Below are 121,896 nucleotides of genomic sequence, written 5' to 3'. Positions count from 1 at the left end.
GGATTCCAGGTATGTCCCACATCTGTTTCATACTGTAGTGGGGCTCAAACTTAGGGATTCATGCCTGCTACGGTAGCACCCTACCAGTTGAGCTGCGTATCCAGCTCCTCTTAGAGACATGTAGCCCAGGCTGGGTCTTGAATTCCACCCGTACTTGAGGTTGACCTCAGGATTCTACGGCTTCCGCCTACCAAGGGTTGGGATTACAGGTTAGCCACCAGGACAGGCTGTGACATGCTAGGGATGGAACCCCAGGTTGTACATGGCGGCAAGCATTATAACTTGGACACATCCCCAGCAGTTTCTTTTTGAGACAGGATCTCACTGTAGCAAAAGCTGTGTACAATTTTCTGGCAGGACCTTATGCTATAGCATAGTGTAGTTATCACATAACAAGGGGGCTCAGGAATCTCCCCACGGAGTTAGCAGAAGTGGGTGCAAAAGAATGGGACCCTACCAGAGACCCGAACCGGTAACCCAAGGAGCCAGCGCTCTTCCTAAACTTGTTCACACCCAGGACGCCTTAGCGTGCCAAAATGGCGGACGCCCCGCCCCGCGGCCCTTCGAGGCCGGTTCGCCGGCTGGAGCCGATTGTTTCCGAGCTTTCCCGAAAGCCCGTGGAACCCAGGAACGGCGCGGGCGGGAGCGGCCCCGCCCGGAGCCTGGAAGCTGCGTCGACGGCACCGAGGGGGAGGGGAGGCCGGATGTGAGTGGAGCGGCCATTTCCTGTTTCTCTGCAGTTTTCCTCAGCTTTGGGTGGTGGCTGCTGCTGTGCTTCGCCTTCCAGTCCTCCGAGGGCCAGGCGGCGTGGACAGCGGTCCCGGCACTCGGCGCTCCGCCGCCCGCAGCCTCGCACCCGCCCGCCCCGCGCTGCCCGAGCCCGCCGCTTCCCGCCTCGGTGACCGGCCGCCGCCGCCGCGGCCCACAGAGCGGCCCAAATGCAGGCCATCAAGTGTGTGGTGGTGGGAGACGGGTGAGTGCACGACCGTGCTGGGCGCTACGGAGCGGGAGTCTCGCGCGGCGCCATCCCGGGCGGGCGGCACTCGGGTCCCCGCAGGCCCGAAAAGCCTCGAGCTGTCGTAGAGCGCACGCCCGTCCTTCTGGGGGGCGCGGGCCTCCCACCCTCCCAGGCCTGGTTCCGGCTTCTGGTTGGTGGAGGGCCTGGGCGAGCGGGCCGGAGGGAAAAGTGAACTCCACCCTCCTGCCTTCTTCCCGGGCCGGACACCGCCCGTCGCCCTGCTCTGGTTGGCACGTAGACGAGGCTGGTTTGAAGAATTTTTCTTAAAACATTTTTTTTTTTCTTTTGAGGAAGGGAAGTCTAGTTTCTTCATTAACTCAGGGTATCATTATCCAGGTCGGTCCTGTTCGATGCATGTTTGCACCAGTCACTTGGGTGACCTGGAACTTGGGAAAGGGCTCGTTTGTTTCAACTTTGCAGGGTGTTTATAAAAATACTCACTTTCACACTTTATGCCGAGAAAGTTACTGGGATGCTAGCTGAAGGAGTGTGATAAAGACTGTCCGTTGAACGTAGTGTGGTTATTTAAGAAAAAAAAAAAAACAAAAAACAACCAACCTTCTCTGAAGGCATTAGATATGGATGTCGCAGATCCAGCTCCCTGTGACTCGAGGCAATTCTTTTCATGATTGACCGTGATGGTTTCAGGCCCTTGAGGGAGACAAGACTGGTCTTATGCAGTTTCCTCCCCCTTCGGTAGAAACAAGAATCTCAGTGTAATCGGAGCAAAATCGCGCGTCTCAGCGTTGCTTATGTAGGTTCGGGTTAACGAGGAAGCTTGGAGATTTACTGCTACTGGTTTCCTCAAACGCAGAATGCAACTGGTCCATTTTCACGCTGAGTAGAAAACGTTGCAAAGTTGGTTAATGTCTTCCACACTCGCAGACCATGGATTTATGATCGATTGTTCCGCGTATTTACATAACTCTACCTTAGACGTTTGGGATCGTCCCTGTAACTAATTCAGCCAAAGGATCAGAGAACTTTATTTTTCTGCTAACATGTCAGTCTTGGGGATTTGCCTCGGAAACAGGAAGTCTCATGGACACGGTTCAGTGTCTATAACTACACACTGGAATTTCATTGAGTAGGAATGTCTATGGTGCTTTGTCACTTGGGGCAGATAGTTTGATAATGAAAGCAGTTTAACTGAAGGTGTATTGTGGAGCAGGGGTCTTTTTGTGTAAATCCCGGCTTCTGACTGTCTTGGTCCCAACTGCATCATGAGTTCATGAGTCTCCTGTCAGCCTTAGAAAGTGCGCGTTGGGCTTACAGGTGTGAGTGATTTTAAGTGAAGGCAGGCTGGCTGGGCTGTCTCTGTCTTCCCCCGCCCCTCCCCCCTTTCTCTCTTGTGAATGATGCTAAAACAGCGTCTTGCTGGGGAATGTTTGAAAGTTATCTGAACTTCCTTTCAAAGTTAAAAATGTTGCGCCGGCAGTTTGTGGGCTGGGGAATACTACCACATTTCCATTTTTTTTTAAATAAGTTAAATTGCTCTGTCACCATCTTCTACCTCCCAGAGCTTAGGGACCATGGGGAGGAAGAGCGATTGTAAGATCCAGAGATAGGGACACTAGGCGGAAACAACTCAACAGCAGCTGTACAAGATCCTAGCCCAGAGCAGAGAGGGCTAGCTAGGCTAAGTAGAGATGGGCCCTTGCTGGCTTCTAGGGGTGGTCCTTGAGGGAAACTAGCCCCAGTGGATGGCTGCACAGATTGGACTAGGTGAGTTTTTAGGGGTGGGGTGGAGTCGGGAGGAAGTAGGGATGAGCATGGACAAAACACATCGAAAAAGAGAGATAAGGTGCTGCTGATCCAGAACCAAACCATAGTGTGTGAGAGTTTCTAAGACTGAAATACACATGCAACAGGTATGCCAAGTTTGATACTAACATTGTCTTGTGGCTCTGTAGCCCCCCAACCCCCAACTGGGACTTATGTTTCCTGACAAGTGCTGAACAGCTGAGATACATGTTAGCCTGTTGCTGGCTTAAAAAAATCTAGTAAAAACTTGTAGAATGCCTATTGTAGCGTTCCTCTAGATTGCCACTACTTTCTTTTTCTTCCTACATTTTTTAATGTGTATGGATGTTTTTTCATGTATGTCCGTGCCATATGTTGGTGCCGGAAGAGGATCCCCTGGAACTGGAGTTACTGATAGTGGTGAGCCATTAGGTTGGTGCAAGGAATGGGATCCAGGTCCTCTGAAGAACAGCTAGTGCTCTTAACTGCTGCCATCTCTCCAGCTCTCACTACTTTTTTAACTTGCGGAGTAATCCTCAGCATACCATTCTTTCCTCAAGAGAGATGCCTCAAGGGAAAGTTAAACAAGACTAAACAAGACGCTGAATATTAAGAGGCTCTTAAGTGCCTGGTCCGTGTGGAGTGCTAAGTAAGTGCTGGTTACCAGTGTTGCTGTGGTTTTCTCTTCTTTTCTTTTCTCTTCTTCTTTTTTCTTTTTGTAGTCCAGTGCCTATTCTTCTGAGCTGTTTCCACTAGCTTCTAATCTTATTGTCGTTGGGTTTTTTTGTTTGTTTTTGTTTGTTTTTCCTATGAGGGTCTGTGAAGAATGGTAGACATCGAAATGCAGTTTCTGGCCTTGAGTTTTTCTTGTTTAAAAAGTGTGTGTGTGTGTAAGGTACACAGCACCATGGCAAGCTTGTGAAGGTCAAGACATCCTCCTGCAGGAGTAGGCTCTCTTCCTTCTGATAGGTCTCAGAGATTGAACTTAGGTAGACATGCTTGCCTTCACCTGTGGAGCCATCTTTCTACCCTAGTGTACTTTTGTTTTTTAATGGAGTCTTACCTGTGTATTTCTAGCTGGCTTGTCTCTGCCTCCTGAATGCTGGGATCAGAGGTATGCGTCACCATCTAACTGTACTTAAGAAAAAAAATTCTGATTATTTTGCCTGTGTAATATCTGCACCACATTTGTGTCTAGTGTCCAAAGAGACCAGAAGGGAGGGCATTGGATCCCATGGAACTGGAGTTTAGATGTGGTTACGAGCCACCATGTGGTGCTGGGAATTGAACCTGGGTCCTCCGCTCTTAACCATTGTCTCTGCAGACTCTACTCTTTCCTTCTGTACTTGACGTTGATGGTGTTGGGCTACGTGCCAAGAGAAGTGTGTACACACCGAAAGGCGTGCACTCTGAAGGGTCGTGTCTAGCGAACAGTGGCTAAGAACCGTGGTTCCCAACCTGTGGGTCAGAACCCACTTGGGATCGAATATCAGATAGCTTGCATATTGATTCATAACAGTAGCAAAGTTACAGTTAGGAAGTAGCAATGGAAATAATTTTATGGTTGGGGGTCACTATAACATGAAAAGCTGGATTAAAGGGTCACAGCATTAGGAAGGTTGAGAACCACCAGTTTAGAAGTAGATACATAGCTTTTCATGCCAATAATACTTCTCTGCTTTTTGTCAAATAAACAATATGCCTGAGGTATATTTGGAATACCATTTATTCTGAAAAATTTAAAGCTGGTAAGCCTAATATATGTATAGTTATGAAATTTTACAGGGTTTAAAGCCGAGTGATGACAGACAGCTTGATTGAGGTCATGCAAATTGCAAACTTTACTATTTAAAGTTTTTCTGAGGAATTACAGTTAAAAATTCTGTTATGACCATGTTAGGTTAGTCGGCCTGTATTCTTCTGGTGGGTTAGTCCCTGTTCAGTAGTTAGTTGACAGTGCCTATAAAAAAACGAGATTTAAAATGTGCTTTCTGAAAACAGATTCTGTGTGTTTTTCTTGGTGATGGTATAGCATGTGCTAAGCCACACTGAGCTAGCGTTCTTTCTGTGTCTGTCTGTCTGTCTGTCTGTCTCTCTCTCTCTCACACACACACACAGACACACACACACACACCTTTTTTCTAGGGCCTCACATTTAGTGCTGGCATTGCAGAGATGTTCCATCGCAACTAACTCAGTGGTTTTAATAGTGTTGGTTTAGTTTTGATTGACCAGAAGGCTAACAAGTGAATGGCTTGAAGTTCTTGTCTGCATGTGGACTTGGGCTGGTAGTCTGTCCAGTACAGTGTCTAACTTAGAAGTTGTGTTAGGTCAGGCTCCTATGACGTCATCCTTACAGGAATAAGCACAGTTTACTCTGCTTCCATTGAACAGTGATGGGATGGCCCGTCATTTGCTCAAACTCTTCAGGAGTTTTGTTTTGACCTGTTATACAGGTACTTGAATTCTGCTCTGGCTTCCAAGTTTAGATTTAATTATTATTTTATATGCATGGGTGTTTTGCCTGCATGTATGTCTATGTACCAAGTTCTTGGTTCCCTTGGAAGCCAGGAGAGTGTTTTGGATCCCCTGGAATTGGAGTTACAGACTGTTGTGAGCTACCATGTGGATGTTGAGGATTGAACCTGAGTCCTCCAACAGTGGAGCACACAGGAGTGCTCCAGCCAGTGCTCTTCATCTCTGAAGCATCTCTCCGGCCCCTCTCTTACATATCTTACATCTTACTTCTCCCCTCCTCTATATATGTAAGTTCTGCATATAGAATCACTTATATATGAGATAAATGTGTATGTTCTCTCTCTCCACACATAACACACACAGAGCATCTTTCGAGCCCCTCTACGTGCGTGTGTGTGTGTGTGTGTGTGTGTGTGTGATCTTTATGTTTTTTGCTGGGTTGTCATTTGACAATCCGTAGTGATTTGAAGATTCTAGAAGCAAGAGGGGTGGCCCAGAATAAAGCTTCCTGTGAAGCTTGTTATGTGTAGTATCTTCAGCCTTCAGTGTCTGAGAAACTGTATACAGTCTTAACATTTTGAAGTCTTTAATGGTGGTAATGACTATCTTTATCACATTGGTTATGATGTACCTGGTTCATGACTTGTGAATTGGTTTGTCTTTTTCTGGTACTGAACTGCTCTTACTGATTCATCAAATTTTTTTTTGTACATACTTTTTCTTTATATACCTTCCACCTCAGAAATTGAGGACTTTAGTTCAAGGTATTTCAGTTACTCAAGAAACGTGAGAGGGGCCGGGCGGGCGGTGGTGGCGCACGCCTTTAATCCCAGCACTTGGGAGGCAGAGGCAGGCAGATTTCTGAGTTCGAGGCCAGCCTGGTCTACAGAGTGAGTTCTAGGACAGCCAAGGCTATACAGAGAAACCCTGTCTTGAAAAAACCAAAAAAAAAAAAAAAAAAAAAAAAGAAAAGAAAAAAAAAAAAGAAAAAAGAAAAAAAGAAACATGAGAGGGGCATGTGCGTGGTTTGGGGTGCACACACATGTCTACGTGGAGGGAGAGGTATCTTCAGTCATTCTCCGCTTCATTTTTTAATTATTTTGAAATTTTTGTGTGTATTTTTAATGAGTGGATGTCATGTGTATGATGCCCACAGAGGTCAGGAGAGGGCATTGAATATTCTCAAGCCAGAGTTGCAGGTGGTTGTGAGCAGTGTGATTTGGGAGCTGGGAACTAAACTTGAGTCTTCTGGAAGAGCAACAAGCTTTCTTAGCCTCTGAGCCATCTCTTCAGCCCCCACATTATGTTTTGAAACAAGGTCTCTTGTAGCTCAGGGTAGCTTTCACACTTCCTATGTACGTAAGGCTAGACTTGAACTCTAGAATGAATGTAAGAGCTAGACAGGCATGCATCACCATACCCTGCCCTGAAGATTGACTTACTGCTCAGATTACCTGATCTGCATTTGATCAGACTAATGGATGAGTCTGGTTTTTCTGTCTTGGGAACATTTTTTTCTTACAAGGCCATGTACAAAGGTTTGGTGGTTTTTGTTTTTTTGTTTTTTGTTTTTGTTTTTTGTAAATTCTTTTTTAGATATACACCCCATCTTTTGCTGGGGATGGAATTCAGGATTGTGTATGCTAGGCAAGCTCTCTCTACTGCTCTGCTTTAGCTGATGGAGATCTTTTCCCTTTTGGATAGGGTTTTGCTATGTAATTCATGCAGGACTGGAACTTGAAGAAACCCTTCTCTTCCCAAGACTTCCAAGCTGTGATTACACACCCAATTTCCTTACATACCTTTACATTTTTATGTGTATATAAAAGAGTGTATCCGTGTGCGTGCACACACACAGATGACTACAGAAGAGAATTGCAGGCATTTCGAGCCCTCTGATACGGATGCTGTGGGTCAAACTCTGCAAGAACAGCAAGTGCTCTTCAGCACAGAGCCAGCTCACCAACTTCCCTATGTATGGGAGTTTGTTTTGTTTGTGTTTCTGAGACGGGTTTCTCTGTGTAGTGTAGCCTTGGCTATCTTGGAAACTCACTCTGTAGACCAGGCTGGCCTCTAGAGATCCACCTGCCTCTGCCTCCTGAGTGCTGGGATTAAAGGCAAGTGCTATCACTGACCCTGCTCCATATGTTTTTTTAATGTGAGGAAACTGTCAGTGCTTTTAGGTTATTGATTTTCGTGTTTTAAGGTTTGGTTTGTAGGTTTCAGAAAGTCAGAATAAAGCTGGTCAAAGCAGAGGGCCATAAAGTACAAAGTTCTCTCAACAGGAAAGTGAAGACTTCTGAGGGACCGGAAATCACTAGCAGGTTTCTTTCTTGGTGCTTTCTGCAGGACAGGGCAGGAAGTCCAGATAGGTTAAAGAACAGTCATGTCCTGCGCTAGGGGAGAGCTAGTGGGCATGAGTGGACAGGACACTCTTCCAGGAGGCCCAGGCTCATTCCCTAGACTTTAAAGATTAAAAGGAGGTTAAACTGAACACTTAAAATACAAATTTAGAAAATTCCAAAGCAGATATTCTTCCAGAAATTCTGTAGTGCATCAGTCATGGCTGTGACTAAATATGTCTTCCATTCTCCATGTGAACATACTCTTGACGTTCCCTCACGTTCCCTCCTGTAGTTAGAAGTCGACTTTGGCCTTTAGAGTTGATCTATGCCGTGTGTTTACAAGGAATGAGTAAGTACACTAAACGAAGGGTAATAAATAACCTTTCTATTTATGCTGATACATTTTAAAGTTAAGAATTGAGTGAAAGTACATAGAGACAGGCTCTCATGCAGCTCATGCTGGGCTCACACTTGCTATGACCTTGAACTTCTGATCCTACCTTCCCACTCTGTGTAGCTTTATTTGCTGTTGGGGATCAAACCCAGGACTTGGTTCGTGCTAGGCCAACTGAGCTGTATCACCAACCCTATAGACATGTTTTTATAGAACATAAATTGTAGTCACTAATGGTTAGTAAGAAGTACACTTCCCAGCCATGTGTGGCGGCTCACAACTGTAACCCAGACTCAGGAGGCAAAAGTGAATGGGTCACAGGCTCCTGAGGACACAGATTCAGAATCAGCTCGTTGTACAGAGTAAGTTCAAGGCCACTGTGTGGTGACATCAGTTCCGTAGGTGAAAGTACTGCTGTCAAGCCTGATAACTTGAGGCACACATGGTGGGATCATCCTGACCTTGGCAGATCAGCAGAAGACAGCTGAAAGCTGGGCTCATACAGAGGACTGTTGGACCTGAGCCCTCAGCATGTCCCTCAAGTCAGTGAGGGTATGTGGTGAAATTAGAGTTTTATCTACTTCTGTGTTACCTGTTCCCTTAAAGCAGCGGTCTTTACCCTTCCTAATACTGTGGCCCTTCAGTACAGTCCCTTCCTCATGTTGCAGTGACCCCAGCCATAACATTCTTTTCATTGCTTCTTCATAACTGTCATCTTGCTCCTGTTAGGAACTGTAATGTTATATCTGTGTTTTCTGGTGGTCTTAGGTGACCTCTGTGAAAGGGTCATACAGTGTGCTCTTAAAAGGGGTCATGACCCACAGGCTGAGAATTGTACCTTTAGTTTTCCTTCATCTCATGCACACTATGACCTGTGTGGTATACACACGTGCATTCTTACAAATAACAGCAACAAAATTCTCAATACCAGATTTTGCCAGTGCCTTCCCAGTTGGGCCTTTCAGAGAGACCTGGAGCTGGGGTCCTGGCCTGGTAGAAGGCTTGCCTGGCATGCTGGGGAGATGGTGGTGATGTGAGGAAGAGGAGGTGTGGGGGGATTGAATACAGGCTTTGTGTGTACTGGGCAAACATTCTGACGCTGAGCTGCAGCCCCAGTGAGATTTACTCTTAATTACGACATATTTTAATTGTGCCAAGAGTTTCACTGACACATCCATGTACGTATGGGATGCACTTTGATATCTTCACCCTGTTATTTTTTTTTCTCTTATCTTCCACCGCCTTCTGCTACCCTATATTTTTGTTGGTTTGAAGTGATTTTCAGTAAGTAGCTCTAGCTAGAGTAGAACTCACTGTGTAGCCCAGACTGACCTGGGACTCCTGGAGATCATCTTGTCTTGTTCCAGAAGCTGAGATTACAGGCCTGAGCCAGCACTTGCTGCTAGGCTTTGAGTTTCCTGCAGAGTAAGTATCTCAAGCACCTAGTATGTATGTATGTATGTATGTATGTATGTATGTATGTATCTATCTATCTATCTATCTATCTATCTATCTATCTATCTCCTTCCTTCCTTCCTTCCTTCCTTCCTTCCTTCCTTCCTTCCTTCCTTCCTTCCTTCCTTCCTTCCTTCCTATGAATTCACTGTAGTTGAGAGCATCTGCTCACCAGCAAGAAAACAGGCAGAAAAGGAAGTTCAGATCTGCTACAAATAAATGAGCGGGTCTGAGTCTTAGATGTAGGCCTCTCCAGATCTTAGACTCTTGCTCATACAGGTTTGTTTTGACATTCTAAGCCTTTCTCACAAGATAAATGTCTAATGACTCATTTCTGTTTAGAAAGCTGTTAAGGGATTGGAAGTTACCTGACAGTGATGTAATGTTTGACACTGAATCTTTAGGGTGGGGAGTTCCAACTTCATTAAGCCCTTTATACTGTTACAAGTCAGACAAGTATTGGCAAGAATGAGTGGTTGAGCTCCTGCCCTTGTACCTCAGTCCCAAAGAGTAGAAGGAAAGTATAAAGTTTGCCTTTGGATAGTGAACCCCAGTCTACAATGCCCTGTGCTGAACAGTACAGTCTTACAAGTCAATACCGGTGTACCCTCCTGACCTTAGTAAATCGCAGAAGACAGCAGGAGGCTGAGGCTGGCCTCTACAGAGAACTGTTGGAACTGAGCTTCAGGATGTCCTCGAGTCAGTGAGGGTCTGTGGGGGGAAACTTAAGAGATTTTATATATGTATGTATTTGTGAATGGTACAGCAGTCTTTATTTTTAGTAATCTGAAAACTATTTCAAGTGGTTGGGAGCTTTTCAGACAGTACCCTAACTTCTGCCTTGGGGAACATTAGTAATAGTCTGTCCCCTTAATGTTGCACATTTCTGGTTTTCTGTCTGAATAGCTGTATAAGAAGTTTATTCCATCCCTGTGCCCTGTTAACATGTTTAGGAGCTATGCTGTTAGCTCTTTCACAGCTTGTGAGTGTGAGCACCCTGGCTGGCTAACTGGCTGTGCTCTGTTAGGGACAGGCTGGGGACAGGGCACTTGTGGGAGTTTCACGGGTCTGCCACTTAGAGGCAGTGCCATCAGTTAGTACTTGGGAGTAACAGTTCAAATGCACTTACTAGGAATCAGTTTAGAGTGGAAGATGCTGTAGAGGAAGCTCTGTTAACCATTTCTCTGAGTCCTGTACTCAGTGCATCCTTCTTGACCAGTGGTTCAGGTGCCACATACCTTAAACAGGGGGAGGCTGTTGAATCTGCCTTTCTGAGAGATACAAAGATTTGGTTTTGTTTTTAAGATGAAAATATGTGTAGTGTTAAGTGTCACAGGCACGTACTTGTTTGTGTTTATGGATGTGGTCTAGCTGTTTCCTGGTCTTTTCTAGAGTACTGTGGTGGGATAGTGGAAGCCAGGACTGTACTGTGTTGACTAAGCAGTGCTTTTTCTCTCCTTTCAGTGCTGTAGGTAAAACCTGCCTGCTCATCAGTTACACGACCAATGCATTTCCTGGAGAGTACATCCCCACTGTGTGAGTATCCTCCTCAGCCTGGGAACCAACCAGCCTGGGATGTGTTCTTCTGTTCTGTTGTAAAGCCCTTGTCAATCCATATATGAACTACTGGTGTTTATTTTCCCCTGAATCATCGACTGGAATAGAATTGTTAGGTGTTTAGAACTTTAAAAAAAAAAAAAGAGCCAATTTAATGTATAATTTCCTCATATGAGGGAATATACAGGTTCCTGATGGAGTCTCAGATATTTAGGAAACAAAAGAAAATGACACTATGAAGTGTATAGGCTGGGAAATGTAAAGCCCAGAGCCTGACCACAGCAGTCTGCATCTTGGCTCAGGGCACTGGCACACAGAATGTTGCATTACGGTTAATTGACCCTCTGGCAAGTCATCAGGTGGTTCCATGCCATGCTTACAGGGCTGTAGAGGTGAGCTAGGTGTGGGGTGGGGCAGAGGCGGATTCTGGGCTGCTGATTTTGTGTGGGTAGCCCAACTGAGTGGAAAGAAGTGCTTCTCTCACTGAGGGCACAGCTCTATCCTCAAGTCTGCAACCAGTGTACCTTTGAAGGCTCTCCCTTGGGGGAGACCACTAGGGCTTTACCATAAAGCCTAGGTTGACTTTGAACTTTTATCTTGCCTCCCAATATTCACCCCCACCATCTTTATAAAGGTTGCTTTGCTCAGTACAGTCTGTAAATTACACTATCTTAAACTTTGCTTTTATACTAAGAGCTACTGTTTAAAAAAAAAAAAAACTACAGATAATAATAATTAAAAACAAAAAACAAGCCCCTTTTGCCTTAAAATCCATGTATTAAGACTTGGGGCTGGAGAAAGGACTCAGTGGCTAAGAGCACTGGTTGTTCTTCCAGAGGACCTGGGTTTGGTTCCCAGCCCCCACATAGCAGCTCCAGTTTCAGGGGATACATTGCCTTCTGAATTCCATGTGCACCAGACATACATGTGCGGTGCATACATACATACCAACAAAACATGAAGATACTGCCTTGTTTTAAATTACAGTGGCTTTTTTTTTTCTTTTGGAGGTGGTTATTTGGGTAGCTCATGCAAGCTTTTAATTCCTGACCTGATCCTGCTCCATACTTTGGGTTTTGGTTTGTTTTTTTGAGTAGTCGGTAATATCAGTAGCATTTTTTTGTTGTTCTGAGGTCTGTTTGGTTGTCTGAGAGCAAAGCCTTGCTCTGTAACCTAAGCTGACCTTGAACTCATATAATTTTCCTGCCTCAGTGTCTTAATGCTGCAGTTACCTCTTACTAATAACTAATTTGTATGTGGCAATTTTGGGCTAATGCACACACTTATGTGGTCAGGTACACTCCCTCTGAAAACCCAGGTGGCTTCTAAAGTCCAAATGTGCTTGCTGTGCTGCTGTCCTTGGCCTCAGACCCAGGTGACTTTGCTGTGTGCTCTAACTGAGCACATAGCTGGAAGTGAGCAGAATGTGCACCTGAGACACTTGTCAGGTGGGATTGGGAAGAGGGACTTGGTTTTCTGTCTGTTTCCTGTACGGCAGTAGCCTGCCCTTTGTTTCTCCCTCTCTGGTGTGTGAGGTGATGCCCTGTGTCCTCTTCCTGCAGGCACTCCTCATACCTCAGGCTGTTTTCTGGACCAGCCTTAGTCCCTGTGTCTGTGACTAACATTTTCTTGTCCCTTCTACAGCTTTGACAACTATTCTGCCAATGTTATGGTAGATGGAAAACCAGTGAATCTGGGACTATGGGACACAGCTGGACAAGAAGATTATGACAGATTGCGTCCCCTCTCCTACCCGCAAACAGTAAGGCTCACACTTGATTTTTACCGTGTATAATTGTTTAGTGTCCAGGGCTCATAGATCTTCTTGTGCTGCTGGGACTGGGTCTGTGAGAACAGTTAGTAAAGGTGAATACCTGCTTTCATGCCAACCAGTGTTTGGAATCTTGACTATTACCACTTTTTTAGCCCTTTTTATTTTATGTTCTTTTATTTACTTTCAAGACAACCACACAGAACAGGTACTGTCTTATTTTTGGTTTTGTAAAACTGTTCTTAATAGCAGTTACTTTGAAAGGTGGCTTGTTCTGTGATGGCTTTGCACTGGAAAATCAAGTTAAGCAGTTAGGTTGGGCATGGTGGCTCATACCTGTCGTCCAACACATGGGAAGCTGAGGCTACAAGTTTGGGGCCAGCTTGGTTTATAGTTTTCTCAAACCTTGGCTCAAAAAAATCTAAATTCAGCAGTTAATATTAAGGTTTCTTGAGCTGGGGTGTTGCTTAGTTGTTAGAATGATTGCCTTGCATTCCCAGTCTTGAGTTACATCCCTGGCACAACATAAACTGGACATAGTGGCTTATGCCTTTAATCAGAAGTGAAGGCAAGATCGTCAAGGTCGTCCTTGGTTATATAGTAAGTTCCAGCCTGGACTACATGAGACCCTGTTTCCAAAAAAGAAAAAAAAAGTTATGGTTTCTTTAAACTGAATCAGTAACTTACCTTAGGGCTTGATACTTCTTTTTCCCCATAAAGCTCATAGTTCTTGGCGTCAGTATGAAGTCTTTAGTGTAGATTGAGGTTTCAGTTTTATAAAGTAGACCTTTGTGTCCAGCCAGGAAAAAACACTTTTTTAGATTACTTTGGCTTCTGTATGAGACAAGCAGTGATTGCTTATTTACCAAAGCTAATTAGAGCAGTGGTTGGCAGGCCGATTGAGTACTTGGTATCTGATGCAAAGTGTTGTCATGTTATGTCACTTGCTTATCTCAGTTCATGTTCTTCATTTTAGACTGCATGTTAGGGCAGAGCTTACGGCTCAGGGAAAAGCATTTGCCTTTCTATGTGGCTGCACAGGGACATAAGGAAGCAAGAGCGTCTCAGTACAGTTTTGGTGTCAAAGTGACAAACCTTAAATGTTCATGACAGCAGAGCAAATGCCATGGATTCAGGCCCTGCACTTGTACCTTGCTGTGCAGACCCAGGCGGTTTCTTCATGTCTGTCCTCTGCATGCCTGCCATTAGCATGAGATGACTTAACATCTCAGACCAGGTGTGTTGGTTCAAGTCTGTCGTCTCAGGACTCTGGAGAAAAAGGCAGGTGGATGTTTGTGAGCTCAAGACCAGCTATGTGTAGAGTGAGACCAGGTTTTAAAAACACACCAGCACAATCCCTGTTGTGCAGACAGCAGTTCTGGCCCAGCCCATGCCCCCTGGTGCCCAGTTGCTCCCCTTCACCTTACTGATGGATGGGCAGAGGCTCCTCTGTTCAAGTCTTGTTTGGATGAGCATCACTTGTGCTCTCTTGCTTGGAGATTGGAGCGTCTGGCTTGGGATGGAGGAGAAAGCTTAGAGGAAGGCAGGCTTTGAACCCTGGATGACTGGGGAGCTGTAACCTTACTTTGAAGGGTCAGGAATCAGTTCCAGTCTACAGAGTTTGTATTTTTAAATGAACTTCCTGTTTAGTTCATGATGGTTTTACGTGTTAGAAGATGCCTTTTCTCTGCAGTCAGAGAATACCTTTTGTTTCTCACTGGTTACTGTCTCTTTGTAGGTTTTTGTTAATTGAGTTATAGCCAAATTTCAAATTTTAGTTAACAATGCTAGATAAAGATGAAAAATGTAAGAGGAAAGGTTTGAATTGGGTGTTTCTTTTTTTCTAGCTAAAAACTAAGTATGTTAAGTATTTAAACTCAGCCCACAATCACAAGGTGATTGCAGTCTTCAGTGTCTTCAGAAACACTCCATCTAGTGAGTGTGAATAGTTCCAGATTCTAGGTGGATTTTAAAACATAGCAGTTGGTATCTGTCCAGCCCATTGGATGTGTCTGGAAGGGTGTGGCATCATTTCTGAGAAATGAGAGACACCCTATTGTGACACAGTGGGTACAGAGTAGGGTGCGGTATTCTAAGGGAGTTGTTCTTAGCAAGTCAAAGGTGACTTGAAGGAAATTGGACTCTGTATGAGGAGTATCAGTGAGTGGACTCTTCCCAGGGTGAGAAGCTGTAACTGAGTATGAGAGGCCAGGCTGCTGCGGAAAGCTGCAGTCATCTGTGTGTGGCAGCCAGGCAGGCAGTTTCCTTATATAAGGACTGAGTGAGAAAGGAGGAAGACAAGATTCTTGCTAATGTACCATGTTCCGGTGTGGACAGTGTTCCAGGTGGAGGTCAGAGGAACAGATGGGCGAGCACACAGCGAGTGGCTAAAGACTTGCCTGCTAAGACTGGCTGACTGACTTACTTTCTCTTTCTTTCTTAATAGAGTTTATTCAGGGCATGGGGAGGGGAGTTAAGAGGGTAGTAGAGGCAGAAAAAGGCAGAGAGAGAGGGAGAGAGAGGAGAAGTAAGGGCTGGCATGAGCATGTGGAGAGGGGGAAGGGGCCAGAAGACAGAGGACAGGACAGAGCAGGCGCAAAAAGGCAGAGCAAGACTTTGTTAGATGTGGAGGCCATGCTCAAATGCCTGTGCTCAGGAGTCTGCCTTGCTTGGGCTACCCTGTCACACTGTAGGCTGCCCATCGACTGTGTTCTGTTGTCTGTGCTAGCTGGCACATGGGCCTAACTTTGGCTCTTTAAGCTATAAGCCTGTTTGTGTGCCTTTAAAAACCTGTGGTCAGAGCTGAGCAGTGCTGGTGCAGGTGCACACCTTAGCCCTAGCACGTGGAGTTCAAGACTGGCCTGCATGTCAGCACTACACAGAAAACCCTGACTCACAAAAACAAAACAGGGTCTCCTCCTTCAGTCTACAGCCAAGGGTGGCCTGCAGCTTAGAGTGCTTTGTTTCTGTTGTCATCTTTGGGCCTCATCCTTCTGAATGCTGAGATGATGGCTTTTGTTTTAAATACTTGTATTGTGTATATGAATATTTGCCTACATGTATGTGTGTGTGTGTGTGTGTGTACTGTGTGCATGCCTGGAGCCAGATCAGGGCCCTAGAAACTTTGCGGATTGCCCCGTGGTGCTGGGCGACACCCCTGGTCCCATCTGTGGAAGAGCAGCCCTCATGGGTCTAGCTCCTGGTATTACAGTTGTGAGGACCCAGAGCTGCTGCATGTTTGATTTTCTTTGGTTGTTGTTGGTGGTGGTCTGGTTTGGGGTTTGAGTTATGCTTGGCATAGTCCTAGCTATCCTAAAACTTAACTCTATAGATCAGAGTGGCCTCGAACACAGAGATCCACCTCCCTCTACCTCCTAAGTGCTGGGGTTAAAGGCCTGAGTCACCACTGCCTGGTGCAGTTTTGATTTTCAGAGGGTTTCCTTTGTTCAGATGACTGTTAGATGTCTGGTCCTTCAGCCAGAGGTCACTAGAGAACCACTTACAGTTAGCCAGAATGGGGTGTGTTGCTTTTTGCCATGAGGGAAACCCACTGGGGTTTTATTATGCGAGGGGGTGTGCAGGACTCAGAAAAGGGCTTTGCTCTGGCTAAGAGCTGTCTTAGCCTTGCACGTTAGGAAGGCCTGCCTAGAAGGTTGTGGGGCACAGTGGGGGTGAAACTGCTACACATGAAAACCCACTTACTTGCACTCTGTGCCTCCTGGAGGGACCTGGGGTCTAGGGAATGATCTAGTCTTTATTTCCATGTGGTTGCTTTTCATCAGCATAGTCACACACAGTCTGGGAGCTTGTGAGAATTGACAGGAGCATCTCTCCTCCAGTGCAGCTGTCAGCATCAGGCCGGCTGCTGCCTTCCCAGGGTCGGTCTTTTCCTGGGAACACTTGTTCAACTTTTAAAAATTCCTCTCTCTCTCTCTCTCTCTCTCTCTCTCTCTCTCTCTCTCTCTCTCTCTCTCTCTCTCTCTGTCTGTCTGTCTGTCAGCAGCTCTGGTCATTTTCCCTGTTGTGTGGAATCCGCATATTAAAAAGAAAACGAAAAATCCAAATGTGAGCCTAAGTCCAGATACAAAGTGGGTGGATGTGAGCAGAACGAGAGGCTCTGTGTATCTGAGTGGTGAGCACTCCAGTGCCTCTGGTCCTGCCCATCTCATTCTAAAAGCTGCCTCCCATTGAGGACGGTGCCACTGAAGAGGTGTGCCAAGTTGGGAACACTCGAGTTGTAGTTGGTGTATGATTCTGTGTGTGTCTGTATCTGGGTGTGACAGGTCACCTTCAGGTGTTGTCCCTCAAAACCACCTTGTTTTTTAAGACTGGGTCTCTCACTAGGACTCGGGGTTTACCCCAGGGCTCCTCATGCCTGCCCAGCAAGCATGTCCCTATATGAATTCTCTTCAGCCCAGGCTGTACTTTTGACTGCTGAGGGAGAGGTAGCTGGTGACATGGGAGTGAGAAAGTTATTGGAGACTCACTCATTAAAGGCATCTGTGTATGTGGTGTCACAAGTGTCCTGGTGATCGAGGAAAGTGTCAAGTCCCCAGGAAAGATGGTCAGCTACCCATGAGAAGGTAGAGACGGGGACTGTCGTCAGGATAGGGAGGAGCAGAGGCACCAGCAGCACAACCCTTTTTGCCCTGTATCGGGAAAGAAGGAATTGATGGTAGGGAAAACACCAGCAGAAGCCCATTAATTTAATAAAGCTGTGTTTAGGGGACGGGGTAAAGCAGCAGAAGAAAGCAGGAGGCAATGGTGTAGTGCACACCTGAGTTAGGCGTGGAGCTGTGGTACAGCTGTGCACGCCTCTGCTCCATCGGCAGGTGCTGGAGGAAAGGTGTTGGAGGATTAGGGGGGTAGAGTGAGGGGCTAGAGGTGCTGCCCCCCCCCCCACCTGTCACAATATGAAACACTGGATTGTTTTGTTGGTCGGGTATATTGTGTCAGGTCCTTAGGACACCTTTAGAAATAGCCTACAAATGAAACCTGGAGTCTAGAAATTGTTGCTCTTGAATTGTAAATACAAGCTTGAGTGAGGTGAAATTAAAATAATTCCCGTCCTTGTATTTTGTTAGAATTTCTGGGCTTTCTTATTGCGATAGTAAGCCTGTCAATTTTTACTGAGCCTAGGAACAAATGGAAAGTATTATGATGAAAATGGAAAAGGTTGTCACTTACGGAGTTAGGACCAAGTGATGGGCTTTGCAACTCACCAAGGGACCTTAGTTCATTTCAGGAACTCGCTCTAGTCTGAATCCACTCCTCACTCCCAGAGCCGGGGCTAGGAGGCTGATGTGCCAGCCTGGATCCCTTTGGCTCTGTTCTGGAAAGCTTCACTGTGCCTACAGGCAGCTGCCTCACCTGCCTTTGAGGCTTCCTTGGCTTATCTCTGAGAACAGTGGAGTTCTTCGAAGATCTTGTCAGTAAGGGATGCCAGCAATAGGCCACTTTGTGAGCACTGAGCTCTGTCAGGTGTGTTCAATTCTGGCCAGTGCTGGAGTGCTGTGGTGGCAGGCCCAGCATTCCCTTGACTTCCTTATTGAACTGCCCCTCAGCTCCACCTTCATGGAGTAACGACTGTGTGCCTCTCAGTTCCTAAGACGAATCGTGATTGCACAGCTTCAAATTCCTCAGGGGCTGAGACAAACTTCTGATGAAACTAACAGGTTGTATTGATTTTGTATTTCTTAGTTTGTACTGAACTCAAGCAAAGTTCTCCTGCATTACTAGGTTGGAGACACATGTGGTAAAGATAGAACCTCCAGGGGCAAAGACAAGCCGATTGCCGTATGTAAGACTTTGAGTTGACCTCAGCCTCAAGCTTTGTCTCTTCTCTCATCTCACTGAGTCTCCAGGAACACCGTTGAGCCTCGGGTTCCCTGAGTGTTTCCTCTCTGATTCACTCAGGAGAGGCCGCTCTTGATGGAATGAGCTTTCACTGGGCTGTGACTGTTCACTCCCAGTGGGTTATATAGTCATGAACTGCTTGCTCTCTCCTATGTGAAAGGAGGGGCATCCAGAAGCCCCTCTCTGGGATGCTTGGAGGGCCACCTGGTGCTCATGTGGGTGCTTCCTCGCCGAGCCAGACTAACCACTCTGAGGGCCTCTTCTCTGACTCTGGTGTTCTGTGTGTGGGCTGTGGGGTGGCTGTGCAGTGCTGGTGAGCTAACCCAACTGTGCTTTGAGAGGGTTTGGAATCAACTTGGATGCTTGGGAAGCCCTGGTGATTCTGATGGGCTTGTGCATGCGCCAGCATTGAAGTAAACAATTGTTTATAAAAAGCTGTTGTGTGGGACGTCTCTTTCCCTTTCAGGTACGAGATCCCAGCTGGATGGTTTAAGGTGCTAGCTTGGGAACTGTATACATTGCAGAAAATAGCATAGTTGCCTTTTCTAGGGCTATGTCTTGATAAGCCTAACATTTTAGAAACTCTTGGGCATATAATTTTATACAAGTAAATACCTGAATTTACTTTATATGTGATAACACACAGGAAGAACCCTCAGATACTTTCTATTCAGCTGGCAGTTTCTCTTGATGTCAGCACTCTTGCACTGCTTGTCCTTGCGTTCTTTGGGGCCACAGGTACACTGGGGCAGCTTTCCCAGAGGCCCTCGGCTGTGCTTGGGAAGGTGGGACAGTGCTGTGCAGTGGTTGGTGCTTGTCTGTTGGGAGATGGCACACTGAGTTCCCTCCATGGCTGGAAGGCTGGGGAGCAAATTCTTGAACTCTATTTTGTGCCAGGAACAGTGACAAGCTGGCTGATTGACACTAGAGATGTAAGGAAGGCTTGCGCTTAATGTGCATGTGGGGGCTTAATGAAAAGCGTGACTTGTTAGACGATGTATGTAAATTGACTCTGCAGTCATGGGCCTTAGAGAGACCATGGTTTTCCTGTATAGAATTTGTGTTAACAGATAATTAGGTTTCCAGTTGGGCATGATTAGAGATCGGCCTCTTGGGAATGTGATTAGATACCGTCCTAGCATCAGATGGCTTCCAGCAGTTTCTTCTTTCATGTTCTCTTTCTCAAAAGGCAGATGTGGTAATGGTTTGTGAGTCTTCTTGCCAACGAGGGGTAAGTGGGGAGCCGTGAGGACCTAGGTGCAGGTAGCAGGAGGCACACGGGGCCTCCGACAGCTCATCGCTAGCAGCGTTAGGTAGGACACTCCGACAGTTTAAGATTGTCCTCCACATGTTGCCTGTGTTTCCTTTCTGTAGGACGTGTTCTTAATTTGCTTTTCCCTTGTGAGTCCTGCATCATTTGAAAATGTCCGCGCAAAGGTAAGTGGGACATATGGGGACTTATGGGAAGATGGCCGCATAATGTCAGTCCCCGAGAGAAATACTAAAGAGTAAAGTGAATGCTGTCCACCCTGGGAGCTTGGGGTTGTTTAGCTTGGCTTAATAACTGCACTGAGGAGTGGGCCATTTAAGTCTGTGACTTTAGAATACAGGTTTCTAGAGCATCCTTTCTGTAGGAAGCTCCTCCCTACAGTGAGAAGCACTTCAGAAGTGGTCTAGCATCTAGAACCAACCCAGTGAGACAGGGTGAGGGACCTGTTGGTGTAGAGTTGATCGTGAGTTTTCTAGGGTGATTCTATAAATTAGATTTATTTTCCTGAAAACAAAAGTGGCCTTCTCTTGTGTCTTCCTTTCTTGTCTCCTTTCCTTGGACCTTGACAGGAGGAGTCTGTTGTTTTGTCCTCTGTCTTGGGGGCCTGGCTAGCCAGGGTGCATAAGGCAGGGACGCTCTGTGGGGCCAGCTGTGGCTGGAGGTTGGCACTCACTGCATGTAAGCTTTGTGAAGGAAGGCAGAACAGAAGAGGGGCTTGACCTTGTTTTTTTCTCCACACATAGTGGTATCCTGAAGTTCGACACCACTGTCCCAATACTCCCATCATCCTAGTGGGGACGAAGCTTGATCTTAGGGATGATAAGGACACAATTGAGAAGCTGAAGGAGAAGAAGCTGACTCCCATCACCTACCCACAGGGGCTAGCCATGGCGAAAGAGATTGGTATGAAACCCTCATTTCTTGTGTCTGCCTTGCAGTCCTGATGACAGGCAGCTGCAGTCCGCTTGAGAGAGGGAACTTTCTCCTTGTGGGGTCTCTTTGCTTTGGGCAACCAGCCAAGCCCAGCCTTTTCTAGCCTTAGTGTTGATGTGGAAGTTGGCTGCTGGTTCAGTTGGGTGTCGGGTGGAGCCTCCCTTGCTCTGCAGAGTATCTGTCATCGCTTGTGGCTGTCTTTTCTAGGTGCTGTCAAATACCTTGAGTGCTCGGCACTTACACAGCGAGGACTCAAGACAGTGTTTGATGAAGCTATCCGGGCGGTGCTCTGTCCACCTCCTGTCAAGAAGAGGAAGAGAAAATGCCTGTTGTTGTAAATGTCTGAGCCCCTTGTTCTTGGTCCTGTCCCTGGAACCTTTGTACGCTTTGCTCAAAAAAAAACAAAAAACAAAACAAAACAAACAAACAAACAAAAAAAAAAAAAAGGCGGAGCCTTCGCATTTGATGCCAAGTTTTTGTTACAGATTAATTTTTCCATAAAACCAGTTTGAACCAATGAACCAGTCAATAATTTTAAGGTTCCTGTTTTAAATGTAAGAATTCCAACTTACAGTCTATTAAAATTCAGCCCTAAAATGACAAAGCCTTCTTAAAGCCTTATTTTTCAAGATCCCCTGTTCTTGCTCAGATTAAGAATTGCCAAAATACCTTCTGAACTAAGTTGCGTTGTGCTGAGAACACTTAAGCACTAAACTGTTGAGAGACTTGTGTGTCGTTAAGAAGACTGCAGCTTCTGGAGCCAGGAGTGCAGACCCTTCCGTAGTTCCCAGACCGTGTGACACAGCACAGCTTCCTTAATGACACGTTGCCATGTAACGCACCCGTAACTTATCAGCCCATGTTCATTACGTAACTTTGTACTGTACGTCACAGTGATGAGTGTAACAGCTCAGCTCTTTTGATTTCGTAGTGAGTTTTCTAAAATACCAGTTGACGAGCTTTTGCAGACTTTGAACAGAACTCTAGTTCCTGTGTTGCCTCTAATGAAGTATTCTGTTCCTAGTCGTGGGTGTGCTGGGTGGAGTGGGTGAAACACGACATGATCAAAGGAGACAGACAGTATTTTGACTAATATGAAGTAGAGATTACTTTACACTACATTGTATATGGAGTAATTCAACTGAATAAAAGTGTCACGGGTAAAGCTTTTTAACGGTTAATTTCTGTTAAATAGTAGGTGACAAATGGCCAATCTTATCAGTGTCTCTTGAGCTTTCCCTCCCCCCACACACTGCCGTCTACGGCAGATGGGCGTAGTCCATATTTAAACTGGCCAGCCTCACAGTTGCTAACTTAGCAAGTGCTTTTCTTTAGGAACCCCTTCTTAACGAGCAATATGTCTGACCTGTACTATAAGATCTTTCTGATAATGCATTCGGAGATTTTTTTTTTGGTAGATTAGTAGAAGTGCGTTCCTGTTTTCACCTTACTTTACTCAAAGCTAATTAGTGCTTTCCTTAGTTTTCTAGTAACTAGGTGTAAAAATCATGTGTTGCAGCTTTACAGTTTTTAAACTATTTTAGATATTCTTAAACTATGAACCTTCTAAACATCACTGTCTTGCCAGAGTACCAACACTGTCACGTGACTAATGCTGCCCCTCTAGACCTCACCCACATGGACATACGCTTCCTGTCGTGGCTCTGCCTAGAGATGTTCCTTCAGGTCTGTGAGGTTCTGTCAACTGCTAGTGCTAACGCTGTTCTGTACGACCTAACTCACTGGCAAGAATACAGTGTTGGGCCTTTCAACCACTAGAACAAACTTTTTTCAATTGACAGTTGCAGAATTGTGGAGTGTTTTTACATTGATCTTTTGCTAATGCAGTTAGCAGTATGTTTTGCATGTATGACTTAATAAATCCTTGAATCATACAAATGGTCATGCTTGTGTTTTGGGTGTTTGTCTCGCTTTAAAACCCTGGACTGCTAAGGGTGTGCTTTTCACACTGGAGGGATGTAGGGAGTGCTACCTTCAGGGAATAGGGTAGGTGAGCCCACGGCCACACTTGAGCGGGCTTGATGTTTGATCACTCTTGTTGAGCTGTTGTGAGGTGCTTGTATGGGGATACCCACAGTGGGGTGTGTTTGCCCGAGCATGTGCCTGGGAGGTGTGCCGGGGTCGAGTGCTAATGATGGGGAAGCTGCTGCAGGGTTTAGCAGGACCTCAGTCCATTGTTAGGCGGCCAGTTAGGATTAGCTTTCATGGGTGATTCTTGTACTTTCAATCTTTAAAGATTATGTTCGCGTGCGTGCATGCACATTTCTCTGTGGGATGGAGACCAGGTTGGTCTCAAGCTCCCAAGTGATGTGACTAAGATTTGCACTATTTCCCAGTCTAAATTCTGACACGCACCTTCACTGTATTGTTCAGGCACAGCTCTTGATCCACTGAGGGAGCCTCTTATCAACGTCTCTCCAGCAGTTTGATCCCAGGTCCTCACACTTGTTATGGCACTTACTAGCCAAGCCATCTCTAGCCGCCTTGTTAAAACATAGCATACTTTAAGATTTCATCAGTCTGCATTTTGCTGTCACCATCATGTCTTTCTACCCTACATAACTCCATGGCATACATAACGTGACAAATTGTGTCTCTGAGGGCTTTCACTTTAAATCCAGGTTCCTGGGATTTCCCTTAAGATTTCTGACCACAGTTATTTTTGTGGTTATTCTGGCTGGCCTAGAACTCACTGAGTGTGGAACAGGCTGGGCATGAGCTCACAGAGAACGGCCTGCCTCTGCTCTGATGCTGGGATTAAAGTGGATCACCATACCTGGCAGGTGCACTTAACTAATGTACCCTGTAAGGTTTCCCTTCCGTCTTGCCCCTTTTTTTTTGGAGTTTTTGCTTGGAGACAACATCTTGAGTAGCAAAAGATGGCTTGGATCCTTTAAAGTAGTTGAGTGTGACCTCCAGTGTCTGGTCCTCCTGCCCCCATCTGAGTGGTGGGGATAACAGTCCCAAGTCACCACACTTGGCTTTTTTTCTTGTTTAAATTGTGTTATATGCAATCCATAGTAGCCAGAGTGACAACTTGGTTTAGAGTCAAGGCAGGAACTCATTACCCCTGGGTACAGTAGTACATGCTCGTAACCCCAGAATCCTGGCTGATGCAAGGGAATGGCACAGTGAAACTCAGCATGTTTCTGGCTCCCAGGAATACAGACCTTCCCGAGGCACTTGATGATATACCGACTACTTTATTTTTTTTTAAATTCCCCTGAGCCGCCCACCTGGCTCAGATGTAGACTAACGTGAGAATTAAGCACACAAAGAGTTAGTGATCAGCTCGTGTACGTGAGGAGCTGCAGTGCCGGGCTCAGGAAGCTCGGGCTGTCCTAGTGCCCCCGGAAGAATGCAGGTAAATAGAAAGTGCACGTCTGTTGTCTTGAAGTTCAGACTCATGTAAACAGCAGGATGGGATCCTCGTATGAGTGGGGGCGCTGCAGACCCACGGAGTGTCCTCAGATGTAGGGTTCTTAGGTGGCTTGTGCCATGAGCTGGCCTAGAAGTCCCAACACCTATACATGTTCCCAACTCCAGATCCTGTTAATACTGTGGTTAAAAATGGTACCATAGGCCAGGCAGTGGTGGCACATGCCGTTAATCCTAACACTCAAATGCAGAGGCAGGCAGATCTGAGTTTCAGGCCAGCCTGGTCTACAGGGTGAGTTCCAGGACAGCCAGGGCTACACAAAGAAACTGTCTTGAAAAACCAAAACAATAATAAAAAAAAAAGGTTGTATAACTTGTATGGTCATATTAATGTCCATTTCTGCCAGGACCCCTCAGGTTACTGTTGATGGACAGATAACCACCATACCAGCCTCACAGAAGCCACTCACAGCCTATCAGTCTCAAGAAAAAAACAAAAGCAACAACAAAAGAACCTCCCCCAAAATGCAAGTCCATTGTGCTGGTCAGTGTCCAGGAGAGCCGACTAAGGTATGTTAGAGCCGCCTTGCCCTGGGCAGGAGACACAGGCTGTTCTGTCAGCAACCACTCTGTCCAGGGCCCGAATCACAATGTCAGGCATGTGGTCAGTCAGCATCTTTGGGCCTATAAGGATCTTACTGAATTCTGCTTCATGTGCCCACCTTGCTCTGTACTGGGCAGCAGAACAGCAGCCAACCCTTGAACAGAAGAGAATATCCGTTAGTCAGGCCCTTGGGTTGGACTTGAGTCACCCTCAGTGCATGGGTGTGGCAGACTCACATGTCCCCATACTCACCTCCCTGAGCCACCCTCCTCTTCCAGGTGGATGATCCTGCCAGGTGGGTACAGAGTGGGGTACTTGGTGGGAGAGTCCAGCAGGGAGTCACTGGAGCGGCAGCCTTGGGAGCATCGTGTTAGAAGAGTCTGTTCCCCAAGGAGAGGCTGTGTCAGGGCCCCCTGGTTGCCCTCTTCCAGTTCAGTTGGAAAGTTGCCAGGGCTTCCTCCAAACAGTCCATACCAACAGCCATGCAGCAGGATCTTGTACTGAAAGGTGAGAGCCGAGGACTAGGTTGGTCCTGTGCTGGGTGGTAGCCTGTGCTACCATAACCATAGAGCCATTGGACTTGCAAGAGCCAAAACCCAAGCCATATGTGTATTTTAAAATGTGCGTGCGTGTGTGTGTGTGTGTGTGTGTGTGTGCGTGCGTGCGTGCGTGCGCGCGCGCGTGTGTGTGTGTGTGTGTGTGTGTGTGTGTGTGTGTGTGTGTGCGCGTGTGTGTGTGCTAGAGACTGGTCCCAGAGCTAAGATGTACACTTACTAGGACTATACTGTTACCAATGAGCCAGCTGCACCCCAGGAGACAGGTGCTACTTTCTAAAAAAAAAGATGAACAAGAAAGCCTTATAAAACTAAGAGAGCATCATATAAAACCAGGCATGGCGGCACACGCCTGTAATTTAGCCCTTGGAAGGTAGAGACAGAAAGTTCATCAACAACAGCTGGCTACACAGTTCAAGGCCAGCCCAGAATACCTGAGACCATATCTTAAAAAAAAAAAAAAAAAAAAAAAAAGCGCCAGTGGTGGTCTGTAATCCCAGTACAAGCAGGCTGATCTCTGAGTTCCAGGCTATCCTCTACAGTGAGGTCCAGGACAGCCACAGAAAAACCCTGTCTCAAAAACAGAAAAGAAAAGAAAAAAAATAAATAAGTAAAACCAAACCCCACCCAAACCCCTCAGATGTCTGGTAAGGAGTATGGAATTTTCTCAGCAGCATTTTAAGAAGGGCAACAGAAGCACCTACAGCCTGTGATGCTGGTGATGCACTTTGGCAGTGTTTTGAATACTGTCAAAGCTCCCAATTGACACAGACCTAGTCTTTAAGAATACTGGTTTTAATCACATTTATATGTTTCTGTGGTTTGCATGGCACACATGTGTGATAGGGGGTGGAGGGTCGAGGACAAATTGTGGGACCTGGCTGTCTCCTCCACCCCGTGGGTTCCAAGGACTGTCCTCAGACTGGGTTTGATGCCACGTGGCTTACCCATTAGGCTGTCTCATGGGGCCTCCCTCTCTTTTTGAAATTACCCCAATGGCAACAAAACAGGACTCATGCATGCTAGGCAACTGATCTACCACTGAGCCCTGGCCCCGCCCCCTCCTTAGCTTCCGTTTCCTCCCCCTGACCTCACATTTTTGGCAGTTCTACCTCAGTCTCCCAGGTGCTGGGATTATAGGCCAACACTTAACTGTTGCCCCGCCTCATGGGTATCAGCCTCTATTGGTTAATGTACTTTCTCTCTTTTCCTGTGGGTGTGGGTTTGAACCTAGAACCTCCAATGCTAAAATGCTCTACCACTGAGTACACTCTCAAGCCTCTGCCATTAAAAGTTTTTAATTACCCTTTTCTAAAAAGTTAATTGTATGGGTGTGGAGATGAAGACTAGAGTGAGGTCCTCCCCCCCACCATGAGGACGGAATGCTGGTCAGACAGTTTGGCAAGCAAGCTGGCCCCCTAGAACCGCTTGTAGTCTGTGTCAGCCTTTGTCTAAGCCTGGGAGCACCGTCACTGAAAGCCCTGGGATGACGGTCGCGGCAGCTTGGGCAGCATCATTTCCCAACTGTGACTCTGCATCTCAGACAGAATCCCACACAAAGATCTGTTCACAGGCAGAAGGAAGAAGACACAGAGCAGGGAATGTGCTGGGCTGAGAGGCTGCCGCTGTGAGCCAGGCTGCCGCTGAGCCGCTCCGCCGGCCTCCGTGGGGCCCCTCCTGCATGTCTCATCTGGAATGAGCTGTTACCTTCGGCTTGTTGCAGTTAGCGATCACTCGCAGGATCCTCCTCTTGAGGTCCTCCATGTTGGTCACACTTAACCTGTTTGGTAGAGAGCACACCGAGCTCAGCACTCAGTGTTGACAAAGGGCCCCGACCCCATGGACCAATCCTGAAGCACACCGACCTGGGGATCACATCCATCCCTAGGATAAGCGACACAACAAAGTCCTTGGAGTACTCATAGAGGGATTTGCTGGAATTTAAACAAGAGAAACGTTAGTCTAGAGTCTGCTGCTTCAGGGGGACAATACAACAGCTGCCAGGGCAAAGTCGGAGCCACAAGGAGACATCCAAAACAGAGAACGTGCAACTAAACCCTCAGATGATCCTGTCACCCAGCAGGCCCAGATGGTACAGTCAACCAAGGTGCCCTGGCAACAGATGAGCAGGTGGAGACAAGAAGCTAGTGTGCACCTGCAAGGCCATGTTGGCCCAGGGTGGTGGCACAGGCTTGTAATTAATCCGAGCCACTCAGGAGCGTGAGGCACAATGACTGGCCTACTAGGGCTAGACTAAATTCAGGGCCAGCCTGTGCTCCCATCTAGCACTTAAGCAGTCAGGGGAGGATTGAGAATTAGGACCAGCCTGGGCTACATAGTTAAGAAACTAGAGACTATTAAAAAGTAAACATGTAAGTAAAATATAAAGGTGAATATCACCTAAGAAATGAATACTTCTGGTATAAAGGACTCTTTTGGAGAGAATAAAAACTTGGGAACTGTGTTGATGCTGAATTAGAAAACCAAGTTAAGTAACACCAAAAGCCAGCCCTCAAATCAAGCTTGTAATAATGCAGGTTCCAAACTGAACAAGCACACCTGAAGGACTAGCACCCACGAAGCTGAGGTGGGAAGGTTATCAAGAGTCTGAGCCTAGCCTGAGCTACATAATGAGATCAGGCCAGGTTGGGCCACACTGTGACCCTGTCTCAAACCAAAACCAAACAAACCCCACGTGATTCCTCTGTTTTTCTTGTGTGAATTATACCTCAACACAAGCAGACACTTGTGTCTCGGGGTTTCTGGCCTTGGCAGGTCACTCAGCTAAGCAGTGCAGAAGGAACAGAAGCCCACTTCCCACTTCTCAGCCTCTGATGCAGTCTACCCAGCACGTGACTCTTACCGCTAACACTAAAGTCTGGCTGAGTGTGCCGTGGGAGGCATACAGGGCTAAAACTATCCACCCTGAATCAGGCTGATCCCCAGTCATCACTACCATTTTCTCTCTTTTTGGATTTACATGTGTATGTATGTGTGAACATGAGTGGGTGTGAACATGCGTGTGGTTGGTCACCGAAGCCAGAAGAGAGCGTCAGACCCCCGAGAGCTGGAGTTTGGTAGTCGAGAGCATCTGAACTCTGGTCTTCACGGATCGGCAGGAGTTCTCAACCCTGAGCCATCTCTCCGCCCTCCTGCCATTTTCAGTGTAATACAAACCATGTAGGTGGGACATAGCGTGGGGTGAATGCGTATTGTGGACAGGAGCACAGCAACATTAAAGACCCAACTCTTAGACCCACAGGGATAGGAGTGTGACACTGTGCAGAAGTGTCTGCCACAGCTTCCTCTTCCTGGATGACTGCCCCCTGGATCCCAGAGAGACACGCTGCCCAACAGCTGCCCCACGCTCTGAGCCTTCTCCTTCAGCTTAGATGATAACTGTGCTGAGTTTCAGGGCTGCTTGTGCATCCCCAGGGTGCACAGCCACTCCATCCCAGCCTTGCTGGACATGCTTCTGTTGTTTCTTATTCCCCATTGGCCCTGTCAGGTGAAAGTTCTGCAGGTTATGGCAAAAAACATTCCCTGACACAAAGGAAAAATAGCCAAACCAGGATGTGACAAGCTCTTCTCAACAAAGTGCCTGGTTTCTTGTAGAGATAAGGGAAAACCTAGATGGAGTGGTATGCACCTGCAGTCCCAGTGCCCCTACTGTGAGATGGGAGGAAGAGACCTGACAATCGGGACAAACAGAAAACTTGTGGGCTGGCTAGCCTGGACTACTCAGTGCAGCAGAAACAGAAGACCTTGCCTCAAAATAAGCTAGAAGGAGAGAACTGATTCCCAAAGGTTATCTCCTGACTTCCAGACGCACACCACGATGTGCACACCTGCACCCTGACGTCCAGATGCACACCCCGATGTGCACACCTGCACCAACTTCCAGACAAGGACCATGATAAGCACACCTGCACTCACACAGCAGTAATACTTTGTTCTGGATGGAGTTATGAGGAAAAGAACCATGAAGACAGTTACAAGGCAAATCTGCTGTATCTGAGGTAAGAAATGGCACTTGGATCCTCATGCAGACAAAGTGGGAAATGTTAAGAACTGACCGGGAAAATGCGATCAGTTATTAGATATCCAGAAATTATTGAAGAATTTAAAATCTCTGTTTTGGAGCTGGGTATGGTGGCGCATGCCTTTAATTCCAGCACCAGGGAGGCAGAGGCAGGAGGATTTCTGAGCTTGAGACCAGCCTGGTCTACAGAGTGAGTTCTGGGCAGCCAGGGCTGTTACACAGAGAAATACTTGTTTTGAAACAAAACAAAACAACTACAAAATCTCTGTCTTGGGGCTGGAGAAGTGGCTCAGCAATTAAGAACACTGGCTGTTCTTCCACAGAACCTGGGTTCAGTTCCCAGCACCCACATGGCAGCTCATAACTATCTGTAACTCCAGTTCCAGGGGATCCAACGCCCTAACAGACATACAGGCAAAACACCAGTGATCATAAAAGAAAAATAGATTATATTTAAAAGCTCTCTATCGTTGGCTGTGTCATTTACAGGTGCGATGGTATGTCTTAGACTTGCTTCGACGCTAGCTCTTGGGCATGCACGCTTATGTGTGTACATCCACTGTGTCAGAGATAAGGAAGGCACAGAAGCAGCTATGTATCGATAGATGGTTGGAGCTGGCTAAACTGAAGTTTACAAACTATGCTATCCCTGTTCTTCTCCCTCTCAGGAGTGGTAATCCCTAGAATGCCCAGACTTGAACGAAAGGAAAGGTCTTTTGCCAGGAATGGTTGTGTACGTCTGTAATCCCAGCGCTCAGGAAGCAGAGGCAGGGTGACGGCTGTGAGCAAGGCCAGCAAGGGCTGTATACTGAGAGGAACAAAAAGCACACCAAAACAAGCGATCTTTGTTGCAGGATATTTGATCACACTGTAAACCCCGAGATAAATACTGTGCTATTTACTGAAAAAACCTATTTCTAGCTGTGGTGTCGTTCAGATCAGCACACACCTTTAATCCCTTTGGCTGGAATACAAACATGCCCTTGGTACGTATCTTTTTGTTGTTGTTGTTTGTTTTGTTTTTCAAGACAGGGTTTCTCTGTGCAGCCCTGGCTGTCCTGGAACTCACTCTGTGGACCAGGCTGGCCTCGAACTCAGAAATCTGCCTGCCTCTGCCTCCTAAGTGCTGGGACTAAAGGCGTGCGCCACCCCTGCCCAATGGTACACATCTTTAAATCCCAAACAATGGAGGTTACGCCAGTCTGTAGAAGGAAGCACTGTGTTTCAAAGTGATATCTAATTGAGTGGCAGAAAAAATGACGAATCAGAGACAGATCTGACAGGACAGGACATGTCCAACCCTCTCACAAGAAGGGAGAGGAAAGGGAAGCTACTTAAGAGAGCAATGCAGACAGAAAGAAGAGAAGGCAGTTTTACCTGGAGAGTTTTACAGAGACCGGCGGCAGAAAGAACAAGCTAGACACTGGTGAATGAGAAGGAGCCAGAAGATTAGAACAGATTGTCAGAGTTAGTCTGAGGCCAAGCAGAACAATTCAGTCACAGGCTGAGAGAGAAGCCAGACTGAATCAGTCAGCTTAGAGAGGAGTTTGTGCCAGAACAGCTGAGTTGACCAGCCAGCCAGAGCTCAGAAAGAACTAGAAATGGTGAGCTTATTCAGCAGCAAGTCTCAGAGGCTGGAAACCTTCTAGGCCTAGATAAGATTGTACAGAAGTGAGAGGCTCCCAGGACCAGGCCTCAGTGAGCAGACTGAGGCAGTATGCCTCCCAGACAACTAGTACTACAAGAGAAGAAAAGATACTTTTACAGATCTCTGATTTGTTTTCTGTTTTCAACCGTTCTTATGAATATATTATGTTTTGTTTGGATCTTTTATTTTTTAGTCCTTAATTTGTTTGAGTAATTTTTTTTGTTATTTTAGATTTATTTATTTTATGTATATGAGTGCTATATCTGCACATATATGTGTGTGTGTGTATATATATATATATATATATATATATATATATATATATATATATATATCTGCATGACAGAAGAAGGCATCAGATCCTATTATAGACGGTTGTGAGCCACCATGTGGTTGTTGGGAATTGAACTCTGGACCTCTAGAAGAGCAGTCAGTGCTCTTAACTGATGAGCCATCTCTCCAGGCCATTTCTCTACATTTTAATTATTTTTAGATTTATTTATTTTTAGTATTTAGTTTCTTCGTTGTTGTGGCACAAATTTCTTTTATAGTCAATGCAAAAGTTTACATAGCACAGTCGAGTCAACATGCCCAATCAGCTAGAAAAAAAAGTTTTTGAATTCATAAAAAATAAATGTCCTGTTTGTTCAAGCCCACAGAATGTGCACTGCCTCAGTGAAGGCTACAGACATGGTGTACTGGGTGACCATGGTGACCGTGATGTGTGGTTGGAGGTCCATCGAGGAAAACAAGTGCAAAGCCGACATTGGGGAGGTGGCAAGGAGTAGGAGAGGCAAGGGCCCAGCAGTGCGACAATGGCTGCTACACCTGACAAGCTGAGTTCAATCCCTAGGACCCAGAGACTGGAAGAGGAGAGCCGGCTCCTCCAAATCCTCCTCCATACCTGGCTCACCAGGGCACAAATACCACACACACACACACACACACACACACACACACACACACACACACACGTCTGTGCTCATACAAAGAAATGCCATTTAAACTAAAAGAAGAGAAAAGTTTGGGGCTAGAGAGACGCTCAGTGGCTCAGAGTGTTTACTGCTCTGCAGAGAACCAGCAATCACTTTGGGTGACTCATAACCACCTGGAGAGCTCCGGCTGCTGAGGGACATATGCCCTCCTCTGGTTTCCATGGACACCCGCACATACGTAGGAGAGACGCTTATATAGACATACATGTAACTTTTATTGAGAATTGAACCCAGGGCCTCACACATGGTAGACAAGTGCTTTAACCATTAAACTATATTCCCCAGTCCTAAAATAAATGTCTTAAGACGAAAACAAAAAACAACCTTAGGGGCTGAAGAGATGCCTTGACAGTTAAGAGCACTTGCTGTTCTCCCAGAGGACCTGAGCTTGGTTCCCAGCACCCAGGTTGGGAGGCTCACAACTGCCTGCAACTCAAGCTCCAGGGAGTCCCAGTGCCTCTGTCCTCTATAGGTATGTGCACACATGTGCACACACACATGTAATTACAAAACGATCCCTTAAAAAACCCCAAACTTACTATTCTATCATTTCGCCAGGATCACAATCCCAGCTACTACGGAAGCTGAGGCACAAGGACCAGTTCAATGTCTCCTTCAGCTCCTTATCAAGTTCCAGGCCAGCCTGGGTGTTTAGGAAATTAAATCTACTAGGCAGGCATCTCTGAGGACTATAATCCTCTGGCCTCGTGAGCACTTGCATCACAGGTATGCCCTACTGTATCCAATGTACTCTTTCTTCAGCTATGTAGTATTTCTTTTCCGTTCTGATGTCTACCCCACCTTATAATCCTCCTGCCTCAGCTTCTCTAGTGCTGGGATGACAGGCATGTGCTACCCAGGCTCCATGCATGCCAGGTGAGCACTCTACCAACTGGGCCAGAACTCAGCACTACACAGCGCTTTAAAACAAACGTCTGAGGAGGGGCTAGAATTACGTCATGTCAATGAAAGATGGGTAGCTGCTGGACTTGTCCTGCAGGAGATGGACACCTTACCTCAACAGCCCCCTGGGCGGGGAGAAGGCGTAAGCGCGGACTTGTGGGTAGGTCCCCCGGAGCATGATGGCTAAGAGGGCCGCAGCGCCGGCTCCCAGGCTGTGCCCCACCAGAACGAGCTGGTACTCCTAGGGAACAGAGGGCAGAGGGAGTTGAGGCCCGGGAGAAGGGAGCTGGAACGTGACAGGAACACAAAATAGAAAATGAACAATCCGGGCTGGAGAGATGGCTCAGCGGTTAAGAGCGCTGACTGCTCTTCCAGAGGTCCTGAGTTCAATTCCCAGCAACCACATGGTGGCTCACGACTATCTGTAATGGGATCTGATGCCCTCTTCTGGTGTGTCTGAAGAAAGCAATGGTGTATTCATATACATAAAATAAGTAAGTTTAAAAAGAAGATGACGATGACGAAAAGAAAACGAGCGATCTCACCGGAGCGACACTGAAGGCTTGGCCCAGAATCCCATCATTGACCAGTCTGCGGTAAATGTACCTGGCTGCTTCAGCAATTCCCTGGAGATACAGATAGGGTGGGGTGAGCATGGCTCAGAAGATGGGGGGTCTCTGGCCTTGCTGTTCACTGCTACGTCATGGCCTGTGGTCCAGAGGCTGGCTGCCATGAAGTGCGTGCTGTGATATATCTAAGTGAACAGTGATACCAGGAACACCATGTCCGCAGCAGGCGTTATCTGTGCGATTCTGTGTACCAGCCCATAGCACACCTGACTGAACTGTCTAAGGACTGAGGATTAGACATGGGGCCCTTGTGTATCTGGGCAAGCAACCTGGCAGACCCTTTAGAAATTATCTTTATGGGCTGGAGAATGGATCAATGGTTAAAAGGGCTTCTATCAGAGGACCAGGGTTCAATTCCTGGCACCTACATTAGGTAACCTACAGTCACCCTTAAGTCCAGCTTCGAGGGGTCTGTTACCCCACTTCTGGCTTTCAGGGGCATGTATACACATATACAAACACACACATAAATATGTAAAAAGTTATTTTTTTTTTTTGAGATGGTTTCTAAACTACCTAGTCTGGCTCTTAAATTTTGCCATGTAACCAGCCAGGCCTTGTACTTCCATGTATGTGTGCTGTGTGTAGCTGTGTGGGTTCGGTTGTCTGTGTGCATGTGAGACTAGGGATCAACTCTGGCTAGCTTCCTCTCTTGCACTCCACCTTATATTTTGAGACAGGGTTTTCCACTGAGCCTGGCACCTACACTGACTGGTCAGTGAGCCTCTGGGACCTGCCTGTCTCCACTCTCCACGCCCCTACCCCGACCTGGGTTACATGCCCAGCTTCTCACATAGGTGCTGGGAATCCAAACTCAGGTCCTTCTGCTTGTGTGGCAAGCTCTTCACACCGAGTACCCTCCCAGCCCCAAGCCTTTGCATCCTCCCTCCTGCCTCAGTCTCCCAAGCGCTGTACCGCCATGCCTAGATGATCTTTTTATAAAGATATTAGAGCACACTGTTTAGGGACAGCCACATCAGGACAGTGGATAAAGGTTCCTGCTGAGCCTGACAGCATGAATTCTATTCTTGGGACCCAAGTGATGGAAGAACCGACTCCTTGTTGTTCTGTGGCATTCATGTTGTGGCAAACACGCACCCTCAACACAACATGCACACGCTTAAAATACCCAGTTTAGAGGTAAGTTCACTCTTAAACTGGAGGGTCACAAGCCAGAGCGAGTGGCAGGAGTTGAGAAAGCTGTTTATTGGTATTGGTGTTTTGAACTTTCTTTCTTTCTTTCTTTCTTTGGTTTTTTTGAGACAGGGTTTCTCTGTGTAGCCCTGGCTGTCCTGGAACTCACTCTGTAGACTAGGCTGGCCTTGAACTCAGAAATCCGTCTGCCTCTGCCTCTCAAGCGCTGGGATTAAAAGAGTTCGCCACCATCGCCCAGCCTGTTTTGAACTTTCAAACAACAGCTGATAGATGAAGAGAATATTTTCAGAGTGGGGCACACTTACAGGTTATGTGATAACAGAAGATCCCCAAACAGTGGTCTGGGGGCGCCGGCTATGTGGCTCATTCTTGTGTTGGAAAGGTAGATGATGCCATGTATCCTTCACCAAATGAGGTTGGTGGGTATACAGTAGAATAAAAAGAATTGTTTCCAGAAGGTTCTGTTACAGTTTACAGCAGTTCTCCACCTGTGGGTGATGACCCCTTTGGAAGAACACATAGCAACCACCCTGCAATATCAGATATATAGATATATATTTTTTGAGGGGGATGTGTTTTGAGACAGGGTTTCTCTGTGCAGCCCTGGCTGTCCTGGAACTCAAGAGTCCTGCCTGCCTCTGCCTCCTGAAAGCTGAGACCAGAGGTGTGTGCCACCACCACTATTCACCTGAGACCAGAGGTGTCTGCCACCACTATTCACCTGAGACCAGAGGTGTGTGCCACCACCACTATTCACCTGAGATCAGAGGTGTGTGCCACCACTATTCACCTGAGACCAGAGGTGTCTGCCACCACTATTCACCTGAGACCAGAGGTGTGTGCCACCACTATTCACCTGAGATCAGAGGTGTGTGCCACCACCACTATTCACCTGAGATCAGAGGTGTGTGCCACCACTATTCACCTGAGACCAGAGGTGTGTGCCACCACTATTCACCTGAGACCAGAGGTGTGTGCCACCACTATTCACCTGAGATCAGAGGTATGTGCCACCACTATTCACCTGCTTATCAGAAATTTACATTTATGATTCACAATAGTAGCAAAATTAGTTATGTAAGAGCAACAAAATAATGTTAAGGTTGGGGTCACCACAGCCTGAGGAACCATATTATTAGCGGGTCACAGCATGAGGAAGGGTGAGAACCACTGTGTTACACCTGGTTGCCCATTCAGCAGCAAACCAAAGTTTCTTGGTAGTTTTAACAAAGATATATGAGAATGGGAGAAGAGGGGATGAAGAGGGGCCTCAGAGGTTAAGAGCATCTGCTGCTCTGTCAGAGAAACCAGGTTCATTCCCAACTCCTGCAATGTGGTCACAACTGCCTGTAACTCCAGCTCCAAGGGATATGACGCCCTCTCCTGGAGTCTATGGTCACTGCAAGCACATGGCACCTATACAGACAAGCAGACACCTGCGCACACACATAAGGAAAATGGTTTTAAAAAAGACACTATTTTGAGAACTACAGCAAGATCGAGTTACAAAAGATAAGCAGAGTGAAAAAAGAGGATTTATTTATTTATTTATTTATTTATTTATGGGAGACCAGCTTTTGTAGCCCAAGCTAGCCTCAAATTCACTGCCTGTAGCTGAGGGATGACCCTGAGCTTCTGAGTCTCCTGGCTTGGCCTCTTGAGTGGCGGGCTGACAAGTGTGCAGCCCCACTCCCAGTCTATGTGATGCCAGTCATTGAATCCAGGGCTTTATGCATGCTAATCGCTCTGCTGAGCCACGCCCCCAGCCCTGCTTCAGTAAGTTCTGGTGATCAGGAACAGTTGCTAACACAGTTGTTCAAAATAACATAGCACTAATGGGACAGCTCCAAAGGAAGGCCACTCCCCCCCCCCCCCTCTTTCTGTGTTCTCACACTTGCCTTAATATGCATGTGTAGGTCTGAGGACACCTAGAGCCTAGGGTGTTGTGGTCCTTGCCTCTTACTTCTCTGTTTGCCCCTCTCTGTGCTGGGCTAGCTGGCCCTAGAGCTCCTGGGGCTTCTCCTGCCTCCATCTTCCCAGAGCTGGGACTACGAGTACCCACTTGTTTAAGCTGGGCTGGCCAGTCAGCAGGCCCCCAGAGCCAGCCTGCCTCCGCCACCCAGTACTGACATGACAGACACACACTGCCATGCCCAGCTGTTCTCCCTGAGTGCTGGAGACCCAAAGTCAGGTCCTCATGCTTCCCTGGCATGAACTTCACCTGCTGAGAGCCATTGCTCTGGCCCCATTCCAATAAACTGATTTAAACACCCAATCTAGGTTTAGTGAGAGAGCCTCTCTCAAAAAAGGTCGAAAGTAATTGAAAAAGACGTCCAGAATCAACCTCTGACCTTCATATGTGAACCTGCACATACAAAGGAGTACACACACATACAAACACACACACACACACACACACACACACACACAGAGACAAATACTAGAAGAAGCAACCTCATAAGGAGAGAAAGTAGTAGAGAAGACCAGAGCTGGGGGTGGGGTCATTAGTGTTTAATAAGCCAACATCAGGGTTCATCTAAAATTAGGGTGCAGAGAGAAGAGATGGGCACACAACATTGTACAAACACACGATGGCGCTCAACTGAACCCTCAAATGGTTAAAATGATAACTGTCATCCATCCATCATCCATCTACCCATCCATTGGTCCAACCACGTATCCATCCATTTGTATCTATCATCCACGCAGACATCTTCCCATCCATCCTGTGATTTTTGGCTTGTAGAGAGAAAAGTCTTACTACATTAGCTCACAATGGCCTGGATCTTGTGTAAAAAAACCAGCTGGAAATTCATGATCTTCCTACCAAAGACTCTCCACTCCAGGTCTAGAGTAATTGTATTCATTTTACCAACATTTAAAACCATTTCTCTCTCTCTCTCTCTCTCTCTCTCTCTCTCTCTCTCTCTCTCTCTCTCTCTCTCACACACACACACACACACACACCCCACTACCCCACTTGAGGTGGGTTTTCTCTCCTCCCAGGAAGGACCCTACCCCAACCACCCCTACAGAACAGGAAGAGAGAAACAGAACTAGGTTCTGGCCACATGCACAGAGAACTTGTGGGAAGTGAGCTGTCCGGCCTGTGGCGCCCACGAGGCTGGAGCCCTCATTCTGCTGCTGCAGCCTGACTGAGTATGTCTGACTGACAGCCCATCCTCCCTGACCACATTACTCCACTCCTTTGAAATGGCCCCTCTCAAAACAAACATACCTTGTGGGCCACACAGTCCTGTAGCTCAATATCCAGCTCCAGGTTCTCACTCTCTGCAGACAGGTCGGTCAGGACGTCCTGTGAATGTGGAGACAGCAAGGTCAGCCCGTGGAGCAGGTGGGGAAGGCCACATGTGCTGGGGCTGACGGCCTGGCCTCTGGCTCCCAGGACACTCCAAAGAAGTTGTTCTTAACCTGTGGTTCAAGACCCCTTGGGGGAGGGGTCAAATGACCCTTCACAGGGGTCACCTAAGACCATCGGAAAACAGATATTTAAATTACCATTCATAACAGTAGCAAAATTGCGGTAGCAATAAAGTAGTTTTATGTTTGGGGTCACTACAACACGAGGAACTGTATTAAAGGGTCACAGCATTAGGAAGGCTGAGAACCACTGCTCTAAAGAATGGCAGTGTGGTCAGACTGCTGAGAGAACTGTCACCCAGTCTCCACAGAGAACACAGGGGAGGCAGGAATGGTGGTGGTGGTCATCCTGAAGCACTTTTGTCTTTCAGCACTGCCATCTAAGGACCTTCCCAGCCCAGAGCAAACCCGGCTCCCATCCTCAGAAGCCCGCACTCAACGCTCACTAAACAACAAAGGTGTGCACAGGAGAGATGGGATGAGAAGCGGCCAGACCTGAGGGAGCGCGGAGTAAGCGACTGGGGACAAGCACCTCCTGGAATCCATGCTACTTTATTTAGTTTTTGCTTGTGACAGGGTCTCACCACTTAGCTCAGGCTATCTTTGAATCTTTCTTGCTTCTGCCTCCCATCCTGGGATTACAGGCACATGTCACCATGTCGTGCTTACCCCTACGTGACAAAAAGCGCCTTTGACCATGCACTGAGGACACCGGGCACGCCACTTAGTGCTGTGTACAGAGTGGCACTAGGAAGAAGTGGCCGTCAGGTCACAGAGCATCGCCAGCTGATGGGGAACAAGTCCTCCCTCCCCCCGGAAAGCCGAGTGCACCGGGGATTTCCAGAGAAGGACAGGAAGAGCCAAGGCCTCTGCACAGCATAAGGGACGGACTGGAGCAGGTTGTGTTGGGAACCTGCTTGTAATTCCAGCACTTGGGGACACTTGGGAGCCACATAGGAAGGGCCTGTCTGACTAGGATGAGAGCAGAGCTGGGGACTGAGAGGCCAGGAAGCCTCTCTCTCACTGCAGGGAATCAACTGGTCAGAACAGGGGCTGGGAAAGAATTCCACAGCCATAGAGAGTCTGGGGTTGTGATATCTAAGATGGCGGACCAAGTGAGGAGGGGTGATAATACTGGGACTGAGTCAGGGCCTTCCACACGGGAGGGTCCCAGCCTCTGACAGGGAGATGCTAGGCAGGTGCCCCACTGCTGCACTGTATGCCCGGGCCTCTTTTCTTAGTCTCAGTATGTAGGTAGCCTTGGCTGGTCTGGAACTTCCTGTGTAGACCAGGCTGCCCTCTGTATATATCTGCCTGCCTCTGCCTCCCAAGGGCTGGAATTAAAGCTGTGGCACAGATGTCCACCCTCCCAGCCCACATGATGATGAAGAGGAGGAGGCAGAGGAGGAAGAAGAGGAAGAGGAGGAAGAGGTGTACAGGTGCTTTGTTTACATGCATGTCTGTGTAACACATGATACCCACAGAGGCTAGAAAGGGTTGATGGACCCCCTGGAAATGGAGTCACAGATGGTTATGAGCTGCTATTAGGTGCTGGGAATCCAACTCAGATCTAAAAGAACAGCCAGTGCTCACCTAGGGCTGAGCCATCTCTCCAGCCCTGTTTTATTTTGATGCAGGGTCTAAGTTGCTTAGGCTAGCCCTGAACTTAAAACTTTGTTTCAGCCTTCAAAGTATCAGTGATTACAGGCCCATCCTGCCTACTCAGCGGTAACACTGGTCCTTTCTGAGTAAGCACAGAACCAGGAAGTGAGAGGAAGGGGTGGCAGAGAAGCAACCAGGAAGCAGACCCTGAAAGACAGAAGAAGCTGAACAAAGAGGAGGCAGAGAGGACTGGGTAGACAAGGGGCTCAGTGCACCCTGAGAAGAGCCAGCATATGGGGACCGGAGGGAGAGGGGACCTACAGAGAATCCCCAAAACAAACTTGACAGTCTGTGACCTTTTAATCTGTGACATATTGTGCATGCGCGTATTCGTGTGTACAAAGCAGGTGTGCCATGAAACAGGTATGGTGGCTGGGTCAGAGAATCATGCAGATGTCAGCCTTCATCTCCCTGGGTCTCTTGCTGGCCGGTGTGCACACCAGGTGATCTGGCCCTGGGCATTCCAGACAGACTCCTGTTTCATCTCCCATTTTTCTGTAGACAGCTGAGATCACAGACACGGCACAGGCTCTGAATTGTATGTGGGTTCTGGGGACTGTATACAGGTCCTTGACCTTCCCTCAAAATGCTTTACCTCTGAGTCATCTCCCAGCTGGCCTTGCCTCCTTTTTAAAATTCAGTCTATGTACCCCAAGCAGGACTCAAACTTGCAATCCTCCTGCCTCAGCTTCCAGAACGGTGGGATTACAGGAGTGTACCACCATACATGGCTCTGTATCTTCTGATACAAGACTGGTCTTACTGTCCCACCTGGCTCTGGACACAGAAATTAGAGGGTGGGCTACCTAGGCTTGGGGCTCATCTAGGCATATCTAAGGGTCAGCACAAGGCAAACCAAGTATGTATCCCTTGAGCCTGTCTTGGAACATGCTGGCATCTCTGCTGCCAACAGCTGGGTTGAGTGGGAGCCATCTCCCCATGTTTCCAGTCAGTGTTTCACAACCCACGCTTCCAACTGCTTCCTGGTTTCATGCTTCCCTTGGTTACCTCGCGGGCAGTGGCTTTCTCTGTTCCTAATGGAAGCTTTCCTTAGCTCGGAGCACCATACTGTGCCTAACTCGCTGCTCCCACCCAGTGCAGATCTGAATCTGTCAAGCACACCTGCATTACCTGGAGAGACATAGTCCCTCTCACAGCGACCACAACAGACTCCTTCCTGTGATCCAGAACCACTATGAAGGGCAGCTCATACACCTGGAAGACAAGAAACCAGCACAAGGCTGGACTCATACGGATACAGAGCAACACCAACTACAGAGAAACCTGATTTTCTCTGATGCCAATGACCGGCTTCGGCATCCATGTGGTGGGAAAACTGAGGCACGCAGCCGTTGGGGGTCAGTGCTTAGAGCCGCTGATGGGGGTCGATCCAGACACCTACAGGGGCTGCTACCAAAGAGGCAGCCAACGATTAGAGAAGTTACTCAGCAGACTTTTTTCTGAGGGAACAAAGCTTAATTTACTGGGGCTGGCGGTCAGCAGGAAAACTATTAACTCTTTTAACTCTTCGGGGTCGGCGAGAAAGAGAAGGAATGAGAGAAAATCACACATACACATATAGATATAAACACATTCTCTCTCTCTCTCTCTCTCTCTCTCTCTCTGAGTGGACAAAACACAGAGTCCAATAACTTTATACATATAAATATACATGTATATGCATACATTTACACACACATATATGCATGCATACATGTGTATAGACCTCCAGCAGGCAGGCTCCAAGCATTTACACACACACACATACACACACACACACACACACACACACACACACACACATATACATACACACACATACACACAAATACATACACACATATAACACACACACACACACATACACATACATACACACACATACACACACATACACACAAATACATACACACATATAACACATACACACACATGTACACACATACATACACACATACACATACATACACACACATACACACAAATACATACACACATATAACACATACACACACATGTACACACATACATACACACATACACATACAAGTGGTGGATGGTGCAAGCTTCAACATACACCCAGACTAACTTTACATATATATATGCATACACATAGTTGATGGACGGAAGGCACGATGTTCCAACCCTCCACTCACAAGCTTTAAATTCTCAGAATGCACATGTACTCATCAGCAAATCTCAATAAACCCTATCGGGAAGCTGAGGGCAGAAATGGGCACAAGTAATTAATTATCGCCAGCCCAGCCTCAGTGAGAGCCACATCAGCCAGTGCTGCCATTGTTCTTGTTCCCTGACCACAAAGGTCCCTAGCTTAACGAACAAAAGTGTGCCTTTCTGAACTATAAATTGTTTCCTACGGTTTCCTACATCAGAACCAGTAGCAAAAGCATCTCGACTCAAGGGTGGCCGTCACTGCTGACAACCTAAGTCTCTAAGTTCTTCTCTAGGGTGGTGCTTGAATCATAATCTGCTCCAGCAGCAATGCCTGCAAGAGATCAAGCATCAGTACTGTGAGTGCCAGAGACACTGCCCAGTGAGGGACTGGAAGCCCCCTTAGAGTCTTCATAATTCTTAGATTAAGAGGGATATGAGAGCAGGAAGCAGAGCAGAACTCCATGACAGCATGAAGTCCTCAGCACACGTGGTCCTCGGGGCCGTGCCACACCGAGGCTCACCCATGTGGCTATGGTAACCCGTGGGCTGCGTTCCATGAGTTCTAAAGCCATCTGTCATTCTTCCTGCACAGCCTTCGGCACTCTGACCTGGTCTTTCTCATTCTCCTGCCTCAGCCTCTCAAGTGCTGGGATTATGGGCACACACCACTATACTTGGCAACTTCAGGAGCTATGTGTGGAGGCTGTGTGTGTGTGTGTGTGTGTGTACATGTGTGTCAAGGCATGTGTGAAAAACTTAGAAGACAACCCGAGGAAGGTCACTCTCCTTCTATTGTGTGGATCTCAGGAATTGAACATGGGTCCTCAGGCTTGGAGGCAGACACCTTTACCCACTGAGCCATCTCACCAGCCCAGCGACAGAAGTCTTTCTAAAAGTTCTGCCAAAAGATTCTGTGGACCACAGAGTCTGAAAACAGTTGCCACCACCAGCAGAGGTTACAATGGTTAACCACACAAAAGAGGTTAGAGAGCTACCAGGCAATGCTAACCACACACTTTGAAGCAGGCAGGTAAGAGAGTGTGTGTGTGAGTTCTATGAAAAACAATCCACTCTAGGCCTTGTGGTGTAATCCCAGTATTTAAGAAGCTGAGGCTGGCCGGGCAGTGGTGGCACACGCCTTTAATCCCAGCACTTGGGAGGCAGAGTTCGAGGCTAGCCTGGTCTACAGAGTGAGTTCCAAGACAGCCAGAGCTACACAGAGAAACCCTGTCTCGAAAACCGCCCCCCAAACAAACAAACAAACAAAAAAAAAAACAGAAAAAAAAAAGAAGCTGAGGCTGAGGTAGGACAACTTTAAGCTTACTTGGGTCACAGATTTAATTCCAGGTGGCACAGGCAACTTAATGAAATCATACTGACAGTAAAAAGAAAAAAGAAGGCTGGGAATTAGCAAGATGCTTCAGTAAGTTACAATATTCACTGCTAAGCCTGATAATCTCAGTTCAATCCGCAGGACCTGTGTATGCACACATGCATGAGTGCACGTGCATACACACACACACACACACACACACACACGCAAACACAGCAATAATAAAGATGGTTTTTAATAAGAGTTAGGAATGTAGCTCACTGGTAGAGTGTTTACCTGGCTTGTGTAAGGCCCCAGTTGAAGTCCCAGCAACAGACACATATGCACAGATACACACACACACACAGACACACACTCACCCCCCACACACATACACACACACACACTCACCCCCCCCACAGACACACACACACACTCATCCCCCACAGACACACACTCACATACAGACACACACTCACCCCTCACACACATACAGACACACACACACTCCCCCCCCCAGATACATACTTACATAGACACACACACACTCACCCCCACAGACACACACGCACATACAGACACACACTCCCACAGACACACACTCACCCCCCCCCACACACTCACATACAGAGACACACACACTCACCCCCACACACAGACACTCACACAGACACACACTCACCCCCCCACATACACACACACACACACACTCACCCCCCAAAGACACACACTCACATACAGATACACACTCACCCCTCACACACATACAGACACACACACACACACACACTCACCCCCCACACACACAGACACATACTCACATAGACACACACTCACATACACACACACACTCACCCCCCCACAGACATACACTCCCACAGACACACACTCACATACAGACACACACACTCACCCCCCACACACACTCACATACAGAGACACACACACTCACCCCCACACACACTCACACACCTCCACATACACACACAGACACACACTCACCCCACACACACATACACACACACACACACTCACCCCCCACATACATACAGACACTCACATACAGACACACACACACTTACCCCCCCACACACACACACACACTCTGACTCCCATCACTAGAGCCCACAGGACTCTAGGAGCCGCATCTAGAGCACCATGTTGGAGACAACACCTTGTCATGGAAGCTTATGTGGATGAAATCCCTGTACTGCAGGCCTGTCGTCTTCAGGATGGAGGCGAAGTGGCAGTTGTGCTGGTCACCTTCTACTGCATCATACTCTATGTCTCTGCTTCTGCAACTACAGGGAAGGAAAAGAGGTGACTGTGGGGCCCATGCCCTCCACCACAGTGACCCCACCATGCACAGTGACCCCTCTGTAGGGTTTATGTAGAAAACTCAGGAGGGGAGGGCTGCCCACTTCTAAGACATTCTAACAAAACCATTGTTCTTGAGTGACAAGGGATGAAATCCATGGGTCCTACACTGGGACAAATGCTTTTCACTGAGTTACTACATTCTAGATTCATTTCATTCATTCATTCATTCATTCATTCATTCATCATGTGTTTACATGTGTCTGCGCACATGTTTGCATGTGCACACACATGCATGGACATGGGATTTCCTACTCTGACATTCTTTCTGCATTAACTCCTTTGACACAGGGTCTTGCTGAACCTTCACACACGCTGTGCCATACACGCGCCCACACATGTCATATGCATACGTTAATAATAAATAAACAATTTTTAATTTCCATTAGAAATGCAAGAAGAGGCCTCATGTGGTGGCACATGCCTGTAACTCTAGCCCTTGGGAGGTGGAAGCAGGGAGATCAGGAGTCTGGGGTTATCCTTGGCTACATGAGGCACCATCTCAAAACTACCAAAAATCACGTAACCAGGGAAGTGCTGAGAAAGTGACAGGGACCACCCTGTACAGTCAGGTCAGGACATGTGAATACCAAACACTAATTACAGAAACAGCAGCAGCGAGCCGCAGCTGTAAACGCAGTCGAACGCACGTGTTGGAACTGATGCCAAGGAGCAGGCAATCATGAACTTCCTGTATAGCAGAGGAAATGAGGATTTGAGAAAACCAGCAAGCTTCCACCCACTCTAGTCTACTCATGACTGACTTATGCAAGAACAAAGGGATGCCAAACCTGGACTTGGTGGCTGAGGACTCAGCTTAACGCTAGGATACTCACCTACCATGTGTAAGGCCCTAGGTTCTATCAGAAAAAAAGGTGGTTTAGTGGATGAAGAACACTTTCTGTGTAAGCAGGAGGACCAGAGTTCAAATCTGCAGGAGCCATGAAGCCTGTCAGGTGTAGCCATGAGTGTACATGTAACCCAGCACAGTGAGGTGATGGGGTGGAGACTGGAGGAAGCTGGGGCTGCTGGCCAAAAGCTTAGCTCCAGGTAGAATGAGAAAGAGACCCTATCCCAAGAGAATAAAGTGGAAAGAACAGCAGGACAGCAACATTCTCCTCTGGACTCTGAGCACAAATATGTGCTTGCATGCACGCACGCACGCACACGCGCGTGCGCGCGCGCGCGCACACACACACACACACACACACACACACACACACTTGGATATACCCCAACGCACATGCATATTATTGGGACAACAGAAATAATCCAAATACAAGTTACCGATTAGCAATTAAAGCTAAAGTTCCTGATGTTTAGAATTTTACTGCAATGAATACTGTGAGGACATCCAGGCAAGCTGTTAACAGATAGAGAAGCAGGAGCTAGCAAGATGGCTCCGCAGGAAAGATACTTGCCACCAAGCCTGATGGTCTGAGCTTCATTCCCAGGACCCCCTACAGTGTGATAGTATAATCTCCTAAGAACCCCTTTTACCTTCAGAGATTGAACACTTTCCAGACATTGTAATCAAGTTAACAATATGTCCTGAGATCATTTAAAACCATGTCCTCAATCTGCTGTCCTACTGTGTATTCAGTCTGGTAAAGTTTAACCTGCCCTTAAGAGAACAATGTGACTGGCTTTAATATGCTGTGTGCTTCCCATGTAATCATGGTCTAACCTAAGTCGAATGCACAGTTCACTCTTTTCTTTGGTTTCTTGAGACAGGGTTAGAACTTGCTCTGTAGACCAGGCTGGCCTTGAACTCAGAGATCTGCCTGAACCATTACCGCCTGGCCTGCACAATTCCACTCTTGAACTATTTACTCATCCATGGCCCGACCCAGAATCATGTTGTGTGTGTGTGTATGCACGCTGTGGTAATCATTTGCTGAAGCAGCCATGACTATGATATGAATGTTAGAAGCAACATGGAGACACAGGTTGATACCATCTGTATGCAGTTTTGAATGCTGTTCTGGGTAACTCTTTCCCTTGCCAAACTCAGCTAAAGATTTCTATAGAATACCCCTCATTCCTTCCTCCTCCCATGTTTTCCGTGTTCATCAATAAAGGAAGCAAAGCTCTTTGTTAGGGACAGACAGACAACACAGACAGATAACAGACAAAGACCAGATGCACAACAGACAGGCCACAGACTGCAGACACACAGAAAACACCGGGAGGGAAATGGACAATCACCATTTGGGCTAGCTCTTGCTCACTATTCCAAAGGGAAGTCTTTTCTTTTCATTCTTTCTATGACATCGATGTAACAGAGTCAGGAGAGAAGGTGTCTTCTATCTTCCACATCTGCACCGCACATACACATCAAACAAACAAACAAACAAACAAACAAACATAACTAATTACAAGTAGCTGTTTTTTTAAGTTTCAAGTGCCAGGTGTAGCAGTGTCTGCTTATAATCCCAGCAATTGCAAGGCAGAGGAAGTCATTTTGGTGAATTCTGGGCCAGCCTGGTGTACATATCAAGTTTTTCTCAGGCCAGCCAGGGGCTATATAGTCTAGAGGACTCAGGGCACGGTGAGCCACAGGATTAGACAATTCTTGATAGAGAATTTAGGATTTTCTGTTCTATTCTTGTATGCTTTCAAAATAGCAGTACTATTTTTTTTTTTTTCTTTTAAAGAGGAAAACAATCTGATAAAAGGATCAGGCTATGCTGACCTACCAGTCCCCACCAATCCTGCACAGCCCCGTGAACGGGTTCCTATAGACGTAGAGGGGCCATCCATAGGCAGCTGCTGCAAACGGCATATAGTGATGGCAGTTTTCCACTTCGGCATCCAACTCAGTTTCCTGGAAGAGAGAAGGAAAGAAGCCTTTTGTGTGTGATGGCAACAGAAAAGACAAACACAAAGAGCTGTGTGTGCACTCCAGTGTGGGCAGTGTCCCAGAGTAGGAGCCTCAAGTGTCTGTCTTCTATAACCCAGCTAGCTGGTCCTCCAGCCTCCAGGGTCTTTCTCTCCAGCTCCTGTCTTGCTGTAGGAACCCTGAGATTACAGAAGCACTCAATACCACGCCCTGCTTTATGTGAATTCTGGGAATCTGAACTCAGGTCCCCACACTAACAGGTCAAGCATGTTAGCCACTGAGCCTTACCCACTAGCACGCTGAGATCTTAAACTGGGCCCCAGCATTCCACCTCCTCCTGCTCTTTCCTCGACTCTCAAAAGGCTCTGCAGATCTGTAACGTGAGGCCTTCATGTCTCACTCTGAGTGAAATGTTTCAGCAAATCCTTTGCAGTGTTTGGGTTAATCAGAAGAGGCTGAGAAATAGTTTTGAGGCTTTTGAACCTGGAAGAAATGTCTCCCTGGATAGTCTGCACTTGGTGCTACATGAGCGCTTGCAACTGTACAAACTTTGGTCCTCCAACACTCCTGGCACACCTGGAGTTCTTACTTTGGATTATGGCTCGCCATGGTCAAAAGGGACTGAGATTTCTATAGGTTATCTTCTCTCTGGGCAACAAGAGCAGAGCAAGATAACTTTGGTAGTTGGAGCCATTCCAGCCCCAATTAATTTTGTGTGATGGCAGAATAAAATAACTGGAGTGAGCCGAGCCGGCCAGGTTAGTCTTTTCCAAGAAGGCTGAATCCCTCTGCTCCTTCAGAAAATGAAGGCTTAACATCTTGGTGAGCTTCTGTCTCTACTGTGGCTTCTGTTAAGTCTCTTTTCTCCCCATGTGTACTTATGGTGCACCTGTGTGTATGTGTATTTGCAAGGGTGTGGGCATTGGTGTGTGCATCTGTGTGTGTGTGTGTGTGTAGGCCCAAGGCTCACAGCAAGAATAGTCTTCAATCACTCTTCCATCTAATGCACTGGGTAGGGTCTCTGACTCAAACCTAAGCTCACTGACTTGGGCAGTCTCCCTAGCCAGCCTTCTTCAAGGATACCCCACCCCATCTTCACCTTCCAATACTACAATTACAGACGGGCCAACACACCCACTCAGCTTTTACATGGATTCTGGGATCCAAACTCCAGCTCTCACACTTCTGTGGTAAGTGCTCAACAGCTGACCCATCTTTCCAGCCTCTGGTAGGGGAAAAACTGTTTTGTTTGTTTTGTTTTAAAGACAGGATTTCTGTGTGTAACCATGGCTATCCTGTCCTACAACTTGCTATGTAGATTAGGCTGGCCTCTTACTCTGAGAGATCTGCCCACCCCTACCTCCTGAGTGCCAGGACCAAAGGCATGTACCATTATACCTAGCACTTTTTCTTTGTTGAGATAAGGCCTCAGTAGGTATCTTTGGCTGGCCTTGAACTCTCAGATGCACCAGCTTCTAAAAAGCTGTTTTTTTAAACAGCCAACAATGGATTCCACCAGAGATGGGAGGGAGGGACGCAGGGATCCCTGGGAGCTTTTTGACTCTTGCAGGAGCTTCCTGCCTGAAGGCCATCATGGCTTTGCACCCAGCAACACCTGGAGGAGGTCTGTCATTGGGGGAGAGCTTTGAGGGTTCAAAAGACTCACACTGTTCCCGGTAGTTCTCTCTTTGTTTCATGGCTATGTCTTAAAAGATGTCTTAGTTTTGTCCCTTCTACTGTGTAGCTTGGGGTGCCCTAGACCTCACAATCCTCCTGCCTCTGCCCTGATTGCTGGAACAGCAAGTGTGCACTGCCAAGCCTGGCACGAGCTTCTCTTTGGAAAGCACAGTGACCTATGGCAGGAACTTGCTTATCAGACAAAGCTTGAACTGTCTCTGCTTCCTAGACTCAGACTGATGGGATAACTCAGGCCCATATGAGAAGGAATTCTTCTGGAACACAGAACCTTGTGGGGAGCCGACAGAAGGCGGCTATCATCCTTGCAGCCATCTTGAGCCCTATACCCTGACAAGAGACTTGTTTACAATAGCCTACAACAGCTGAGCACACTCTGATAACATCTTGTTTTAGATACCCAGGATCTTCCCTTGGGTGTGTGAGACTTAAAGGTGCGATTAGAGACTTAAAGGTGTGACTTAAAGGTGTGATTCAGAGATAAGACTTAAAGGCATGACTTAGAAGTGAGACATATAAAAGGCGAGAAGCAGACAGAAGAAATTAGTAGGCACTTGAGACTCGAGACTTGAGACCTGGAAGAGAAACTAGTTAGACACTTGTACTTGGAAGAGTACTTGAGACTCAAGACAGGCACTTGGAAAGAGACTAGCAACTTGGAACAGAGATTAGGACTTGAGATTTATTACAGAGGAACTAGGAATTAGGACCTGAGACTTGGTACTAGGAACTAGGGACTTGGAAAGAGAGAAGAAGAGAGACTGAAGAATAAACAGGATTGAATCACACTCTGTCTGGTCTCCATTCTTCGCGTCTGTCCTCACTCTCTCTCTTGCTGAACCCTGACCCAGGAATGGAGCAGCTTGGGGCAGTGCAGGCTCTAACAATTTAGCCCCCAAGGCTTTTGGCAGTGTGGGTTCCAACACTGATAGAGCGGTCTCGACATTTTGGCCCCCAAGCGTGGGGCAGAGCGGTCCTCGACAGAACCTAACATAGAATTTCCTACAATGCAACCTAGACAATAAGACATAGTGGGGCTTCCTGAGCCTGGAGTCTAAGCTAGAAGACTGGGTCTCAGTCCAAGGCTATTGAAATTGTTCTTGTCTACTTCTCTTCTCTTTCCCTGTCTGTCTCTGTCTCCCTCTTGTTTCCCCACTTTTCCTCTCCTTCTCTTTTCTTACACAGGGTCTATTTCAAGCCTGGGACTCACTAGATAGCCCAGGCTAGTTTCCTACTCAGAATTCTCCTGCTTCCTCCTCCTGGCCCCTGCCCAGCTTTGGCTATAAGCCTCTGAAGATCCACATGGAAGCATGGAATCAGCGGTGGGTTTTGTCATTACCTGAGACTGCCCTGGTGTGTGGGTCACAACCTCCTGAGGCTCCCTGCTGTGGCTGATATTGTCCTGTTGCTGGTGGAGAAGGGTGAAGCCTGCTGCAATATCACTGGGCACCAGGTCTGTGTCCTAGGTGGGAAAGTACAACAGTCTGCTTAGCATCCAGCTGAATATAGTTCGTAGGCAGATGTGCAAATACCCAGGTACATTACACAGAAAGAAGAATTTATTACTTTTTGTTTGAGACAGTCTTGTGCAGGTTAGGTTGGCCTTTGACTTGGTACATAGTCAAACATGACCTGAAATTCAGATCTTCCTGTCTCCATCTCTCAAGTACAAATGTATACTATGTGTGTGCACATTCACACATGTGAGCGAGTTCATGTAACATGACACGAGTGTGGGAGCCCTTAGAGGCTAGAAGGTGTTAGATCCCCTGAAGCTGGAGTCTACATGTTGATAAGCTAACCAATGTGGGTCCTGAAAACAGAATGCAGGTCCTCTGCAAGAGCAAGAGGTGATTTTAACCCCTGGGCCATCTCTCCTGTATTTTTAAAGAACATTTTCCTTTGCAGGATTCCTTATGGATGGATATTAGCGTAGTATTTTCTTTTTCATATCTTGTCCTCAGACAAATCTACTAGATTTATCATTTTATCAAAATTTCATTTTAAGTGACTTAACTATTTCGGTTTAAAGAAACTGTATCTGTGTGCAAGTGCACACGTGCTGGAGTACACGTGTGCTGTGTACACACACTGAAGCACACATGTGAAAGTCACAGGACAACTTCCGTGGATAGGTTCTCTCCTCCCAGCTTGCTTTGAGGCAGGATCTCTCTTTATACCTGCTCAACTGTGTTCTCCAGGCTGGCTAGCCTGTGAGCTATGTAACCATAGGAGGGCTTGGATTAAAGGCGCACACCATCACCCCGGCATTCTCATTTCTTAAGCTGGGGTGAAGTCTGTGTTATACGTACTCTGTGGAAGGTTCATGAGGTTGAATACATAATTATTGGGTACACCGTGTCATGGAAGAAATTAGAAATCAGTAAACACTAGTGAGAATTCTCATGTGGACAAACACAAAAGTCAGAAGTCTTCTAACAGCTGGGCCTGGTGGCACAGAATTATAAGAATACCCAGAATTATAAGACCCAGAGGCATGTGGATGACAAGTTCAGGTCCAGCCTGAGCTATACAATAAGTCCTTGTGCCAAAAACAAAAGGAAGGAAGGAAAGAAAGAAGGAAGGTCGAGTCACCAGGCCACAGGATGAGTTTGATCCCTGGAACACACGTGGTAGAAGGAGAGAACCAAGTCTTGCAAGTTGTCCTTTGACTCCACATGTGCCATGCATGCACCCACATACACAAAATAAATATAATTAAAAACAAAAGAAACTACACAAAATTCCACAGCAGAAGCACAGGAGGACCCACAGAGGGTCCACTGATGGGCAGAGAGAGTCTAGGATGCATGAAGCCTTGGGTTCCATCTCTAGCACTGCATAAACCTGTCTTGGTGGAGCACACCTGTAATCTCTACAGTCAGGAGACAGAGGCTGGAAGACCAGAGGTTTAATGTCATCTTGAGACCCTGACCCCCAAAAGTAAAAATGGTAGTTACTAGGTACCGCCTCTTCTTTTAGCTATCTTGAGATAGGGTTGAAGCACTCCCATAAGATGTGAGCGTGGCTGGAAAGATGGCTCAGTAGTTATGAATGCTTGTTGCCTTTGCAAAAACTGGAGTTCAGTTCCCAGCACCACTATCAGGCAGTCTCACAACTCCCTGTAACTCCAGCTCCTGAGGAGCAGGTACTTTCTTCCAGCACACATGAAGCACACACTCACACAGATGCAAGTGATAAAAATAAAACCAGTTTAAGGCTGGTGGTAGTGGTCCACACCTTTATCCCCGCACTCGGGGGTCAGAGGCAAGCAGATCTCTGTGAGTTCCAAGGCCATCCTGGTCTACAAAGTGAGTGAGTTCCAGGACAGCCAGGGCTACACAGAGAGGTCCTGTCTTGAAAACCCATAAATAGATAGACAATAAAAATAAAAACAAGTAAAAAGAACAACAACAACAAAAAGATTTGTGGGCACACTTCTTGGGTTCTCACAGAAAGGACCTGCTGTGCAGCCTGCTGTCACATCACAACTAGCTAGCTTTCCACAGGCCAAAGTCAGACACTATGGGAGAGGGGGAGGAGGGGGAAGGGGAAGAAGGAGGGAGAGAAAGGAAAGAGAGAGGGAGAGGGAGAAGAGGGAGAGAGGGGAAGAGGGAGAGAGAGGGAAGAGAAAGGGGAAAGAGAGAAAAGAGAGAAAGGAGAGAGAGAGTGCAGAGGGAGAGAGAGAGGGAGGGAGGAGAGGGAGAGAAGGAGGAGAGGGAGAAAGGGGGGAAGGAGAAAGGGAGAAGGAGGAGAGGGAGAGAGGGGGAAGGAGAGAGAGGGAGGGGGAAGAGAGAGAGAGAGAGAGAGAGAGAGAGAGAGAGGTACAGAGTGTCGAAAGGAATCTTCTTTTACTTGGTTTCAGAACCAAAACTAACAGTCGTTACCACACATCATTACAAAGACACACGGTGGGGAAGAGGAGCTCACCCACGTCCTAGAACAGCTCGTCCCAGAGCAAGCACTTCACTAGTGAGTCATGGTAAGTAGTGAGAAATATTTCTTTAAATTATATTTCACATTGTGGTGTGTGTGTGTAGAGGTCAGAGACAACTTGTAGGAGTCAGGTCTCTCCTCTCACTTATGTGGGTCCTGGGGATTGAACTCAGGCAGTCTATCTTGGCAGCAAGCACCTTTACCTGCTGAGCCATCTTGCTTGCCTGAGAAATTCTTTTCTGATACTCCTCTGGCAGGGCATTGTTTATATTCATGTCTATCTGCTGACTGAGCTAGACAGAGGAGATACAGAAAGGGAACTGGCAGATTCTTTTGTAATGTTATTTAGTTCCTTAAAAACACAGTGCACAGGCTGGGCTGTTAACAGACCAGTGTCGATGAAGACACACCTAGCCATTGAGAAGGGGGCTGAGGGCCGGGCTGGGGCTCAGCCAGCACAGACAGTGCATGCCTAGATGCATGAAGCCTTGGGTTCCACCCTTAGCAACAAATAAACCTGACATGGTGGTGCACGCCTGCAAACCCAGCACTGAGCAGGTAGATGAAGGAGAGTCAGAAGTTCCTGGAGAGCCTTGGCTACAGTCAGTTTCAGGAGACAGTCTCAAAGCAAAGCAAACAAGGAGCACGAAAGGCTTGGCCATCCTTGCAGTTAACTGCTGCCTGCCAAGCCCACCCAAGGCAGTGTGCTTCCAACCCCACACCCAAGGGGTACAAGTCCTCAACGCCACTTGACAGTGGCTCACATGGCTTTGTGTAGACACCCATCGTCCCACAGAACCATTTACAGAAACAGGAGAAAGAGACCACAGCAGACCCCTTCCGCTTACAGAGAAGTAGGTGGAGAACAGGTCGGCCGTGCTGGAAAAAGCGACCCTGGTGTTGTCGTCCTGGCCAACACAGCAGCAGCAGCACTGCACCCGGGTCTCCCACACGCTCTTTGCAGCTGTCTTCAGGCCAGTCAATAACTGGTTCGTGTTGTTACTGTCCAGGTGCTCGGGGATGCATGGGGGATACGGAGCCGTTTTCCCGCCCAGTGGGTCAAAGACAAAGATGATGGTGAGCATGGTGGCAGCAATGACAATCCAGCTGTGAGGAGGAAAGCATGGGACAGGCTGGGTAACCGTGAAGGGCGGTGGCCTGAGCCCACTCCACACGCACCAAGCAAGCCCTGTTTCTGTACTGCTCAAGGCAGAGCTCTGAAAACCCAACCGAGGCAAGTGATTTTCTTCTGGAGCGTTCCCTAGGAGGGTCAGTGAAATGGCTCAGGAGGAAAGGGCGCTTTCAGCCAAGTCTGAGGACCTGAGTTCGATCTCCAGGGCCTTCATGATGGAAGGAGAAAATCATCTTCCAACATGGGCCACATCATGCACATGCACACACATATGATTGACTACATAAATGAGTATAAAAAAAGAAAAAAAGAAAATAAAAAGGTTCCTTGTGAACCCACAGCTAACCCAAGTCCCAGGAAGACCAGAGTTCTGAGAGTGAGGACCTCAAAGGAGAAAAGGAGTCACGTGGTGAGCAGTGTTGTAGCCTGGACACAGACGTCACTGGAATGAGTTCTCCAGGACCCCCTGACTCTGACCCAGCTACTACTCAGCACTCTGGGGTTCGTCATAGTAAAACACAAAGAATCTCCGCACTGTGCAATACTCTGACGGGCGCCCCCTCCACGCTGGCCCACGTTTAATTACTTCTCTTTGTGTGTGGTGTATATATGTGTTCATGTGAGTACATGCATGTGTATAGAGACCAGAATTCAACATCGGGGGTATTCCTTGATCTCTCTCTGCTTTGCTAAGACTCTTATTGTGTAGAACCCAACGACTTGGCTGGCAGTCTATGTCCCGCACCCAGAAGTGTGGGGATCTGAACTCAGGTCCTAAGCTCTGGTGGCAGGCTTTAACAACTGCACACATCCTCAGCCCTGACCGTTTCCATACCGCCCACAGCATGCAAGGGCCTGCATGTTCTCCACTACAGTCTCGCTGGTAAGATGCTGACTCTGCTGCCTCTGCCCGGTGCCTCAGGGATGGCAGCTTCCGTTTCCTCACTTGTAACACAAAGGGACAAAACTAGACTCAGCTCTTTAGCTTGGTGGTGAGAGGGTGTAAAAGGCATCTGGTGCTGAAGCCTGGGACCCACATGGTTGAAGGAGAGCACTGACTCCCACAACGTGCCCTCTGACCTCCACATGGGCCATAGCAAAGAAGCACATCTCCCCACACAAGATTAAAACTGTTAGTACGGAAAATGTAAAAACTGCATTATAAACCTTATTTAGACTACTATACACTGTCTCAATTCCAGTACCATTTCTCATCTCACCTTTAACCTCCACCCATCCTTTGGCTATTGGGTCTCTCTCTCACTCTCTCTGTTAGTTTCTCTCTCTCTTTTCTTGCAAGATTTATTTTTATATTTTGTGTATGTCTGTGTCTGTGTGTGGGTATGTGTACATGAGTGCAGGTGTCCTTGCAAGCCAGAGGAGGACATCAGATGCCCTGGAGCTGGAGTTAATATCTATCTATCTATCTATCTATCTATCTATCTATCTATCTATCTATCATCTATCTATCTAGTGTGTACTTGAGTTACTGTTGGGTATATGAGTATATGACAGAAGGTTTTCTCTTTGATCAACTTTCACTTTTTCCTCTAAGGAGGTTCTCCTTTCTCTCTCTCTCTCTCTCTCTCTCTCTCTCTCTCTCTCTCTCTCTCTGAATCTGGGGCTCATGTTTTCTGGGATAGGTTGGGAGGCAGGAAGTCCCAGAGACCCTCCTGTCTCCACTATTCTTGGAGCTGGAGTTAAAGGCTGGAGGCCCAGTTTCTTTACATGGGTGCTAGGAACTGAACCCCAGTCCTCAGTTTGACAGAGGCACTTGACTGCTGAGCCGTCTCTCCTGCCCCTCCTGCTTATGAGAGAGGTAACTTGCAGAAAAGTAGGGCCTCGGAAGAAAGTGAACACTTAGAGATGTAAGCTGGAAGATGAGCTGTTTCTCACGGGCCAAAAGCCATCCGCTCAGTCTTTGTGAATTACTCAGAGAGGTCCCGCTCTATGTCACAAAGTTCACAGGACATCAGGGTGCTGTACCGCCCAGAAACACACCTAAGGAGAAGCTGGGAGGAGGAGGAGGACCTCACCTGACAATGACGGTGGCGATGATGCCAAGCACAACTGTCCTGTCACATTGGATACCTTTTGCCACCCAGGCGGCCCCCAGAGAAGCCCAGACCATCTCTGGCAGGAAGAGCGCCAGGCGGATATAGAGCAGCTTAGACATAGACTTCCGAGGTCCAGGGTTACAAATGGTTCCTGAAACACAGAAAAAACCAGCTGCTCACAAGCGTCCTAAGACGCAAAGCTGCCTGTCCAGCTACCGGGAGGGATGAGGGGCTGCAGGGATGGTCAGCTGAGAAAGAGCCTGTCGTACAAGTATGAGGACTGAGTTCATATTCCCTAGCATCCACATGAGAGCTGACAGAAAGGCGGTGTGTGTCTAACCAGAGGGCTGCTGGGATTGGAGACAGGCGGACTGGAGCCGACTGGCCATCCAGCCTGGCTGAACTAATGAGCTGTGGGTCCACTGAGCCCCACTGTCAAAAAGTAAGGTGGAGCGTGATTGAAGAAGGCACTTGACATGGACCTCTGACTGCTGCACACCACTTATACACACACACACACACACACACACACACACACACACACAGCCCAGACGCAGGGGCTGGGAACATTGCTCGGCAGTTAAGAGCGTGTACTGCTCTTGCAAAGGACCTGAAATTGGCTCTCAGGCTCTACACCAGGCAGCTCACAGCCCCATACAAATCACCCCAGCTTCAGGGGAGCTGCCCTCTGGCCTCCATGGGCACCCGCAGTCACGCACACATACCACAGTGAGCCACATAAACGCGTTCACAGAATTTTAAAATAAATCGTAAAAACCACAGCTACTGAACATCTCCGTTTTGCTGCACACCCACCCACCACTGAACTCCTAATTATACTTCATGCCCAAAATAGGAAGCAAGTGACAAAGCCGGGTGGTGCTGTGGGATGCAGAGGCAGGCGGAACTCTTGAGTGTGAGGCCAGCCTGGTCTAGAGAGAGAGTTCCAGGACAGCCAGGGCTACACAGAGGAAACTCTGCCTTGGAAAAACCAGAGGCAGGTGGAGGGGGAGAGTAAGAGGGGAGGGGAGTGTGTGTATGTGTGTGTGTGTGTGTGTGTGAGACACAGACAGACAGACAGACAGACAGACAGAGTGAAGGGTGAGGAGCAGGGCAGAAGCTTCACATTCACTGCTTAGACTCACGCTGGCTCTAACGAGGGAGGATGACATAATCACCACCCAGACTGGAATACTTCTAAGAAGCGAGAGTGCAGCTCTGGGTATAATTATCCTGGAGCAGCAGTATAGCGCAAGACGACTGTCCCAGGCAGAAAGGGAAGTAGTTACCCAGGTTCTCTCAGCCAGGAAGATAAGCACCCCATAAACCGGGCGCCTTACTAAACACTCAGTACTACTAGGTACTTTAATACCCACTATTCCTTCATCCTCGCAAACTGTGGGCAAGAGATTACATTTTACAAACAGAGGGTCAGAGGGCTTGATACGTGTGTGTGTGTGTGTGTGTGTGTGTGTGTGTGTGTGTGTGTGTGTGGTATTTATGTAGTATGTGGGATGTGTATGTGTGGTGTGTATGTACTGTGTGTGTGTAGCGTGGTATATATGGTGTGTGGTGAGTCTATATATGAGGTGTGTGGTTTGTGTGTGGTGAGTCTATGTATGTGGTGGTGGTGCATATGTGGTGAGTCTGTGTGTGTGTGTGGTGACTGTGTGTGTGGTGAGTCTGTGTGTATGTGGTATGTGGTATGAGTGTGGTGAGTCTGTATGTGTAAATGTCAAGCCTCCTGCTTGGCATTTATATGGTAATCGAATTTTACGTTTTCATTTACACTTCTTTATTGTGTGTGAGCACATGTGTGCCATGACATAAAAGAAGAGGTCAGGAGACACCCTCAGGAGTCAGTTTGTCCTTCCATTGTGTGGGATCAAACTCAGGTCACACAGCAAGCAGAACCTCCGCCTGCTGAGCTATCTGGCTGGCCGGAACAGCACTCTCACCATCTCTGAGGAATGAAGGAAGCCTGCTACTAGGTGACAGTGGAGAGACCCTAGAAAACAGGAACCAGACCTCCGCTGCGCTGGAAAGATGCCTAATATGGACACAGTCTAACAGGGTCAGAAGCATCTGTGACTGGGGCTTTCCCCACAGAAGTTCTGACACAACATTTTCTAAATACAGACAGAGAAACAGAGAGACGGAGTGTGTCTAATTAAGTTCCCAGAAATTAAATGAGGTATTGAAAGAAGCTGCATTTACCTAGAAAAACAGTTTTAAATTCCTTGATAATTTCATCTACATACATGGTACATTTTGGTCATCACCCCTCCCTGCCCCTCCCACTCCCTCTGGGGCCCCTTCTTCCTGAGAAGTCCACTCTTACTCTCATCTTTGGCTTTGTTTTGCTTTTTCTGTTTTTGATGAGTTTGATGAGGGTGACTGCCTGAGCACAGGCGGGAGTTCTTCCCTGGAACACGGGCAACTTACCAGTGGCTACATCACGGAAGAAAAATGGCTTCCCCTCCCTCAGCAACCATGACCTGCCAGTAGCCCCTGAGCTACAGCTGGGGTCTTGTGAGTCCCTCCCCAACCCACAGAGACTACTGATGGCCTCATCAGATTCAGGTCTTAGAAATACACATTTTTTTTTTAAAGACAAGGTTTCACTCTGTAGACCAGGCTGGCCTTGAACTCAGAGATCTGCCTGCCTCTGCCTCCAGAGTGCTGGGACTAAAGGTGTGTACTACCACCAGGCCTGGCTAGAAAAACACTTTTATTTCCATATTTGTTTTTTCTTCTCCATCCTAATTTGATGGCCCCAACCCTCAGAGGCACTGCTGCACTGGGCTATCCTCAAGAAAGACTTCCTAAAAGTGACCTTCTCAGGTCCCTCAGCAGCAAGTGGGACATGCAGAAAAGCAACAAAGGGAAGGTCTGTGACACAGATTTATGAATGACAGACATCTTAGCCACTTCTCTGATATAAAAGTTTAGCTATAGCCGGGCGGTGGTGGCGCACGCCTTTAATCCCAGCACTTGGGAGGCAGAGGCAGGCGGATTTCTGAGTTCGAGGCCAGCCTGGTCTACCAAGTGAGTTTCAGTACAGCCAGGGCTACACAGAGAAACCCTGCCTCCAAAAGCCAAAATAAATAAATAAATAAATAAAAATAAAAGTTGAGCTATGAGCTCTTAAGACACATACAGAGTGATAAAGGACCCTCTCCAGACACGGCAGAAGACAGGCCTCACGGAAAGGGCTCTGTTGACAGGCCCTTGAACTGCCTGCAAAGCAGACCATCCCCAATTACCCCCATGCTGTAACAGCTCAGGAAACTGAAACAGGAAAATCAAGTCTGGGCCAGCCTGGAATACACAGTAATACCCTGAAAAGGCAAAGAAAAGACCACAACAAAAGCAACATTGTTCTTAACTACGCCACATAAAGCTAGGACTGTGAAAAAGAATCACTCTGCTCCTTTCCACAAGCACTTGAGTGCACATGCAGATTATAGGCAAAACCTGATTACTACGTGCGCGTTATCACACTGGCCTCCCCAAAGGTTTGGCTAATTACATGCCCACAACAAGACGGAGCTGCTCGGTCATTTCTACTTCATAATGCAATGAAAGGTTTATGTTCATATCTTTGTGTATGGTTGGGGCTGAAAATTCTACAAATAAAAAATTATCCCATTACAGCTCAGGCTTTCGGCCTGTTTCTCCTACTGCTCTGGGTGGTTCCCTCATCTCTCACTGGAGCCCGAGATCTGTCTGGATGCCCGAACCCCTGCGCTTGGGAGGCAAAGACAACTAATTGCCCATAGTAGTTCCAAGTCAGTCAGGGCTAGGATGCAGACTTCACCTCAGAAAGAAGAGGCGTGGGGCTCTGGCCCTGTTGGAAGGTGTTCAACCATGAGGCCCTGGGTTCAATCCCTATTGATGCCAAAACAAATAAAAAAAAAATTTTAAAGGGCTATGCATATAGAAAATTGCCTCTTTTTTCCTGTCCTACAACCCCAACCCATACACTTGTCTTTTAAATTTTAAATTTTCTTCATTAAAATTTATGTGTGTATATATATGTGTATATATATATATATATATATATATATATATATATTTATATTGAGATAGGGTCTTAGTGTGTCGCCCTAGATGGTCTGGAATTTGCTATTTAGACCGGGGTGGCCGCAAACTCAAGAGATTCAACTGCTTCTCCCTCCCTGGACACTAGGTTTAAAGTTGTGAGTCAGCATCCCCAACACATAATTCCCCTTTAAGAAGTTTTTTCTTTAAATATTTATTTGTGTGTGGTGGGCATATCTGTGGAGGTCAAAGGACAACTTTGGGGAATACATTTTCTCCTACCATGTGGATGTCAGGGCCTCCCAAGTGCTGAGATTAAATGTGTGTGCCACTACCACCCAGCTAAACAGGTTTCTCTGTGTGGTTCTGGAACTTGCTCTGTAGACCAAACTGGCCTTGAACTCAAGAGATCCGCCTGCCTTTTCCTCTCTAATGCTGGAATCAAAGGCATGGTCGCCATGCCTGGCTAACGTTTTTTAAATTTCATTTTTATTTTTGTGTTTGTGCCTCTTCTCTGGGTGCACTGAGGGCCAGTAGAGGGCATTAGAGGTGGTTATGAGCCTGTATGGGGGTGCTAGAAACTCTTTTGTAAGAGCAGTAAGCACTGAGCCAGCCCCCCCCCCTCAAAAATACAGACAGACAGACAGATACAGGTAGGCAGACAAACACACATGTACACACACACAGAAAGAAAGACAGACACACACACAGGGACAGACACAGACAGACAGACAGACAGACAGACAGACAGAGGCGGGCAGACACACACGCATGTACATACACAGAGAAAGAGAGAAAGAAAGAGACAGAGAGAGACAGACAGACAGACAGACAGATGCATACAGGTTGGGGAGTCAGTCTATGTGCACGTGTCATAGCACATACATGAAGGTCAGAAGACAGGCTTTGGGAGTCAGCTCTTTTCTCCTGTGATGTGGAACCCAGAGATGGCACTCAGGTCCTCGGGCTTGGTAGCAAGTGCCTTCACCTGGGGAGCCATCTGACCACCCACAATGCTGGTTTTTTTTTTTTCCAGACAGGATTTGTGGTTTAAAGACTCAGGTAAGTTTTGAACTTGTCCTTCTGTCTCAGTCCCCTGAGAAGCTGAGATTACAGGCCTGCACTGTCATGTTCAATTTAATACGGTTTCATAAAATACTGTGTTGGGTTCCAATGAAAACAGCTCAAGTCATAAGTAACAGAAAACCCAATTCAAGCTGGATGAACTGGAAGGACCTGTATACCGGCTAACAATGGATGAGCAGGGGTAAGACAGACATCAGAGTTTCTCCAGGAGTACTTGTGTGTCTGTTCATCCTGGCCACGAGTGGAGACAGTCCCATTTGGAAGAAAACACAAAATCATGCCTTGGTTTGTTGTTGGGACCTTAGGAGGAGAGATAACCATCGTCCTAGGAAAGGAATTTGGACAACTCCCTACCTCAAAAATAAGGATCCAGGAAGGCAGCCAACACTCTGATGTAGACACCCACACGAAGGTGTACAGCATACATCACAAGCACACAGATAAGAGAATGTTCCCAAGTCAACTGTAGTGATAGGTTTTCAGCCATGGAAACAGTAAGAAGTTGTGTGGGACTTGGGAGGCGGCTCAGTGGTAAGAGCACCTGCTGCTTTTGTGGAGGACTCAAGTTTGGTTCCCAGCACCTGTGTGGTGGGGTTCGATACCACCTGTAACTGAGGTCCAGGCAAGCCCAATCCAGTACTCTCTTCTGATCACAGTAGGCACTTAGGTGCATGTGTTCATGTGCGCACACACGTTTTAGAAGAAAAAAAAAAAACAAGAACACCAGATACACTCTAAATGGGTGAACTATACCGTATGCAAATGGTACCGCAGTATGGCTGTTAAGATACAAAGCAGGTTTCACACAGAAAGTGTGGCTCTTTACCTCTCATGCTGACACACACGATGGCCAACACGGTGCATATAACAACTGCCAGGAGAACAAGGAGGACTATCAGGTACGTGCTGAGCAGGACTCCACCGGGGCAGTCCAGCTTCCTTCTGTGCGTGAGATATAACGTGAGACTGGCAATCCACCTGTGCACAGAGAAGAAACTGGCTTCATAAAACACGATATGAAGAAATAAAGGGAGTTAATATTCTCCAAAACAAGGCTAAGGTTCAACGTGGGATGTAATTTGCATAAATAAAAAGTCTATCCTGAGGCACACTGTTGACACACGTGTGGCTTTCTGTTCTTAATCCGTGTCCGTTGTGAGTCATGCACTGAGCATGGCAGTGCTTGCCCATAATCCTGGCACCAGAAAGGCAGAGGCAGGAGGATCATAAATTAGAGGCCAGCCTGAACCTGGGCTATATATGAGTTCCAGGCTACCCTAAGCTGCACCCTAAGGAGCCCCCACTTCAAAAACAAACAGGCTGGAGACAGTGCTCAGTGAGTAGTGTTTATGTGGTATGCAGGAACCCTTCGGTTGGAGTCCCAGTGCTACATAAACTAAGTATGCACACCTGTAATCCCAGTACTGGGGAAGTGGAGGCAGGAGGATGCAAACTTCAAGATCATCCCACACCTCATAGTGGGCTTTGAGGCAAGCGAGGGATGCAGGAGACCCTGTCAAGACTCAAAACGTAGGCAAGCTAGGGTTCTCCAGGAAAACTGCCACCATGCCACCAAGACTTAGAATCATGTGATTGGTAAACAAACTACCGTTTGCTGAATTAGTAACAGGATTTGTGTGTGTGTGTAGTTTAACATTCAATAAACACACATTGTAGCCAATTGTAATTCAAAACCAAGCAGGAAGCAAATTAGGAAAATAAGATACCAGGGTAGATACAGATAAATGAAAGGAGTCCTATGGACTGTTGACTGTAATTTGTAATTTGGCATCGAACAATGAGAGATAGCATGGGTTTCCAGAAGGTGAAGAGGCCTGCTTCACCCTAGAGGTACTTCAGCAGCAAACAGCAACCCCGCCCCTCCAAGCAATAATGTCCACCTTTTAAAAAAACTACATATTTTTATTTATTACTTATTTGGGGAAGAGTGTGCCATACCATGCCTGTGGAGAGAGGTCAGAGAGCAACTTAGAGGAGCCAGTTCTCTTTCTACCATGTGGGTCCTGGAGATAACAATTTAGGTCATCGGGCTTGGAGGCAAGCACCTTTACCCAACTGAGCTACCTTGCTGCCCAAGATTGTCCTATTAAAGATTAAAATTCCAAAGCCCTAAGAGGTGTCATCTGAGGTGATGGAGGGTTTAACTCGGTTGTAAAGCCCGGCATGCATGAAGCCCTGGGCTCAAGCACTAGAGGGAAAAAACAGAGGTAAGATTGGGCTAGGTAACTTTTCTATCCCCTGCCGCCACCCCCCCCCCCCCACCGCGCCTTTTTTTTTTTTTTTTTTTTTTTTGAGGGAGGGTCTTGTGCAGCTCAGCTGCCCTACAACTCACTATGTATCCAAGGATTAATGTGAACCGCGGATCCTCTTGTGCCACCCGCTAGCCATGGGTTTACAGGTGATCACCGCCACTACCAGTTCTGTGTGGAGCTGGGGATTTCAGACACACAAGATCTCCGGCATGCTAGGTGAGCACTCTACCAAAAGGAACTGTTACACCCTCAGCCACCAAATAACTTTTTCTGTCAGCCTTCCAAACACCAGGGCTCCGTGTCAGGAGTTAAAGAAAAAAAAAAAAAAAACTATCTGAGAAAACCCCGGCCTGACTAGAAAGGGCTTTGCTGCTCCCATTCCTTTGCCTCTTGAGAATGCTTTTTCCCAAGAATGTTATTCCTCGTGGCCAGGCATGCCAGGAGCTGACTTCACCCACCAGTGCCGTTTCCCACTGAGCGTAGCTGCATTTTGCAAAACCGGCCTATTATACTGGTTGCGGTGAATTGCTCCGAAATTGCTATTTCCCAGATTTTTGTTTTGCAGAGACATTTTTGTTTTGCTACCCTCCCAGCAAGGAAAAAAAAAAAAAAAAAAAAAAAAAAAAAAAAAAAAAAAAAAAAAAAAAAAAAAAAAAAAAAAAAAGAGGAGCGATCCAAAGTTCCGGTGCTGGGCTCCAGGAAAGAGAGACCTGGGACCTGGGGGCTATGGCTTTTGGATGCTCACATTTCCTTCACGCTCCCGGAGCTAGGGCTCGGCGCGCCGCACCCTAGGGCTCGGCTTGTACCCTGCAGCGCTGAAGGTCCGGGACCCCTGTCAAATGCACAGAGCGATTGCGTCTATACCTAGGTGTAGACAGATAGTGCTCGGGGGGCGCGGCTGCCCGTTAAGCACCAAGGAGGCACGACTTTTGTTGCCCTAACCAGCGCGCCCACCGCCCTCACGGCGGACCCACTTACCATAGCACACGTAGGAGCAGCTCAAAAGATCCGGGGAACACCAGGTCGTCGCTGGCTAGGGACCAGCGCCGGCCGAACAGCACCATCCCCGGCATGGCGCACCTCCCACCGCGCAGCCTAAGCCGCGCGCGCGCCCTTCTGACTCCGCGCGTGTCCGCAGCGGGGTCCCCAGCGCCGCTTGGGCGCACGCCTACGTAAAAGACCCGCGCATGCGCCCTCCGGCCCGAGTCCCTAGCGCACCCACTACAGACTCAGACTCTGCCTTTTTTGTCTCCTTCTCAGATTCCCCTGACCCGGAAGTCAGCTGCTGGCTGTTGAGTGCGGGTCAGGGTGTGTGAAGTCCATTCCGGTGTGGTCATTTCTGTTTAATAGGCTGAGGATTTAAAAGACCTGAAGGGAATGCTCTCCCTAGAGAGCCGCGCCTACGAATGGTGAAGCTAGGACGCAGGCCTGGGTCTGTGAATCTTCCTAGCTTGCGATGGCTTTGCTGTCTTTTGTGGTCCCTTTGGACTTACTGTGTTCAAGTCTACGCCACCCAACGGTTGGTGAGATCTGATCTTTTAGGACCTCCTTTCCTCTTCTCTCTCTCTCTCTCTCTCTCTCTCTCTCTCTCTCTCTCCCTCACACCGTGTTTTAGCCATCTTCATCCCTTCCTCTGGCTAGTCTCACTACTGCTAGTTTCCATTCTTACCCACAGGTCCCCGGGTGACCAAGGGGAACCTTCAGACCTGGTTCCAAATTATGTTTAAGACTTGCAAGTCTGTGCTTGGGCATAAAGTGTATTTTAATCCTTTCCAAAGACATTGCTAGCAGAGTCTTACGTCAAAAGCCTCTAATTCGTGTCTGTGTTGCCACATCTACCTGCTGTCCTCCACCCCCACATTTTAGCTCCCCAGTTTTTTGTGTCAGGGGTGTGCATGTGTGTGCATGTGTGTGTGTGTGTGTGTGCATGTCTGCATGTGTGGTGGGATGCACGTATGTATGTGAGCGTGTATGTGTGTGCTCTTCATGCCTGTGGAGGTCTGAGGTCGGTATCAAGAATGGTACCCAGTTGCTCTTCCACCTTACTGAGGCAAGTTCTCTCAGTCAAACACATGGCTCGGTGAGGCGACAGGTCTTGCGAGCCTGCTTGCTGCAGGGATCTTCTGATTTCCCCCTTCCCAGGCTGTAATAACAGGTGTGCTGCCACACCTATCCTGCACTTTCCTGAGTTTCTGGGGATCTGAACTTTAGTCCTCACACTAGTACAGCAAGTGCTTTGACTCCTGAGCTGGCTCCTTAGCCCTTTTCCTAACTCTAGTTCCTAGATTGTGCTTAATCACTCCCTGGCCCAAATCTGACTACGGTCAGACTGGCTGGTAAACAGAGAAATGGTTCAGGCAAGGGGGGGTTAGTTTTAAGATCTGGACTTCTAATTATTTGAGAAGATAGAGGATTTGTGAAAATGTCCACCCCGAGGCCAGGGATGTACTCAGTTGGCAGAGTACTTTGCCTGGGTTGTTGAGGTTTGTTATTGTAATGCTAAATTCTACACCCAAAGGTCTGGGCCTTCAAGTGACTTCTCTTGTTTACAAGGTTTTGCTGTGCAAGCCTTGTTCCTTGATTTAAAACCGATTAAATAAAATTGGCTATAGCCAATTGCTGGAGGGGTTAGAGGTAACTTGGGTTTGTAGTGACCTGGTTGGGAGAGAGAGAGGAGAAGAAGAAGAACAGGAAAGGGAGGAGGAAGCTGCCATGGGGACTGGGGGTGCAGGAACCATGAGCACATAGCCAGGAGAAACAGCAAGTATCTGGGGTACACTGCTGGGAAGGTAGCCAGGCCAGCAGTTAGAAGAGTAGATTAGGGGTTACCTCCCAGTAATTATCAAAGCCAAATAAAATAACCATAGTCTGAGTCTCATTTATTTGTAAGCTTAAATTGCTTGTGCTACATTTTGGTGAACCTGGTGTTGGGCATAGAACTAAACTATCCGAGACTCTCTCTCAGCACAAGGCCCAAGTGCATGCTGGGACACCGCCCTAAACGCAGCAGCTGAATTTCCAATGAGCAAATGAGCATTTCTGATTGGCACAGTGATACAATCTGGGTATCTCAAGGCTTGGGAAACCAGGCAGCCAAGCCCTACTCTCCCAGCCGCCCACACCTCAGTGGCTGAAGCCTGCAATTGGTACAAACAATGCCTTGCTGGTTGCAGCTAGGGCCCAAGCCCTGAGCTAGCCACACCAGGGCCTCAATGCTGAACGCACACCATTTTTTTTTTTTTTTCAATAGAAAAAGGGCCCTAACAGAGAACAACACCAACTTGAGAGCACAAAAGCCTCGTTTTTTTTTTTGTTTTTTTTTTGTTTTTTTTTTTTTGTTTTTTCCTACAATAAGCCCCCTCCCTACAAATAAAAACTCAGAAACCACTGCAGAGTCTTGAATCAAACACCAAAGGGACACAAAGGCACAGAAAACTTCAGGTCAGGTGATAGGGCTGGAAGTTGGCATTTGAGAAAAAACCAGACAGATAAAGATGATAAACACAATAAAGACCTTCTGGGCTTTAAGTTAGACTGCTGTGAACAGCTCAAAAGGGATGGACCCAGAAGAAATTGACACCTTGCCAAGTATAATTATTGCACTGTCAAGCGTCACTCTTCTCCTAATAAGCACTTTGGTTTGCTGTGTCTCTTCAATAAACAGGGGCTCAGAAAAAAATTTACAAGCCTTAAAAGATTTAAAATTTTTTATAAAACAATGAAAACTCAAGGCATTAAAGGGGAGAACACTGAAAATTATGAATCGGAATATGGAGACTGTGGTGTGAGAAACAGAAAAAGGAAAAGAATAAAATATGGAAGCAGGTATTAGAAAACAATTTAGAGACATTTATGAACAAAATTGAGGAGGGTACTAATAACGATAGGAAAAGCAAAAAGGGAAATTTAGAGAAATTTATAAGATCTTTATTATTGAGATAATAAAGATACAAGAAAAGGAAAATAATAAAAATTAGAAGTCTTAGAAGAAAATTTACAAAAGATTGTAACTAAAATTGAAGTAGTTACTAAGATAGGGACAGAGGAGTGGAGGCCTCGTGAAACGGCAGTCTAGTTCTGTTTAAAAAATTATATATATATATATATATATATATATATACATATATATATTTTCTAGCCTTGATAAGGGCATTGAAAATGAAGAAAATCCACAGGGTTATCAAGAATTTGAATGACAACCTATAGAGGCACAGGATGTGAAAAGATTTAGGGACGCAATAATGAGTTACATTCACCATAATAATGGCTTACATTCACCATATGTCAAACAGATACTCAATAACTGGCCACATGGAGTCCCATAGTTCTCAATGATTTGACAACAGCCATCCTAGACCTGGCTCTCAGTTACAACGGCTGACATGGTGGAGAGATAAGATTATGATTATGAAACACTGAAATAGGACTGGAGGCATTGTTATCACCAAGGACCAGTTACTAGGCAAAGGCCCATATCCTTAATTAGGAGTACACATTGCTCTTGAGGATGCTGTCCTAGAACCATGTCTCACAACAGCCATAAATGCTTGGAATGATGTTGACAACGGGCTATCTGAATCGTTTACAAAGGGGTTCAAATGAACCTTCACAGACTGCTTACAAAGACTAGCCACGGCTCTGACTAGAGCAATATCAGATCCAAATGCTAGAGAAATCTTAGTTGAATCTTTAGCATTTGAAAATACTAATGAGGAATACAAAAAGCAAGGTCTGCACCTCTTTATGAATGGGTTAAAACTACTATAGACACAGAAGCAAATGCTCACAATCCATTTGTGGTTGGCAGACAATTACAGGAGATGAAGAAAAACAAGATACCCATTGCTGTGGCCTTCAAAGATCCAGTCATTCCCTAAGTAACAGTAACCAAACAGTTCCTAGGGATAAATCCTTCTACAGAAGTAATAACTCTGGGAGACATTTCCTGTGAAAGGTAGACGTGGAAGACACGAGCATATGGCTCACGAATGTGTGCCATCCAAGGTTATATGAGGCAATTTTTCAATTTCAGAAAACTAAGGGACTTTGCTCAAGGCTTGACCAAAACCAACATGAGTCATTAATTTCTTGTTCTCTAAGGAGAGATATTTCTGAAAAACAAAAGATTCAAGGTCTGATGGGACAAACAGAGCTGCTCAAAGCTCAATTAAACCACTTAACAAACATTGAGCAGTCCCTAAGGATAAAAGAGTCTAAGGATACTGAAAAGCAGAGACTTTGGCAGGCTACTGTAAATGATAAAAGACCAAAGTTAAAGTTGCATGGGACTGAGATTGAAGGATTAGTGGATACTGGGGTAGATATAACTTTAATATCACAAGATTCCTGGAACCCAGTTTGGCTGCTTCAAAGGGTAGCTACCCCGTTCCTAGGGACTGGGACATTTTCTCAGGTATAACAAAGTCTTAATGGATTAACTATGTAGGTCAGGTTAAGGCCACATGTAGGGTTCTGCACTATAACCATCTGGCCCTGGGCTTTTTTTTGGTTGGGAGGTCTTTAATGATTGCTTCTATTTCCTTAGGGGTTACGGGATTGTTTAGATAGTTTTTACCTGGTCTTGACTTAACTTTCGTAAGTGGAATCTGTCTTTAAAAAAAAAATCATCCATTTCATCTAGATTTTCCAATTTTGTATAGGCTTTTGTATTAAGATCTGATGACTTTTTAAAAATTTCCTCAGTTTCTGTTATGTCTCCCTTTTCATTTCTGAATTTGTTAATTTGGGTACTGTTTCTGTGCCTTTTAGTTAGCTTGGGTAAGGGTTTATCTAACTTCTTGATTTTCTCAAAGAACCAGCTCTTGGTTTTGTTGATTATTTGTTTCTAATTGGTTGATTTCAGCCCTGAGTTTGACTGTTTCCTGTGTCTACTCCTCTTTGGCGTGTTTGCTTCTTTTTGCTCTAGAGCTTTCAGGTGTACTGTTAAGTTGTTAGTATAGAATCTCTCCAATTTCTATATGAAGGCACGTTGTCATATGAATTTTCCTCTTAACACTGCTTTCATTGTGTCCCATAAATTTCAATATGTGATGCCTTCATTTTATTGAATTCTAGAAAGTCTTTAATTTCTTTCTTTCTTTCTTCCCTGACCAAGTTATCATTGAGCAGAGAGTTGTTCAGTTTCCATGAGTATGTGGGCTTTCTGTTGTTTTTGTTGTTATTGAAGTTTAGCCTTCGTCTATGGTGATCTGATAGGATGTGTGGAATTATTTCAATCTTCTTGTATCTGTTGAGGCTTGTTTTGTGTCCGATTATATAGTCAATTTTAGAGACGATTCCATGAGGTGCTGAGAAAGTATACTCTTTTATTTTGGCGTGAAATGTCCTGCAGATATGTTAAATCCATTTGGTTCATAACTTCTTTTAGTTTTAATGTATCTGTTTAGTTTCTGTTCTAATGACGTGTCCATAGGTGTGAGTTGGGTGTTGAAGTCTCCTCCCCAACCCCCGCATTATTGTGTGAGGTTCAATGTGTGCTTTGGGCTTTAGTGCAGTTTCTTTTACAAATGTCCTTACATTTGGAGCATAGATGTTCAGAATTGAGACTTCATCTTGGTGGGTTTTCCCTTGGATGAGTATGAAGTATCCTTCCCCATCTCTTTTGATTACTTTTGGTTGAAACTCTATTTTACTGAATATTAGAATGACTACTCCAGCTTGTTTCTTGGGACCATTTGCTTGGAAAACTTTTTTCCTTCCCTTTACTTGAAGTAGTGTCTGTCTTTTTTTTTTTTTTTTTTCTCCTGAGGTGTGTTTCTTGTATGCAGCAGAAGGAGGGAGCCTGTTTATGCATCCAGTCTGTTAGCCTGTGTCTTTTTATTGAGTCCATTGATGTTGAGAGATATTAATGGCCAATGATTTTGAGTTCCTGTTATTTTGTTATTGGAGATGGTATTATGTGTATATGTGATTCTCTTCTTTTGGGTTTGTTGTGAAATGGTTAATATCTTGTGCTTTCTTGGGTGTAGTTAACCTCCTTGTGTTGGAGTTTCCTTCTTGTATTCTCCATAGGGCTGGATTAGTAGAAAGATACTATTCAAAATTTTGTCATGAAATAACTTGGTTCCTTCATCTATGGTGATTTAGAGTTTTACTGGGTATAGTAGTCTGAGATGGAATCTGTGGTCTCTTAGGGTCTGCATGGCATCTGCCTAGGATCTTCTGGCTTTTGGAGTCTCTGTTGAGAAGTCAGGCATATTTCTGATAGGTCTGCTTTTATATGTTACTTGACCTTTTTTCCCTTGCAGCTTTTAACATTCTTTCTTTGTTCTGTACATTTAGTGTTTTAATTATTATGTGGTGGAAGGATTTTCTTTTCTGATCAAATCTACTTGGTGTTCTGTAGGGTTCTTGTACATTTATGGCTATGTCTTCCTTTAGGTTAGGGAAGTTTTCTTTTATGATTTTGTTGAAGATGTTTTCTGGCCCTTTTAATTGTGTCTTAGGGTTTTACTGCTGTGAACACACACCATGACCAAGGCCTCTCTTATAAGAACAACATTTAATTGGGACTGGCTTACAGGTTTAGAGTTTCAATCTGTTATCATCAGGTCGGGAGCACCCAGGCAGACATGGTACAGGAGGAGCAGAGAGTTCAACATTTTGTTTCAAAGGCAAACAGGAGAAGACTGGCTCCCAGAAAGCTAGGTTGAGGATCTTAAAGCCTACACCCATAGTATAACAAGTGGTCCAACAAGACCACACCTACTCTGACAAGGCCACACCTACTCCAACACAACCAAACCTGGAAATAGTGCCTCTCCCTGGGCCAAGCATATTCAAACCACCACAAATTGGGAATCTTCACCCACTTTTATTCCTATTATTCTTAGGTATGGTCTTTTCATTGTGTCCCAAATTTCCTGAATGTTTTGGGTTAGGAATTCTTTTACACTTTGCATTTTCTTTGACTGATGTATCAATATCTTCTATGATATTTTCTATGCCTGAGATTCTCTCTTCCATTTCTTGTATTGTGTTTGTGATGCTTGCATCTGTAGCTCCTAATCTCTTTCCTAAGTTGTCCATCTCCAGGGTTGCCTCCATTTGTGATTTCTTTATTGTTTCTATTTCCATTTTTAGGTCTTGGACAATTTTATTCAATTCTTTCACCTCTTTGATTGTATTTTCCTGTTTCTTTAAGGATTTGTTTCCTCTTTAAGGGCTTCTACCTGTTTACTGGTGTTCTCCTGTATTTCTTTAAGGGAGTTGTTTATATCCTCCTTAAAAGCCTCTATCATCTTCATGAGATGGGATTTTAAGTCAGAATCTTGCTTTTCAGGTGTTAGGGTATCCAGGGCTTGCTGTGGTAGGAAAACTGGGTTCTGATGGTGCCAAATTATATTGGCTTCTGTTACTTCTGTTCTTGCGCTTGCCTTTTTCCATCTGGTTTTCTCTGGTGTTAACTGGCCTGGGTGTCTGAGATTGGAACAGGCTTCCTCAGAGCCAGGTAGAGCTGTGTGACTTGGGTTAGACCAGGCCTCCTAGGAGATAGGCAATGTTATCTCTGGTTAGAGCAAACCCTCTGTGTCCCTGGTTATAGCAGACTTCCTGGGGATCAGGCAGGCTATGTATCTGGGGCAGGTACACAAGTCTGCCATGGCACAGATACAGCTGCAGAGCAGAAGAGCAATGGGGCTCCGGCAGAGCAGGATATATCCCACCTCTGCTGGGCTCTGTGGAGGTCCTAGCTGTGGGTATTGGGGCTGAGCCTCCAGTAGGGAAGACCTCCTGGGAGACAGGCAGGCTGTGAGGTCTAGGGGCAGGTACACCAGTCTTTAGAATGAATATTTTTGAGCACACAGAGTAAAAAATTAAAAGCCTGTACAGAATATGTCTTTAAACTGATTCTAAAAGGACTTCAACAATTAGCTGGACTACATCCTTCTGAGATTGTGGTATCTTTTACTAATCCTGAGATTGCCTCATTATGGGTGGAATATGCATATTGGCAAAGAGCTTGCAGTAATTTTTTGGGGGGGAGAAATTAACAATAAATACCCAGAAAGCAAGCTACTTCAGTTTATAAAAAGAACAAATTGGATTCTCTCTTGTATAATAAAAGGGATACCAATTTCTAGAGTCTCGACATTCTATACTGATGCAAATAAATCAGGAAAGGCAGGAAAAAAGTCAGAAAATGTAAGTAAGGTGGTTGAGAGTTCTTATAATCCAGTTTAAAAATCAGAGTTATATGTAATTCTTCCAGTGTTATTAAATTTTCCAGAATCTGTTAATCTAGTAACTGACTCTCAGCATGCAAGAAAGAGTTGTTTTGCATACAGATACTGCTGAACTTATTCAGGATGATTCCGAATTGACTTCGTTATTCATTCAACTGCAACGAGTGATCAGAAATAGAAATCATCCATTATATATAACACATATCCAATTTCAACGGTCTGTAGGCACTCTAGCACAAGGTAATGATGAAATTGTTCAGCTATTGATAGGAAGTGTGCTAGAGGCTTCAGATTTTCATTTAAAACACCACATTAATAGCAAAGGTTTTAAAAAGAAAATTTCTATTACTTGGCAACAAGCCAAGGAGATTGTAAAGGCATGACCTACTCCTTTTATACATAACCAAACTCCATTATCTACACAGAATAACCCTAAAGACACCAAAGAAATAAAATTTGGCAACTGTATGTTTCATCTTACAGAGTTTGGTAAACTGAAATGCATGTACCGTACTATAGATACATATTCAGAATTTCAATGGTCAACTTGTTTAACTTCTGAAAAGGCTGATTCTGTAATCACACACTTATTAGAAGTTATAGCCATTATGTGAATACCTAGACAAAGTAAGACTGACCATGCTCCAGCATGTGTCTCTAATAAAATGAAACTATTTTTTTACATGTTATGGTATAAAACATATTACAGGTAAAACACACAATCCTACAGAACAAGCAATCAGAGAGCGATCCAAACATACTTTAAACAAGATACTTAACAAGCAAGTAACAAGACATACTGACTTAGGACTCCAGCTGAAGTTCTGGCTGGAGACTTTATATGTATCATTCAGTTTCAGAGTTTTTTTTTTTTTTTAAAGTCATAACAGTAAGACTTGTTGGCTACAGATTTTTCATACTTATTATTGCATACCTTCCTTTCCAATGGCGTGAATGGAGATTTATATTGCAGTTTGATTATACGATCAAACTTCTGAAGAAAGACAGTTGTCTTTCACATGCCCAAACAAAGAGAAGAAAACCATTCTTAATTAATCTGTGTATTCCACATATTTTTATACAGATGTCATTATAGAGCTATGTGTTGCTTATAGAGTTTGAATGGATGACCAGGAGGGTAGCCCTGACAAGCTTCACACCCTGAGATGCTGAGATGCCAAGATCTGCTGTTCCAGCTCCCAGCTTGGTGTTACCTCAACTGCTTCAAAGCTGTTTCCTCTAAAGACTTGCTTCTGGGATGTTTTCAGAACAGCTAGCTCACTTGGTCCAGCCTTTCAGACTGCTACAATGTGCACTTCATGTACACCTGCACTTTCTCAGCATACGGAACTGCACAACAGATGCTGCAGCTAGCTAGCTTTCTTTTTTTCTTTTTTCTTTTTTTTTTTTTTTCTTTTTTCTGGTTTTTCGAGACAGGGTTTCTCTGTGTAGTCCTGGCTGTCCTGGAACTCACTCTGTAGACCAGGCTAGCCTCGAACTCAGAAATCTGCCTGCCTCTGCCTCCTGAGTGCTGGGATTAAAGGTGTGCGCCACCACCGCTCTGCACACTAGCTAGCTTTCTTTTTTTTTCTTTTTTTTTTTTTTCAGATTTGGACACAGTATTTATTCAATGATGTTCTGTATTTAATCACCACATGGCTCTCTACCTGCATTGCAGCTCCCCACCTTGGATTGTGAGGGCCACAGGGCTGGCCCCTTAGCTGTGATTTACAACAACAAACACAGGGTCACAATGAAAGAGCTCTAAGATGTTTGTGAACAGAAAGAATGAAGATAAAATTGTGGGTCCTGAGTAAGGGCCCAGACAGGCTGCCCACTCCACAGAACCCAAGGCCTGAGCAAGGCCTCAGAGGGTCCGTCTAAGGAAGAATCGAAGGCACTGTAGTGAAGGACATGATTGGCCCACCGAGTGTGGTCTCCTGGTCTCATGGCAAGCCCCTTGCCTGAACCAGTAAACAAACATTCTATCTAGAAGGTCTTACTGTACATCTGCAAGCAGCATTTGCTAATGAAAAATGAAGACAAGGCCATTCTTGGCCATTCTTCCTCCTCCCCCAGCACCCCGGTAACACACACACCCGCACATACATGATCAACAGACAGATTGGCAATCAAGGCCTGACATCAGGAGAGAACTCTTGGCACTCTGCACTACATTACAACAAGTCCCGACTAGACAGTAAAAGAACACAGGCCAAAGCTTGACTGAAGAGTCTTGGTTGAGAAGTCAGGCAGTGCTCAAGACGGCCAGGTCTGGAAAGTCTTTCACCTCTCCTACTTCACTGAACGGCTGCCCACCCAGCTTATATCGAAACCGGATAGGTTCTTTGTGTGGGTTGTCAAGCAACAGCATCTGAGATATCACAGCTGGAGGCATCAAAGGACTGAATGCAGGGAGCTTGGAACTGGATGCTGGCTGCAGCTTCACCCGCATTGACTTTGGGACGGCCACCTGAAACATGACATCCCAGACGGGCTGGGTGGCCGTGCTCATCATGGTCAACAGCAGCACCTGGACATCCGGGTGGCCAGGGGCCCCAGTCTGGGAGAAGTGCAGCAGAATTCGGAAGCCGCTCGGGTCATACATGATGATGGGCGGCAGGCTGCTGGGTTTCACAGACTCCAAAGGGACAAACAAGTGAGCCAGAGGTGTATTCTGTGAGGCTGTTGAAGAAGCCAATGGCCCAGCCTCCCAGGACCAACCTGGAGAAGCCTTGGTACCTGGTGGCACCTCCTTGGGGATGGTTTTTTGTGGAACATAATTCAGTGGTCCTGGAGATGGCTGTGGTGAGAAGAGATCCAGCAAGTTCCGGTCTGCAGAAAGACTCTGGATTCCACCCCCCAGGAGTGTGATGGCACCTGGTTGCTTCTTGTCCTGACAGCAACTTGGAATAACAACCTGGTTCCTAGTGGGAACATCGTTGATCCCTAAGGCTGCCAGGTCCTGATGAAGCAAAGATTGCGTCTCCAGGTCAATGAGGGGGCAGTTCTTCCCACAGGGTTCTGGATTCGGGAATACTCTGGGGGCAGGAATGGCTCCCACTGGGGCAGGTACTGCATTCCCAGCATTGACTCGGCCCTCCACCACCTGTTTGTATAGCAGAACCCCCTGCGTGAGAAGGTCATTTGCTTGAAGAATCTCCGCCAGTGCGTCGTCATCATCAGTAGTGTCACTTGCAAGCCGGAACAGGGTGGGCCGCAGCTTCTCACATCTTTCATACACAACCTGCAGGGCCTGCTGGTCAGGCAGGGCATGGCCTGGCCTTCAGTACATGGTCAGCATCTCACGAAGCACCCTCACATGGCTCCGGACTTCCTCTACTGCACTGACTCGCCTGGACACCTTTTCTGACTTTTCTTGTTCTTCCTTGACCAAATTCTTGATCAGCCGGTTTGCAGCCTAAAGGTCCTCAAGGTGGTTGCTCTTAAGAAGTCTTGTCAGAAGCTTAGATTTTTCCTCATCAGCATCAAAGATACTCTTTGGCCAGGGAGATGGTGGGGGCAAGATTTTATCCATTGGTAGTTTTGGATCTTGCTTTATGATTCCTTGCTTCTTCAGCATCTGATAAGCATCTCGGATCTTGATGTCTTCCGGAAACCAGACTGTCCAGCTAAAGAGGACTTCAATAACTCTTCCCTTAACCCTCTCTGTAGCCCAGGCCCCTAGGTACTTTGTGGACAATACTTTGATCAGCTCGTTCAGGAAGCGGAACTTGGCCACTTCGTTGTGGAATTTCTCTCCGCAGTGGTTCATGCATATCTCCAGCACCGTCAGGGCATAAAGGGCTTCCTTCTCCTGTGGAGACTGGATCTTGTAGGCCAGTAGCCAGGGCGTGTTGGGCCACTGGGGTCGGTGTTCACCTTCTCACAGAACTTCTGGATGTCTGACCAATCCTGCTCCACCATGCTTGGGTCTGTGGCTTTGTTGAGCCACAGCTCCAACGCTGCCGCCGGCCCGGGGCGCCCTCCGCCAACTCGGTCCCTGCCGGGGATCCGGTCCCTGCTGCCACTGCCGTCGCTGCTATCTGCCTAGCCCAGTGCTACGGCCGGAGTCACTCCTGCTCAAAAGCTGCAGCCACCGCCTAGCCACCGCTAGCTAGCTTTCTTAAGACTTACTGCCGGGCGGTGGTGGCGCACGCCTTTAATCCCAGCACTTGGGAGGCAGAGACAGGTGGATTTCTGAGTTCGAGGCCAGCCTGGTCTACAGAGTGAGTTCCAGGATAGCCAGGACTACACAGAGAAACCCTGTCTCGAAAAACCAAAAAAAAAAAAAAAAAAAAGACTTACCATTCTTGGCCGGGCGGTGGTGGCACACGCCTTTAATCCCAGCACTTGGGAGGCAGAGGCAGGCGGATTTCTGAGTTTGAGGCCAGTCTGGTCTACAGAGTGAGTTCCAGGACAGCCAGGGCTACACAGAGAAACCCTGTCTCAAAAAAAAAAAAAAAAAAAAAAAAAAAAAAAAAAAAAAAAAAAAAAAAAAAACCCTTGAAAGAAATTCTTCACCCCCAAATCAAAAGGAAGCAGTTATAAGAAGACTGTCATCCTAGTCACATTAGTTGGTGTGGATGGTTTTGATAATTTTATAAGTTATAGATAGGTTGTCATTTTAAGGGATGATTACAAATAATTATGGTTTTGTGTTGAGGCCCACACTGCCCCACGTTAGGCGCCAAAATGTCCTGGCCTGAGCTGCTGCTCCGGTCCTTGGGTGAGGGTCTAGTAAGAGAGAGAGTGGGGATGAAGGGGAAGAGACATGAAGAATGGAGACAAGATAGAGGTTCTGATCAAGTCTCAAGTCTCCTTTATTGAAGAGAAGGCAGGGTATTTATACAATTTGCCATGTGCCTTGTAGGCATGGATACCACGTGCGCCTTGCAGGTGTGGATATCATGTGCCTTGCAGGCATGGATAGCATGGATAGCATGTGCACCATATGCCTTGCAGGCATGGATACCATGTGCACCTTGCAGCTGGGGGCACTAAACAGCAAATAAGATATGTGGGATAAACAAGATGTTTATCAGAGTGTGCTCAGCTGTTGTAGGCTGTTGAAAACAAGTCTCTTGTCAGGGTATATGGCCTTGAGATGGCTGCAAAGATGGTAGCCGCTTTCTTCTACGAGTTGGCTCCCAACAGTTTTGGATAGACAGGAAGCTTAGACTCAGGGATTTTCTATCCTTCTTTCTTTCCTAGGTCTAAGGGAAAAGGGGTAGAAAAGAAAATGGGAGGATAGAGAAATACTATTAGAAATTAGACAAATAGAGGTAGATTATGAAATTCACTATTAAAAAGCATTTTATAGCCATATAGTGGTACAGAATTTTATATATTGATAGAAAAATAAGGTTATATTTTGTTACATTGGTATAGAACTTTGTATATTGATACAGATTAAGGCTTCCATTGGTATAAATCTTTGTATATTGAGACAAAATTTAAGATTAATTTTGTTACAACATAATATATGTATGTTTCAACTCTTGGGCATTGTGCCTATGCAACTCATTTAAAAGTACAAGGTTTAATTTCAGTCCTGATAATAGCTGCTATTACAAACTGTTAAGGATAATTAGTAATGCAGGAAACATTCAGTCAATCAAACTCATGGTCTGGTTAGATACTAGTCTATATTATCACAGAGATTTCCATGCTGGGCTGTACAGATCATAGCTAGCTGGAGACAGGCAACATTTGCTTGCTCAGATAGTCTATGAGTAGATAGATGGTCTTCAAGAACCTCAGAAGCCCACAGAATACAGCATTTAAAGATGTTTTCTATTAATTTAAGGCCTTTTTGACATTGAGACATGTCAGCTCCTGGCAGCACCCCATTCGACTTGGAAGAAGATGATGAGCATTGAAAAGCCTCCGCATGGAGTCACCTCAATTGTGGCAGCTAGTGATTGGGCAAACAAATGTTCTAACTTTATCTGTAGATAGAATGGCATCCAGAAAGAACAAATGAATGCAGGGAAATCAACTGCCAAGGTCTGCCAACACGAGGTAAGCAAGTCCTTCCTAATTCCTGCCCCACAAAGGGTCTGCCAGATGTTCTGGGCCAGAAGGCTGAGGATCATCTATGCTCCAATGTTATAGAGAATATAGGGAACTGTCCTGGTGGTCAGCTATCTCTGTTATTTTATATTTTTGGAAGCTGTGTCCTTGTGTTTTCTACGTACTCAGGTAACATTTCCTTCTGAGGTTTCTGATGGGGTTGAAGACTAAACAGTCATAGTCTTACTATAAGTTTAAGTTTTATAGGATTTAAAAGGATGTTCTAGGTCTAAGAAGGTAATTTTAGGAGCATAATACAAATTAGGATAGAGCCGGGAAGTGGTGGCGCACGCCTTTAATCCCAGCACTTGGGAGGCAAAGGCAGGTGGATTTCTGAGTTCGAGGCCAGCCTGGTCTACAGAGTGAGTTCCAGGACAGCCAGGGCTACACAGAGAAACTCTGTCTCGAAAAACCTAAAAAAAAAAAAAAAAAAATTAGGATAGAAATTGATCTAGAAACAGAATTCTCAACTCACCAGGATAGGATTGATAATAGAATACTTTCTCCTGAGTTGCCAAATGGGAACAGACTGGATTTTTTTAATGTAACTTTTACTTAATAATTTTCATAATAATTTCATAATTGTCCTGAGGGCACATTGTTTATTATTGTAAGAGAAAGAGCCCTTTTATTTAGCCAAAAATGGGAATTATTGAGGTTCAGTCTGTGGCTATGTATTGTAAGGCTAAATTCTATAAGCTGGGGAGAGACTCCTAAAGTTTGCAAGCTTTTGTGGTGCAAACCTTGTTCCTTGATTTAAAACTACTGCTTAAATAAAATTGGCTACAGCCAATTACTGGAGGGATTAGAGGTAGGTGGGTTTGTAGTGACCTGGTTGGGGGAGAGAGAGGAGAAGAGGAAGAACCGGAGAGTGAGGAGGAAGCCTCCATGAGAGGAGATGGACCCTGAGCACATGGCCAAGAGAAACAACAAGTGTCTGTGGTACACTGCTGGGGAGGTAGCCAGGCCAGCAGTTAGAAGCATAGATTAGGGGTTACCTAGTAATTGTCAAAGCCAAATAAAATAACCACAGTCTGAGTCTCATTTATTTGTTAGCTAGTTGGGGATAAGCTTCAATTGGTTGTACTGCACAGAGTCATTCTCCAGGTACATAGCCTGGGCTGCTTAGGAGTACATATGTAGGCAGTGATGGGTGTCCCCAGGGTATGGAGAGTATAATAGCATCTCAGAAAGCCTGGCCTTGACCAGTGGCACATTCCTAGGCAGCATCCGATACCAATTGTGTTCCCCATTCCTTGGCTCCCTTGAGAAGACTTTTCCTGAGAATAATATTCCTCACTGCGAGGCCATGCCAGGAACTGACCTCACACACTGGTGCCACTCCCCCCACTCCCTTACATCTTGCAACACAGGCCTAGCTCATCGGCTTCTCTGGAGATTCAGTTTCAAGATGTTTTTCAGTTCAGCAGATCTCAAGGACATTATTCCCTCATAGCCAGTTCCTGACATGCTATACAACAGAGAAGCCAGAGAGGGTAGCTGCCCCTGAGCCCTCTGACTGACAGAGAAAGAAAAGGACATATACTTTACCTTCCTTCTTCATTTACGTGGAGTACTTCCAACAGAAGGGCTTTGGTGTGGAGCCACCGAGCCCTAATATGTTGAGTGGCTTGAGTTATGAAAAACACAATTCTGCCTTCAAAAGAATAATAGCACACAAGAAAAGGTTTGCAGGGGAAGCAAATGGAGCAGCTTTGACCCCACATCCTTAAAGAATCCAGCCATTTTGCCCAAGGTAACAGCATCCACACAAGCAGCATTGATGCAGCCAATGTAAGAAAGGGATGAGGAATTCCATGTGCTGTTTTATAGTTACGCTGTAAATTTATTGCTGCTGTACTATTGAGGTGTGTCTGAAGCTGCTACCAGGATAGCATGGATCACTATTAACTTGAGCAAGATTCCACAGATGGTTAACAGCATCCTGTAACGGTCCCTCTTGATGGTGTAAGTTTAACACACTAATTGTAAGAGCCAGTTTATCTGCAATTGCTTAACTAAAGTGGAGGCCACCACAGTTGACATATTATTGAGTGCAGCACAGAGTTTTGCAAGGCTACAACTGAAGTGGCTGGAGCTGCTGGAGCTGAGAGCCCTCCCTTCCATGATGGCAACAGAGATGGCAGATCTGCCAAAATCTCTTGTGTGGCAGCAAAGATGCAGGGATGGGGCATGATCAGAGATGACAAGTTCCTAGTCTAGCCATCAGTGTCACTTACCGGAATCCAGACTGGTGATGATTCTCGGAGAAGTGTGGTGGTTTCCCTGTTCACTCCACCCTTTCGGGGGCAGAGGATACAGTTCATCTCTCAATAGTTTAACTTGGCACTGAGCGTGTCACTTTAGAACCAGGCCAGAGAGAAAAAAGGAGGTCATACACAGGATATCCAATAAAAGTCAAATTGGAAGCTGCTTCCCCCCACCACCCCCCCACCACCCCATGAGAGATGCGGTTGGTAGTCCAATGAGCCTCTGAGAAAGGGCTGGTTCAATTTCCTTCAAAGAAGGAGCCATAAAAGGAGCCACTCAGAATAGGGACAGATGCCCTATACATGACAAGAGGCTGCAGAGGTATGGCCTGCTCCAGACTACCAGAGAGGTCAGCAATTATCTGGTTGTAAGTCTTCCTGGAAAAAGTAAGGCAGAGATTGGTCAGACACATTACAAAATTCTTGGCCCTGAATGCCACTCAGGAGGTCACTGGTACTGGCAAGTCAGTTGATAGGCACCCCATGTAAGAGGTTTTCATTCTGCAAAAGGTATCATCCCACACACAAACTCTATGAGTTACATTGAGCAGACCTCCAGGTGAGCAAAAGGTAGACTCAGTGGTTTGAATATGCTTGGCGCAGGGAAATGGCACTATTAGGAGGTGTGGCCTTATGAGAGTGGGTGTGGCCTTGGAGGAAGTGTGCCACCGTGGGGGTGGGCTTTGAGATCCTCCTCCTAGCTTCCTAGAAGAGCCAGTCTTCTAGCAGCCTTCAGATCAAGATGTGTAACTCTCAGCTGCTCTTGCCTTGATGTTAATGGACTGATCTCTGAACCTGTAAACCAGCCCCAATTATATGTTGCCCTTATAAGAGTTGCCTTGGTCATGGTGTCTGTTCACAGCAGTGAAACCCTAACTAAGACAGTCATTTAAAGGAGAGGAATTCTTTGTGGTTATTAGAAAAGTTCCGTTAATACCTGCCATGGAACCATTTATAAAACTGTATCAGAAATGAGTCATGGGTCATAACCTATAGAGAGGAATTATTGGGAATGGCCCAACATCTCTGGAGTCCACACTGCCAATTAATCCAATTATAAAAACCACCCATTACTACTTTGGCTAGAGTAATGAAGTCCAGCAGACAGTTTCATTCAGGCAGAATCCCACTAGGATCTCCCTGAGAGAGTATGAGCCATTAAAGGATAACTTTAGGGTGGAATTAACAGGAGGAGTTCTCTTCCATCGACAGGGTATTGTCCATTACAGGGAGTCTGGAATCCCAACTCACCGTTGCCCACAAAAGGGGAGCAGCGTGTGTCTGTGAGTTGGCTGCTATAATGGCGCACATGAATAGGGTATAGGGTCCTGTCTTCATCCCTTCAGGGGACATTCTCTGGGCTTGATTTATGAGGGCTATGAGGCTCCCCCCCAGGTTACCGAGGGTGGGGCTGATTGAGGCTGTCAGTCTCCACAGGCATCACTTTGGGCCTCCCCTGTTGGTCAGTGGCTGGGAGAGTGCTGCCCCTTAGCTGCTGGTAGTCTCTCTTCCCCATCAGACTCACTCAGTGAGAGTTTCTGTCCTCAGTTGCTCCATCAGCTCCTTCTGGGAAAATACAAACAACCCTTCATCCCATAGTTAGCAGTGGAGCCGATCTCTCCCAGGTGTTGTTTAGGGGATCCTTCCAGTAGACCAAAGGGTAGAGGGGTGATGCAGGGCAGCATGGCACCCCAATAGTTATAGGAGGGGATAAGCCTTGCTTGTCAAAGTTTTAAAAATTAAGTGTAGGGCTGGAGAGATGGCTCAGCAGTTAAGAGCACTGACTGTTCTTCCAAAGGTCCTGAGTTCAATTCCCAGCAACCACATGGTGGCTCACAACCATCTGTAATGGGATCTGATATCCTCTTCTGATGTGTCTGAAGACAACAACAATGTATTCATAAATAAAATAAATAATTTTTAAAAATTAAGTGTAAGTAAGGCTTCTGTTAATTTGTCCTGAGGCCTTAGCCCTTGGATGTCTCTCTCTTTAATTGTTTTTGAGGATTGGCCTCATTCAATGACGCCTTGTCCTTGGGGGTTATGAGGTATTCCAGTGGAGTGGCTTATTCCACATTCTTGGCTAATTTGCCACTGGCCTATGCAGGCACATTGTCTGTTTTTATAGCAAAGGGGATGCCCATCACAACGTTGCCTTTTTCATGCAGACGATGACCATTCTTGTATTTTCTTTGGGTTGTGCCATGGCAAAGGTATAAGAGGAGAGGGTATCATTCCATGTATGTACGTATTTGAGGCAGCCAAATTCTGGCAGGGTCTGTCACATCCATTTGCCATAGGTCATTTGGCCTCAGGCCACAGGGGTTCACTCCATTTGTCTGGAGGGGTCCCAAGGGCAGTAATTGTCCACAAGCAGTGCAAGTCCATACCAGAGGCTTACGTCTATTGGAGAAACAGCATGTGTGGGGAAATGGCAGAATTATGGGATGGCCAGTGTAGGGCTGGAGCCTGATCTAGTGGCAAGGCAAGGAAGGATGCAACCAGGCTGGCTATTTCCTCATTGCCATGTGTGAGCCATCCAGGGAGGTTAGGATGGGACTCAACAGGTTGCATACAAACAGTTGAGAGTGAATCTCAATCAGGGCCTGTAGTTGAGTCATGACTAGATATCAAGGCCCTTCAATGGGTTTGAGGGAAGCTAAAGGTAAGGGTTTAGTCATGGTAGTTGCATACTGACTATCACTAAATATATTAATAGGATTTGGCCACTGAACAATGAGAGGATGGCTAACAATCCTAATTGTGCAGACCCCGTGAAAGTTTTTTTTAAATATTATTGGCGTTTTGTTTCCTGGGGGAAGTGTGAATAATATACGCAAATGCAGACTTAGAGGCATCTGTAAAGCCAGCCGCCTTAGGGATAGGCTGTTCTGACAATTGCTAGTGTACAGACAGGTCCATCATGGGCAAAATGGAGAAGAGTTTATGTCCTGGAAAATGATTGTCTAATCTTCCCTGGTAATTTATCAAAACCACCTGGGCCAGTGGGTGGGCACTTAGGCACCAGGTCCAAAGGTTCTGGGAAAGCCGCAATATCATTTGGGGAGATTTGTTAAGGACTGTAAGGGCCATTTTTAGCATCTTAAGAAAAATGCCATCTATATATGTCGTTGATGTGGTTGCAGAGGAGTAAGCAAGATGACGCCAATAGAGGATCCTGTCAGGAGGTTGAAAGAGAGCTCCAGTAGGGAGACCTTTGCTGGGGAAACCGCCCCCCCAGAGCTCTAGAGTAGGGTCAAATTGGCAAAGGCAGGCCTGTTGAAGACCATTGTTGACTATTTTGAGGGCTTCTCTAGCCTCTGCGATGACCGTGATGACATCTTTTGCCTTGTTAGGCCCCATTAGGAGCTGGAAAGGGGCTAAGTGAAGTGGAAACTTAAGGGGTCTTTGGAAAGTCAGCTGGGGCTTTGCTGGGGCAAACAAGTGAAGGAAGGTTTCGTTGAAGCAGACACAGGTGAAAGGCGGTTCTGCTAAAGCAAGCTTGTGAAAGACACGTGATACACGCTAACAACACGCATGTATTGGCCCACTGCATTTCATAGTTGAGCTCCTTTTGTTGGAACTCCATAGAGGAAAAATGCACCGACAACTTGTGGTGGTGTGCCGCAGCTTCTGGCCGCTTCTGTGGACTCGGGCTGATTGGCAGAGTGATGTCAGCTGAGACAGATTCACATGCTGAGACAAGACAGATGGTGAGGCAAGACCCGTGGAGGACACGCGATGTTCGGAGGGACTATGTTTAAATAGGACTCAATGAGCTGTGAGAGGGGCTTGCCTATAGAGCTAGCTCTTCTCTCTCTCTCTCTCTCTCTCTCTCTCTCTCTCTCTCTCTCTCTCTCTCTCTCTCTCTCTCTCTCTTTTGGTTTTTCGAGACAGGGTTTCTCTGTGTAGCCCTGGCTGTCCTGGAACTCACTCAAACTCAGAAATCCTCCTGCCTCTGCCTCCCAAGTGCTGGGATTAAAGGCGTGCGCCACCACAGCGCGGTGCTCTGCGATGTCTCTTTGTCTTTCATCTTTGCTGATCTTCGATTCCCTGAGAGAGGCACAACTGAGAACTTCTCCAGATTTTCTCTGCTGGTCCGAATCCCTCCTGTGGACTTGTGCCAATTCAGCAGAGGCCTGGCTGTTCTTGTTAGGTTGTATCACCGCTGCTGCTATCCCGATTCTACTGACCTGGACTATTGGTTTGTCCGTGAAGTGTTTCCGAGTGGATCAAGCTGCTGCTGACCTGTGAAATGAACTACTGACTTCCTGACAGCGCCGATGTTGCTCCAAAGAATTGTTTCCAAATAGGTCCATCTTTCTCATATCCTAATAATCTTCCTATTCCACTACCTTTGATGGGTGATGGGCTACAAGGGAGGTTAGAGCATTTAAGAGCCAGCATTAAGAGTAGGCTTTGAAAAAAAATTAAAGCTACAGCTAATTGCCCAGATGTGATAGGCAAACTAGGTCGGATCCAGGTCAAATTTCCCAGAAAGGTTTTCATGGATGCTGGAGTAGTGGGCATGGGAAGGTGAATTGAAACTTATGAGGTATAATAATATCAGCTGCAATGGTATGGTGTGACCTAGAATTAGGAAAGGCTCCTGTCTTTATATCTTTTTTTTTTTTTTTTTTCTGCTATACACAACCCAGACTTCTGCAAGGCAGCAGTGACAGTGGTCAGTTGAAGTGGAAACTTCTGTTTTCTTTGGAAAGTCAGTTACTTCAAACGATGCTTTGCTGGGGCACACAGGTGAAAGCAAACATGTGAAAGGACACATGAGGTTTAAAAGGAATATAAATATGACCCAGCAGATGCTGGATGACGCTGGATGGTACTGGTATGCATTGCCATTCCTTACTGGTCATCGCTTCCACGGACTCAGGCTGATTGGCAGAGTAAAGTGGAAGTTTCTGGATATGTCAGCTGATACAGACTCACATGGAGTTTTGCTAAGACAGGCTCATGTGGTGTTTTGCTGAGGCAAGACCCAAGAGAGAACAGGTGATGTTTGGAGGGACTCATCATAAGATCCAATGGACAGTGACAGCTGGCTTCTGTAGCTAGCTTTGCAACACTTCACTGGTCTCATGTCTTTGTCTTCATTGATTTTCACTTTGTTGAGAGAGAAATGACAGAGAACTTCTCCCGGCCCCTGCTGGTCCTGGCTGTTCCTGCTGACTCGTGCTGATTCCGTTGAGACCTGGCTGTTTCTGTTGAATTGTGTCGCAGGTGCTGATTCATGTTTGCTGTCCTGACACTACTGAACTGGACTGCTGGTATCCTGACAATTGCAGGTTGAAATCATCCCAAGGAACTACTTGTAAACAGTGTACAGCAGAGCCTTGCTGCTTCTTCTGGATCATCCTGCCTTTGCTGATTTGTGAACGATGTCTGCGTGTGGACCAAGCCACTGCTGCTGATTCCTGTTAACTGAACTGCTGATATCCTTACAATGCAGATTACTTCTGCTCCAAAGAACTATTTCTTAACAGGTCCTCTTCCCCCATATCCTAATAACCTTTCTTTTCCGCCATCTCTAGTGGGTGGTGGGCTAGAAGGAAGATTAAAACATTTAAGAACCCTTATTAAAAGTAGGTTTTAAAAAATCGAAGCCTACAGTTAGTTTTCTTGGGAGCCGCTCAGGGTTGACATAGCCAAGAAGAATATCATCCATGTAGCGGATGATAAAGCAATCATCTATTACAGCGTAAGGCCTCCCACACATACACCTGACAGATAGTGAGGCTGCTTTTTATCCCCTGAGGCAGCACCTCCCATTGAGAGAGCTGCATGGTTGTCTGATGATTAATTGTTGGCACTGAAAATGTAAACTGTTGCTTATCCTCTTCATAGGGGCATGGCGAAGAAGCAGGCTTTAATATCAATAGTTACTATACAGCAGGTCTCTGGTATAGCTAACAACGCAGGGAGGCCTGGTTGAGTGGCTCCCATAGGCTGCACGGTTGCAGTAATAGCACTTAAATCATGTAAAAAAATCTAAATTTCCCATTTTTCTCCTTGATAACAAATATTGGTAAGTTCCAAGGGCTTGTTGAGGGTTCTGCACGCCCTTCTTGTAACTGTTCTTCCACGCTTTAATAACTAACTCGGTATGTTTGTTGCCCCACAGGACATCACTCCACCCACTCTGGATCATCAGAGTTCCAGGTGAGTTTGAGGGAGAACTAGAACCCTGTGGCAGCAACAGGCACTAGAATTGGGGGTGCCACATATCCAGTTGATCCTGGATTATGCAGTCACCATAAAAGGCCCTACCGTTGTAACCACAACATCCGTGTCTCAAGTCTATCTTTGCCCCATCAGTTATTTGGCAAGCTCAGTAAGACTAGGGGCCGAATGACTTGTTGATTGCAGTTATTGTCTTGTGAAATTATGGGCCGGGCAGTCTGCTAGGAAGCAGTAAAGCCACCAACACCTTTTACCTGAAGCCCAAGATGGATTTTCCAAGAAGTGGCCACTTCCTCCTTTTGGAGGTAAGTCTGCACCGCTCCTGTGTCTATGGTACCTTCAAATATGGTGCCTTTTAATTTCCACCTCATCCAAGCCTGATTTCACCCTATAGGAATAGTCCACATGACAGGGCTCACCCTCTAATTCTCCATCATTTTCATTTTCACACTCATCCATCGGGGTAAAGCCTTGATGCTGTGCCTTCCTTTACAAGGGCAGCCACAGTGTCATCGATGGCTGTGACTTTTTTTTTTTTTTTTTTTTTTACAAATACAGCAGGAGACTTTCCCATCTTGCCTGAGTCATCTCCTCCCCTTCTGCCAACTCAGTCTCTGCCACCATTACCTGGGTGGCAGTTGGGACGGGTGGCAATGCAGAGCCTGGAAATGAGCTCAGGAGAGATGCAGCCATGGGGTGGGGAGCCGTCCTGTTCCTGTGCTGTCTGAGCCACTCCTTCCCATTTGCTTTTATCCCACACCTGCCCTAATAGCAGCCAAGGACAAAGGTCTAAAACGTTGTCATGAAATGTGTTGAATTGCCTGTCAGAACACCTAAGTTGGCTACTCTCCAAGATCCCTTCTATCACCTTCAGCTGATTGTCTCGACACTGAGAGTTGGAGTTACTCATAATGCTTGGAGAGGTTCACTTACCCACTTGTGAAACATGGGGGGGGGTGTCTGTTCAGGCACCAGTTATAGGAACAGGGAAGAAGAAGTGGAAGGAAAGTGGAGAAAGAGACCATGATCACCAGCAGTCAGACTCCAGAGACCAGCATCGGAGTACAGAGCTAACTCTATTGTTTATCACCTAAGCTTGTATATTGTAACTTTAATTTTTTCAAACCTTATTTTTAATGATGGTTCTTAAACAATTTAACCTCCCTTGTAGCCCACCACCCACCAGAGGTAGTGAAAAAGAAAGGATACTGGGGAAGTGGACCTGTTTAGAAAGGTTCTTTGGAGCAACTCCCATCTGTGTTGCCTGGAAACACAGTTCAGTTCACAGGTTAGCAGGCAGCAGCAGTTTGATCCACTCGCAAACAATCCACAGATACACTTTGGGCCTAGCAAAGACAGCCAGGCCTCAGCCTTGGCTCAAGTCAGCAGGAGGGATCAGCAGGAACACCAGGAGAAGTTCTAGGCTGTGCCTCTCTCAGGGAATTGAAGATCAGTGAAGACTCGAGGTCCATAAGCATTACATAGCTAGCTGAACCAGCAAGCAAAACTCTGTGTACACCATTTAGTGGAGTCCTATACCCTCCAATCATCGTGTCCTCCACGTGCCTTGCCTCAGCACGTGCATCCAATCAGCCAGCATCCTCAGCGTTCCAACAAATGAAGCTCAACTATGCAATGTAAGATGGGCCAATACGTGTGTATTGTTAGCTAAGAATCCTTCATCACATGTCCTTTCACATGCTGGTAGCAGAACATCCTGTCTCCTGTGTCTGCTTCAGTGAAAGATTCCTTCACAAGTCTGCTTTAGTCTTTCACCTGTGTCTACTTCAGGAAAACACTCCTTCATGTGTTTGCAGCAGCACAACCCCATCCAACCGACTTTCCAAAGAACCCTTAAGTTTCCACTTCACCTGATATCCCATCCTGTCTAGCTCTCTGAGCAAGACATCAGTTGCCAAATGGCAAGTATTTTCATCTGGGGCAGCTATGAGCAAGTCATCAATGTACTACAAGAGAGTTATTTGGGGGTGAGCTTGCCTGCACTCACCGAAGTCTTCATGCAATGCTTCATTAAAAATGATAGGCAAGTTCTTGAATCCTTGTGGCAGCCATGTTAGCTGCCCATCAAATCTGCGATCCGGAATGCTCCATTCGAGAGTTGGAACAAAGGTCCACTAGCAAACTAACGAAGGTATCCTTAAGGTCCAGTACCCTATAGACATCTCGTTTGGGAGGCAGACTGCTCAGCAGGGTGTAAGGGTTGGGTGCCATGGCATGAATATCTTCTACCCTTTTCTGACTTCCCTTAAGTCTTATATGGATTGGTAGTCATTGGAGTGGGGTTTTCTGACTGGCAGAAGGGGTGTATTCCAGGCGATTGCAAGGTGCTAGTATCCACTGCTCCAAGAGTCCAGCTATGTGTGACACGATTCCCTATCCTGCTTCCCCAGACCTGGAGTATTGGCAGACAATGACCAGGCTGGCATTGACATTTAGCTACATCAGAATCGGGGCACAATGTCTGCCCAGCCTTGTGGGATTTGTCTCAGCCCATTCCTCTGGGGGTTTTCCCCATATCCTCTCTAGGTATGAGTCCTTATTAATGTCTGGAGGAGGTATGATATAGAAGTTATATTCTTCTAATGCCACAGTCAGTACATGTATAGGCCAATTCTTGTTAGGACCTATACTTCCTCAGGGCCAACCCCTTTGGGTCTGTGCCCCCATTCTGGTTAGGAGGTCTCAGCCTAGGAGTGGATATGGGCATCCTGGGATGACCATGAATGTTCTCATCCCATTTCTATATCCACTTTTCTTCTGGTAGTCCATGAATATTGATTGACCCCAGTAGCCCCTTGGATCCATTTTTTTTTTAATTGGATAAGGGTCCCATGTGTTGTTTCAAGATTGAACTTTGTGCCCTGGTGTCTACCAGGAAATCTTCTGTCTTCCCCTCCACCTTTAGGGTTCCTTAGGGCTCATGGAGGGGATGTGAGCCCTGACACCCTCAGTCACTCAGTTCTTCTATTTCCAACACCTTTGAGTCTCCCTTTATGTCTCCTGGGGCATTCGTTCTTGTTTCTCTGAAGTATGCACAGTGATCCTCTTGGAGACAGGGCCTCCCCTCCTGATGAGATTGTCCTTTCTTTTTGGGAAGGGCCTGCTTTTCTACTCCTTTTTCATAAACTATATTCTTCAACTCTCAGGTGTCATCTCTCTCTCCTCCAGCAGCTGCCAGAAGCACCTTGTCCAGTCCCCTAGTCTGCTGATCCTCTGGAACGTTCCTGTGAAGGAGAAACTTCTGGTTTCTTTGGAAAGTCAGTTGTGTCGGATGGTGTTTTGCTGTGGCAAACACGTGAAGAAGTGCTTTCCTGAAGCAGACATGGGTGTAAGCATGATTTGTTAAGGCAGACTCGTGAAGGAACTTCTTGCTGAAGCAGACACAGGTGAAAGGACGCATGATAAAGGATTCTTCACTAATGACACACATGTATTCTTAGTTCGCCTTACATGTGTTACTGAGTTCCATTGTTGGGACTCCATAGAGAGAAATGCACCAGAAAACTTCTTGAATGTTTCCTGTGTCTTCTTGCCACTTCTGTGGACTTGGGCCCATTGGCAGAGTGATGTCAGCTGATACAGACTCATATGACGAGTCAAGACAGGTGGTGAGGCAAGAGCCATGGAGGACACATAATGTTTGGAGGGAGTATGAATAGGATGCAATGGACAGTGATGGCGGGTTTGCATGGCTAGCTTTATAACACTTTTTGGTCTCTTGTCCTCACGGATCTTTGCTTTGTTGAGAGAGACACAGCTGAGAATTTCTCCTGGTATCCCTGCTGGTCCTGGTTCCTTCTGCTGACTCTAGCCAATTCAGCTGAGGCCAGGCTGTCTCTGTTAGGTCGTGCCACCATTGCTGGTTTGGGTTTGCTATCCCGACACTACTGAACTGAACTGCTGGTATATTTGTAAAATGTTTGCAGATGGATCGAGCTGCCACTGATGATTCCTGGGAACTAAACTGCTGATTTCCTCACAATGCAGATGGGATTTTCTCCAAAGAACTATCTCTAAACAGGTTCACTGCCCCCATATTCTAATAATCTTTCTTTCCCACTACCTCTGGTGGGTGACGGGCTAGAAGGGAGGTTAACACATTTAAGAACCATTATTAATGGCAGGGTTAAGAAAAATTAAAGCCTACATCCCTGTTGTTAATGACTTTTCTGGCTCTAGCCAGGAACTCAGCCATGTGATTTCCTTTGAATCCTTTCAGCCACTGGAGTATTCAGTGGATGTCTGGCACCGCCTGGTTGATGAATTCCAAGTTGATTGCAGATTGATTTTCCCTCACCTCTGTGGAGGTCACAGGGGTCGACTTCTGATCAGCTTGTGCCAGATGGTCAGTGGTCTGCATTCCTATGACATGAACATGTAACCACAGGATGAGGTAGGGCTGCCCAGCATAGACAGCCCATCCTGAGATACTTTTCCTATTCTTGTGGTCCTTTCTAGCCTGCTCTACGGGAGGGGGGGGGGTAATGACCTTGTTCCTGGAATTTATGGTCTGTTCCTGGAGCTGGTAACTTATGGCCTAGTTTCTGGGACTGGTGGCTTTTGGAAATCAGGCCTGGTCCTAAAATGGAGACAAATGTGGTTTATGCAGTCCTTTCATTTCTTCCACCACCAGGTTTAATTCCACGTCCCCCACATTTGTGCAGATGCCTGCACAAGCCAGGAAAGGAGATGGCATTCCATCCTCTATAGCTGGTTCCAGGTGGTTGTGAGCCGCCAGATGAGGGTGTGTGGAACAGACCTGAGGTCTCTGCAGGAGTGCTGCATGCTTTTAAATCTGACCCTTCTCTTCAGCCTCATTCATCTTCTTCCCCTATCTACACAGCAGAGCACTTTGCAGCCATTTCCTAACTAAGGAAGGAATATCATTGTTAAGCAACTGTCAAGGGTACTCAGGTAGGTCAGGTGTGGTAGTGCACACCTTTAATCTGGGAAGCAGACCCTGGAGGAGCTCTTGTGAGTTACAGTTAAGTCTGCTCTACACAGTGAGTTCCAGGCCATCTTCATAATGAGACCCTGTTTCAAAAGAAAAAGTTAGGGATGGAAATAATGCCCAGAGGTTAAGAGCATTGACTGTTGTTCCAGAAGACCAAGGTTCAATTCCCTACACCTAAATGATGGCTCACACTATCTGTGACTCAGTCTCAGGGGATTCAACACCCTCCCTTGGCCTCCATGGGCACCAGGCACATATACCCACATGGTATATACATATAAACTTTCTCTCTCTCTCTCTCTCTCTCTCTCTCTCTCTCTCTCTCTCTCTCAAACACATACAGACAAAACACTCAAAAATTGGTAAATCTAAATTTTAAAAAATAAGGAGCATGGATTGCTATTTTAATACCTATTTTTTAATAGTTGGTTTTAATTGTCAATTTAACAAAATCTAGAACCACTGGGTGATATGGGGAAGTGTCTCAAAGAGAAGTCTAGGTAAGGTTGGCCTGTGGCCATGCCTGTGGATGATTACTTTGATTGTACTATTTGACTGGGAAGAACTGCCCAACTGTGGGCAGTACCATTCCCTAGGCAGAGGTTACTTCCTGACGGTGGATACAATGTGACCAGCTAGCTGTCTCCAGCTCCTGCTGCTGTGACTTCCTTTCAATGATCTTATCTAGAACTGAAAGCTAAAATAAAATCGATGATTTCTCTCTTAAATCACTTTTATTGGGGTATTTAATCACAATAGGGATGAAACGGAAACACATATTAGTGAACCTTTAAGAAAAACAACAAAAAGTTGTCCTAGGTTTACTCCTCAAGTCCCCTTCTTTTCTCCCTGCCTGTGCCATGCCCCTGTTCACACTTCATCAGGGAATTCTGGATGTTGTTGTTGTTTTGAGACATGGCCTTACTCCTCCTACCTTAGCTTCCTGGAACCCCCACCTGTGTCACCTTACCCAGACATAGACGTCTGTCTGTTTGTTTGTTTGTTTTGGGACGGGTTTCTCTGCGTGGCCTTGACTATCCTGGAACTTGCTGTATAGACCAGGCTAGCCCTGAACTAACTCACAGAGATACACCTGCCTCTGCCTGAGATTAAAGGCATGCACCACTCCTCTGCTTTTTTTTTTAAAAAAAGATTTATTTATTTAATGTATATTAGTACACTGTAGCTGTCTTCAGACACACCAGAAGAGGGCATCGGATCCCATTACAGATGGTTGTGAGCCACCATGTGGTTGCTGGGAATTGAACTCAGGGCCTCTGGAAGAGCAGTCAGTGATCTTAACCTCTGAGCCATCTCTCCAGCCCCTCAGCGTTTTTGTTTTTGTTTTTTTTAAATGATAATAGAAACATTTTATACACACACAGAGAAGGTGCTTGACACTTAAGGACCTGTGATACAGATTTTAACCACAAACCAGTTGCTTGTTTCACGTGGACTTTGGAAAAAGGTGAGCTCTTTGATACGCTTCCCTGTTTCTCTCTAGGTTTATCTCTGGCCTCCATACTTATCTGTAAGTTTACAGGAAGTTTTCTTCAGAGACTTTGGCAACTCGTTACACTTTCAATTTATCTTGGAGAAACTGATTTGTGTGTGTGTGTGTGTGTGTGTGTGCTCACATACACAAAGCACTCGCTCACTCCCCAAGTGTGCACTTGGCTGTGTGTACATGGAAGGCACGGGAGGACATTAGGTGTCTTCCCTTTTCTCTCTCCACCTCACCTTCTGAGACAAGGTCTCACTGAACTGGGAGCTCCCTGTTTTGGCTACACTGGCCGGACAGTGAGTCCTGGAGTCCACCTGTCTCAGCCCTCACAATGTTGAGGTTACAGGAACACACCACCATGCTAGATTTTTATGTGGGTTCTGGGGTCCAAACTCAGATCCTCATGGCTTGTACAGCAAGCATTCATGCACTGAGACATCTTACTAGCCAGGAAGTGACCTTTTATCCATCATTCCCCCATTGATTGATTCCCTTCCTCTATTTCTAAAATTCATAACTTCATTGGAGTCTGTGAGTTGCTCCACAAACCATACGAACACCGATCTCAGTCAGACAGGTGTGGTTTATTGAACACACACCCTAATACTGATTGTTCAGGGTCATAACTGAGCCCATGGTGGCAAACATTTCTCAGGGATGGCTTATAAAGAAAAAAAAAAACAAAAAACATAAAAGTCACAGCGAGCTCATACGCAGGTGCAGGAAGAGCTGCCCAGTGGTTAGCTCTGAGTCAAGACATTTTAGACATAACAGTTCATACTGACCTTTAGTTTGATGAATCCCATGTAACACTTTGTGGATTTCATTAAGATTAGCAAACCTCAGAACATATGGAACATAGCAGGGTTTGTGGTCAGCATGACCCTTCTCTGAGTATCTTTCTGTGTCAGTGACTGGCAGGCATAGCTCAGCAACGATATGAAACAGCTGGCGGGCATGGAGCGAATGGTGTAAGGTGTCAGGCCTTAACAGTCTTTGCACGTAGTTGTTGTTATACATTGGTGTGTACGCATGTGATGTTTTAAAGGACTGATGGGGTGTTATGCTGCAGCTTGCTTTTCTCCTCCTCCACTCTCTGGCCACGTGTCTGTCCCTTTCTCTTCCACTTTCAACACTAGAGCTAGACCTCAGGACCGTGCACATGCCAGCAAGTGATCCACCATTGAGCTACCTTCTTAGCCAGTGTGTGTGTGGAATCTAGAGGTCAACTTTACGTCTCTATCACTCCACATTACTTAATTTATTCTTTTTTTCCCCTGAGACAGGGTTTCTCTGTGTAGCTCTGGCTGTACTGGAACTCACTCTGTAGACCAGGCTGGCCTCGAACTCAGAAATCCGCCTGCCTCTGCCTCCCAAGTGCTGGGATTAAAGGCATGAACCACCACACTTGACCACTTTAATCTTTTTTTTTTTTTTTAAGATTTATTTATTCTTATTTATATGAATATACTGCAGCTGTCTTCAGACACACCAGAAGAGGGCATCAGATCCCATTACAGATGGTTGTGAGCCACCATGTGGTTGTTGGGAATTGAACTCAGGACTTCTGGAAAAGCAGTCAATGCTCTTAACCACTGAGCTATCTCTCCAGCCCAACCACTTTAATCTTAAGAATTATTTAGTTTATGTATACGGGTGTTTTGTCTGTGTATTACATGTGGGCTTTGTGCCCTTGGAGGCCAGAAGAAAGTACTGGATCTCTTAGGACTGGGGTTAAAGATAGTGAGAGCTGTGAGCTGCCATGTGGGTACTGGGAATTGAAGCTGCCCTCTGGAAGAGAAGCCAGTGTTCTTAACCACTGAGCCATCTCTCCAGCACTTCCTCTTACCTCTGAGACATTCCTGGTTGTCAACTTGACTACATCTGGAATGAATTTCAATCCAAAAATGGAGGCCACACTGTGATCCAGATCTTGAGGCTGGAAGACACAGGCTTCTGACCTGGATCTTGACATGGTGTGACTCACACTTCTGATCTCGATCTTGAGGCATAGTGGTCATGAAAAGCTTAGGCCCAGGCAAGGCAGTACAAACTTTTAATCCCAGGAGACAGAGGCAAGCAGATCTCTTGAGTTCAAGTCCAGCCTTTGAAAAAGCAAGTTCCAAATCCAGGTGTGGTGGTAGTACCTTTAATCTGGCCATGCCTTCTGCTTCAGGCCTACATAAGGACACTGGAAGAAGGAAGGCCTTCCTCTGCCTGCTTGCACTTTTGCCAGCGCATCTGTTGGAACCTACTTCTTCAGGTTCCCAGCTTACACAGAAGACAAACAGAAACACCTACCCTTGTGGGACTGAGCAACACTAGATCCTTGGACTTCCCAGTCACAGCTGCCCATTGTTGGGTTAGTTGGAATGCAGGCTGTAACTCATTCCAATAAATTTCCTTAAGATATAGGGACAGTTCATAAATTCTGTGACTAGAGAATTCTAACTAATAGTCTGTCACTTAGAGCTCAATTTTCCAGCTAGTCTGGCTTGCTAGTAAGCTACCAAATGAATCCTCTCAGTGCTAGAGTTACAGATGCACATTGAACTTTCATCTGGGAGCTGGGGATTCAAATTCAGGTTCTTAACCAGTGTGGTGGCACCTGTCTTTCATTCCAGCACTGGGGAGGTAGAGGCAGTTAGATCTCTGAGTTCCAGGACAGTCAGGGTTACACAGTGAAACCCTGACTTCAAAACAAAACAAAACAAAACTCAGGTTCTTGTTCTCATCTTCCCAGCCTCACGTTTTAGATAGGATCTCAGTAGGTTTTCAGGGGAACTTTGAATTTATGATCCTCCTGCCTCAGCCTTTGGAGTAACTAGGATGACAATCCTGTACCACATACCCAGATTCACCTGGCTTTTAAATAGCAGGGATAAGGAATGGGAATTATAAACCAGGACTTTGATCCCAGCACTCTGGAGACAGAGACAGGCAGATTTCTATGAATTCTAGGCCAGTTTAGTCTACATAGGGAGTTCCAGGCCACCCACAGATATACAAAGATCCTGTTTTCAAACAAAAGGAAAAGGGGGGAGATTATATAGGAGAAACAAAATTCCACGCTACAAAGGTTAGCTCACACTAACCTTTGTAGGGACAGCAAAGGATAATTCACACAGCTCAGGTTACATGGGAATTCCAAAACTAACCACTAGGGGGTGGAAAAACCAAACCAAACCCCATGTGGAGTTCCGTAATTACCCATTATTCATCAAACCTAAGAGATAATTGCTAAAGTCCCAAAAAGTCAATTTCTACGCATCTATTCCTTTTCAAAACTTTATTTGGGGATGGAGAATGGCTCAGCAATTGAGAGTGCTACCAATCTTGAAGAGGACCTGAGTTCAATTCTCAACATCCACTTACAACCCCCTGGCACTCCAGCTCCAAAAGGCTTTGATGCCTCTGGCCTCTGCAGAGACCAATACATACCCACACACCTATAACCATGATTTTAAATGCCCTATTTTAATTCTTCCTGTGTGTGAGGGTGGGATGCCTACATCCCAGCATGTACATGAAGTCAGAGGATAATTTGTGGGGTTGGTTTTCTCCTTCCACCCAGGTATTGAGTTTAAGCCACTGAGCCATCTCACACGTCCTGTACATGTCTCTAACAAGGATTCTGAAACATCTAGCACAATTGGCCAGGGTCCTCTGGGCCAGAGAGGCTCCTAGCGGTACCAGTTTCCAGGAAGCTTTCAGGGTAGCTAGCTCTCCCTAAAGGGTAAAGGGAGGAGTCACACAGATCATTTCTTAAGAATACCAAGTTCTACATCAGAAGCTTCATCTAGAGGGGTCTTTTAAATATTTTTGTGGGGTGGAGGGGCATTTCAAAGGAAATGCTTCCCTGTGTGGTAGCTTCCAGAGATTGAACTCAGGTAATCAGGCTGAGCCTCATCTTACTGGCCCAAGGGATCAGTTAAACTTCTTAAACCTTGCAGCTGGAATTTCTCTGCAGAACCAAAATTCTTAGTAAATCCCATGCCTTGAGTTGCAAGACTCCACTCCAGCCTGAGTCCAAAATGCATTATTTTACATCAAAAAAATGTCCAGACAAAACCCCAAACTTTCTTATCGGGCTGGGCATGGTGGCATGTCTTTAATCCTAAGACTTCAAAGGCAGAGACAGGCAGGCCTTTGAGTTCAAAGTTAGCCTGGTCTGCATATTGAGAGCCCATCTCAACAAAACCTCCATAAACCTCAATGAGAAAAGGTTACTGGACAACCTATATTCAGGAAACAAAGTTAACTATGAGATCATGCTTCAAAAGTATGCCACACGAGGCCGGTCTCTTCCAGATGTCATGCTAGGTGGTAGGCAACACCACAGCCAATTTTATCCTACTTAGGTAGCATGCAAACAAAAGGTGCTGGGAACCTATGGCTTCAGACCCTTTTCTGTGAATCGAGCCAACCCCAGCCAGTGTCTCATTTACATGTGAAGCCCCAATGTGAGCTCTCTAACACACACACACATACCAAATGTGGGCAGACAGACTTGATCTCCTAGTCAGCCTGCATTTAGAATGATTTGAAAGCAGGTCCATCCAAGAAACTAAACACTAAGATGCTGGGGGAAAGACATTCGTGTATGACAGAAACACAAGGCACAGAGGCAAAGTCAGACGGAGGCAGGAAGAGGCAAGCCTACAGTTGCACTGCCAACTTTGCTGTAGAGACTCCACGGTAAATAAAAAGACAATCCTCCTAGTGCTCTTCCTCCACAAACCGCTTTAATTTCGGGAAGCAAAAATACTCCGTTTTGCAATTAAGCACATTGTAAGTACGCAACACTTGTAATTTTTATGGTGCATCATATAAAAAGTCACACTATGATGAAAAAACACTAGTGTGTTCCCATAAGCACAGGATGTTGTCCAGGTTATTTTTGTGTGTATAACGATGTATGCATGTATATATATATATGTCCTCAGAGCCCAGAAAAGGGTGTTGGAGCCCCTGGAACTGGAGTTATAGGTGGTTGTGAGCCATCATGTGGGTGCTGGGAATTGAACTCCAAGGCCAGCAAGTGCCTAACCACCAAGCCATCTCTCCAGCCCCTTAAGTCAATCTTAAACGTGTGCAGCCCTATAGAGCTTTTGCTGCATCTTAACACTGAATACTCAAAGCCTAATTCATAGAAAAGACCACACATTCTGTTTAATAAAATGTTTATTTAGGATGTTAACACAATATAGGTCATGCAAGAGCCCAGTTTAAAAAAAATACTAAAAATAATGTAAGGAATGATAACTGGTGTTGCCAATTAAAAAGATTGTCAATCATTTTATCACCAAAAGTGCTATGAAAAAAACCATTTGAGTATGACATGGTTGTAGTGACCCTTCAGATTTGTGACTGACAGTGACAAGTAGCTACTTGTGTTCCATTCGTCAGAGGAGCAGACTCCTCTGTCCAAAACAGCTATCACCCCCCAGCCCTCTCCATAGTCAGAAGGCAGGAGGCTCAGAACCTCTGGGTGTGGTGGGTCTTAGCACCCTTGGGTAACCTCAAAGCTGCACGGCTCAGCAGGGGTGAAGGGTGAGCATTTGGTGAGCATCAGCTGACAGTTTCCGCTGGGAACCTTAAAGGTTTGGTAATGAAACCTGTAGGACTTCTGAGTCACCCTCTGGGACCTGACATGTAGTGTGACATCTGGGGACGGGTTTCCAGGACAATGAGAACTCTTGGACAGAAACACCAATGGAACACAGTGTCTCAGATTTCAAACAAACACAACTCATCTTTTGGCAAAAAAAATGAAATAAAATAAATATCATGGAAATTTGACAAGATGTTTAGATAATCTACCAAGTGTCAAGGAGTATAATTTATTTCATTGTAGACACAAAGAATTGACCACCTCAACAAATTTTCAAAAAATAAAAAAAGGCTTGTACTTATTCTGCACAAAATCATCACTTTTGGAAACTGCCCCAATTCATCTACATACTGAATTTATTAACACAGCATTAAGTTTCTTTGTGTAAAAAAATCTTTGTACATAGTAATAAAAAAGGTAAGGCAGGATGCAGTAGACAGAAGCCTCCTGGTCTCTTCCCTCTGCATCCTCGAAGAGCCACCAGTGAGCGGCTGCCGCAGAAGAAGCCTTCTCTGCTTCTCCACAGTGAGCATCCGAAGCCTTCGCCATGGTGAGACCCTGTCCGAGCACCCTGAGGGGCAGAGGCTGCTGACGGTCTTTGGCACTTAAGCTGGCAGGCTGAGCTTCTTTCCCTTGAGGACTAGGATTTGACAGAAAAGAACAAACAAGAAGTTAGTGTGTGGGCAAGCCCAGTCTCCTCCTCTCTGGTTCTTGGCTCATACCAATGCCCGAGAACAAGGAAATGACAAGAGAAAAACACACAGCCAGGACAGTTGGTGATCCCAGCACTAGGGAGACAGAGCCAGGAGGATCTCTGAGTTTGAGGACAGCCTGCTTTACAGAGTAAGTTCCAGGACAACCAGGGCTACACAGAGAGACCCTGTCTTAAACCACCCCCACCAAAAAAAAAAAAGAAAGAAAGAAAAAAGAAGAAAAAGAAACAAGCAAACAACCTAAACAAAAACTGAAAAGTGAAGAAAACAAACAACAAAGCCAAGCAAAAGCATAACTTTCATGGTTTGAATATGCTTGGCCCAGGGAGTGGCACTATTTGAAGGAGTGGTCTTGTTGGAGTGGGTGTGTCACTGTGGGTGTGGGCTTTAAGACCCTCATCCTAGCTGTGTGGAAGTCAGTCTTCTCTTAGCAGCCTTCAGATGAAGATGTAGAACTCTCAGCAACTCCAGTACCATGTTCCCGCTTTGATGATAATGGACTGAACCTCTGACCCTGTAAGTCAGCCCCAATTAAATGTTCTTATAAGAGTTGCCTTGGTCATGGTGTCTGTTCACAGCAGTAAAACCCTAAGACAACAACTAAACTCATGGCTGCTCTTTTTTGCTGGTGTCTATGTGTGTGCACATGTGTGTAGGGGGTGGGGGAGCGCAGGAATTGTGCACATACGCCTTAGCTGTGTGTGCAAGTCAGGACAGTCTAGGATGCTGGTCCTCGTCTTGCACCGTGTGTGAGTCAGGCTCTCTTTCCTTGGTGCTCACTGCTGGGCACGCCAGGCTAGCTGCTGCCTGGCTATAGGCACCCTCCCATCTCAGATGAGGACCACTGTGCCTGGCTGTGATGAGAATTCCCACTCAGGTCTGCACACTTGCATAACACTCTGTCCACTGAGCCAGCGCACCAACCCTGTTCTTGCTTCTTTGTTTTTGAGACAGTCTTGCTATGTAAACCCCGAAGGCCTCAAATTCAAGAATTCAAGCTCCTCCTACATCAGGCTCCTGAACACTGTGGCTACACGTGTGTGCCCACCTGTCTAGTCAGAGCTACTGTTATGGTACTCCCTAGTGCACCTATAGTTATGGAAGAGTTAAAGCACAGAAAATAGTATTTCAGCACCCAGGAGGCTGAGCAGCAACAGTACAAGACTTAGACCAGTCTGTGCTACATAACGAACTGTGCCTCAAGAAAAAACAAAACAAAAAGCAGACCTAAGCTATTATGTCCTGGCACAGAGCAGGCCCATCACACGGAACCTGTCTGTGTGGCAAGGATCCAAGGCTGTGACTGAGCCCTCAGCTCTGCGGGAGTCTGCCTGCAGCTTTTTTTTTTTTTTTTTCCCCCTGAGCAAGGACCACAAATAGTTTTCATAAGACAGCTAGAATCTGTACATCCTATATTTATACAAATGTAAAAATATACATATATAAGGATGTTGAGCTAACCACTAGCTTTTCGTGGCAGCAACTAGAAACCCTGAATAGCAACAAACAGAGTCTGGCAAAGTAAAGGCAGGATTGCAAAGCTGTGTCAATTCTATTTACTGACATGAAGGGGCAGGCTACACATGCAGTTTCCCCCACATATGTGTGAGTACAGATACCTCAAACTGTTCACTGAGGCACTTACTGCAACTGAGTGCTAAGATCTTTGATGGCTGTCAGAAATTTTAGTCCTGACTGAACCTTGGGGTTTTGTTTATTCTGTTTGAAGAAAGGGGCTCAAGTCAGCCTCAAAGTGGAAATGTACCTAAGAACGCCCTTGATCACCTGTCTCCATCTCCCAGTGCTGGAATCACCATGCCTGGTTTTCTGTAGCACTGAGGATTAAGTCCAGGGTACGGAGCACGCTAGACAAGCACCCTACCAACTGAGCTAGCCGCCTGAGCAGAGCTATACAGTGAAAATGTCCTCTGAAAGCATTCAAGCTACACTGAAGCAGCGTGCTCTTGTGGTTTAACAGAGCACCAAGAAGCGGGCAGGGCAAGCAGGCCCTTGACAGAATCCGCAACTATAAAGTGCAGGCTAGAGCCGGCATACCTTTTGTAATGTACAAGTAGAAGAAGTCGCAGTAGAGAATGGTCTGGACGACACCAGCCACCACAGCAATGAGATCAAAGAAACCCTCGAAGTAGAAGCGCCAGATCCAGTTGACCAGGTACAGAGCACGGTAGAGACCCAGGAAGAAGAGGTAGTGGGTGGTGATGGTCTCGGCCTCGCCGGTCTTGCTGATCATAAAGAGCTGGGGAAGGATGGCCACGGACTCCAGGTAGATGGAGAAGGTCCATAAGATCTGAAAAACAGGAGGCTGGCTTCAGCTGGGAGGAGCAACCAGCCACCACATAAACATGGAATGGCAAACTCCATGTAAGAGGCTGGATGAGCTGAGGAAGCTGGGAACTGTCATGACCTTGTCGACCATGAATGCACATGGAAGATGTTCTTGTGTGGGCTTGTCCAGATCCAGAGTCCCCAACCCATTCTACTTCTTGCTGACTCTCCACCAAGTGACTGCATTTTCACTATAGATGGCTGTGCCTTAAAACTCTTCAACTTTCTGACAATGTGAAATCAATGAACACTCAATGGAGAGCATACGTACATTTCCACTTGTTTGAGCTAGTGGGGTGTACTGTGATGCTGGGGCCAGAGGGGTGTACTGTGATGCTGGGGCCAGAGGGGTGTACTGTGATGCTGGGGCCAGAGGGGTGTACTGTGATGCTGGGGCCAGAGGGGTGTACTGTGATGCTGGGGCCAGAGGGGTATACTGTGATGCTGGGGCCAGAGGGGTGTACTGTGATGCTGGGGCTAGAGGGGTATACTGTGATGCTGGGGAGCAGCCATGAACTGCTGAGGCCAGTCACCCACAGTGCATCGCCTGCACCACTGGGAAACAAGAGTCTCCAATGTGCTGGGCTGGTGAGCTAGCTATATTAAACTTTTTTTCAACTAATGAGTTTATCAATAAATGAACATATCCATATCAAAAATTAAGGAGCATCTGCATTGTGTGTGTGTGGTGTGTGCGTATGTGTGTGTATGTGTGTGTGGTGTATATGCGTGTGGTGTGTGTACAGGTGTTCATGCTGAAGAATAACTTCAGGTGGCATCTCTCAGATGCCATCCACCTGTTTTTTAAACAGGTCTGCTTAGCCATGAGCTCTCCAGTGAGCCCCAGGGACCCACCATCTCTGCCTCCCCAACACTTGAATCAAATGCACCCCTGCACATCTATTTTCATGTGGGCTCTGGAGGTGTTTAACACTTTACTAACAGGTACCTCCCAAGCCTTCTCACCCCACTCTCTTTTACCAAAACAAGGTCTTAATAGCACACACTGGCCTCAAACTCACTACGCAGCTGACAGTGACCTCCCACTCCTGAGCCTTTCGCCTCTACCTCCTGAGTGCTGAGATGACAGGCATGGACAGGCATGGACCACAACACCAGGCTTAATCTGGAGAAACATCCAGCAGTAAACTTTCAGCAAACACCCAAGAACCTGGGTGGTTTAATTCTGATCTACCAATCTATTTACAACAGTGAAGTCTGTAGAACAGCAAAACCAAAACGAAAACAAGCCAACAAGAATCCACTTCTGTCAATAGGTCTTTTTTTATGCAGGGAACCAGATGTGACCGCTAAATAACCCTTAACCAACCTCAAGAGGAGAGAAGTCATGATTGACTAGAAATGAGAGGCCTCCTACAGGAACCACCAGAAACTCCACTCGGAAGGTGTCATGATTTCCATCATAGGTGGCCTTAAATTTCATGTAGATCAGGTACACCGTGGCATAGGAGCAGGCAATGTAGATAAGCTGGACAAAGGAGAGACACTGGGTTAGAGCACAGTGCACACTATTGTTACCACCTACAGAGTCAGCTACACACACACACACACACACACACACATGCTCATTCACTTTGCACTGGTGTATACTCTGCGGAGTCACAAAGCCACCACACTTAGGCCACGGGCAGTTCTATCCCGCCCGAAGCCTACCCTGTTGCCTCTGTAGTTAAGCCCCTCAAGGCTCTTTTCTAGAGAACCATGTGAGTGAAGTGGAACAACATGTCACTACACACATTAATAATTTTCCCCTTTTTAGAGCTCAAAAATACATTTTTATTATGTATGTGTACGTGTGCACATGAACCCATGGAGGCCAGAAGAGGGCATCAGATTCCTTGAAACTGGAGTTACAACCTGTTGTAAGCTACCAAATGTGGGTGCTGGGATTTGAACTCCAGGCCTCAAGACTGATCAACAAGCACTCGTATCCCCTGAGCCTAATCTCTGGCCCACTTCCTCCTTAGTGCTGAGTGAAGGCCTAATGCACAGGTGCATGACAATCTGTTTATTCACTCACCAGTTAGAGAAGTGTCCTATTTCCTCTTGGTAGGTGGTGAGGAGCCACTATGAACATGTGTTACAGCCTTTGTGTGAATCTAAGTTTCATTTCCTCACATTGATACCTAGAGCAGGTTGGCTGGATCACATGTTAAGCTTACATCTTAAAACTCTAAGAAACTTTCAAAGAAACAGGCTTCTAATCTCCTCTTGGGCTATGACACAGCACCTTTAGAGGGGAAAGAACGAATGCAAAGTTCAGAGCACTTCTCGACAGCTGCTCTGTAGAGATAAGCACTGAAATCCAGGTTAAACTCTGCCTCCGTGGCTGGTACTCAAACTGCATGGCTTTGTTTACGCCCAGAAAGCACCCGGGGCCCAACCCAACAAGCAGAGTCCAATCTCTGACAGATATGCTAAAGTCGTCCTGAACCCACACAGTCAGTGTCCTGTGTGCACTCACAGATGCACACTCAGGTATAAACAAAATAAGTGAACACATAAAAATTTTAAAACATTATTAAACAATAAATATTTGAATTGTTGCTATGAAATTCAGTCTCGTATTGTAACAAAGAAAAGCCAAGAGCTACTTTTATTCATTTGAAGCCTATTATTATCTTTTTAGATTTTTATATTTTGTGAGAGTTTTGCCTGCATATTTATACACCACATGCCTGTCTGGTGACCTCCAAGTACAGAAGGGATTGATGTCCTTGGAACTGGAGTTATAGGTATCAGGTCCTCTGCAAGGGCAACAAACAATGTAATCCATTTCTCTCCTTACTGCTATTTTTAAAAAGGTGTTCTTTTTAGTTATGTGTCTGTGTCTGACTGTGGGTTAGTTTACCTGCAGACCCAGAGGTATCAGATTCCCTGGAAGTAGAGTTATAGGTGACATGGCGTGAGGGCTGAGAGCTGAACTGATGCCGACTGCAAGAGCAGCACGAGAGGAGCTCTTTCAGAGAATCTGGGTTCAATCCCCAGCACCCACAAGGCAGCTGACCACTGTCTATGACTTCAGTCCCACAGGATCCAATGCCCTCTTTTGACCTCAAGGGCAATGGGCACACATGTGGTATACCTACATAAACTCAGGCAAAGCACACATACACATGAAATAAATAAGTCTTAAAAAATGTTTTTAAAAAAAAGTATGAACTTTTAACATTTTAATTGATGAGGCATCTCTCCAAAATGCATTTTCTTTTTGATTTTTATGTATATGTATGTGCAAATGTTTGTATGCCTGCAAAGGCCAGAAAAGGGAGTCAGAGTCCTGGGACTGGAATCAAGGCTGCTGTGGGTGCTGGGTACTGACCTCCTATCCTCTGTAAGAGCAACAAGTGCTCTTAACTTCTGAACCATCTCCCCAGACCCCTGAAAGCTAGTCTGTGAAATGTTTCTGCCTCCAAGACAGCAATTTTGTATACACAACAACAGAGCTGTTCAAGGACTCACAATTGAGTCCTATGTTCTTTCATCTTCAAAAGGTCACCCAGCCCTAAGAAAAAGCCTGATATCCCGAAATTATATCAATTTATAAATTGCAGACACTACTCTCAGGCCTAAGAATCAAGCAGCAGATTCCAATCATGAATACAGATGGCTGGGTAAGGACCACACTGTCTAGTTACTCCCTCCCTAGGAAACACAACTTGAGAAACTTAACTAGGAAACCATTGGGGCAAATGGCTTAATGGGAAAATGAGGGTAATCACCAAACCCTCAAATGTTTTGAAAACCACAATGACACTAAACAGTTCCCAGACCCTCGTTATACATATTTATAAATAGTCAGCACTGTATTAAAATTGTTGCTATTAACCTATGCATGTACAGTAAACAAAGCACACATACTATGTGCACCCATACTGAGACACTTCTGAACCAAACCAGTCCAGGCTTACTATAGCCAGGAGTTTTCCAGGGCCCTGCCTGCCTACAGCTGGGCCTCAGCTGGAACAGAGAAGATTCTGACTCCCCATCTCCAGCACCTTACTCAGACAACAAGCAGAAACCTAGGTATTCTGTGCAAGTGTGTGTATATAGGGATGCCCAACAGAAGCCACAGAAAAGCCAGACCCCAGGAGCTGGAGCTACAGCCTGCAGTGAGCCTGATGTGGTGCTGGGACTCAGTTCATGTTCTCTGCAGAGCTGTGTGTGCTCCTATCTGCTGAGTCCTTCTCCAGCTAAGGTGCTTGGAGACACCCAGCTCAGCAATCAGGCCAGGCCAGCAGGACACTGAGCCCTCGGGATTCCTGCCTCTACCTCTCTAGAGTAGAGTCTACAAGTGGGTGCCACTATGCCCAACTTATATGGATGCTGGGGTTGACTGAGGCCCTCGGGCATACATGAGAAGCACTTTACAGACTGAGCTGTCTCCCCAGCCCAACCTAGCCACTTTTAATGCAGCTAATTATTTCCTGATTACTAGAGTCCAGAACAGAATGATTACAGGTGACTCAAAACTTGCTTTTTTTTTTTTTAACTTAAAAATTTAAGCATTTATTTATTTGGTATATGTTTGTGTATATGTATGTGGCAACTTGGGGACAGCTTATGGGATCTAGTTTTCTACTCCCAACAAGTGAGTTCCCAGGATTGAACTCAAGTTGTCAGGCTTGGTGGCAAGCCCCTTACCCAGTGAGCCACCTCACTGTCCCTCAAATTTTTGTTTTGTTTTGTTTCAGCAAAGACCATAAACCCAAATACTGCATACCCACTTTAACCTATCTTGTCAAGACGATTTCAAACACAAAGTGTTAGGTAGAGGGAGCCTCAAACCAAGTTCTTAGAAGAAGGCTATAAAGTGCTTGCAGAAAGAGGCCCTGAGTCAATTCCCAGCACTATAAAGTAAGTACAGAAAGGAAAAAGACACGAGAGCATGGGAAGGGGGAAGGTTAGGAAGAGGAAGGGGAGTAGCAGAAGGGAACAAGAGTGCAATGGGGGTAACTGTGACTGAAATACACTATGTACATGTGTCAAAATGTCAAAATGAATATATGCTAATAGAAACTTAAAACACACACACATATACACAAACAGCGGAGTATGTCCAGTGTTCTCTATAGAAAAACACACTGTGCACACAAGCATCTGAGAAAGGTGTACTGCACACATATGAAAAAAATTCAATCGGGTCCCGCTGTCGCCTTGTCCCGTTCTTGTGGGGAAAAAAAAAAAAAGAAAAAAGAAAAAAATTCAAACCTCTATAGAGATATAGAAGGACAGACAGACAGACAGACAGACACACACCAGCAAGAGGGCTGAGTAGGCAAAAGCCCTTGCCAATTAAGTCTGACAATCTGAGCTAGGAGAAAGAAGAGAATTTAGTCCCAAAGGATCCTCCGGCCTCCACGTGGGCACCACAGCACGTGCAAACCTGCATTTACATAGACACATACTGAAACTGAAAAAACAATGAAAAAGAATAGCATACCTAGCTATCATTCTTGAGAGATTTTACATAGAAAAAAAAAAGCTAATATTTCCCTCAGGTGTGCACATGATGGATAAATGCATTGGAGCTGATATCATACCATACCTTCATAGATGTATTATATAATGAAATGAATGAAGTAAAAAGATCCAGGTAACGAGTTGTGAAGACCAGTGCAAACAGGAGCTGGCTTTTCCCAGAGATACCTGAAGAAACAAATGGCAAGAGTTAGGGCAGCCTATGAAGGACTTGGGCTCCTGACATCATGGGATAACCCTGGGCAGCCAGCAGACAGGGGAAGGCTCCAGGAATGACTGATTAGGCCAGAGAAAAATAAGTTTTTCTTTCTTATAACTCTCCTTTTAGGCTCTCCTACCATGTCCTGCTACAGCGGACAACTCGAGGAAAGCGGCTTCATTAAGCTATGGCCAATACACCAAGACAGGCACCCACAAGGCCTGGGCTCCAGTAGCTCACTGCTCGCTCTCCAGTCCCCTACCCTCTTCACCTTCCCTACTATCTGCACCTTCATATGCCCAGCATCCGTCTAGCACCAGAGGCTGGCTGTGCTAGCATGTGCCTGAAATGCCAACACTTGGGAAGCAGGAAGACTGAGTTCCAGGCCTGCCTAAGCTACACAGGGAGACCTTGACTCAAATTAATACAAAAGAAAAACTGTAACACCCTGACACCATGTTTCCACCTGCAGAGTAGGGCAGCCACAGCTCACACGGGGGAGACCAGAACACAGTGTACAGCTGACCTTTCAGACACCTACATCTGCCCACACGGCTGTGCGAATTTCAAGATGTCACAGACTGAGCAATTTATGACAAATGGAAGGTGACTGGTATCGGAGTCTGACCACCTCAGCTGGTATGGACCCAACAGAAAACTCATCCCATGCTGCTCGCTTCACCCCTGTGGAACATGGTAAGTGCACATTTCTCTGACACCCTTGGGTCATTTACAGCTTACAGACTACAAGCCTGGATATGAGCACTTGCTCAGTATAAGGAACACGGTCCCTCATAAAAACACCTGACTAGAAAGGAGGAAAGTTGACCTGCTTTCACACAAGGGCCTAGGGCAGAGCCAGGCAGCCAATGTGCTGACTGCTTTGCTTGGAAATGGTAACTTTTTTCTAGCAGAGATTAATGTGCTAGAAAACGGCGAAGCAGATACTAAAGCCTAGAGTGAGAACAGAATGGAGAAAGACAGGAGCAGCAGACAGGTCCTACAGGATGTTTGGTGGAGCCTTGAGAATTTTCCAGTTCACCTGCTATATGGTTCTTTCCAGTATTTTCAATAAGACAGGATACAGGCAGGCAGTTTATTCCAATGGGGCTTTGGCGCCAAAGACATCCAGATCACCTTCAGCATTCCTACACTAAAGGCCAGGGTGGTAGCTCACCCCTGTCCTCTGAAACCCACCTAGACAACCAGCACCTCCGTTGGGAGATGAAGACGTCTTGGTGCTGCTGATTCACCCAGTAGACATTTAATGCCAGCTGCTGCCCTGGCTTCTCCACAGACTTTATATGACACACTATGGAGCTGGTTCAGCAGATGAAGCACTTGTCATACAAGCGAGAGTATCCCCAGAACCTATATGAAGCCGGGCACAGCAGCAGGCAATTGTGATCACAGCACTTCCACTGAGATACAGGGGTGGGGTAGGGGTGGGGACAGAATAATCCTGGAAGCTCATGGACCAGACAGCCTGACTTATGCAGTGGAGAACAGTCTCAAACAAAGTGGAAGGCAAGGACACTGGAGATGGTCCTCTGGCCCCCCACACAACTCTGGTTCCTGGTCCTCTGTAAAACTCCACTAGCCACAGACTCTTGTAGAAGTTGTGACTTGTTCCATTTAGTATTTCCAGTGCTGCCCACTACACCTGACACATAGCAGGGTCCAGAGAAACTCATGCTCAAAAGAAAATGAAATTCCTTTTATCTTCATGTCCTAGACAGTCTCATAGTATGCTATTCTGGATGAAACTTTCAGAGAATCTGAATCCTACTGTGTCTATAGTTACCATGCTCTGGGCTTGGCCCTAGGTCCTAATTTACTACCAGCTGGAGGGTGAGAGTTTGCCTGAGTGAGCACTGGACAAAGGAGAAAACGGGCAGTATATACAATGGGAATCCACACAGTAACTAGCATCTGGGAATCTGGGATGCTTAAAGGATGCAACAACCATTCTCTCCAGCCTGGAGCCTAACTAGCAAGTAGCAGCCCTTCTCCTTACCACTGAAAAGGTATCCCATCTTCACAGAAGGAAGTAATCTCAAGCTAAAGGTGGGGGTATGGTGGGGGTGGGGTGGTGGCAGGAATCTCCTGGAGGGTAGGGGTGGAATGGAATAGCGGCTACCTTATCTGTCTATTGATGGATGCGTAGTGCTGGGCATCAGTCATTTTGTCTGTCTACCTGCAATCCTGAGGATCAAACCTGGAGCCTCATGTTAGGCAACCACCTCATTACTGGGCTACGATCACAGGCAATACCAACCTGCGTGTAGACCAAAAAGTTCCAAGGCAACCCTGTAGCGAGCACTCACAGGGCACACTCACTGAGCACTTCAATGACATCCTGGTACCAAATGCATCTGACAGTGATTCACCAGCAAAACCTGTCAAGTGAGTATCGCTTATGCTTGTCTTTCCCCACAAAGCTCAGTAGGGTTTACTCCACCTTGAGCCCACAGGACTTTAAATTACAGCTAAAGTTCAAAGTTGGGTTCTGACATCCCTACTGGTTTATACAACAGATGCCTTATCCAAACACAGGAGGCTCTAGTACCAGCAGGGACGCCACCAAGCACTGTGGGTCAGGCCACCCAGCAAGGTGCTTCCATTCTCTCAAAGCATCTGGATATTCTAATTAAAAAAAAAAAAAAATCTTCTTTTGGTGGAGACAAATAGTGCAGGCTGACCTTGAATCTGCTATGGAGTCAAAGCTGGTCTTGAACTTTTCATCCTCCTGCCTCCACCTCTCCAACTGTTGATATTACAGGTGTATACCACCACACCCAGTTTGGACATTCTTTTAATGCTCCTGACCTTTCCCTGGACTCCACAACTCAATACTTAAGAACAATAGCACAGTCAGGCATGGCAGAACAAGCCTGTAATCCCAGCCTATCTATAATCATGAAGCTGAGACAGGAAGATGAGAGTTCAAAGCTAGCCAGAGCTACTGTTGGTATCTTCTGTCTCAAACCCCCACTAAGGCAGGGAATGGAGCTCACTAGGAGAGTGTATATCTAGCATGTCCGAGACTCTGGGTTAAATTCTCAGCAGGAAGGAGGGTGGTTTAGGAACCAGAGGGCCTAGGTCCAAGCTCAGTTGAGGTGCAGGGTAAGGCTAGTCCTATTACGTAGCACCCTATGTCAATTTTCTGCATTTGTCACACAGAAATAGATGACACTAACTTGTTGAGAGTGCTGAAAAGACGAGAGTGTATACACACATGCTGCTGTGAATACTGAGAGATGACAGTCTTACTAAATACTGTTTTGCTGTTTGTTTTATTTTGAAAAACATGCCATTCTTAAAATTTTTCAAATGAGCTAAAATATACAGAAAGAGTATAATGTCTTCTTTTCAAAAGATTTATTTTTATCACTTTTGCATGTCTTTTTCTGTGGGTTAAGGGCACATGAGTGCAGGTGCCCTCAGAAGAAGAAGGTATCAGACTCAAACCTGAGTCCTCTAGAAATGCAGAAAGTTCTCAACAACAGCCATCTCTCTAGTCCTAGTCTCTTACAAAGCCCTCCCATCTCCAGTTTAAGTGTATGAACTGCTTTAATGCCCCTCCTTTTAAAAGACTGTTTTATGTATATGAGTTTCTGGCCATATGTATATGCACCACGGTGTGGCTGGTGCCTATGAAGGCCAGAAGTAGTCAGGGTCCCTGGAACTGGAGCTACAGATCACTGTTAGCCACCATGTAGGTGCTGGGAAGTGAACCTGAGTCTGCAATCTTAACTGCTGAGCCTCCTCTCCAACCACTTAATGTCCCCTTTCCATTACGTTTATATGTGTACTCATATATATTTTTACCCTTTAAAGTAACCTTATGCTTTACAACCTGTTGTTTGAATTCATGTCTTAGAATCATCTTTCCCTGTTATGAACACACATTTTCTTGTTCTATCCTGTTTCAGTGTGGACATAAAAAAAATATGAGACCACTGAGCATTTGAATTATTTATAATTTCGCACTTAGATTCATACTTATTTTTGTAGACTTTTATATTTTCTAGATTTTGTGTGTCTGCCGTGTGTGTGTATGTGTGTGTGTGTGTGTGTGTGTGAACATAGAGAGCAGAAAAGGGCATCAGAGCCGGTGGAGCTGGAGTTTACCAGTGGTTTGAGCTTCCCAATGTGGGTGCTGAGACCTGAACTCTGATCTTCTGAATAGCAGCAAGGAAGCTTCCCCTTGAAGCCATCGCTCCAGCCTGTTTATAGTTTTTGTTACAAATTCTACACAAATATCTCTTATCTACAGACAGTGCTCTGTGGCTGGAGATGTGGCTCAGTGACAGAGTGCCTAGCACTCCATACACTGGGCAGGGCAGCACACACCTGTGACCTCAGCACTCTCAGTGGGAGCAGGAGGGTAAGAAGGTCAAGGTTATCTTTGGCTATATGACTGTTTTATTTTGTTTTTTTGAGACAGGGTTTCTCTGTGTAGCCCTGGCTGTCCTGGAATTCACTCTGTAGACCAGGCTGGCCTCAAACTCAGAACTCAGAAATCTGCCTGCCTTTGCCTCCCAAGTGGTGGGACTAAAGGCCTGCCACCACTGCCCGGCTTGACCATTCTTTTCTTCAGCAATCTTTAAACTTCTTGTTGGGAAGTCACAGGAGGTGTCCTTGGGTCCCTCCCTCCACTTCACACTCACAGAAGTCACTAGTCCTCATAGCTTGACAGCCATATCTGTCCTTCTGCACACTTGATTTACCCTCTCACCTGACAGCCTCACATGTGCTAGACAAGCATTCTCCCAGTGCAGCTTCCTTTTTACTCTCCAGATTCTTCCAAAGATGGCTCTGAACTTCTAGTCCTCCTATGTCTACTTACAGAATGCTGGGACGGCACCACAGCATGCACTGCCACACTCACTTTATAACATGCAGGGATGGAACCAAGTCTTGGCCTGCCATCTGCTGCTGGGCACACAGAGGGTGGTCAAGTCCCAGGGCTGGGCACACAGAGGGTGGTCAAGTCTCAGGGCTGGGCACACAGAGGGTGGTCAAGTCTCAGGGCTGGGCACACAGAGGGTGGTCAAGTCTCAGGGCAGGGCACACAGAGGGTGGTCAAGTCTCAGAGCTGGGCACACAGAGGGTGGTCAAGCAGTGCATGTCAATGATTAGTAAGAGATTAGCTAGCCCTCAAAGGATCAGAGAAAACAACTCCAAGAGGAATCTAGGGATGTGATGCAAACAAAAGCTTCAAATACTGAGGAAGATAACAACAACAACAAAAATAAGTGTTAATAAGGGAGCAGAGAGCTATGGAAGAGCTTGACCAGTATGCACAAGGTCATGAGGTCCTAGGTTCAATCCCTAATACCAGCATTAAAAAGAAAGAAAGAAAGAAAGAAAGAAAGGTTTTCTATTTGCTTCAAATATAAAAACTATCCAGTTCCATGATATACAGGGACATGTGCTCCCGTCAAGTTCAATAGGTTGAAAGGTTTACAACTAAATAATGGCTAGAAGGAAAAGAATAAATAAAGGAGGAGGCTGGAGGTCACTCATCGCAGGACTCACTAGTCACTTATACTCAGGACACAACACCGACAGTGACCATCAGCCTATAGACAAAGTCAGATAGACAGCACTTCATCTAAACACACAGCTTTGGGATATGGATCTGGCTTAACTGGTAGAGTATTTGCTTGACTTCAGTGAGACCCTGGGTTCAAACTCCAGCACCATAAATAAGTATTATAGCTTCGTCTTCCAAGGTACTCTAGATAAGGGCAAAAAGGTGACACACTAAAAGAGACAACTTGACCATCAAGCTGCCTGGCAGTTCAGGAACACAAGACATTCTCATCGAAGTTTCCCTCTACAGGGACAACAGACACAACCACAGAATTTACACTCAGCTCACTGCCCCAACTATAAAACAGGTCCGTAGAGCCTGGAGTGGAGAGGCATACCTGCACTCCTAGCTGCTGGAGGCTGACACAGGAGGATTCCAGGTTTGAGGCAACACTGAGTACTCAAAAATATAACGCCCAGCTTTCTTGATGCTTGCTTCATCCTCCACTTAGGAAAAATGCCCCGTGGTTTACCTTCAAAGCTGGTGCTGAAACCCTAAAATAAGCTCTAGTTTTCCAAGTGAAACCCACCACCTGGAAGGGCACGGCTCAGGTTCTGGATATTTGAGAAACTCTGATCAAGTTCTTCCTCTTTCAAAAGCCTCTTAACAACTTTTAAACTTAGCATAGAAAAACAGAGCATCTAAAACAAGTCAGCATTTAATTCAAAATAAATGACCTTGGTGATTTTCATTTCTGAACGGTCAGAAAATTGTATATAGCAGAACAAAGAGGATGGTGAGTCCAAGGGATACCTGGGAATCACAAACTGAACTCACTCATTGACCTTCTCATCTTGGCACATCAGCTCAAATACTGTGTTTTCCTCAATGCTCTAATCTCCCATGAAAACAATGAATATTAAATAGCAACCTGCTTCCTTTTCCTGGTTCCTCAAAGTTCCCGTAAGAATTCTGTCGTTGTGGGACTGGAGATATAGTCAGCAGGTAAGAGCACTTGCTGCTCTTGCAGACTATCTGGGTTCACTTTCCAGCAACACCATAGTGGTTTATAACTGTCTGTAACTTAAGTTCCAGAGCATCTGACCCCCTCTTCTGGTCTCCAAGGGCTTTTGCACACTCGTAGTAAACTCACACAGGCACACAAAAAATGAACGATTACAAAAACCCTTCTGTTTCTCAGGGCTGGAGAGAGGGTTCAGCCATTAAGAGCAGGTATTGCTCTTGCAAAGGACTAAGTTCAGTTCTCAGCACATTAGGCAGCCCATAACTGCCTGTAACTCCAGATCCAGGGGAATATGATGTCTTCTGGCCTTCACAGGAACCAGCACTCACACAACTAAAAATAAAATATATCTTTACTTGGCAGAAGAACATAAGAAAGAAGAAGAGATTTAGAAAGACAGTTAAAGACTAAAAGTAGCATCCAAACACAACAACAAAAGTGCCAGAACCATGGCATCAATGTGCAAACTGCTTAGGTCAGAGCAAACGGTAATTGGAAATCCCAAATTCATTACCGCTTATGCTTCAATTCTGGCTTCAGTGAAACCCTGGTAACCTCCCTAAGACTTGGTTCCCTCCTCCAGTATGGGGACCTGCCTGCATGGTTATTTTAAGGACTGCCTGAGATGAGCCGTATAAAAAACACTCAGCTGACTACTTAATGCACACCTATCGCAACTGTAGCAAGCCTCTCAGTTCACCGCCAAGTCAGATACCCTGGTTTCAGTACAAGGACTTTGTAACATCCACTTTGATTGATCAAAGGTCTTTTGGGGTTGTGCTTACTTCCTGGATCTCAACTATGTTCCAGGAGAGGTGAGACCTTCAGAGAGCCAAAGGGGTGGTGTTACTTTAGATGAGGTGTTTATTAATAAATCAGCTAGGTGGCATCTCCATCACCCAGTCCTTTAGGACTCCTATTTTCCGCTCTGAAAAAAAACTAAATTTGAGTTTACAAAGTTATTTCCTTAGGAGGCATAGCATTAAGTTCAAGGACAGTATTTTAAGAATGTATTTAATTAGCTAATCAACCAATTAGTTAATGGGTTTCTTTGGAGGGAGGGAGTGTTTTTGGAGACAGTAGTAGTCCACGCTGATTTTGAATTCCTGAACCTCAGCTCCCACCTCAAGTGCTGGGATTACAGGCCAGCACCATCACATTCACCAATAACTTATCAAAAGCTTGTACGATTCCTAATAGTTAAGGAAATGCAGAAACCCACAGCTATTACGTGAGGAAAGTTCATTCTGCTGCCTCTCTGCAGTACTCGAATGAAATATGCATGTAGCGCGAGGGAGGTTCAGCGCCAACTCACTGGTGACGTGGAGCCAGGACACTAGACTAGATGAGACCAGAGACCTCAGTGGTACCCAGAGCTTGCAGTTTAAGAGAACCAGTTATTAGACTGCCACACTCAAGAATGAAAACCTAGCTTGCTTCTCAGAATAGCATGAAAACTATGTTACATCTCTTTTTATGACTCGTGAGATCCTGAGCCCCTTCAATTGTAAGCACAGGCCTGACCTGACACCATCCCGCCTCCCCATCCCATCCCCTGCTCCAGTCCTTGAACAGAACAGGATGAATAGCAGGATGCCCCTCTTCCTCCAGCCAGCCCCACCTTCGCGGGTGGCCTGGCTGCCACGTCAGGCCCTGCTAGCCCGCGGTCCTATCCATCCTCCTCAAGCAAGTCTCTCATTGATTCCTGGGGACTCAGAGGCGCCCCCCAAAAGTCCGAGGAGAGGGACACGCCTACCAGAACCCCACAGATCCCGTGCTAAACTTTTCAGATGCAGCAGGACCCGGGGGGCAGTTACGCTAGCGCTCTCTGGGCCAGGACGGATCAAGTTCGTGAGCGGACCAAGCGCAGAACGGGGGGGCCCAGAGCTGCGACGGACACCCCAGCCCGTGTGCACACACGGAGGGGTTTGGTTGCCCGCAGAGCAGGCCGAGGTGGGTGTGTCTGGCCATCGCAAGCCCCGCACAAGCCTCCGAACGACCGAGAGCCGAATGGGTCGGTCGAATGGGCCGAACGCGCGCGCTCCTGCCCCGCGCGCCTGGCCCCGGCGGCCGCTCACCAGCACAGGAGCGCGTCTTCCAGATCTTCAGCAGGAGGATGACGATGGCCGCCAGGTGGGACAGGTCCCCAGTCAGCCGGAAGATGTTCATGGCGGTGGCGGTCGGCGCGGCACGGCGGCACCGGAGCTCGGCAGCGACTCAGGACGCGGCGACAGCCCCTGAGAGAGGAAGCGGCGAAAGATGGCGGGAGCGGGCGCGACGTGGCCAGGGACGTGGCCGAACTGCCGTCGCGCGCGCGGGGCAGCCTGGGAGAGCGGGCGACCGCTGAGGCCACGCCCCCGCCACGCCCCTTAAAGGCCCGGCGGCCGTGAGCAACCGGACCCTACATCCCGCGTGGGCTGCCAGGGGAGGACCCAGAGTCCTCCGCGATTTCCGTCTCCAGGGTTTCCGCCCAGATGCCAGCGATTTCCTTCTATAAGTTTTTGAAATGACACTCCATTGTGAGTATTGTCTTGTTTTTTTCCATTTCCTACTAAGACAGCAGAGATATCTCTCTTAGAGGCGTTGTGAGAGTAGTAAGCAATGTTAAAATTCCTGTGATGAACAACTAGAGTTTCTCTTGTGGAGGACCGAAGTTCGATGCCCAGCATCTACATGTTAAAGGCAGCTTACATCACCTTTAACACCAGCTCCAGGGAATTTGATGCCTCTGGCCTTTGAGGGCACCTGCACTCACATGCACATACCCACACACTTACGCACACATTTTTAAATAATAAAAATAAATCAGAAAAAAAAATCTGTCAAAAATCTATTACTTTTAATTTAAAATTACATTAAAAATTTGTATTAGGGATGGAGAGTTGGCCCAGTGGATAAGAGCAATTGCTGTCCTTTCTGTAGACTTGATTTTGAGTCCCAGCACCCACAACTACAGAACGGCCTGTAACTCCAACTCTATCTGACACCTCGGACTTCTAAGGGCACTTTCATGTGCACACACACACACACACAACTGAAATAATAAAAATAAAAATTTAAAAGTACATTTATTTGTGGACGTGTGTAGGCACATCCAATTATCCACAGTTCTCTCCTTCCATCTTGCGGGTTCTTGGGATTGGGCTCAAATTGCTCCTTAAGCTGTTAAGCAACTCCACCACTTCCTTTTCTTTGCTCTCCCTCTTCTTCCTCTTCTTTCTTTTTGCTTTTATAGGTGTGTTCCCATGAGTGTGCACACGTGTAGGCTGTGAGGCCAGCTGTTTCTAGGACCTTCTAGACCTCGTTACACCATATATAGTGAAGCAAGGTTCACGAGTGAACCCGGAGCTTGCTGATTTGGCTAGTCTAGCAGGCCAGCTTGCTGGAGGGATCCTCTGTCTCTAAACCTAACACGTATATGTGTGCTGGAGATCTGGGCTCTGTTTCTCACAGACTTATGTCAGCAATCTTTCTGGATTTACTGTGTTTCTTGTTTGCCATTTAAGAAGAAACTTGAGGGGGTTAGGGGATAAAATCTGAAATGTAAATATAATATCAAATAAAATAGGTTAAAAAAAAGAACATGTCTTAACTCAAACATCACCAAAAAAGGAGAAGGAGGAGGAGGAGGAAGAGGAGGAAGAAGAGGAGGAGGAGAAGGAGAAGGAGAAGGAGAAGAAGAAGAAACTTGAAGGTTTAAATTATGGAGCTGGGGAGATGGGGCTGAAGAGATAACCCAAATCGTGGGTTATCTTGGAGATGGCTCAGTTAATAAAGCACTTACTATACATACATGAGGTCTGGAGTTCAATCCCCAGCCCCGGATTAGCCAGCTCCAGAGTCTTACTATTAATGTTAACGACTACATTTTTAAGTTGTTGTCAGTACTCCTGGTTATTTTTCCTGTAAATAAGCAAAGATGTCGGGGGATTGAGCAATCTGAGTCCTGAGTAGGCAGCTCTTGGACCTTCATGCGCAACCCTGGCTGCCTGAGCAAAAGAACTGTCAGACAGACAGACAGACAGGCTCTGCTTACACAGCACCAGAAGGCCACAGATAGCTTAAGAAAGCTACATAATGCTGGGCCATGGTGGCACACATCTTTAATTCCCCCCTCAGAAGGCAGAAGCAGGTGAATCTCTGAGTTCGAGGCCAGCCTGTTTTATAGACTGAGTTCTAGGACAGCCAGGGCTATAGCGAAACCTTATCTCAGAGGGTTGGGGGTGGGGTGGGGAGATAGCTATTGGACATTATTGGACATTTGTGTGTGTGTGTATGTGTGTGTGTGTGGGTGTGGGAGAGAGAGAGAGAGAGAGAGAGAGATTGATTTACCATGATACACATATGAAGGGCAGAAGACAATTTGCAATTTATTCTTTTATTCTCTCCTCCCATGATGTGGGCCCTGGCAACAAGCACCCTTACTCCACTGGGCCATCTTGCTGGCCCAGTGATGGCTGTTAATTGTTCTTATGCCTAATGGTGCAGTCTCAGCAAAAATTGTTTCCAAAGGTACTGGACCTCTGGTTATCACTAGTTGGTGTGACCTCTGGGTGACCCTGCAGTTCTTTCCACTGAGGCTTGAGGCACTCCTCTAGGAGCCTACCAGAGCAGCTGCTGGGAGAGCTAAGGAGGCAGCCCTGTGATTGGTGCAAATATTAGCCCACATTTGCATGTCAGGCTTGCTGTGGTTGGTGGGTCTACTTAGTGAGACATCATTCCAGGACTGGTTTTTCATTTTCTTTTTACGGTTTATTTTTACTTTACATGAATGAATGTTTGCCTCGGTGTGTTTAAGTACACACTATATATGCAGTGCCCACAGAGGCCAAGAAGAGGGTGTTCTGCAGCGGATGCAGCCTGCAGGTTGGACATGATTTAGCAAAGCTTTGCTTTAGCTACACTGTACCAAACTGGTGTATAGAAAAGAGCTGGTCATTCAGTCCTTCTCTTTCCCTTTCCTTCCTTTCTTTTGTTTTGTTTTTGAGACACCCTTGGCTGGCCTTGAACTTACAGAGTTCACAGAGATTCACTTGCTTATGCCTCCTAGGCACATTGGGCTGCCTGTTCCTCCTCCTCTTCCCCCTCTTCCTCCTCTTCCCCTCCTCCTCCTCCTCCTCCTCCTCCTCCTCCTCCTCCTCCTCCTCTTCTTCCTCCTCCTCATCTTCCTCCTTCTTCTTTCGGAAGAAAAGAATTTTGAGACAGGTTCTCATGTCACCTAGGCCAGCATCAAAGTTAGTATGCCTTGAATGTTGGCTTATGTGGTCTGGGCATGGAGTCCAAGGCTTTGTAAATGCTGGCTAACACTCTACCAATGCAGCTGCTTTGCCGGCCCCTGGTTGTTTCCTTGAGCAACTTGGTAGTCCTTGCTTCCCTGCTACTTTGGTTGTGTTGACTAGGCAATTACTGAGCGCCTGCAGTCTGGAGAGGCCGGAAACAGCTGTGACAAGCAGGAAGAAAACGGACGACGAGATCTGCATTGGGTAGAACCTCGGGCATGGGCAGATTTACCAAAGGAGGGTAAACAGTTGCCCGGCATAAAGGTCAAGGTAGATAAGGAGAACGGGTTCTCGTGGCTTCCTATGTGGGAAAGTGGATGGCAGAGAAGCCAGTCTGTGTCGTGCCCCAGTGAGTGGAGGACACAGGTGGAGACATAGCCTCAGGAAAGTCTGGCTCTGAGGGCGGGGAGAGGGCGTCAGCCACTAGGATCTAGAACTGTCCCTGGAGACAATAGAGATGTGGCAGAACGAGCCAGGGGATGGTGACCTACAGTCAGTGATGGACCGGGAGCCCTGGAGCCTGGGAAGGCAGGTGCATGGTACAAGAGGGGAATTAGCTTGTAGGGCCAGCGAGATGGCTCAGCATGTAAAGGTGCTTGCCACCAAGCCTGACAACTTGAGTTCGATCCCAAAGACCTACACATGAAGAGGGGAGAAAACTGACTCCTACGAGTCGTCTTTCACACACACACACACACACACACACACATACTTACATAAAATATTTTTAAGGGAGGAGGGGACAGCAAGATGGCTCAGAGGGTAGAGATTCTCACTCCCACCCCTGATGACCTGAGTTCAATTCTCTGGACCCTCATAGTGAAAGGAGAGAGCCTATTGTTACATGTTGTCCCCTGACAGCCATACATGCAATAGGTGGGTGGTCACAGGCACACGCAAATAAATAAACGTAAATGACCTTTAAGAAATAGGAGGGGGAGTCAGGGAGATGGGGCGGGTGCATAAAAACTTGTACAAGAGTGTATGTGTGTGTGCGTGTGTGTGTGTGTGTGTGTGTGTGTGTGTATGCATGTGTGTATTGCTGTATGTGTGTATATATGTATGTGTGTGGTGTGTGCTGTGTATGTGCATGTGTTTGTGTGTACATGAGTATATGTGTGTAAATGTACATGTGTACAGTGTGCTGGGGGGGAGGGGAGGAAGGAGACCCTGCCTGATAGAATCTGGTCTCTGTGAAGCATTGGCTCACCTAGAGACTTTTGAGGCTTGCCTGAGGCCAGGATTATTCATCATCTCCTTGGCAGCCACCCTCCCCTCAGCCAAACAAGGCCTATCCCTCTGGGAGGTCAGCTGTGCTGCTTGTACAGAGCAGCCCTTTCTAAGGGTTGACATTCTCTCACAGGAGAGAGGAGAGGGAGGGCCGGAAACCCTCACCAGTGTCCAGCCACTCCTCCCAGGCTGTCTTATTCAGTTTTTCATAATTTCACGGTGGCCTTGGCTTTCAGGAGGGGCTAGAATATAGGCTGGGGGTGGGGGGACATCTCTATGGAAGCCATAATTCATGCTGGGTGAAGACTTTTCAGTGTGGATGCTTTGGAGTCCCCCATACTCCCGCCAGCAGGTCCTCATCTATCCAGTATAAGCAAGCTCAATAAAGTCATTGGTTCCCAGGGGACTTGGATGGAATCAGACTTTGGTTTGCTATTGGGACCTCAGAAGACAGGGTAGACATTGTATATCCCCACACAGGAGAAAACTCTCCCAACACTA

The 121,896-nt window shown here is 46.3% G+C and overlaps 3 protein-coding genes and 1 pseudogene across 7 annotated transcripts; 1 reads left to right on the top strand and 3 right to left on the bottom strand.

The window, feature by feature from the left end:
• Positions 1-682: 682 nt before the first annotated feature.
• On the top strand, positions 683-22,723 carry Rac1 (Rac family small GTPase 1). Of its 2 annotated transcripts, XM_076923604.1 has the most exons (7): positions 683-973; positions 10,898-10,969; positions 12,635-12,752; positions 18,501-18,557; positions 19,992-20,054; positions 20,631-20,790; positions 21,028-22,723. In XM_076923604.1, exons 1-7 carry the CDS (start codon positions 939-941, stop codon positions 21,156-21,158), a joined length of 636 nt encoding a protein of 211 aa, XP_076779719.1. In that variant the 5' UTR covers positions 683-938; the 3' UTR covers positions 21,159-22,723. The 2 variants fall into 2 exon arrangements, with proteins under 2 accessions (XP_076779719.1, XP_076779720.1); XM_076923605.1 differs by lacking the exon at positions 18,501-18,557 and having other exon boundaries at positions 690-973.
• Positions 21,326-64,991, bottom strand: Daglb (diacylglycerol lipase beta). Of its 4 annotated transcripts, XM_076923600.1 has the most exons (15): positions 64,700-64,990; positions 62,275-62,426; positions 56,298-56,469; positions 53,978-54,236; positions 50,533-50,655; positions 47,356-47,483; positions 44,454-44,580; positions 40,924-41,007; positions 37,988-38,065; positions 33,511-33,591; positions 33,079-33,206; positions 27,243-27,311; positions 27,085-27,157; positions 25,076-25,323; positions 21,326-24,977 (listed from the first exon to the last, which is right to left on the bottom strand). In XM_076923600.1, exons 1-15 carry the CDS (start codon positions 64,792-64,794, stop codon positions 24,785-24,787), a joined length of 2,010 nt encoding a protein of 669 aa, XP_076779715.1. In that variant the 5' UTR covers positions 64,795-64,990; the 3' UTR covers positions 21,326-24,784. The 4 variants fall into 4 exon arrangements, with proteins under 4 accessions (XP_076779715.1, XP_076779716.1, XP_076779717.1 ...); XM_076923601.1 differs by lacking the exon at positions 56,298-56,469 and having other exon boundaries at positions 64,700-64,991; XM_076923602.1 differs by lacking the exon at positions 21,326-24,977 and having other exon boundaries at positions 25,177-25,947; positions 64,700-64,991.
• Positions 64,992-75,064: 10,073 nt separating this feature from the next.
• On the bottom strand, positions 75,065-81,326 carry LOC143438259 (ADP-ribosylation factor-binding protein GGA2 pseudogene; annotated as a pseudogene).
• Positions 81,327-99,112: 17,786 nt separating this feature from the next.
• On the bottom strand, positions 99,113-117,193 carry Kdelr2 (KDEL endoplasmic reticulum protein retention receptor 2). The gene is made up of 5 exons (XM_076923599.1): positions 116,965-117,193; positions 108,189-108,289; positions 103,950-104,108; positions 102,329-102,581; positions 99,113-100,200 (listed from the first exon to the last, which is right to left on the bottom strand). The coding sequence occupies exons 1-5, from the start codon at positions 117,053-117,055 to the stop codon at positions 100,166-100,168; spliced, it is 639 nt and encodes a 212-aa protein (XP_076779714.1). The 5' UTR covers positions 117,056-117,193; the 3' UTR covers positions 99,113-100,165.
• Positions 117,194-121,896: the final 4,703 nt, after the last annotated feature.

The sequence above is a fragment of the Arvicanthis niloticus genome, chromosome 24 (genome assembly GCF_011762505.2).
Source record: "Arvicanthis niloticus isolate mArvNil1 chromosome 24, mArvNil1.pat.X, whole genome shotgun sequence".
Classification (NCBI taxonomy): Eukaryota; Metazoa; Chordata; class Mammalia; order Rodentia; family Muridae; genus Arvicanthis; species Arvicanthis niloticus.
The sequence above is the reverse complement of the archived record's forward strand: the minus strand, read 5'-3'. Positions and strand labels throughout refer to the sequence as shown.

What these genes read in the sequence shown, in the direction of transcription:
- Kdelr2 (XM_076923599.1), bottom strand. Translation starts at nt 117,055, where the DNA reads ATGAACATCTTCCGGCTGACTGGGGACCTGTCCCACCTGGCGGCCATC. An exon ending in TATATAATACATCTATGAAG is followed by an intron (nt 104,109 to 108,188) that starts GTATGGTATGAT and finishes TCCTTTGTCCAG; the next exon opens with CTTATCTACATTGCCTGCTC. An exon ending in ATGACTTCTCTCCTCTTGAG is followed by an intron (nt 102,582 to 103,949) that starts GTTGGTTAAGGG and finishes CCTGTTTTTCAG; the next exon opens with ATCTTATGGACCTTCTCCAT.
- Rac1 (XM_076923604.1), top strand. Translation starts at nt 939, where the DNA reads ATGCAGGCCATCAAGTGTGTGGTGGTGGGAGACGG. An exon ending in TGTGTGGTGGTGGGAGACGG is followed by an intron (nt 974 to 10,897) that starts GTGAGTGCACGA and finishes CTCTCCTTTCAG; the next exon opens with TGCTGTAGGTAAAACCTGCC. An exon ending in GGAGAGTACATCCCCACTGT is followed by an intron (nt 10,970 to 12,634) that starts GTGAGTATCCTC and finishes TCCCTTCTACAG; the next exon opens with CTTTGACAACTATTCTGCCA.
- Daglb (XM_076923600.1), bottom strand. Translation starts at nt 64,794, where the DNA reads ATGCCGGGGATGGTGCTGTTCGGCCGGCGCTGGTCCCTAGCCAGCGAC. An exon ending in ATCGCCACCGTCATTGTCAG is followed by an intron (nt 54,237 to 56,297) that starts GTGAGGTCCTCC and finishes TCCTCCTCACAG; the next exon opens with CTGGATTGTCATTGCTGCCA. An exon ending in GAGGGACTATGTCTCTCCAG is followed by an intron (nt 38,066 to 40,923) that starts GTAATGCAGGTG and finishes CCACATTCACAG; the next exon opens with GACGTCCTGACCGACCTGTC.